The sequence below is a fragment of the Diadema antillarum genome, unplaced genomic scaffold (assembly GCF_040938485.1).
Source record: "Diadema antillarum isolate AM-2024a unplaced genomic scaffold, OU_Dant_1.0 scf00000104, whole genome shotgun sequence".
Lineage (NCBI taxonomy): Eukaryota > Metazoa > Echinodermata > Echinoidea > Diadematoida > Diadematidae > Diadema > Diadema antillarum.
The window spans coordinates 155,593-278,913 of NW_027270993.1; the positions used below are offsets into that span (position 1 = coordinate 155,593).

At 37.6% G+C, this 123,321-nt stretch overlaps 6 protein-coding genes and 1 long non-coding RNA gene across 7 annotated transcripts; 3 read left to right on the forward strand and 4 right to left on the reverse strand.

The window, feature by feature from the left end:
• Nucleotides 1-10,172: 10,172 nt before the first annotated feature.
• Nucleotides 10,173-13,358, forward strand: LOC139719119 (uncharacterized). The gene is made up of 2 exons (XM_071630551.1): nt 10,173-10,318; nt 11,719-13,358. The coding sequence occupies exon 2, from the start codon at nt 11,742-11,744 to the stop codon at nt 13,356-13,358; it is 1,617 nt and encodes a 538-aa protein (XP_071486652.1). The 5' UTR covers nt 10,173-10,318; nt 11,719-11,741.
• A 30,580-nt stretch (nt 13,359-43,938) lies between these two features.
• LOC139719120 (protein UXT-like) lies at nt 43,939-48,463 on the reverse strand. Its single transcript, XM_071630552.1, has 6 exons — nt 48,390-48,463; nt 46,906-46,987; nt 46,328-46,401; nt 45,759-45,866; nt 44,488-44,551; nt 43,939-44,007 (listed from the first exon to the last, which is right to left on the reverse strand). Exons 1-6 carry the CDS (start codon nt 48,461-48,463, stop codon nt 43,939-43,941), a joined length of 471 nt encoding a protein of 156 aa, XP_071486653.1.
• Nucleotides 48,464-48,824: 361 nt separating this feature from the next.
• On the forward strand, nt 48,825-55,991 carry LOC139719088 (ER membrane protein complex subunit 3-like). Its single transcript, XM_071630525.1, has 7 exons — nt 48,825-48,973; nt 52,174-52,231; nt 52,775-52,868; nt 53,817-53,921; nt 54,641-54,802; nt 55,169-55,248; nt 55,612-55,991. The coding sequence occupies exons 1-7, from the start codon at nt 48,825-48,827 to the stop codon at nt 55,729-55,731; spliced, it is 768 nt and encodes a 255-aa protein (XP_071486626.1). The 3' UTR covers nt 55,732-55,991.
• Nucleotides 55,992-59,857: 3,866 nt separating this feature from the next.
• On the reverse strand, nt 59,858-101,445 carry LOC139719121 (stabilin-2-like). The gene is made up of 39 exons (XM_071630553.1): nt 101,264-101,445; nt 100,412-100,615; nt 99,546-99,704; nt 98,487-98,633; nt 96,835-96,969; nt 96,149-96,217; nt 95,237-95,365; nt 92,076-92,219; nt 91,419-91,453; nt 90,634-90,745; nt 89,993-90,159; nt 88,613-88,715; nt 85,676-85,723; nt 84,743-84,877; nt 82,216-82,308; nt 81,733-81,864; nt 80,490-80,728; nt 80,011-80,032; nt 78,528-78,641; nt 77,427-77,477; nt 76,976-77,068; nt 76,296-76,454; nt 75,503-75,679; nt 73,851-74,582; nt 73,604-73,693; nt 72,738-72,881; nt 72,004-72,057; nt 71,425-71,554; nt 70,169-70,318; nt 69,130-69,333; nt 68,469-68,665; nt 67,693-67,825; nt 67,045-67,154; nt 66,178-66,297; nt 64,596-64,733; nt 63,797-63,925; nt 62,921-63,085; nt 62,288-62,392; nt 59,858-59,992 (listed from the first exon to the last, which is right to left on the reverse strand). The coding sequence occupies exons 1-39, from the start codon at nt 101,393-101,395 to the stop codon at nt 59,927-59,929; spliced, it is 5,466 nt and encodes a 1,821-aa protein (XP_071486654.1). The 5' UTR covers nt 101,396-101,445; the 3' UTR covers nt 59,858-59,926.
• Nucleotides 86,018-87,979, reverse strand: LOC139719090 (uncharacterized). The gene is made up of 3 exons (XR_011710060.1): nt 87,817-87,979; nt 86,989-87,081; nt 86,018-86,114 (listed from the first exon to the last, which is right to left on the reverse strand). It is a non-coding gene; the product is annotated as an uncharacterized lncRNA (long non-coding RNA).
• A 9,107-nt stretch (nt 101,446-110,552) lies between the features above and the next one.
• On the reverse strand, nt 110,553-113,611 carry LOC139719091 (ragulator complex protein LAMTOR5 homolog). The gene is made up of 4 exons (XM_071630526.1): nt 113,552-113,611; nt 112,051-112,112; nt 111,179-111,296; nt 110,553-110,709 (listed from the first exon to the last, which is right to left on the reverse strand). The coding sequence occupies exons 1-4, from the start codon at nt 113,584-113,586 to the stop codon at nt 110,646-110,648; spliced, it is 279 nt and encodes a 92-aa protein (XP_071486627.1). The 5' UTR covers nt 113,587-113,611; the 3' UTR covers nt 110,553-110,645.
• A 317-nt stretch (nt 113,612-113,928) lies between these two features.
• Nucleotides 113,929-116,136, forward strand: LOC139719122 (putative protein-lysine deacylase ABHD14B). The gene is made up of 3 exons (XM_071630554.1): nt 113,929-114,202; nt 115,326-115,555; nt 115,951-116,136. Exons 1-3 carry the CDS (start codon nt 113,929-113,931, stop codon nt 116,134-116,136), a joined length of 690 nt encoding a protein of 229 aa, XP_071486655.1.
• Nucleotides 116,137-123,321: the final 7,185 nt, after the last annotated feature.

Below are 123,321 nucleotides of genomic sequence, written 5' to 3' on the forward strand. Positions count from 1 at the left end.
GAAACCGGGAAAAAGTTATGAGCAAGACATCTGACAGAAGAACTAAATGATTTAAAACTTACAATTAAGCACACCATCAATATAGGCTGGTGTATGGCTATAATGGAAATGTTATTTGAAAGTGGAGACAGCTCAATTTTGAAGCACCTTCACATGCCTGCCAATGTGCACCTTCTATCATCTTATGCTTGGCAGAGACAACATACAGAACATTTGTCAAGTGGAGGCAGTGTGCCTAGGGTTTGTAGATGAGTAATGCTGCAAGTTACTGGAGGTGACCAGTGTCGAAAACTGTTACCTGTAATAATACAAATGTGTTTACTAGAGAAGTCAGTTTGTGTTAGTGGGACATAAAGCACAATGTGTATTATCTTTACATATTTATGATGCAACGTATAACAGTAAGACAATATGATGGATATTGATGGGACTAGGTAATTTTGCTCAAACTGTTACCGGTAATTGTTTAATAACAATGTGCATCATATGTTGTGTCCCTGTGGCTCGGGCTGTCTTTCAACTCCACACAGTTTGAAGGAGATATCATGGCCTGTTTTACCATATGGCATCAGATCACAATTTCTTCTAGCAGTACAAGAGTATTTGTTAGATTAAATGTCAAAGCAATGGACCCTCGGGATATAAGTTGAATTGTACATTTGTAGTATACTTCATGGATATTCTGACATTTTCCTTGTAGAATTTGAAGTCGATATTTGAACCTCGCCACAAAGTAATACAGTCAACTGTACATAGGTCACAGTTGCATACAAATGTTAAATTTCTGCCTGAGTGGAAGTATTTTCTCAAACCAAAATATGAAACCTCGAACCTACTTGTTTCATTATATGATGTAAGTGGAATATTGTGAAAGTCAGTATTTATTCACCAGTCCCACTAGGTTCACAATATGCAGAGTCAACTGTACAGATACACCGTGGTCCTGATGTACAGAACTCCATAACAGAGAGATGATTTTATTCCAGATATTGAATCTTTTTGTCCGATGTTCCTAACCCAGATGTAACAATCCTCTCTCTTTGAGTTGTAAAGTGAAAAAAAAAAGATATTGTTCAAATAGTTATCTTTTACTCTATCATGACGCAAAATTAAAACATCACTTATGTGATCATATACATTATGATGTGAAATTCGTGTGTCATTCATGTGTCGACAGTGTGTTCAGTCTTTGTAGTTCACAAATTAATAATTACATTACAATGTGCATAACAAATTGAGTTCAAAGTGTTGTGTGTGCATTTGTATTATGCAGTTATGTTATACATATGTACCTGTGATAAAATGTGTGTGTTCTTGACTTAAGAAGGTACAGAGAGCCAGAGACAGACAGACAGAGAAGGGGGGGGGGGGGGGGGGGGGGGGAGCGAGAGAGAGAGAGATAGGAACGGAGGGAGGGAGAGATGCGTGCTCATGATAATATTGAGACAAAACATTTCTAACTTGTTTGTCTATCAATGTATTATGGTGTATGTACAAGAACAATTCACCTGGATATTTTTCAGTATTTGATCATTTTAAAACATGGATGTTTGTGTGTTTGTGTCATAAATTATGCCTCGAAACTTGTGATCACATGGATATGTTTATTTTTTCAAGGTGTAAATTGTACAATGCATATGGGGTTTGGAAACGTCAGGTGATTAAGTTTTGTTTCTACTTCAAAATTGTCAGCTTTATTGGGAAATGAGTGTTACCCAGATATGTTTGATGCAGCAAATACCGAAAGATTAGTGAAAAACTCTGTAAAAAGTTTGAGTAAAGTGTGACGACCCGTTCCAAAGTACAGTATTAAAGTTATACTGTACATTGTAGCTATTCTATGTGCTGCCCTCTCTCGACGAGAACAGTTTGTGATGTCAGCAGTACACCAAGGCATGGTAGGAGGAGAGCGATGTAAAGAAAAGGGCATTTCACTTCTTCCTTTCTGTCAATTAGAGATAGATATTGCCTTGTCATGTTATTAACGTATGAGGAGATATTACTTCCCCATGCCTCCTTGAAGGGCAAGGGCAGAAGGCCCTTTTGGTGCCAAATATTATTTTTTGTCTTTCAGTGAAATTTCGTGCGAGGCTCAGCACATCCAATTGCAATAACCATGCGGAATATTTGTGATACCGCAAATTCCGGACATAAATATCCAATTACAATATGATGAGAAAGTTTTACGCTTCTGTATTTTCACTTCATAAGCGATAATGAAACTAAACTAAATGTAATACACATTTAGTCCCATTGTCATCGCGTGACATTAATGCGTACCAGTACTTGATGGTACATGACGTACAGTGTATAATGTACCCTTTTTAATGATCCACAACAACAGTTTCTCGAAAGTAGTCGTGACATGATAAAACATGTATTGTGATGAAAACAAAACAAATGTGGTAAAGGGAATTCCGAAATACATAAAGTTGGTGACCTCGTTAAAACCGACAATTCTAATTCGTTTCCCTCAGTTTGCGTGGTGCAGCGTCATCCGGGTTGTCATTTCCATTGAACCTTCTACACGTATACTCTGTTGGAACTCCGACTCTGACGAATAGAGTGAAATTCAGCAAACAGAGATGCATAAACCGTGATCAAAATCGGACAAAGATAAAGCTTCAAGGGATCGTACAGTTTTGGTTGAGACCTAATTTCAGTTTTCTAACATTTTTTGGTGAGATAATGAGAAACCTCTTATGAAATATGAAAGAGCATGTAATTTCATGAGGAATTCAACGTTTATTTGATGAAAATTTGTTTTGAAATGGCTGAGATATCGAAAACAGAGCGATTCTAATAAGTGTGGGACCCACACTTTATTACGATCACTTTGTTTTACTTTGTTTTTGGATGTTTCAGTCATTCCAAACCCGATTTTCATCAAATAAACTTTGAATTCCTCTTAAAATGGTATGCTCTGTACTATTTCATAAGTGTTTTCTTGGTATCTCGTAAAAAGTTAAAAGCCCAATTCTTATCTCCACCAATACTGTACTAAACCTTTCACGTATATTTACAAAGTAGTGAAAGTGGCAACAATCACGCCTGTAAAGAGAGAGAGAGAGAGGGAGGGAGAAATTTTCTGCTTGATTTTAGTCTATGCACAAACCAGGTTGAGACTTGCCAGGCCGTTAAATCATATCCTCATCTTGTCTGTGTACGTAAATCATATGTCACTATTTTGTTTAAAAATCTAATATATCAAAATTTCATGAGACAGACTTTCTTTTGTAATTATATCTCGGCCCGATTTGGATGAAATTTTCACTGTTCTGTTTGTATAACTCTTTCTCTTTTTAACATAAGCAACTTGAACACGCTCAAGGGTTTTCCTTTTATCATTGTCAAGTTCCAGTTCACAAATAGTTGAATTCTGTCTGCACGGGTTGTCTTGTATTACAAATTTTTTGTCTGCGTCTAGGAGTTCTTCCAAGACAATGCGGGGTTGTGGTTGGGGCGAAGATTCAGAATATCGGCTGGGTAAAGTGTAAACAGTTTCAGAGACAAAACAACAACAACAACAACAACAACAACAACAACAACAACAACAACAACAACAACAACAATTAGAATGAACCGAATAAGGCAAAAAGGGCAAAGACTGAAGACCAAAGTAATGCAAAATAAAACAGGGAAGACTGATCATTGTCGTCAATCTCATGCGTGGACACAACTTAAATGAGAGAGATCAACCTGGCAGAAGGAGGTAAAGCAGGGATGCCAAGTTCAAAGGAAATTTATGAGTGAGATTTTCATGACTTCTGCATCTCGGCGAGCGAATGTGCACGCAGCCCCCCCCCCCCCCCCCCCCCGTGGACTCCCACGGTAGGGAGCTTTTTCAATTTTAAGCTCTTAATGGTGCAATCAGGTGCATACTTAAGTGACTATTTTTTACTTATTTTGAAAGACAGAAGGAAAATATACCTTCAATTATAACTATCACTTTGAGTATCCTTGTAACTATCCTTTGAGCTATGCTCCTTATCATGGGCCAAAATTGCAGACTTTACCCGATGCGTGAGAAAAATGGGTGCCATGCGTGAGATCGTGAGACGACCCCTAAATGCTTGAGTCTCACTCAGAATGCGTGAGACTTGGTAGCTCTGGTAAAGTAGTAGGATAAAACTAGGTTTCTAACAAATCTCAATTGTGATGGACTCTAACATATAGCTAGACACCAAAATGTAAGCTCAAATAAGTGCAACAACAAAAATATCCACTGGAAGCATGATATTACGGACAATAAGGGAATCTGTCATTGATCATTGATATGACGACTAACCATGTACTGTATATTTTGAGGAAGATATCAAAGATACATGTAATAGTTACCTTGTCAAGACGTTACCCGATATTTATACCAAGCATGAAATCTACCAAGAACGGATTACTATAGTATGTATAGAGGGAAACCAAGACACAAGATGAGCTGAATTACAGGACACATAACAAGATGGATACCAAGCTATTTAGAAACCAAGGCGGATGCCAATTATTAGACTGCTGATTCAAAGGCCTGCACCGAAGAGATGTATAATCACCATGCTACATGTTGGCTCAAGAGTTTTACGATACACGGTGCCAGATAGAACCACGGTGCACGGTGTATGTTGCAAGACTTACACAATTTATCATTCAAAAATGTTGATCGTCCAATATTTCTCGACATTCTTCTGTTTGATAATACACTGCGTTATCGATTAAAAGAAAGAGGAAAGCTCCCGACAGATAGTGGAATCTTGCAAAGTACTGTGAACAGCAGCAGTATAAATATTCCGTTAAAACGAGAATGATACGTTGGTCACATGCAGTAATAAATTCAAATAGTGACAACGGAACTTCTCAAACAGTGTCGACATAAAGAGAAAACCCTTTAGTGGTCGGGAAAATCACTGGTTTGTCCTTTCACTTATATATGCAAAGTATTATTGCACTTTCCAATTGCAGTGTATTTCCCATGGTATTTTTCATTCCATCGGATTGCATGTCCGTTTAATTTGAGTTTTAATTTGCGTGAAGCAGTTTATATTACATCATAATGTGCCGGGAAAAAAAATGAGATGTTTACCACTGAGCTTGCAGTCTTCGGTATCTATTATGTTGAATATTAAAAACTAAATGAATTACCAGGATCAAATCATGAAAGATATATCTTGAACAAACATGTAGGCCCTATAAGCTGCATAACAGCTTTCTTTGCGACAAAAATACGTTTACATCTATTCAAAATTCTAGGTTTATTAAGTTTGCATAGTTAGCAGATATAACATAAAATATATAAACTTACTATGCAAATGGAACTTGCGGAAATAAGAATTATGTCGCGATTGACATTTAAAGCATTGTTGTTGTCTACTACCGTCGCCCACATTGATAAACGAGAAAGGCACTACAATGTAAAAACAGCGCAAGCAAAGACTCAAGCGATTAAGCACCGTACGGTTTTGTTGTGTGTTGTTGTTGTTGTTGTTGCTGCTGCTGCTGTTGTTGTTGTTGTTGTCGTCGTTGGTTGTTGTTTCTTTAAATCTAACAAGCAAAATTTATTTGGTTTCACCACTTGTATACGTCGTGCACGATTTACCCTGTCTTTCTGATGTAGACATAAAAATAGAAGGCCTCTGTCCCAGAAAATAATTGACCCCCGAGTGAAGTAACAGTCTCAGACAGGGAGACCCAATTTCACTGTTTCAACTTTTGCAGGTATAGATGAGTGGAGTTAGCAAGGGGGTTAGGAGGCCTACTTCCTATACGATGACTGGACTATTTTTGACACTGATTTGACAGTGTTATCAACATTATCCCTCACAAGTCACGAATATACAGCAGCAAGAATTTACATTAAATTACAAAGTCCATTGCCATCAGAATTATAGGGTTCTTTATTACGATTCTCGGAGAGTGTTTGATGAAACAACTGATGGGCGCTGTCAACGTGAAAGGGAAGATTGCAGTTTTGGTTGAAATGAGTTTTCAATTTCTAACTCTGAAAGGGATGGTACAGTATTGGTGGAGGTGAGAATTGGGCTTTTAACTTTTTTGAGAGATACCAAGAAAACACTTATGAAATAGTACAGAGCATAGGTTACCTGTCTATATGAGAGGAATTCAAAGTTTATTTGATGAAAATCGGGTTTGGTATGACTGAAACATCCAAAAACAAAGTAAAACAAAGCGATCGTTAAAAAGTGTGGGTCCTACATTTTATTAGAATCCCTCTGTTTTGGATATCTAAGCCATTTCAAAACCAATTTCATCAAATAAACGTTGAATTCCTCATGGAATTACATGCTCTTTCATATTTCATAAGAGGTTTCTCCTTATCTCACAAAAAAAAAAAAATGTTAGAAACCTGAAATTAGGTCTCAACCAAAACTGTACGATCCCTTCAAGAGGGATTCAAAGTTTATTTAATGAAAATTGGTTCTGAAGTGGCTGAGACATCCAAGAACAAAGAGGTCATGAAAGTTGGAATCCACCTTTTATCAGGACCACTGTTTTACTTTGATTTTCGTTATCTCAGCCATTAGTGGTTTCTAATCATCTTGCAAAAAGTTACAATCTGAATCCCCCATCTCAACCAAAACCATATATGTCTCGACTCTGTCGTGTAAGAAAAATGTTAAAATTGAAAGTGGACTGTCATTTACTGTAGGACCACCCTGCCCCTAGGAAAACATCGTCTTCTATACATCTTACTCATGCTCTATAGCTCGGCTCATGCCACGTAATGTTTACTGCGCACAGCATCACTTCCTGTTGTTGTAAAATTGTCTACCTTTATATCTTTGGCTCAGTCATATCATATCCTTTAAAAACTGAGATGACACATCTTTACTTATAAATGAAGATTGCTATTAAATTAAAGGGAAAGTGTGCCCCCTTACCCGGAAATGACTATTGTCCTGTGCTCATCGCCCGAATCGCCCGAATATCGTGAGCTCCTATAGTACAGCTGCACTGTCCCTGTCAAGGTCAGGGCAGCATGAAGGTTGTAGCTCCATGGTCAGGGCAACAACATCGGAGAAAGAGATTGAGAGGGGGGGGGGGGAGGTAAGAGAGGTATACTCAAAATCACTATACACTATTACACTATAGTCTTGTTTGAGATCAATGCATGATTTATCAGGAAATCGTATCAAGATGCCCAATTTCTTGAGGATTATTCTTGATATGTTTTGAGAGCCGAAGAATATGCTAAATTCAATATATAAGATTGTAGCGTATCATGCAAAAGCGAGAAATACAAATAATATAGGGCCTATATACGGCTGTAACATAGTCGTATGTGACCGACAGTCATGACTGTATTCAGAGGTCCTACACAGTTACTGTCACAAATTCAAAATTAACTGTCGTGATTATGTAGGCCTACTTGTTGCGATTGTTTTTATATGACATATATTCTCACTATATTATGGTACAAAAAAGGGCATCCTATTTCTACCATGCAGTAGGCACTGAAATCTATTCTAAAATATTGATTGATGCTCTAAAATATCAAACACAGATATAGTTCACTGTATTTTCCACGCGTTGATAAATATCAATGATGAATAGGCCTACTAGCAGCCATGATGCTACACTGTAAAAACATCGGTGTTAGAGTTAACACCACGGGTGTTAAATCTAACACCGATCAAACTTCAATAAAGGACCACACCCACAGGTGTTGAAAATGCACTGTGATGGTGTTGAAAAGTGTTCACCTGACACTTCGTGGTGTTAATTTGACAATGTACCTGGTGTTATTTTCAAATTCAAACTCAAATTCAAACTTTATTTTCACTTTCTTTCTTCAACAGAATGTATAAGAAACAATATCATGAACTTGACATGCGACTCGTTGTAAATATATATAACCAGACAGGATTAACAACATATTCTTGTCTACATGATCAGTAAAATAAAGATACATACACTCTATATATACACACTGAGGAGAAAAAAAGTGGAGGTACCCACTCAAAAGACTAAGCTTGTAACATGTGGATACCTCTGAGGGAAAGGGGGAAAATGGGGTGAAAACTTACAACTACAAAGAGTGCGGGAAACTGGGGAAGCGGGGAATAGAGAAAAAAAGAAAGCAAAAGTGTGAAAAAAAAGAAACAACAAACAGGGAAAAGTGGAAGAGAGAGAGAAGAGAGAGAGAAACCAAAAATTTGTTGATGCATACACCAAGGGCGAAATTTTGACACTGTACTGGTGTTAATTAAAAAATGACACCACATGGTGTTGATTTGATATTTGTTGGTGTTAATATCAATGGTTTAACACCCGTCCAGCTTCAATAAGGGACCACACCAGCTGGTGTTACTTTGGTGTAAATTTATTTTCACATTTTTTTCAAAAATCTAATATTTTAATGTAAAATTCTTGATCGTCTTGTTTAAATTGAAAATCAACAAGAAGTGCAATTACTAAGAAACTCTTCAAAAAACAGTTTAAAATTTGGAAATGACACCCGGAGGTGTTAATTTAACACCATAAATGAGCACCGAAAATTTAACACCAGCTCGGTGTTCACTATTTAACACCGGACTTTTTGCAGTGTAGTGTTATGTCTCTCAAGAAGCTTTCACTCGACTCGTGACAATTTCGATTTCCATTGAGTCCAGAAAATGAAAGAGTTGGTCTTTAGTGCTCTAAATTAAACCATTCGCTCAGAGGTCCTGGAGAGTTTTTTTTTCCCCAAAAAACTGGACGTGATGTATGTGGTTGATCGAAACAAAATCCCCCTATACATGGAACCATGGACCTACAACAAGTTGTAGGTCCATGATGGAACTAACGTAATGTTATAGCTCCATACTCTTGATGAGCAATATTGCTGGGGGGGGGGGGGGGGGGGGGGGGCTCATTGCATAAGAGGACCTAGCCCCCCCCCCCCCCCCTTCCCTCTCCGTCGCAAAGCGCAGCGCGAACTACAATAGTACTGTACATATGCGTCGACAAAAAAACAATCTTATTATAGCTCCATGGTTTCACATGGCTGATCGCATGTCGCGCGCCATTATACAGTAAAAGGGAAAAAATCAAAACAGCCGTCTGGAACCGCTCATTCTCTATTTTCAGCTCTGTGTATAATTTGTAACGGTATTACATGTGTAACAATAGGCCCACAGACTTCCACGTGCATGATATCTCTATAGGGCCTACACACAATACCTGCGTTGTGTGTGTGTGTGTCTGTGTATTGATAAACGGCTTTACGTGTACATGCATAGATTACTAGTAATTATATCTCGACGGGCAGGGTATATCATGCACAAGGTGGTATGATTATGATGAGAAAGCAGCGACAGATAACATCCCTTGATAAAGGGCTGCAATGCAAGATTTCAGCAAAGGAACCGAATGGGGAGAAAACTGGCGTGGTGTAGTCTCAAATCTACTACAGCATAAACTTTACAATACTCAGTACATGATACAGGATCGTGCCAAGGTCATGATGGTATACATGTAATGTATGCAACGGTACAGTAATCTGCAACGAGAGAAGAGAAGAGAGAGAGAGGGAGAGAGAGAGAGAGAGAGAGAGGGGGGGGGGGCAGATATTGGATGTGTGCTTGCACTGTGTCACGTGTATCTTCACAATGCGTGCCTGACTCGGATGGAGGTGTAGGATCACGTACGAAAACACGTGATGCGGCCGCACGAGCGATACTCCTCATCGCACAATCTCCAACGCGCAAGCGCATTCTGATTGCCACATCGCAAATCGTAAACAAGGGTGGGGAAATAGAGGGGAAAAAACGGACGCAGTATGTCCTATGCATGATCAACTCATGCTTTCAGCCCATAGATATTTTGGACAGCACATCTCTCATCCTTCTTCTTATCTTTAACCATATTCAACTGACACAACAACAGTTTAAACGTATTACTGCATTTCGCACTATGGACGCCATTTATAGGCGAGGATGCTCTAACTCAGCTCACATGACGTTACATGTGCGTACTGGGGTACGCTCGATTGGTTACGCCTTCAACACAAACCAATCAGAGAATGGAACATTGCACACACCTACGTGTCTGATGAATATTGATTACCCGTTCTAACGTGTCCGTCGCAATCCCCATATCTCGATAGCATACATTCAACGGCAATATGAGAATCCAGCACAAGCGCCGCACTGTGGTATCTGTGCTAGTGATGAGCCCTGTGTGAAATATTCAGAGACGTGTTGTATTCGCAGCTGTCGACCATTATTGTGGACTGTTAGCTACCGTGTGAACAGTAGAAATTTTCCTGGCTGCTTTATCTTCTGAGTGCATGCATAAGAACCCTTGATGACTTCCTAGATACTAACCGGTAAGTTTCATTTAATTTTCATTTCGGTGTCCGTTCACTACAAGTATTTCAAGTAGGTATAAGGTATATCTATGCAGGTTTAGATAGCAGGAAGAATAACACTCTCTCAGCGGATATAATGCCATTCGTCCAGAAACCATGCGACCTCTATCCGACAACGAGGTCGGTAGTCACGCGTCGCGTCGTGTGACCAGAAAGAGAACAAACCTTGTTGAGACTTTTTTCTCTTACGTTGCCGCAGAAGTGTATGTCGCTATAACGTATTTTGCCAACGTCTTGTTTTTCTGTGTATTCACTCAGTGCTTTCGTGTTACCGTACTGTTGTTGTTTTTTGGGGAGGGGCAGGGTGGCCATACTTTATTGATAACTATTAGAGGATATGTGTCGACATCATTACTTGCACAAATGTAGCTGTATTTGGTAAGGGTGCTTTTTTTTTACTCAGTCTGGGCCTAGAAATGCAATTCTCAATGCTAGATTTTACGTAGGCCAAATTGTTGAAAAGAAAGTGCCAATGGCTCTGTATTAAAAACTGTTGTCAACGGCAACGCCTAGCACGCTCGTGTTTGTGTTTGTGATAATTGCGAAAAAAAGAATAGAAAATGGGAAAATGGTGTATTTAAAAAAAAAAAGATTTGGCGTAAAATATTCGAATGCTAAATGCAACGCAAAAAAAAAAAAGGGCCAACAACACCAACAACGACCTATTCACGTTCCTGGGATGCTATTAAATTGCTATGTGTTGACGTTGTTCGTTTCAGATACAGAAATATATCAGTACTCAGTAAGAGCCTTAAATCATAATTTATTCAGACACATCGAATGCGTATACGTGGCGTGGAACGTTAAAATTAGGGCTTGATATAAAATAGAGTAATCTAAACTTTCACGTGTTCTGTTGATTCTAACCATTCTTGTATAAAAACAAAACTCGATTGTAATTTGTCTGTTCTTTGCAGCTTTATCAATTAGGGTCTATGACTATACTCCCTTTAACTGGGTGAGTTTGTGACTTTTTCTGGATGAAATAATGATATGCTTGTAAAGTGAAATTATAATGCGTTAATTTGTATTTGTCAGACAAATCCGGTCATTTTACTTTACGTGGGGACAATATATGCATACGTTGGGCGTACAAATGTATATCAGCATCGTTGTGTACTGGAAAATTAATCTTTCGATAATGGTTTTATAATTAGGATCAACAGCTAGTGCAGAGAACGTGATTTAGACTTTTTTGTTCTTCCAATAAAAAAAAATGACTTTATAATAGTTTGTGAAGCCATTTTCACCTCCATCACTACATTTCAAGTCAAACGTAGCTTGCACTTGTCGACGGTCACTATCCATTTGCAGTTTCTAACTTTGCTGTGCGTTTTTTTTCTCTTTTCCACTTCCAGGCTATCTGCACTAATATATCACCATGGCAACACAGTCAGAGCTTGCCCAGATCCAGCATATCTTGGGAAAGAGGCGAAACTCCGAGCAAAACCCTCTTGACCTGAGCTCCAGGAAGAAGTCGCGCGAGTACCTGGACAGTCACAAGGATGTCGAAAAGCGGCGTCGGGACCGCATCAATACATGTCTTGAGACGATTCGCTCACTGGTACCCCTGTGCCATCAACTACCCCGCCACAGACGGGTAGACAAGGCGGACCTTCTCGATCTTGCCATCATTTACTTGCGGATGATCAATCAGTTCCTAGAGAGAATAGGCGTGCCCGATATCTTCACTGCGGCCCACCAGCAGATTGGTCTCTTCACATCGCTAGAGAAGTGGTTACGAGAGCAAGGTGAACAGCACGATGATGTTGCCGGTTTCACCAAGGACATTCTCAGCTTCCTGGACGCCGAGATGCAGACAGCATCTCAAGTGGTGGCCAGCCAGCAGACATCAGGGAACAGCGGATCGATGTCGACGGCCAACTCGTCCATGGACTTGGTGAAACAGGAGAATGATTCGGGGTGTTCCTCGGAGAGTGGCACAACGTCGTCTGATGAAGAGTGTAGGACAAGCAATCACAGCGGCGTCGATGACCGTTGGGATGATTCTTTCTCGACTTCGAGTAACTCGTCGGATTCCAGCAAGAAATCGCTACATTCATACTCATTCGAAAATGAAGGCTCCAAAAACGGCATGACAGCGGCGCACACCCAACCCGCGACGCGATCTTATAATTTGTCTAGGGACACTCATTTTACGCGGGACACTAAACCTCCTTGTGTAGATAAAGCGGTGAACACCGATGGTAGCTTAACCAACTTCGCATGGCCCCCGGAAAGTACATTCACTCTACCCATTCTTTCAGGGAAGATCGTACTGCACACTCCTTCAGGGATCAGCGGTTCAAACAACCTAAACGCGCCCGTCACCCTTCACGCAGAGATACATTCTTGCCCACCTCCAATTTCTGGCAAAGGGGGCTTTGCAGACTCCAAACCTAGCTCCGAAGGCTCACCCGATTGCCCGATCAACAAAGAGTCACATGCGGTTTCAAGCCGTGAGTTATCTCCGGTTAACGCCAGACCTGATTCGTGCACCGATTTTCCTTCTGTCAATCATGTTCCGGAAGTCCCTCCTCGTCTTCAAAACTCATCCTATCGTCCTGGAACGAATCATCAACGGTCATTGGCATCCAGCACCCACACTAGCCAGGACACTTATCCCGAAAGGAGCTCCATTGCAGAGCCCCAATACAAGTATTCTCACTCGGCATCTATAGCAGGAAGCGATGGCAGGGTTGGCCCTAAGCATTCAGAGTCTGGAGAACACTGCGCAGAGGAGAGAGCTGGCAGGGTGGTGGACGTCTCCTCCGTTGGGCATCCCCCGCGACCTGCCAACGGTTGCTTTCAGAAGAATGGGCCGTTTAGCAAACGCTATCTTGCCAACCTCTGCCACCAAATAGACGCCGACAACAATAACGAAGCTAGTTTCACCAGCAGCCGACATCGAGGATGTTTTCCGAACACCGCCTCGTCAATGAAGATGAAAAGTTTAATGGTCCACCGGCACCAGAGCCAGCACGTACCGACTAGGTGAAATGTGATTAATGTTGTCAGTGCGCGCGAAACGTTAGTGTCTTTAAACGATTTACATTGGAAGTCACTGCATCGTTTGCGAGACTACACAACAGAGTACTAAGCAAGAAAGCTACATGTATGTCGTAAATCGATACGCGTCATTGTACAAATTATTTATGCTAAAAAAAGTCTTGTTTGTAAAGAACATAGTCTATGTATAGTTTGATTACGTTTTATTCTTTGATGAACACAAAAGTAAAACAATTAGTTATATCATTTATATATAACTCAGAATATGTGATATGGGATTGCGTACGTAAATACTACAGAAAAGAAATAAATCTTCAACTATATAACAAAGACCATACTGATCCAGAAGTCTTTCAACCCCATATTTCCATCGTACTGGTCTCAGTTCTTGAAGTACGTGAATGACAATGCGAAATTGATCTCTCTCATTACAAACGTGTATGGTTTCAAATAGTCAAGATTAGATGGATGAAGAAAAGCTCTTCTTTCTTACCTTTGTGGCAAGAGACGGTGATCATATCTTTTAGAATATACATGTATTTTCGAAGTATTTAGAAAAGTGTAGCATTTTCTATGAGAATATGGAAGCTGCCGGAGTCTTTGTTGTGGAAATTTGATGACACGAATTGAATAGATGTGGAAAAAACAGTACACGACTTACTACTGCGATTATATTCTCGGTTTCGAAAGCTCGTTAACGAAAACAAACCAATGTCTCAGGGAGCCCTGATTACGAGTTAGCTGCGTATGATACGTGAACATATTTTCATTATGGTACCAATTCAAGAGTGTTTCACATCATGAATGGGTCGTACATCCCTCTTTATGCAATGGTACAGCGGCTGACGACGAAACCGTGCGTGGTATAATACAGTCACGTATATAGTTTATTTACCAACTTGTTTGTGCTACCGTTACGCATGTGAAACCATGTGTCCCCTCGCAGTTTTGGGGTTTCGTAGATTTGGGATGGCTCTGAAAATGGAAAACAACACACAAAATAAAACTCAAACAAAAGCTATTAAGCACCGAGGCACATTTAGCTCGGAACAATCGTAGTCAGTCATGGTCACTGAACAACAACAAAAAGGTTGACTGTGATGTGTTTCTATTGAATACATATAGTGCCTGTGAATCTTGTCGCCCTTTCTTTTAGCTTGAATATCTGTTCAATATCTGTTCAATGTCTGTTCAGCCTGCTATCGTTACGCATCAGTAAACACGAGCCAGCCTTGGGTTCATGTAGTATGTACTACGTCCACATGTCACAAAATCGTATTTAACATATTGAAGGCATCAAAAGTAACTGGCACTGACACATTTGTGTTTGCACGAGGTATACGGCGTGGGCCTACCCTATGTGGAAGTCTTTAATATTCATTCCTATCCATGTTGTAAGAAGTTCGAGCGTTACAGCTCATTGTTGAAAGCACCCGTCTAGCATATGACATAATCTCTATGGAAAGATGTTTCAAATCTTAACGTTGTGTTCAGTTTTATATAATCTGTAGACCCAAAGATGATGATACTAACGATTTTGTTAATGTTGACATGTCTTAGATATCGTTATTTTGCGGACAGTACTATAGTACTCAGCTCAATGTTTCATGTCGTACCTATCGCATGTATAGAAGTGGCTTGGCGATAGGGATCAACTGTAATGAAAGAGCTCCTTCAACTTTCTGGTGACTATATATAGTTGAATTATTTCATTTAAGTTCGTAATGAAATGAGCCTTCCTCACGTTGCGCGGACACGGGTTAACACATACTTCACAAAGATGTGAATGTCAGATTAAAAATGAGGGGAAGCGGATAAAGTGAGTGCAAGAATTAGCCCGTGAAATTTTTGTATGTCTTGAGACATCTTGTCATTATTATAGCTATCCGTCGCTTTGACGCAAGCATTCTTCAGTAGTTGTCTAGGATCGTATACTTGACACAATATGGCTCAATTAATGTTAATATGGGTTTGAATGACAGGTGGTGGTCTGCTACTCCGAGTGCTCATCGCTGTCGTAATATGAAGACTTATGTCAAATCTGATTTTATTTCAAACCAGTTAAGGTGCTCAAGCTTGTGACTATGCTGGTGAAAGAGTAACGTTGTGATTCGAGCTCAGCTGACAATCGAAGAGCAAAAAAGTCAGAAATATGGGTTTCTCAGTTCCGTTCTTATTGCGATTATTCCCGCTTATTCTGATGCCGGGTTCTATGTCGTCATCGTAAGCAGGGATTTTTAGCCCAGAATTTCCTCGCCCATGTTATGATGAAAGAACACTATGCAGTGCGTGTTTATACGTGAACTGATGTCACTCTTGTTTGTGTGTGTTTCAAAATAAAAGAACTTGCCTATGTATAAATGATTTACACAACGAACGTACAATGTAGGCCTACCATCATGCGTGATAGAACGTAATAAGGTGGCTTATTACATGCTTTTATTCTCTGTGTCCAAGACGTCATTTAGCTCATTTTAGCCAAATTTTTACAATTATCATAACCACACAATCCGATGAATATCTATAGCCAGGATCCAACAGAACATTAAAAATCAACTTGCCGAATCATGAGATATATCTTTTCCAATAAGTTACATACAATATTCCTTTGATGTCTCGTATATCAGTCCGAAGTGATTTGGATATTATCGCTTGTATTGTAGTCACAAGACATCGTCACGCACCATTACGCACTCATGGAGTGTACAGCGGTAAGTAAGCGGTACAGACACGTAGGATCCGGCAGGTATAGATCACGATGTACATTAGGGGATGTGATGAAAAACGATGTTGTTCTTAGTTTTGATTTTTCCTCAAATCACCAATTTGTACCAAATGTTTTATTTTTACTTTGCCATCTGATATCTATGGAATATTTTGCTCTTGGGCTGTGGAACTAAAATTGAAACAGAAACAACAAGAATACTGTGTCAGCATTTGCTGGCGTACAGGGTTGTGTCATGTAAAGATTTTGCTTGTTCCAACTACATGTAACTACATAATGTTTCAAAGATAAATTTTCTCTCTGTCATCGGACAATTTGATTGTCAATAAAATTAGTGCACACTTCACTCAATGATATGCTATTTTGTGTTATGATTTGGATTTTAAACAATCATCTTGTTATCTGTCGAAAGAGATTCACATGATTACAATTTATATGTATTTTCAACAATTTCAGAATTTTGACCTATTTAGAGACTTCATAGTATACTATTTTGAAAATTACGTCATTTTTTAGTCACAAATACACTTGTGTAGTTCACGATTTGTAAAATTATATCACAAAGCATTATTGTGACATCACAAAACAATCATGACATTGCGCTCTGCTAGCTCCATATAAACAAAGAGATGGTAAGACCCCTATACGCTACATCGCATCCATCACACGACTTCTCGTCTCATTTCCCCCCCCCCCTTTCGTGGAATTTGAAATTCATGATATTAAAATATATATATATATATATACCTTGTCTAATTTCGAGTTTCTGGTTAAAAGTATGGGCCTTGGTGCCTCCTAAACTACTGTTTTGGAATCATCTCTGTCCATAGTTTTAACAAGAAGTTCTCAAGGCAAAGTATATTAATTTTGTACGTAAATAGCTTGATGTTAGTCGCGCTTTTTATGAGGGCCTACACAGTCACATATATTCATACCTCATCCCGGCACGATTTATTTACCCATAACAAAATACCTGTACATTGAACGCTGAAAGTCACCATGATAATTGTACAGTTTCAAGGAAATTCCCTATATTGCAGATCTCACGAATTCACGCGTACACAAGCATGTCATGGAAGAAGTCTAGCGTGTTCACGCAGTATTTTATTGATTGCAAGTTACACACACACACACACGCGCGCGCGCACACACACACCCTACAGGCACGCACACAGATAATCACACACACACACACACACACACACACACACACACACACACCACCACCACCACCACCACCACCACCGCCACCGGTAACATTCACAAGTTACAACAACAACAACAACCGACGACCACCACCAATAACGATACCAAAACTTGCATATCCTATCGTGCCATTCGCTCTAGATTTTTATCACGTGAGCTGGCGGAATATTGTTTCGGTTTGGCTGTTCTTTACGTTCGCACTTTGATAACGGACAATGAGAGGAAATGACCTTTCATTACTAGTACTTATAACGTGAGATGGGGGGGGGGGGGGGGTAGAGAGGGGGGGGGGACAAGTAAACGGATGTACATGTCACTCATTCGGAGCCGTGGATGGCGCATTTTGGTGTGGCGAACATTGACGTCAGTGTCACGTGTGAAAAGTCATCAGGCAGAGCTCGTGCCGCACTCCACAGATACCAGATGTCAAGTTCATCCACCTCCACCAGAGTTCTATTGGGTCGATTACAATCGCTCAGTCGTCTAATTCAGACCCTTCAGACACCCCACATGGACTAAATGCATGGGGTGACGAAAAATACACAAAATAAGTGATTTTATAAAGCAAAACGCCGGTCGATCTTCAAGTTCACGAAACAGTGCTTTTGGTCGCAATCCCATCCCAAATAAAAATGAAGTTTGAAGTTTTGCTTACTCCAAGAACAACACATCGTAAATGTTAGCTGGAGTCAAGTTGAACATCATGCTGCATTTCACGTTATTGACATTCTAAAGCCAAGACCCAAGAATTCGAACAGCTTCCAAACACCCAGAAAATGATAATAAAAAGAGACATTTTACGCACGAAGTCACAAAAATGATTATTGTTTTCCCTCCTTTCGTTCTTGTTGCTGTTGATATTTCCGCAGTGACAGCGTCAGTTTTATACGAAGTTAAAAAGCTCTTCACCATCAACTCAAAACAAGACGTAGCATTCCTCTTTTGAGTATGCCTAGGGACTTCTTCATGGAATCATAATGCTGACTTTGAACCCGGCATTAATCTTTCACGTGTCATATCATGTTCCCGCAAAGAGAGTAGAATCTCATTGTGTGATACGGTTTAACTGCGGTCGGTGACGCATTGATCAGTATAATGACCTCCCCTATCTCATCTTTATTAACGCGTTCAACCTATTGCTCACCTGTATTTTATGATGAAATACATAGCTAAATGTAAGTTCCGACATTTCTGGACATTTCATGCAAGTAGCACAATGCTTTCATGACATACTTCTATGACACAAGTTGAAAATAAATGAAGGCATCATTTTCTACACAATTCATCATTCTTGGGTGAAGTAAGCCTACCTAATATCGGACATAATTATTTCATCTGAACTCAACGAACACTTCGGAATTGCTCCATACAGATTCAAGTATTACGATTTTTCGAAGACCGTATTTATCACAGTTGATAATTTCCCGTAAAGGGGAATGAAACCCAGGAATATCATGTGGATCGAGTGGATGCAGTATTATTAGTATAACACATCGATGAAAGTTTTAGGAAAATCGGACTATCCGTTCAAAGGTTATGAATTTTTAATGTTTTGTTGCCATCATCGCTGGATGAGAAGACCACATTTTGTGACATCACGCATGAACAACGATATCAGCCTACAGAAAGTATGCTATTCAATATATTTCACCTTTCTTGCGTAATAAAAGAGCACTTGACTTACCTCTTTCAGAAAGCAAGGGAAATAATTATTTTATGCCCTTATTTCTATGTCAGAAACAAGTCGGTGAAGAAAGAGAAAGATAAATTTCGTTTGTTAGCCATCCTCTTTAATTATTCAGTGAAGGTAATATTTATAAGGTAGGCCTACGTAGTATCTGAGATCAAAGGACGCACTGCAGGATTGGAAATACCACGTCGATGGCCAATTAGTGAATTAGTATCAAACGACAGATTAGCCGACTTTGTATCAAATTATGCCAATGTTGGGTATGATGTTCATGTTTGTCGTGAACATGCCTTCGCGGAGGGAAATGCAAAGCGTTGTAAAGGAGCGGAAGTGTATAGACGAGTGTGACGAGTAAAGACGGGGAAGAAGCTTGAAAAATTGTGGGGTTTACGGTATTTTGATCTGAGTAGAATATCTCTGTTAGCAGCTCCATGATAGTACCAAGGGGGTATCCCTTGATAGTACACCCTCGTAAAAATACTACACTCGAGTGCGAGAACGTGACAAAGCGGGGGCTAAAAGCACGCCTAGTCGTACACGTGATTTGGCAGGAAAGAACAAAAGAGAGACCCCTCGTTGAGAATGTGTGTACATGTACTATGTGTACGTGCGTCGGGTGTGTGTGTGTGTGGGGGGGGGGGGAGGGGTGGAATGGGGTGAGAGTTTCTCCATGCACTGCACGTGCCACTCATGACAGTTATCACGTAAACCACGGACCCCATCCATGCGTAAACCCATGCATGTCCGGAGTGCCGATAAAGTTGTAGTTGCTACTCATTGGAATGTCAGTTCTTCCCAATGCGATCGAGTTTGGATGACATAAGCCTACAAACTGATTCAGTTGGTCCTCTTTTCGATTGTCAAATTTGAGGTGCTAGTTTCCATCAAAATGAAATATCATCCCACAAGCTCGGAAGCTTCAGTTGATGTCTTTGATTGTTGAAAATAAAACGTGAAACCATAACAGAACAGTGACATTGTCATTAGGCCTAATATCATATTAATACAAGAATGAGGAAAGTTATTGTTTATAAAGATTCAAAGTTTTTTTTAAACAAAAACAAGTCTGTGAAAATTAGCTTTATCATAAAAGTCTGCATATAAGATGTTGTGATGATAATGCAAAATCTTTATGAATTGATTGAATTTATACACAATGGATAACGTGCCTTTGTGATGGTAGGGCCTATAGATATACTCATCACTAAATTTGCATGCCTTCAAAACCGTCACCTTTTTGGGGTGGTAGTGGGGGTAAAGGCTCCCCTCTGTTCATCCTACGTTTCTGTTCATCTGTCATTTTTGCCTTATCTGGACTTTTCACCCACTATACGCAATTATTTACAATCCCTCCCTATGGATTTCTTTAACCCTAGAACACAAATCTTGGGAGACAAACTGCCCTCACAGAAATCATGCTCTCGACATTCATAATAATTTTGTCAGTACGCCCATGTCACTGTCTTTATGAAGGAAAGCTCCGCGAAAATCGTTGTGTAATCGTTTAGAAGCACCAGGGTCTGGCAGGTTCCAGAGAGAGTGTTTAGGGAAGGAGAAGGGTGCTTGTCCAATAACTAGTGAAAGATCTCTGAGGATTTATTCTCCTCAAAAAGGAAAAAAACAAATCAAAACAAAACACATACATAAACATTTTTTTTTTGGACAGACAGTGTATGCGTCAGAGCAAGGTTATTAATTTGGCGGACGTTCTCAAATCGTGTCAGTGTTTCACGGAATGAGACGTTTCGTAACTGTCAACCGATTTCTGTCACGCTACCATCAAGTGACCTGAAAATGACTACAGGGTTTGTCTGAACCAATTGTCATTTCTTTTTTCTCGTGGCTCACGCATCTTGTCGGAGAGGAATTTAAAGAGGAATTCCATTCCCTGTTGCTCTGATAAGATGGAGCAGGGAGGTGAGCCCTGGATGGAGTACAAAAGCGAAAATTTGATAAAAGTCGGATGAAAATTAAGGAAGTAATCTTCGCTGATTTACGCAGAACAGTTCTCGTAAAGTTGATATAAATATGCATATGAGTGAGCTGATGATATCATCTCCTCATAAATTTCCATTGGTCGTGTGAAAAAAAAAAGTGATGAAATTCAATGTTTATGTCATTCAAGTGTGATCCATGATATTATTCCTTGATTGTTGAATAGCTTCAGAATATAACGATCACTTCATAGACATTGTATACGTATACAGGATTTGAGACCGGGGCATAATTGCGTTTGAATTTTATATACGAACTATATGGCAAGTTATGAGGGGATGACATCATCCTACACTATTTGCATATTCATAATATATATAATATTATTGTCTGTTCAAGAAGTGTTCCCAAACAATAGCGAAATATAAGTAGCTTATTTTTCATCCGATCTTGATCAAATTTTCCTTGTTGTGCTAGAAAAAGTTTACTCCTTCTTTTCAGGCTAACTTTTAACTGCATTGGAATTTCCCTTTAAAGTCGCCAATGATAAACATCCTGGTTCCAAACCTTTTGGCGAGTTTCCAGGGTTGCTCGCCCATATTCAGCTACACTAGGCACGCCAGTATACAAGTTGCCCTACTTGAATGTCTTCTTCCCCCCCCCCCCTACTTGCCTTGCCTCCGTGATTGGTCTTCCTATTCACCTGTCTTGGCTTCTAAAACCAATATTTGTCTTCGTGACATACCTCTTGCAAGCATGTCTCGTATAAACATCATGTAACTATGGGGTTGCCATGAATAGCCTCTAAACTCGTAGAATGAGGGATGTTTGAATTCAATTTTGATAGACGTAGAGGAGTATTACGCCTCACTTATTAATCAGCCTTTTTTTTAACTTGAAAATCGTCGAGGAGCAATTATGCGTAATATCTATTAATTAAAAAAAAATAAAAAAGCGGAGAAAAACAATTAACATCATCCAACAACGTAGAAGGGAAAACAAGAGTATCTGGTACACGACTTTCTAATATTATCGAGTTTGCATTTATCTTTATTAGGCCTATAGGTGAAGCAGTCGCGTGGGGTAAACAGCTCATGCATTAGAACTTTTCATCTCTTGATTAGAAATTAAGCGGAAAATGGAAGAGGGCTGCCACCGCAATAAAATCTGCATCAGTGAAGGATTACACCACTAAGACCTATCATCTGTGATAGCTCCTTGATTATACGATGGACCCTAGGGTCCATGATTATACGGAGGTGGAAGAGCGAATGAAGGGGTGTTTACCACGAATTATTTCCCCGCCCCTTTCCCGCTCGCTCCTGCAATCCCCGCCACAACAACACCACATTGCCAAACCGTGCGTGCCAAGGCAGTAGATAATAAAATTCATGTAGTGCCGTGAAACCGCCTGGTGAGACACGTGCGTGACTGTCATGCATGGCACGTGATAAGGTCACGAGTACCCGCAGCATACCGCCAGTCTGTCCTTCCGCCGAAGCTTTTGTTTCGTGCTGCAAGGCGTTGGCGCGGACAAAATACGTGCAACATACTACATTGTATTGTTATTGCGGACTGCCATCAGAGATAATTTACACACGTTTCATTCCTGTTATCTGAGATTTCAATGTCATTGCACATTGTGCCACACGGCATTCTTCTTGCGTTACGGCCACGTTTTTGCGTATGCATGTAATGAAAGTTCTTCGTTGTTGAAAAATTTCCGCAATAAAATTTCCGGAATAAGGTCAGAACAGGGAGGTGGCAAAGGTCATAAAGACTGTTCTTCCGTATGTGAAACCTTTAGCTTACCTGGCACATCAAACTTCAAGACCAAACTCCTAGTCCGCACCTCTACACTATAGCCATGATGATCTTACCTACACCTGCTAATTTGGGAGGGGGGGGGGGGCGCACAGGAATAGACTGTACCAGTTGGAAGAAGGGGGTGGGGGGTCACAGGGTGATATAGCCATAACTACACAGCAGGCCTCAAAATCGTCTTTTACTCGCAAATCGTCGCTCTCCCATAATCTGTATTATAATGTTTCGTCTATACTATCAATCACTCTGGTTCTGCAGTATTACAACATGTAGGGCCTATAATCTGTTACAATCTCTTAGAGAGAGCTCGAGTACGTCCGGCTTAAAGGGATGATATAGTTTTGGGTTGAGATGGGGCTTCAGGTTTCTAACTTTTTTGTGAGATGATGAGAAACCTCTCAAGAAATATGAAAGAGCATAAATTCTAAGAGGATTCAGAGTTTATTTGATGAAAATTTGTTTTGAAATAGCTGAGATGAAGAGGTCCCAATTAATGTGGGACTCACCTTCTATATTTAGAACCACTTTGTTTTACTTTGTTTTTTAGATATCTCAACTGTTTTAAAATGATTTTGAATTCAGAATTGTATGCTCTTCAATATTATGTGGTTTGCTCTAAAAAAAAGTTGAAAGCTGAATCTCCCATCTTAACCAAAACTATATCATCCCTTTAAAGCGTTGTAATTGGGCAGTACTGGCAGGCCTACGTGACAGGCAACTCATAACAAGTGGGGAGTGAACATAATATTCTCTTTCTGCATGATTTCACGACCGATACAAAATCCCTCTCTTGCCGGGAAGGGGGGGGGGGGGGGGGGGAGGGGAAGATAATTAAAGTTACATCGTTATTGATACAGCATTACTGCTTCGTGAATCCACAGGGCCCTCTCGGCGGCAAGAGACATTCGGTTTTCATGTAATTATGATGTATCTTTTTGAGAGAAAAGATTGCATGTTATATATTCTGATGGTGACGAAATAATGTTTGACAAAAACGTACTTTCATTGATTCAGTGAAATCACAGTGAATCACCAATACAGTCCAAATCATATTGCAATGTGAATGAAAATAACATTTATATGGACACATTGAAAGAGATCCTGTGGATGTTAAACCGCATTTTGTGAAGGTATATTTTGTCACGTGTCAGACCTCTGCGACCTTCGTCCTGAGATAAGCTTCGACAAGACGCTCTCTCTTCCTCAACAAAGAAGTCTCGACTTAGCCTTCTCGTCGTAAAAAGAAAATAAGCGCCTATTGAATATGCGAGTATCATTAATCGCCTTCTGGATCTTGCCGCACGTGATTCGCCTCTCGAAGAGTGAGCAACGTCTGTGGTTCGATCAGGGGGGTGGAAGCGAGACCGTCTCTCTTCCACCTCCCTGGTTCGATGAACCTTTATACTTCAAGGCATCTGCAGGTGCCGACCATTGAATGCAGAGAGCCGACAAGAAAGCCCCCCCCCCCCCCCAAAAAAAAAAAAAAAAAAAAAAAAGGAAAAAAGGAGAGACCTTACATACTCAGGTAATTAATCTCGGCCTCTTGTTTTTCTTTGACAGATTTAACCTTTTGCGAGAGGATTCTCACAGAAATTTATATTCAGGCTAAATCAATTCGCGTATATACTTCGTCTCTTGATGAGAGTGCTTAAAATGCTTGAAATGCCAGGCGTGGTCATGTAAGGTTACAATTACATCAGTGAAGTAAAAAAGTCCACCTCCCTGGTTACATGCATGGTTGGGTGTCCGTCGCAAACGACGAATACGTCACGGAACCGCACAAACGGACCAAGCAAGAAGCTTCAAAGCTCCTTGATCGGACGTACAGAAGTGGGTCTGACTGCTTTCCCACTGTAACTTCCGGTCTTCTGGAGACATCTATCCTCGAAGTATTGGATACCCCGGAGAAAGCGGCTTCGGTACGTCTCCCATCCGTCAAGGGGTATTATCATAGTACGTGAAGCTCCTTGGTCGCAGGCAGCGCGAGTCGTGCTTTCAAGAAGTCCTTGGAATGCTTGAGAGGGATTTAAGAGTTGAGTGGGCCTCCGAAGCGACGTTTGTCATGCCGGGGTACAAGGAAGAGACTTCCTTAACCAAAATTTCGATATAAACCATAAAAGCGTATATGGCTATGGCAGAAGGGATGCGTTAACGATTGCACACACGTGCATACACGTGCTGAGCTGGACTCATTATATTCACATGATTAATTATTTTAGGTGTTAAGCGGTAGCCTACTGAAAACCTTTAGAATTTCTATTGAGAAGTCGGTCGGCAATTTATGTCCCAAACATTCTGTTTGAAAGAATTTAATAATCGAATATGACCGGATAAAAGACCCAACAACAACAGCAAAATCAGCAAATAGGTATAATGATGATCACTTCAACTATTTTAGATTTGCTGTTACAGTGTAGATAGAACGCATCACAGCCAATATAACTTGCATTCATACAGCTTTAAAAAAAAACACAACGAAACGACAAACATTTACATTATAGAGTACTTTTATAAACTTTCTTTGTGACAAATAAACATACAAACTAACAAAAACAATGAAAATCGCTGATCGTCTTTGTTTGCTCGAAAAGAACGAGTCAAGTTTAAAGGACAAGTCCACCTTCATATACAGGTGGATTGAGTGAATGCAGCAATATTAGTCGAACACATCAGTGAAAGTTTGGGGAAAATCGGACAATCCGTTCAAAAGTTATGAATTTTTATAGCATCTACATAGTCACTGCTGGATGAGAAGACTACTACAGTGTATGATGTCATATGCGTACAACCATATAAAGAAAATAAAAAGAGAATTTCACAAAACTTTACTTTTTGAATAAAGTGCACATTTCTTTGACTTGTTACTGACATACAGGGTAATATCATTCCCCCTGCCTTCTGAAAGGGAGAAGTCAAGTGTTCTTTTGTTATGCGAGAAAAGTGAAAATATTTTGAATTTTCTTTATTCTTTCTTTATATCGTTGTACTCATGTGACATCACAAGCTATAGTAGTCTTCTCATCCAGCCTTGAGTGAGCAGAAACTTCAAAAATTCATAACTTTTGAACGGATTGTCCGATTTTCGTCAAACTCTCAATGATGTGTTCTACTAATATTGCTGCATTCACTCAACCCACATGTCTATGAAGGTGAACCTGTCCTTTAAGGAGCATTTATATAATGCAAAATGGGATGAAATTATGAAAAAAAATAAAAGCGAAATTTGGCATATTCTGAGTGACTAACCATCTATGGAGAAGACAAGTAATTTTCCAAAATGTGCAGATTAGGTAAAAGTGAAATGACATAATGATAATACGAGCTATAGGTTATTCGCTCGTGTTTCTTGGAAGACCGCTCTTCTTCCTGTCATCCTTCCAACCATCCGTTTCGATCCACCAGCTTCATTTTTAAGTCTCTCCTCGGGTCGTGTCTGGTATTTAGACAAATTGATTTGTTATCACGTTCACATTAACCTTATCAAGGGCATCAGTATGAGGGAACTCGTTACAGGCAGCACCTTCGTTTGGACAGTACTGTGTTTTTATAGTAACATTTCGTTAGCGAAATTGGAATTATTAATACCTGACTATTAAGGTTTTCATATGCCCATCAATGCTAATAAAAAAAACAAACAACATTCCAACCGTGTGGATATATTAGTTAGTGGATATAAGACCCCAACCCTATGTATTCATAATTGACAATTTCTTTAATACTTGTAACAGCAGTCTTACTCCGTCACGTTATGACATCACTATTCAGAGTATTACGCTCCCTCGGAAAAGAATACCAGCAGCTTCCATGCAGGCTATGACCGCACTGCTGCGTCCATGCACGCGATTCTCATCAAAATACAGGATCTCACGCCATCAACGCTTATAAAAGAACTTCATGAACCCTGAATTTCTAATTCTCCCGTAATTCTTTTCGGCAGTCGACACAATCATATAAAAAAGAAAGTTACTTAAACATACTGGCCGACGTCACGTAATTCAGTGCCATCGTCTCACAATACAATCTATTGATTTGCAGACGAATCCGCGTCCTTTTTCCATATTATAAATAACTAAAAAATCAAATAGTACCCATCACATCAAATCATTGTAAACTTGCGGTACAACCAGCAACGATGATTTTTAAGAATGAGGGAGTTGGGTACATCTTCATAATACTCAGTTATTGACCTGAAAATAATTTTCTCAACATTTTGTGCACAAATTCATCGGAAAGTTGAGAGGCAAAGGCATACTCTACTAATGACAGATGACACTACTTCACGGAAACATTTCAAAATCTTCAAATCACAAATCCCACATAAGTCACATATTTTTGTGTGCTTCCAATAAAACTTTCCCTCCGTTTTTTTTTTCTTTAATCTCACCCATTTCATAAGACTATACCTGAACAAATGAGTTTCCTTTAGAATTAATGTGCTGCCGTGTAGATCGCAAGCAACGAGATGAAATCAAACGGTTTCTTCAGTATCTTCTCTCTTCAAAGAAACCATATTGTAACATCCCTTTGAAAACAGTGCAAAATACCCATGAAATTCAAGATAAAGGATATAGGAGAGAACACACAAATACACTGATACTCGCATTATATACATACATACAAACATACACACAAACATACACATTATGTACACACATACATACACACATGCATACTTACATACATACATGCATACATACAAACATACATAATACACACATACATAGAGCCTGCATACATTATATATTCATATGATCATTGTGGTATAATGGATCTAAACGATGTTATCACCAATTTACTACCATTTTATTGGTATCATCACAATTATTGTCATTGTTATATATCATAGATACCAGCAATATGCTACAACCTCTATTGCAATTCTCCATCTCTTCATCAGAGAGAGAGAGAGAGAGAGAGAAGGAGAGACGGTGAGAGAGGCAGGGGAAGAGGGGGAAACAAGACATACTTATAGAACATATAGAATGAAGCACATTTGCCACTGACGTAACCAGTTGAGAGTAATATACCTGACACTGTGTGTGAAGAATATTTAATATTAACCATCCGTGTCTATACCATCTCTCTCCCTCCTTACTCCCCTCCCCTCCCCTCTACCTCTGACGCAAACTTATCCCATGCATGTAATGATGTCCTCGAATTAGCCTCTTGTGACACCTCCCTTTCGTAAGAAACACGCCAAGCCCAACGTGATAACACACAGACATAGAGTGTGATCATGATTGTAAGTTATGCGGGAAAAAAAATGTTCCCAAAGAAAATGTGACCCGCGACAACGGTTTCAGGCAAAAGTCGCAAGAGCAAATTCCCTCCTAGGCGGGGTACAAAGATTTTGACCATTATTTTTGTCGATTTAGGTTTTTTGCAGAAATCGAATCTTTGATATGTTTTCTACATCTACACTAAATTTCATAGCATAAGACTAAGTTTTTCCTATCAAAAATGGAATTTTAAGCACCCTATGTTGGATCGCACTCGTCAGTTTCGAGCTTCTTTCGAACGCCGCGCCAATATCCCCAGTGTTGCTACGGCGCACGGTCTCGCATGCGATTGGCTGGTGCGTCGCATACATTTACATAATTCGGCTTTCGGAGACACCAGTTGCAGCGTGTGGGGAATGCTTTGTCCACGCGTGCACGATTACATGCTCCGTTGTTCTTGCACGCTCGCTCTGTAGTGCGTGCTCTTCGTGTGGCTTTCTGTCCAAACTATTCTACCGCAATGTTCGACAATGGAAGTGAAACAAAAATCGTGTAGCATGACATAATCGTGTGAAAAGAAAACTAAATATTCTCAAATGTGTCTACTTGTACATGTAGTAAAGATTATGACAGCAGACTGACTCAATGGAAGGCAGATAAGAGGAAAGGAGCAGTCACATGTGACCAGTTATATTCAAATACTACACGTCAAAATCGCACCAAACTAACGAGCCGTGTTTTTTTAATTTTTTTATTTAAGCATGACCCTTGCCAGCACTAGCAATTCTGCTTTCAAAGGGGTCGCCAATGATAAAGACTAATCAACCACTATGAAAACGCGATTTGTAAGTATGTGTGGATTCGCCACCGCTCCTGTTACATATGCACACAATCATGGCGTGTAGATGCCATTGCGTAATACGTGCACCATACACGTCATGTACATGTATACCATACGTGCAATTATCGTATTCGCCATCTTGAAAGACATACTGGTAAACAAACCCGAGCGAAACGCATTGTTTTTTCGGCTCCATACGCTAACCTCCAAAGAAGGTGCCCGGGAAATTTGACTCTCTCAGTGAGCCAATCAGAAGGCGATGTGGTTGCTAGAGGCGGGGCTTAACATCGATTGGCACCATCGTACGGATGGGTGATTCTCCCCTCGCATCGCCGCTCGGACATTGTCTTTGAGAAAGAGGTGAATCTTCAAAGCCTGTTTTCTCGCAATTTTGTCAGGCTAACAACTTAAAAAGTGCATTTTATTTCTCTTTCTATGCCCACTTATGGTGCCGAAGAATACAAGTGTTTTATATCAATGCAAAGCTTAGGAAATAGGCAATGTGATTCAGTGAAAAAATCAATTTTCAAAATTCCCGACTTTTGCCTGAAACCGTTGTCGCCGGTCACAAATGCTCTCGGCTCACGTTCACATATTCATAGTACAAGCTTCTGGTATAAACGAAAATATTCTCCACACAGTAAGCTGTCACTTCAGAGCGCACAGGATCAACAAGGTCGTGATACATTTTTGATCCATTATGCTAAATGTAATGTTGTCTGACATTCAATTCAATTTCATTCAATCCAATTCAATTCAAATTTTATTTCCAAATTTGTTGTCGATTCAAATTCAAGGAAAACAAAACGCAAAATGTATTACAACAATATCTAAGCATATAATATATGTTCAAAACAATTGTTATTGGAAAATAAAGAGGCCCACGTGAAAGACAAGCTTGGAGATATCATAATCCACCTCGAACTTAACTACCTTCTTTACTACTATCAATCTTTCTATCCTCTCATCAATCTTTCCTTACAAGAGAGCCGCCATGTATTTGTTAATGTGCGTCCGTATAAATAAGTGTGCATGTATGTGTGTATTACTCTGTCTGGTTTTGTTGTTGTTGTTGTTGTTGTTGTTGTTGTTGTTGTTGTTGTTGTTGCTACCGCTTAGGGAAATATGTTGTTGTTGTTGTTGTTGCTACCGCTTAGGGAAATATGTTGTTGTTTGTTTGTTTGTTTGTTTGTTTGTTTGTTTGTTTTTTGTTTGTTTGTTTGTTTGTTTGGTTGGTTGGTTGGTTGGTTGGTTGGTTGGTTGGTTGGTTTTTTTGCAATTATATTTTTTTCTCTATGAGGGGACTGCATTCTATAAGCTCTGCATTTTAGAAGAACCCTCCATTTCCAGCAATACTGTTTATGCATTTACCACAGTGACGTAACAGTTATTTGTATCTCTGTTGACAATTTACCTGTATCTCTCTTACAATGTTATTCTGTTCATCGCATTGTGGTACTGATTTCATGACGTCTGTGTATATGAGCGTTTCTTTGTATTTCTAATTATCTGTTTGTTAATGGAAGTGAAATAAATCAACTTGAACAACTTGAACTTGATTCAACCTGAATAATTTAAACTTAAATTAGCAAGAAAAAAAGTAAAGGAACGGAAGTACACACTCAGACACAGAAACCCTGGGAGGAAACAAAGACGTAGATGTGATTAAAACAAACAAAAACAAAAACAAGACACAATGGGAAGGGGCAGGTTATAGAAGGAGAAGAAAAGAAGGGAAGGAAAGTAGAAAAGAAGGAAGGACTATTTGAGATGAAGCAGGAGTCCGCAGCACACGCAGAGCTATTGCCAGACACTATCTATTGGCATGGGCAAAGTAATTGACATCAAAGAAATTATGCAAATTATGTACATTGGAAGGTGACATGGATTATCACGTGGCCGTGGACACATGACAGGATATCATCGATTGGAAACGATTTTCTCAAAGACTAAATTTGTGTATGAAGGCGTTGTAAGTTTGGAAAAAAATTTCCTCGCATCGGTGATGCACTAATATTGCAGTTGCTACCAAACCTAAATTTCTTGATCTTTGCTCATTTCGTTTGGCATTTGTATGTGGACCAGCAAAATATAACGTTTCCATATTTTCAAATCCCCGTATATAGTCTATATACATTGCGATCTTAATTGAATTCAGCATTATTTCCTGCCCCTTCTTTTCTTATCTTTTTTTTTTTCTTTCAACCTGATGTCATGGAAATTGAAGCTAGAACCAATATCCAAATAGGTTCAGTGGAAATAAGGAAATTATTTCGAGCATAAATTTTCATTGGCAGTGCATTATTCGTCATTTTTGATTTTGTGATATTCAGTTTTTTTGTCGTTGTTGGTTTTTTTTTTCAATTTCTCAAGTAGCTTTATAGGTGAAAAAAGTTCTGCACTCGTTTCCAATTCCATTTACCGCACGCCATTGTGTTCCTTGAACATACTCCTCATTCGGAATGGAAATAGCAACAATTCTTCATCCTCTTCTTATTAAAAAAAAAAATCCAAATACGCCAGAGAGAAATCATGTTCACTATATACAGTAGTCCAATAATTTTTCATCTTCCTATCATCGTTGTTACCTTCATCGCTATAACAGCAGTTTTTAACAATGATTGATTAAAAACTCCTGTATAACTCACACGAACATTGATCATCGTTTCCGATATAATTGTCCTATTTTCTATATTAGAAGTGACATTAATCTAACCTGAAAATGTAATTTAGTGATATTGTTGCGCATTGAAATCAATAATTAGTTAATAGATATTATGAATATGATTTTGGACACTTCTTATTTGACAAAACACAGTATGATTGTGAATTACTTTTTTCATCATTTGAGAACTCTGGAAAATATATACAAATTTCTCGATTATGCAATCATTGATAGGTTGATGGCACCGTTCCAATAAATTTCGCAAGTCAGACGGAAAAAAGTAAGAAAAAAATCAAATCTGTGTGATAAACACAAATACAGACTCATACACACGCACACACACACACACACGCATTATGCGTTGGCGGTGATTTTGACTAGTGAAATTAATGAGTACACCATTCACGTGTACTTGCTTGCCAGACCTGGTAGCATTTACGTAAATACCTGAATTAGAATCACGTTTAGGCACGCGGAACGTTTAAATGCGTGTGCTCGGATGCATATTATTGTATGATGTATGCCTTCTTCTTGCAACAATAGACGGCAAACTAAAAGATAAATAAATAGATAAATAAATCATACACACGTTTAATCATGACAAGTTGCTACTCTATTCCTAAATGACAAAATCGATGCAGAAATATATGCACGTTTAGAAAACAATTTCCGAAATACCCTTGACAGTATAGGCCCTATATAGTCCGACAAAAAGGAGAGGAGAGATATACTAAATCCTTTACTTTAACCAACGCCATAGCAATGTCCGACAGTGTAGTTTATAGTAGACTGATGTACAGCTCAACATGACAAATAGAATGATGGCCTAGTTTTCTTAGCACCCATGTAATCAAATCTGATCCAATGGTGGTGGTATAATCACAGAATTTCTGTACCTGTGTGTTTGCTTCCTTCATTCCTATTCTTTCCATTTCTATTTTAAGTGATTTTACTTATGTCATCAAGTATCGTCAGCACCATTTTGAGCAGAGGTTTCTTGCCTGCCTGGATGCAGAGGCGGAGTCAAGCTTTTTGTGTTTGAACGAAGATAAGATTCTATGTCGGGGGTTAACACTTGAGGGGAAATCCATACGCTTAAAAAATGATTATTTGTCCGATATTGTGTGCTTGTCTTTTACTGTGCTCTGTGAATGACTTTTCACCATTTTCTAGCAATGCAATGCGGGTTTGAATCGAAGACATTGTTACTAAAACATAATCTAAAACATGCAGATGTATTGTGTGTACTCAAGTCCTAACAGCCATTGTGTGGTTTTATGCAACGTCTTTTTATCGTGGTTTTTACTATCATTATGATTATGTGTGTCATTGTTGAGAAAAAAATTCTCTTTAATTTCAGCTCTTTGCTCATGTTGTATGTTCTAATGTTATAATGACATCAATGTAGCACTATCCCAATGTTACCTGATGGGTCAGCGTACACTGTAAAAACATCGGTGTTAGATTTAACACCACGGGTGTTAAATCTAACACCGATCAAACTTCAATAAAGGACAACATCCACAGGTGTTAAAAATGCACTGTGATGGTGTTGAAAAGTGTTCACCTGACACTTCGTGGTGTTAATTTGACACTGTACCTGGTGTTATTTTGACACTGTACTGGTGTTAATTAAAAAATGACACCACATGGTGTTGATTTGATATTTGCTGGTGTTAATATCAATGGTTTAACACCCGTCCAGCTTCAATAAGGGACCACACCAGCTGGTGTTACTTTGGTGTAAATTTATTTTCACATTTTTTTCAAAAATCTAGTATTTTAATGTAAAATTCTGGATCGTCTTGTTTAAATTAAAAATCAACAAAAAGTGCAGTTACTAAGAAACTCTTCAAAAAACAGTTTAAAATTTGGAAATGACATCCGTAGGTGTTAATTTAACACCATAAATGAGCACCGAAAATTTAACACCAGCTCGGTGTTCACTATTTAACACCGGACTTTTTGCAGTGTAGTAACTTATCAATGTTATTGAGAAGTCTACACTATATAGCTATAGTTAGCCTACATTATATCCTCGTTATTGTTCTATAACTAACATTAAAGGATGATTAAGAGGATAAATGATGTTGTTTCATTTGTGTTTGTTAGCAGTGCATGGCATAGCAGCGACAGCACGTTTAAGTTTACTTTAATCAGATAAAGAAAGTTATGGAAGTTTCGCGTGTTTCGAGAGAGGATAAGAATGAGCATAGACAATAGGTTATTATACCACTATTATGCAATTCAGTCAAAGTGGGGATTTAATTATACCTCATGACGCTCTCAATGACTTTTGCAACAAATTAATGTAAAACTAATGTTTTTTGCTTGGTATATACCTAGCGACCACATAAACGTTCTCCGCTTCATTGCTATCGTTTAGTAGCAATGAAATACAGCAACAATGAAATAAGGAAGTGAGTTATATCTCCAGGATCTATATGCGGGAATCTACGTTCTTCTTTTTGAATTCATTTTTTTTTTTGTAGAATTTAGTGAAGTTTTGTTTGTAAATCAGTGAAATACTCTCCAGGCCATAACAGTTCCATCTCGACTGGATTGCAGACGAGGTTGCTTACCGATTTGACACAATCTAGTGAAAATATATGAAACTTCCATGCTGGACAATGCTGGAAAAAGTTCTATAACTTTCTTGACTTCATGTCTGAGCTTGATGAAACGACTTCCATTCTCTTTATCTAATCTTACTCTGTGAAGAAAAAAACTGAAGTAGTTGGAGAGTTGTAACTCGTCTTAGCTTTAGTGTTAATACGGAATTATCATCACAATTTTTACACTCAATGAAAATATTTACGTCCTTGTCATTATATACCACCTCCCTGCATTATTATGCAATACTATTTTGACAGTAAAGACTCATGATCAATATCAGTGATAATTGTATTATAAATATCACTTGTCTCGATCTGCTTCATAATTGGTATCATTATTATTACAATTATTATCATTATAATCATTACTGTTATCCTTATCAACAGACGTACGTAATAATATAGGGGAATGACAAATAGTGGAAGAAAAATAGTTGCCGTGGTACCAGAAGTGGCATCAGTTACGTAGCTGAGGTAATTCGTTCGTAGGTTTGATCACACAGGATACTCAAACAGGATAGATGAAGCCAGCAATTATGTGTGACTCAAAATATTTACAAGTGTACAATAACACAGTGTGCCTGATATGATGAGGTTGCGAAACGCAGAGCCTGAAACCAAGGAGACCGCCGAAACTGCGAAATACAAACACGTATATGTTGTGGAGAAGTATATATCAAAATACCAAACGACCAAAGCGCGGAAGTGCAAAATCGTGCAGTCATTGTGATCCAAACTTCTGAAAAACCCCAAACAAACAAACAATCAAAACAAAACAATGGCGGCATATGAGCCGAATAGAATGAGAGGGACCAACTCCCTCTGAAAAAACAACAATAACAACAACATTAACAACAACCCCCGAAAACATTTTACTTCCGATGGGTTCATGGACGCGGTCGTTATGATTGCACGATTACTTTGTATTGGCAAAACGTGCGTAACTTGTGGCTATAAACTTTCCGGTTTTCGGTATATTGAGGAAATCAGTGAAGAAGCACGAGCCACGCCCATAAAGGCGCACGAGATCATGATCGTTATACCTTCTTCTCTCCAGCTGCAATTCTCTTTCCCTCCTTCTTTCTCTCCATGTTTGTTAATTCATATACATGAATATATATATATATATATATATATATATATATATATATACATGTCTCGACACTAACTTTTTTGTTTGGTGGCCCGATGGGGCCACCAAAATCCTAAATTTCAAATTTTTGGTGGCCCGAGAGAAAAATTTGGTGTCCCGAAAAAAAAAACCCAATAAAAACATTAAAAGTCCTGGTTTTTTTTAATGAGTCAAATATTTAAGTTTTATGAGAGTAAGAATTAGAAGTTGTACATATCTACTCATAAATAAACTTCAACAAACTTGCAACACTCACTCTCAGGCACTCATTCAGTCCTTTTCATCCATCCTTTAAACAAATTTAACTGCTAATTTCCGGCGCAAAAAGTTACGAATTTATTGACATACTTTTAAAAGATTTTGGTGGCCCGAGGCGGGCCACCAAATTTGCCGTTTTTTGAAATTTGGTGGCCCGACTTTCATTTTTGGTGGCCCCGGGCCACCGGGCCACCGTTAGTGTCGAGCCCTGATATATACATATGACCTATATATGCATATACATGTATATATGTATATATATATATATATATATATATATATATATATATACATATGACCTATATAAGCATTTATTATTATTATCATTATATTATTGTTATTATCTATAGCGAAAAATTTAAGCGCATATATATATTGTATATGTATACATAATTTATTCACTTATTTCTATCTATTCATAATCATGTTATGTGGGTCTATACGTTCTTTCTCTCATCCCCTTACTCTCTGTCTCCTTTTTAGTTACCTATTTGTTCAGGGCCCGCGTTGGAAGTATTAAGCTTTATAGATATTATCATCAGAAGAAATGCCTGCAAGACGAGATTTTTGTTGTTTTTGTTTCTTAAATTTCACTTATTATTTATTAATTCATTTCTCTCTTTTTCTTTTTCTTTTTTGTTGGGGGGGGGGGGGGGCTACAATGGATTAGCTACATAGACGGCCAGCCAACTTGACTGGAATGGATAAAACTTTGTATTCGTGGTGTCAGTCACATACAGAATGAAACTACAACGTGTATTAATGCCATACGTGTTGTCCTATACATAATTACATTATTGGACATATCAAAGAAGAGATAAGCCATACTCAGACAGTGTAAAGACAGCTATCATCACATTCCTGCTATCGGGTCATTGACATCGATTTAAACAAGAACTATTATCAGACAATATATCATTATCACAAAATACACAGTGCATATCTACCACGAGAAGATTCTGCTGAAATGAGCTGGGACAATACCCTCATATGATCAATGGGACCTGTTGCAATAGCGATCTTATTGTGACTAAAGTCTGCAAACCGCTCGCCGACGAACTTTGAACGAAATCCTCACGTGTCCCGACAGGAGGTCTGCTTCCTGTACTGTCGCTCTCTATTCCTCTTGTCTTGTCGACCGTGCTGCAATGTTGGATATCTGTATACACAACTAATGATCACATGACTGACAACTCCGATATCATGTGACAAGTCTCACGTGATCTGTCCTAATTGTCTCTGCCTTGCTATTGTTTCAAACTTTCAAAGAGCTCACCTTTCACACTCAGTGATAAGTCAGTTTAAAGTTAGCCTATGAGCACAGTGGTACAAATGACCTTTCTTCTTTTTTTCTTAGTTAGTAAGCACTTCATTCGTTTAAAAGCGACATGATGCATAAGCTATTGCCTCATAGCAATTTATGGAATTCATGTGAAAACGAAGAACGAACATGTGACCAGAATGATTCGTCGATCAACACTCGGGGGAAGCATTCATTTCATTGTTTAGCATTGAATACATTTACAAACTTTTTTCTATCAATATTGGCAAATACAAGGCTTGCCGTCACGTGGATGTACCGGCAAGCACCATGAGGATTATGAATAACCATGATATCATTGGCGCTTATCTCCGTTAATTCTTTCGAAAAAAAAGGGACAAATGACCTTTTGCTGCTCATGTGCAAACTGGAACCCTGAACTGGCTAATAGTAGACTATGATTCCGTCATTTTGAGATTTATTGCGTTATTGTGCTATGAACAACATCCATTATGGTGAATGGAGCTGAACACAAATCACACGGGTTTCACGATACATCATGGCAACCCCCACACCTCCCCGAGTAATGCATTTAGTTAGATCAGTGGCCTCAACGGTTATTAGATCGAGGACAAGATACCTCCTTGGTTAGATCAGGAACAGGAAAGGATCAGGGTCAAAACTGCATAATTCGCGTCATTTTAGTGGTACAAATCTGTGTTGTCCTCGCCTATATAGTACAATGTGTACCTTTTTGGTACCAAGGATGTATACTATTATAGATATAACACTGTACCATAACTGAATGTGTAGAGCAATTCAATGTGAAACACGACTTTTTTTTTACAACAATAATGTGGAACTGGAGGAATGTTTCATCGCTGGCGCAGTACGCTGGGAGTTAAATGCATTTGAATAACATCGACTATCCCAGATGGATATGGAAAGGAGAACCTGCCTTACTATTCAAAACCGAAAATGTTTGTGATCATACCTTACGAGATTGATTTCTCTCACATTCTCACGAATTTTTCGGGTGGCTTTGTCCTCTGTATCATTCTGTATAAAGCATAGCACAATGGGCACAACTCGAGGATGATATTATACACAGCATATACGTTCTTTTTGTATACTAGTATGTTTGGACCAATGTTCGAATGCTGGTTATATTTCGTTGTCACTCACTCTACCAAGTTTTGCTCAGATGGTGTGTGTGTCGGTCATGGCATGGATAAACATCATAGAAAACCCCATTAAAAATGAAAAAAAAAAACCCAAACAGGCAAAAGTGAAATAGTAAGTCAACAACCGGAAAACGTGCATACAAATATGCTGGTTGCTGTAGCAAAATATTATAGATATATAACTATACAATAAATCAACAGACCAGAGCAAAAACTCAACAAAACAAAACAAAGCATTATATTCGGATAATGATGCAAACCTCGATCAGCTTCTTCACAGCGCTTTAGTTGCTTATCTGGACAAGTGACTTCCCCTTTAAAATATTTCAAGCGGCACATGAAATTCGGAGTGTTGTCTGCCGACTCAATGTCTCAGTCACAAGTATTTCTTTTGTAGCCGGACGTGGACGTGAATGTCGGAAGAGAGAATATCAAAACTAACACGCGATTTCACCATTGTATTCTGGTCAGGGTTGGACGAAAAATAAACCTAGAACTAAGACATTGTTCCGCTGTTTCGTTAACTTCGACCACGAAAGCTAGTCAACACAATGTTGTAAATGAATCAACAATGCAATGTTACGGTTTCTGACGCTTGGATACTAATCCCTAACAGGATGGGATCAGCTCCCTGCCTCGATAGAATTCAAAGTTTGCGGTATCATTATTAAAACAAAATATTTAGCTAATCCAGAACACTCAAGACTTTCCCGTCGTTCATACGAGGAAAGTGGAAGGAAGGGTAGATCAGCGAGATAACGTTTCAACTTTAACTGTGACGTCGTAAGTCACGTGAGTGTATAGCTTGTATACCGGTTGGACAGTTCTTTCTTCTCGTATGATTCTTTCGAAAGACACCAATGTTCAGTTTGATACCCTCAGGGTAATGGGTTCATAAGTTTTGCTCTGGTGAACATCCTGAGCATGAATTTGTGCCCAGCAATTTTGCTATAGATTCGAGTGTTTAATCAATTTGTTCAAGTTCTGAGCTTTAATAACTAATGTTTTTTAGCTTGTTCATAGCAAACAATCATGCACGTCACTACAATAGATTTATGACGTAGACTTACGTTTTTTTCCCTCCTCTGAATGCGCAATTGAAACCTTACCGAGTGCAATTTCACATCATGTTCAAAAACAACTACAAGAAGTAAATAACAATTTCCTGCAAACTTATGATGAAACCGTAGAATTCCGTAACTGCCTAAATCTAGATGTTTTGTCCAAAATTTTCTTTATGTAGAATGGGGATGTAAGCTCCACTTGCACGTCATCACCACTCCCAACTTTGTTCCCTTTATGAATTTTAAAGTATTCTTCGATTAGAAATGTCTGCATTTCAGTGATGTCGTTCCAATGTCAGCCATGACAACCACACCACTTATCTCTCGAAAGGGGAAGCAAACTTTGATAAACATGTTTCAGTTTATTGTGCGAAAAGTAGGTCGTATCAAAAGCTCACACCATCTCTTATCTTATTTACCTCTTTATCTCGTCTTGACTGAACCGCCACAAACTGCTCTGCTTTACAAAATAATTGTTGTGTTTCATTACCGGTCGCGTATACGCAAAGACAGTGCAGGGGTCACTGAGTGTAATACAGTGTTTACATTACTGTCATATCGTAGCATATGATATCAACACACTTTGCTCTCCACGTGTTAACATCAGTGATAAAGAAACATAACAGTCTACAATATATCTGACAAAATCACCCCATCAAAACTGTAAATTGCCCTCGGGCCTGCCTGCTTATTCTACAGGACATCCAGAGCTACCAAGTCTCACGCATTGTGAGTGAGACTCAAGCATTTAGGGTCTGTCTCACGATCTCACGCATGGCATCCATTTTTCTCACGCATCGGGAGCACAGCTTAAAGGATTACAGTGAGAGTTGCAATTGAAGGCATATTTCCCTTTTGTCTTTCAAAATAAGTAAAAAATAGTCATTTAAGTGTGGACCAGCTTGCACCATTAAGAGCTAAAAATTGAAAAAGCTCCCTACCGTGGGAGAGCGGACACCCCCTCCCACATCCTTCCCTCTCTCAGTCGCTTCGCTCCCTCGCTCATGCTCATGAGCGCACGCCGAGATGCCGAATCATGAAAATCTCACTCACAAAAATTTTTTGAACTTGACATCTATGGGACATCTTAATTCCAAACACTTATGCGTCTTTACTGAGCTTGGCCGAGCTTGGCCCGATTGTTAAATGCATGTCGTTATGCGGCAAAGACACATGACCACCGTTCCACTACAAACTCATACACAGTACATTAATTTTCATTATGCTGTTATAAATAAAATTTTTATGAATGACCCTCATCTTTCTGGCACTTTACAACTATTGAATTCCAGCTTCATATCCAGGGCGCATTGAATCCTTGCCAGTAAGATATAAAGACAATTGGTAATCGAATCCGTTATCAGAATTCCCAGGCTAGAAATCAAAGGCAATGAACAGTATACAAAACTTCCGTCTGTATGCGCGCATACATGACATTTTCCATTTTGTACGCATTCACGACTGGACGGTGCATATTCTTTCTACTGCTGCCTGTGAATAGCGATTAAATCCCTTTATTTGTTTTTTTTTTCTGTGAGATACTCTGCGATGTCATGGTTACAAATATAGATTTGCAAATACTGAATCGTATTTACGTTTTCTGATCAATGACCTCACATCATACACTGAGAAGACACGCACAAATGTACTGTATCAGTTTTCTCAAGGATGTTCTCCCAGCATCGAGCAAGCCTGATCCTACCGCCACAAGAGGGAGCCACTCCCTTGATGCACCCAGGATGCACCCGTCTCGTGAGTGTGTCTTCTTGGGCACAGCGAAACTTGATTCCACGTATGAAGTTGACTCTAATAAATAGGAATGCTAGAAATTTCATCAAACTCGGACATGATTTCAGAAAGTCATGAAACCTTGACATTTTAGTTTCACAGGACATTTATTGCAAAATTGGTCACAACCACATTTATATGCAGATCAGACGTGACGAGGTCATATTTTTCCCTGATTTCATGTACAGAAGGAAATAAGTAAAGATTTGTTTGCAGGCCAATGGGAGACGTGATAAGCAATGACATTATCTCATCTAATTTGCATAACAAGAGTTTTGACTGCAAACAACAAGTTAAGCGCCACTTTTAACATTTCAAAGTTTGTCCATCATCAGATAAAGCAAAATGAAATCTTCACAATGATACCTCACTCGTTACTAACAGCTAGGGAATATTCTTGAAATCTTGACTATTTTTTTTTTCAAAATTCTTCATGTCTTTGTCTTTTGGCAATTTTAATCGCAAATATCTCAAATCTAAATAAATTGAGTTAACTCGTTTGCATTTAAACTCTTTATATCTAATATTGCTGTTTTGTGAAATCCCCATTAATCTACTAATTTCATGTCAAGTATCAATGAAACTTCTATTGTTCTCTTTGTGTGATTTCACACAATCTATGAGAGCAGAATTGAATCTGGAGTTGAGAGTCCCACGTATTCTTGGTCATGTCTCTATAGGAAATGTGTGTTATAGCAAAATCAGTTCAGCCTCAACAGGTTAATCTGTAGCTCAGTAGAGATTTTGCATACACCCATACACATTGTAAACTGTTACTTCATCATTTGCATGAGACAAAATTCACAGAGAGACAAGGTATGGTGTGACACTCTGGTGGTAAATACATTTGTACACTGTATTCCATGAGTTCAGATCAAATTATTTCTAAATTGAAACACACACACACACACACACACACACACACACACACACACACACACACACACACACACACACACACACACACACACACACACCATATAACAAATAAAAGAATGGAAATTTCCGTTAGTTTGCAATTTGTTTTGCCTTTATTGTTTATAGTATTTGGTAATTGGTAAGATATAAAGTCCTATTGTGAGCTGAGATGCTACAATCTTAAAAGAAAACAAACTGACACACAAATAAAAATTTTGAGAAATTGTACCGGCATAATCATAAATAAAACTGTCACAAATTGTGCAAGGACATTGCACCAGGAAAGATATCTGGGATTCTGATTTACCAATTTATTTCTCTGAATACATCTTCAATTTCCCATGACTTCAACAAAGATTCATTTCATTGTTAATGATTGAGAGGAAATCAATGATATTGTGAAGTTACTGCAGAATTCTTCAAATTAAATGAGGCACAAACACAGATACAAAATGTACAAGAAACAAAGTGCATCACAAAGCTTTGTACCTTCCTTGCATGGTTTGACAAAACCACTTTGATATTTGTGGTACGCTGGATTCAGAATAATAAATTAGGTCTGTAATAACTTACGATGAGTATTCAAATTGTTAACATGATTCAATTCAATTCAATTCAACTCAAATGATTTGAATAATATGATGACACATTTGGACAATACTCCTGCCCCCCCCCCCATTTCTGCAATAGTTACCTTCATATCTATTTTTAAGGTGAATATTGTCTGAAACAAGCTCATTAAATGTCTAGCTGACCTTTACAATCACACAGATTGAGGGATTGTACAATTACAGGTTCAGTGTACAGGTAATACATAATCTATGATTCAGAGCAATATATTTCTGAGGAAATGGCAGCAGTGATTACTGTTTTATGAGTGCAAACAGGTCATGAGGGTTTGGTCAAACAGTGACAATATCAAATGCTAGCTTTATTAAAAGCCTACCATGATATGTAGTATCAGGAAAACAAACAAGGAAGTGACACTGTTGTGGAGGAAATGAACATCCAGACGGAAATCAAAGTCCATTAATATTTTTTTATAAACTTCAAAACCTGATGGAAAACAGAAGCATAATGCTAAAATGTACTTAAATTCAGTCATGTACGTACATAGAGAAAAAAATGCATGGAGTGGATGTCAATGAATCCTCTGATGATGAAATGAGTTCATTTAGGTGGTCAAGCTGGCATGCTATGTGATGATGGTGGATGTCCACAAGACTATGTCGGGAAAGAAAACAAGTGGAACACTGGAGCAGAATGTCAGATGACACCAATCAGTGTTTAAAAAGTCTCAACACAGAGTCACAGCATACAAGGACAAACGACAGTGGACATATGTCTGTGGCTGTCTGAAATGTAGGTGATTAAAGGATTTGTGCTTCAGGACTTAGGTGCAAAACCAGCCATAAATGCTTCAAAGGGTGGTTAAAACACTGTTTTGAGAAAATTATGAAATGAGCAAGCATCCATAAATTCTCAGCATAAAGTGACATGGCTCTAATACATCAATTATTTTCATAAATGATCACAACAAATCTCCTATTTCACTATGAAACCTTCTGGGGCTCAAGAGCTATTACAAAAGAACCAAACTTTAAATAAGCGAGGATTTTTAAGATTCCATCAGATGTTCTTCATAATGATATACTGTATGTAAAGGTAGAAAATGTTTATTCTTTGCGTCAAATAGAGAAGAATGAATTTCAACAGTCTAACTTTGCAATACTCAACACTTATGATAGTTTTTCCCTTTCTCTCTCCTTCTCTCTCCCTCTCTCCCTCTCTCTCTCCCTCTCTTTCTCCCTCTTTTGAAGTGACCCAATGTAAGATGCGACTGACATTTTCTTTAGCATGTGAAATCTTTCAAAACAAAACTTTATCAAAAGTTCACTTGCTTCCATGATGTAAATATTGTGTTGTGCTATAGGAAACACCTCCTCCCTGGATTTGTGCCACAACTTCACAACTCAGTATAGCTCTTCTGGCCATACAGTCACTGACGAGGTGGGTGAGGTACAGAGCAGCCCACAGTTTGTTCAGCGAACAATGTACTGAGGGTCGATGAACTCTATCTGGTCACCACAGCTACCATCTGCCTGGGCCATCCTGCATGGGGAAGTGTTCATACAGCAGCTTGACTTCAGCCAAACTTTTCGGCCTCCACAATGTCATGCAGCTGGTCATTGCTGTCCATTACTGCAGACCTCGCGTTGAATGTCCACTGTCCTGACCCATGGATCAAGGCCAAAGGGTTTGGGTCTGTGCCTCTGGTAAGTCTTTGTCAAGATTTTGGAGCTCTCTCAGACCCTAAAAGAAGGCAAAACATGATAGGCATATATTGCATGAATGAGGGACTCGGCGAACCATGAAAACAATAACAAACATAACATGTAGACTATTTTAAAGGACGTACAAAAGTTTAGTAGTATTCTTCACAGTCAAGCATTCCCCCCCACTCACTCTGACAAGTAGTTAATCATTTCCCCCCTCCCCCTTCATGCTACAAAAGATTTGCCTATGAGCTGTAAATGGTCTCATTTGGCCCAATCTCACTACATAAGTAAAGAGAACAAACAGATAGTCTCCATTTTCTTCCCAACCTCCTCAATTCCCACTCCTCTTAAGAAAGAATTAAAGACATGCGAGTAACAACTTCACTCTTGTTATTTTGTTACTCCATACTACATGTGTCTAAACACTAATTCTATGCTTCAAGTACTGTCAGATTGTTTCTACTACTGCCATAGCACTACTCTACAAATGCACCATAACTCTGCATTCACATACCTCATACACTAGTTTGATGTGGGCTTTGATTTTGGCAGAATCCTGTGTCAATTTATCACTGTACCTGGAGAGAGAGAGAGAGAGAGGGGGGGGGGGGGGGGGAGAGAAGATAGAGAAAAAAAGTAACACACATGGAGTGTGACAGAGGATTACACATATATTCATTTTAATGTAGTCTTGGCTTTCATCAACAAGAATCCCTCCCTTGCAAATAATTAAAGAATATCTGAACTAAAAAAAAGAAAAAAAAAGAAAAAGTGATGTGAGCGTATGGGGGGGGGGGGGGGTGATGTTAATAAACAGCTTGCTGGTAACCTCAGAATTATGTACAGGCTCCGTGGTAATAAAACTGTGGAAAAGAAAATATACATATGCAATATTAATACACTTATCTATATAGATAACAAACAAATAAACAAACAAAACAGTAATAGAAGGTTTGCAAATGAGACAAATTTCTATTAATTTCATTTCATCACAACAGTATTACCTTACATAATGCCAGAGCTGACATTCAGAGAAGAAAATGTCTTGAGAATGAAAAGCTGAAATGTGGTCAGGCATACGCCACCACATCTCACTGCAAACCCACCCACGTTTAGCTGTTAAAATCTGCGACAGGGTGTTAAAGGACAAGTTCACCTAATATACATGTGGATTGAGTGAATGCAGCAATATCAGTAGAATGCATCAGTGAAAGTCAGAGGACAATTGGAAAATCCATTCAAAAGCTATGAAATCGTAAAGTTTAGGTTCAGTCACTGCTGAATGAGAAGACTACAACAGTTTATGATTTATATCATGTTTACAGTAAGTCAAATGCATAGAACGATGTCAAGAAAATATGAAGATAATTCTACAAAATTCCATTTTTGGAAAAAAAAGTGCACATTCCCTCAACTTGTTAGTGACATATGTTAAGGCTAATATCGCTCCCCCTGCCTTAAGAAAGAGTCAAGTCAGGTGTTCTTTTGTTATTCAAGGAAAGTTAAAATATGTTGAATTTTCTTTATATTTTGTTTAAATGTAGTTCGATGTTTGTCATATCACAAGCTGTAGTATTCTTCTCATCCAGCTATTGGTAGCACTGAAATTTCAAAAATTCATAACTTTTGAATAGATTTTCCAACTTTCCTCAAACTTTCACTGATGCATTCTACTAATATTGCGGCATTCTCTCAATCCTTATGTATATGAAGGTGAACTTGTCTGTTACTTATATCAAGTGTCACAAAGCCAGTTTATGTTGGCCATTACAAAAAGAAACTCACTGTGTCAGATGCTTGGTTTTCTTCTCAATGAAGGCCAATGCTTCGGGGAGAGTGAACTCTACAAAAAATCCAAAGCCAACTTGCACAAAGATCTTGGAAGAGTCAGGCCTGCATAAAAATGAACAGTGTAAAGATCATTGTATGATCAATTCTTCATATCACAACATTACCCAAGCCTATTGCATGCTGTGTGGACATGGTGTCATGTTATGTTTTAGAAATACTGAATTTTTTCTACAATTTCCATCTGTTCCATCTCTCTGGAGTATAAGGTGAATATAGATACTGCGATTTCTTAAATACCTCCCCAAATTTCTGCAGTACATTAAAAGCATTATAGTTATTTAGAAAAAAAAACACAAACAAGAGGAATATAAATACAAACAATGAGCATTTGGTGCAATATTCCTATCAGGCTTCGAGGCTATACCAAATGCTAACTTACCAATACATGCACAAATAATACACTGGTGCTTAACAAAAATATCTAAAAGACAATAATCAGGATTTTTTTTTTTTAATGGAATGATGAGAGAAAGTTACAAGCACTAATGACAGAAAACACTCACACTCTTGCCTGGGCATAGAAGTTGCAGCCCAGATCCACCTGTGTTTTCAGCTCCCCCTCATCATAGCCTGCCTCCTGGTGTATCATTGCAACAAAATGAAAGAAAATAATTCAACAGGCATTTAAAACCAAACATTGGTATCATCATCATCATCATCACTACCACCACCATATTTTTTTTTAATATTCAAAATGCTACAAGGAGTGTAGTTTCATAAATGTATGGAGGCAAATCAGCCTTCTTTAGCTGAGGGACATTCATTGTGTACTTTTGAGCATTTCAATGTCTGGGCATAACGCACTGAACAGCTCCCAGTCCTCTGTGTACCGTGTAAGCTATTTCTCGCTCCATGTGTGAAACAATAGTGAGCATGAAAAGTTGACCAGCAAATTACCCAAAATGTCTTTGTTTTGCTTTTCAACTTAACTCAGGATCAGAACTTTAAAAAGGAATGACCAAGTTGCATAATCTGTTGAAATTCTATCAATAAACTTCTAGTGTCAATCTCCTTACACTTTTTTACCATATTCTTGATCCTTCTCTTCTTCCTCATTCTAAGGCCCTCTTGAGTTTCTTACCTGAATCTTTTCAATTGTTGTCTTCAGCTGGAGATACTCTGCAATCTGTGAGAATATCATGTCTCGGGTTTCCAAGACTTTTCTGCAAAGTCAAAAATTAATGAGGCATTAAACAAGCATTCCAAAATTGTGTGCCAAAACATAATGCCCCAGGTACTACACCCTGACACATCCTAGCTCTTAAATGAGACTCCCTCACCTCCTGTGCTGTGGAAGAAGTCTATGCATGGCTCATTTGGTTGTGTGAGACATAATTTGTGGTACTACTGCACTGATACAATCATTATCTGGAAGTAATCTGCCAATATGACTGTAAGCTATTTAAAGAGCTGGGAAAAATTACCTTATGCCCCCCCCCCCCCCACCACTAAGTTTTCCATACCACTCTACACTATACGTTATACCCTTTGCTAGCTTACCCAAGGATGCCACACTCACAGTCCCAGCACACACACTGGCAAGTGGTGGGGTATGAGTGGGGGACAGACCCTGCAGTCACATTAGACCCCACATTGCGACACGGCCCATGCAGGAGAGACAGTCACAAGAAATCTTTTTTTATGATTGCCCGTCCACACTGCTATCTTGTCTGTCTCCAAGATGCGGGGAAAATTGGGGCTTGGGGCAAGCTCTGCCACTTGGAACCAGACATTGCACATGTGCACATTTGATGAATACAGGTTACAGCTGAACGCTATCAATAAGGTCACTCTCCCCTCCAAGCAAATCTCATCCCCGGATCTGACGTGCTTCATGGGATTAGGGGGACAAGTCCCAGTGAGCATTCACATTATTGAACAGAAAGTTTGAAAGTCCCACAGTGTGGGACTTTCCCCCCATCACAGGGACTAATGTGAACATGAGGCCAAGGAAGCGCTTAGACCTACCTATATTTTGATACTCTTCACATCTGCTGAAATCATTCAGCCAAACATCAGCATGTCACAATCACAAAATAATGATATTACAACCTCGAACACTGCACTTTCTCATCTTGAAATCTACTTTAACTCAAGTCATTCTACTTCTTGGTAAGGCCATCAGCAATGATCAGGGTCTACCACCAGATATCTTCGATTCTTACTTATTCCTAGACATTTACAATATAAATTCATATAAATTATTAATAATCTTCCACTGTTTCAGAGACATCACTACTCACTATTCTAGAGTCTACTACTTAAAGTACTAAAATTAATTACTATCATATTTAAATATCATTGACAGTTTATTAACATGCATATGCTAATACCACAGCACGGGCATGGCCATGGGGCCCATGGGGCAAATGCTATGGTTCCTAATTTATCTTAAGTTCCACTGCACCAGTGCAGTAGAAAATTTGTAGTTCAGTCAAATCAGGACACACGTAATTCCATGACTCATGAGTCTACCAATTTGATCCAGCTCATTTCTCCTTTTGTTGAGAAAAGAAAATCTGGCATGTGAATGCATCAAAGCAGCACTGCCAGCAGGTTACTTACTCCAAGTCTTTCCTCAACACTTCGTTAATGAACCGCTCATATTCAACCACTTTCTGCGGTATCTCGTCAGACATTTTGTGCCGTTTACAGGAAATTATCAGTGTATAATGTTGGTTTGTTGAATTTGGAGTACCACCACGTAGGTCATGTGTCTGTGTCGCGTTGTGCATGTGCATCAAGTGTAGGCTGCTATGACCGGTCTCCCACTACCGTGAATGAGTCGAGTTCGTTTTGGGACCCTTTCAGAGTGCAGTGATATAAAATATTGAAATAAAAAGACACAATAAAATCTTTTGAATAAATAATTATAGGCTTAACAAAAATACGAAAGTATTTTTAAAGTAATTTTTCATGGATATTACTAAGCAAAATTTCTTATGCTTTAATTTAAGTCGTCTCGGATGGAATTTACTCACAGAAAAAAAAAATCTCATCATGGCCGAGTTATTACTAGATCCAAATATCAGAATTTGGGTAGTTTTACCGATAGTATTCATAACTTTCTTCGTAGGAATTATCAGACATTATGTTAGTTTACTCCTTGCAAGCCAGAAAAAGGTTGATTTGCAGAAAGTTGGCGACAGGTAAGCTTCGTCTGAGGGATTACCGTATGAGTATGTACTATTACTAATTGTGTGGCCCCACCTATTACAAATTATGTTGTGTTCCAGTACTTTGAAATGTTGACAGTGTGAGAGCTGCTGAGAGGTGAGCAGGCAGAGACAGAGTGATAATGTGATATGACTGATGCTATGATACTGATCTGATATATAGTCTGCATAGTGGTGTCTCGAATGCATGTCGAATAGTTGGCAATCGAGCACTTAGATCTAATTTCATATTATCTACTAGACTCTAAATCTAGCTAAATAACCATGATAACTTTAGACGATTGTAGATGACAGAAAGATCGTCTGTCCGGAGGAGTCTTTTATTTATTTATTTTTGACGTTATCGCTCTCCTCCGTAGACAGACGGAAGCTGGTACTATACATCGCTGTGTGGAAGCTCTAACCACTGCACTGTCTCTAGACTAGAGTAAAATATCCCGTTTGCGGCAGTTTAAGCATTGTTAAGGGTTTTTCCAACTTGTAAACAAATCAGGCAAATTATTTTCAACCATTTCATATATCATAGACAAGATTATTCATTAACGCAATTGTTTTCATGAAAGAAACTTACCACTGACCAACGCAGTTTTCACGATTTACCAGGGCAAAACCCGACACAATTTTCGCCGATAAGGGCGATATGCGACGTAGTATTTCTGCTTGCGGCACGATGTACAATCCCTATGCAATACGCGCGTGCTCCGCGATCTTTAGCTGAACGCCTTCACATGTCTCGCGAACATTGCGTAAGCGCCAATTCCCATTGCGAATGCACGTGAAAATAGCGTGCGCACATGCATTGGCCGCGAACAAAATCGCAATTCTGGCGGTGTTGTTGATGTCTTTCACGTGTTTTTCTCATTTTTTTTCGATGGTAATATCCACTTTCCGAAAAAAATGGCGGCCCACATCGGCTCGCGAAAATTCTATTTTACGTGATGATATGTTTTCAAAATCCATGAACATCGAGAAAACGACAAAAAATCCAGTTTCTTGGACCATTGTTTCTTAACTGTTATGTTAAGAAGTACCGAAAATTTCAGTTTGGATGCGATATGTTGTCATTTTGGTGAGAAAATTTCACTTTCGTCAGAGATCGCGCCCATTTTATCGGTTGGTTTTTGTTGATTGCTAGTGTGTTAGTATATGTGTAGTGTGCATGTAACGGTGCAATGTTGTGTTTAGCTGTATATTACCGTGTATGTTGTACCTGCCGCGAACGGCTGCACGGCCGCTTACTGACGCAGTTACTCTAGTCTATGGAGAATTGGGTGAGATACCTCACCCTTCTTGATTGCGTCTAATTCACAGCCCTTGTGTTAGATTGGCAAATTTAAACTTGTAATTATATAGCAAAATCAACATTTCAAGAATGCATTACACTCACCAGATTAATGAATAATCCAACATTTGGTAGAATTTTCATGAAAAAAGATGCAACTACCATACCAGCTCGTCACCGCGGTACGGTCGTAACAGCTCTTCAACATATGAATGCGTTAGCCAATCACACGAGGTAGATTTCTATGTGTTTTTTATTAAAACACATTCCTCGCACATGACGTGATTGGCTAATGGATTCGAAATGGTGACTTACTGCTAGCGAATGGCGATGTTGCGATATGGATACAAATTTCTGCAATCTAACCTAGTTACTGTGAGTATTTTGATTGCACAGTGTGAGAAAGTTACACCAAATATTGCTGCATAATGTATCATGTCTTGTCAAATTTGTTTGAGTGTAAAAAAGCTGTATGAAATTGGGTTTATCGTAACGTTTGGTCTGTGCGCGACCGCTGGCAGAACAATAGAGACTCCAACCCCAAGCACCTTCTGATCTGGAGATTCTCCCGCCTGAAACCCCTAGCAAACGGGAGACTATAACTTGATGTGCGCGAAGTTCCTTGCGGCCGGGGTCCAGGGCCCGCTTAAGCGCCGTGGAAGCTCAAGGGTTTTAGATGCTCTCTCGTGCTATCTTAAATATATTTTTCAAAAATACATTGACACTATAGAAATCATTTCAAGCGGGAGACACAGGGCCAGGGCGGGAGCGGGAGAACGGGAGAATTTGCAAAAATGGGCTTTCGGCGGGAGATCTCCCGTCTAAAGTGGGAGAGTTGGAGTCTCTGGAACAACCCTACAGGAGCCAGCATCATAGCCTTCGGTCTGTATAGGAGGGGATCCGTGAAGTCAGATGCAGTCTCCGCGGAACATATCCCCGACGACCAGATACAGACCAATCTTTTGGTCAAGATTTTACCCTAATCAAGCTTCCAACATTCAACAAGCAGTGCATGCGAATCCGATCGATTTCGAGTGAATTTTTAATTTTAGTAGGCTACCTATCACTTATCAGTGTTCTCACTATCAGGCACTGCAGGTCATACAGGTTCGATAGCATGTGTTCCGATACTGTGTGCATGTGTGGCAGATGGATGCAGGAGGCATAAAGATAATTTATGTGATTGCTGTGGCTAGCTTGGATGTTAAAAAAATCAGAGGCTGTTGCATCGCAGACTTGTTCACACTTTGCACTCATAAGTGTATGATTGTTGGCCTAGAACCCTATGAGGAGATATTGAATTAATAGCAGTCAACAGGCTGAATTGCTGTTTTATACTTTACAATGATTCAAAATCACACTGAATTACACACTGAGAAATCTGCTCAAGGTATAAATATCTACAAAATGATAAATATAGACTTATTGTAATATTTTGACTAAGTTTGAAATAACAATATAAATTTAACTTCACTGAGGGACTGGTCATGATACTGAGCACAGGCAAACTTGTCGGGTCAATATTTCCCCTTGGATGGTGTGTCTGGAGAGTCATGTTGCAAAATTTTGTGTTCCTAGATATTTTCCTGCATAGATACATTGTATACTGTAGGCCTTATGCTTAACAGTATAACTAAAAATGATAAAAAATTTTTTTCCCCAAAATATTCCACTGCTAGTAGAAGTTAATAGTACTACTAGTACTAGTAGCACTTAGGCTAACTGTGCTGGTGATAATCACACTGCATGAAGACTGGTAGCTCCTCAAGCCATGTAAATACATGTTCCTTTGGTTTTACTTTGTGGCATATTAATGTATACTTGTGTGTTTATATCATCTGTAATACTTCGGTTAACATTGAAATTTCTTCTTTCTTGTTAACCCCATTAGCCAAGCATTGATGAGGAGTAGACTGCTGAGGGAGAATGGAAAGTACTTGCCAAGAAAGGTTGGTAATAACTATCAGCTAGACATGACTAGCACATTCAGAGTTAGTAGTGAAAAGTGGCCACACTTCTTTGCCTGCTGTAGTTTCATGTCAGATTCCTCCCCTTTTATAGGTGCACCTTGCCCAGAGAGGCAACCTTTTATCTTATTCTGTATTGTTTTCAAAGCCTCACATTCTCATACACTTCAAAATCTTTATGTGGTGGTTTTTTTATCCATTTCTGCTTCATTTCTGAGTCTGTTTCTGTAAATGTTTCATGTAAATGCATTATATATTTCATTTATGCTAGTGCAGTTGCCTAAAAATGTTTGTTTATGGCCCTCAAACTGCCTGGTTCTTGTCTCATTCATGTAAACAATTACATTTCAGTTTCAAGTATTTTGCCATTCTTAGTTTTATAATTGCAAATTATTATTATTGCTACAACATCTTATTATTGGTGGGTTTTTTTTTAAATTATCATTATTTTTTTCATTTTTATCATTATTATTATTATCATCATCATCATCATTGTCATTATCATTTAAATTTTTTGTTATTCAGTCGTTCCTGATGAGGAAGCACTTTTTCAACGATGAAGAGATCGGATTCTTTAAGACACAGAAAAGAGAAGGTCCTCCACCCAATCCTATGGCAGGTATGTGCTGCTATCGTAAAGTCCTATTCAGTACTGATCCTTGTTTTATCATGCTTTGTTATTACTGCATTGTCTTATTTAGTACAGAAACACACTATGGATTACATGGCTAGGTGACAGTGTCGATTCAGGTGAACAGAGCATCAACTATTATGAATTTGCTCACATTCAAGAAGTGCTTAGACAAGAAGGCTAAGACCAAGATATAATACAAAGTTGGTTAATCGCAGGCCACCTGACTATGTATTGCCCATGATTTTTATCCTGTTTATTTATGCCAATGTAGGTCATTTTTCAAATTAGAACTACAAAGTTAAGTTAGTGTGAAACTATGTTTAGACTTTAAGTAGTAAAGCGGTAAAAACAGATCTTTTGATTTAGAGTTTGGATCTGCATTGATCCTAAATATTTCCCTGATTCTGCTTTTTGCTACATTTTTCCTTTTAATGTCTTTTTGACAGCAGTGCAAACATTATTTTAGCAGAGAATGTCTGAAAGCATTGTAGTGGTCAGACTAAGATTCCATAAAAGCCATGTACATGTATGTCATTGTAGTGGATTATTACTCGCTATAGTAAATCTAAGTTGTATCTTCTGTCGCATGAAGCTACATGGATCACTCTCATCCTTTGTTTAGGTATAATGAAACATGGTTTTGTCGTGCCTTTAGGGTATTTTTTCCTTGTTAGATATTGAATAGACATCATATGGTGATGATTTTTATCTGTACTTGTTCATCCAGTGGCATGTTAGCAGAAAATATAACATATTGAATATTCCCAGAGTTATCAGTTTATGCCATGGCAGTATTTTCGTTCCAAAGGGCTCCATGTGCAGTACATATGAGTGCCAGTACCTTTGGTGGTATTTTCCTTGAAATCGTTGTGTGAAGATTTATTATTTTCTAGCTCTCTGACATAATTTGCGTTGGCATGTTCATACATTCAGACCCATCAATGATGACGGACATGCTGAAGGGTAATCTGACCAACATCCTTCCCATGATTGTTATCGGTGGCTGGATCAACTGGACATTCTCGGGCTTTGTCATAAGTGAGTCACTCTGTAATGTCTCTTGGATTGTTTGACTTTTAAATCTACTCCTGCATCTTTTGCCCATTTGCTGAGTGACATGTGTGCAGTTATAATATATGCCTCATTAGTTGCCTCTGACCTGAGGTGTATATTTTGTGAGCAGCAGTCTTTATTTAGTCACAAGGATACTAAGCTTAGACCACTTTGTGCAGAAACTGAAGGAAGAATAAGCAGTTTTGAATACTGTGAAATCAGAATAAAATAACTTTTCTTTTAATCAGAGTACATAGAAAGTATGAGTATTGTCCTCAGTTGTATGAATAAAATCTAATTAAATTTGTTGAAATAAAGAGAAAACATGTTCATTATGAGATAAAAATGATAGATGTGAAGTAGCAAATTTTTGTTACTTATAACAATTTATTACTGTAGTACACTAGAGATGTAATTCTGTTTAAACGAGTGAGTGAGATGGATTTAACCTAACACATTTTTGTTTTTCCAGATCAAAAAACTGCAAGCAGTTCCAGGGGGGATAGATGAGTTCTTATTGACACACTTGCCCATTGTAGGACAAATTGTGCAAGTTGGTCATAATGCCTGTGCTTGATTTTGATCTGACATAAAGTAGGAGTTGTGTATTTCTAAATTGCCTCTGTGCTTTGATACCTGCCCAAAGATGTAACTTAGACACACCTCACTACATTTCATCATGGTGTTTGTTTCCATGGTGGCAGCCAAGGTACCGTTTCCCCTCACACTACGCTTCAAGCCCATGCTTCAGCGAGGGGTAGAGCTCGCATCACTAGATGCCTCATGGGTGTCGTCAGCCAGCTGGTATTTCTTGAACGTCTTTGGGCTCAGGAGTGTCTACTCTCTCATCCTGGGAGAAAATAACGGTGAGATTTCTTTCAAGCATACACCCTAGGTTGGGCAGAACTTTGTCTCACTAATTACTGTATTCTGTATCGCAGTGTTCAAGTTAGTTTTCTTTACAGTTTTAGGTAGAAGTGTACATTTTCACTTAAATTGCAAATTTGTTGGACTCTCAGCTACATACATACAAGTAGATATTGCATTCGCACATATGTCGTGAGAACTTCGCACAAAGTGCACAAAAATGGTTTCTGGCTTCATTGTTGGAACGCATTCAAAGAGAAACTTTTCTGAATGTTGAATTTTGCCATTTGTAATCCTTTGCAAATTGTTCACGTGCTCCTTGAAATCAGCCCTTTATTAACCTCCCAATGTATTGATATCTTCAGCTGCTGACCAGGCACGGTTGATGCAACAACAGATGAATCAAGGCATGGCCATGTCTCCTGACCCAGCCAAGGCCTTCAAGGTATGTTACCGATCTCTCCCCAATCTTACCCATTCACATTCATGGACGCCATGTCTTTAAGAGTACATGGCAAAGTTTGTTTGTTTTCCATTTACACAGATTTTATCCTCAATCTTTCATACATTGTCTCTCTCTTTCCATGTGTATATGCGTGTTTACATGCATACTGTATACCTTTTTATAAGCCTCTTCTTTTCTGCAGACATGTGCATTTAACTAGTTCTACGCTATTACAGTTCTCTCTTGCGGTTTTACATTGTTTTCTGAAAAGAACAAAACAAAGCCAGAGTCATTCCTGTAATGGTTTATAATCTATGCATTTAATACTGTCCTGTCCACCACATGTTTCCTGGCTACCCACAGGCCGAGTGGGAGGCACTAGAGATAGCTGACCACCGCTGGGCCCTCAGCAACGTGGAGGAAGAGCTCATCGGCAGGACCCCTACACCCGATGATATCTACGTGAAGGACAAGTATATATGAGTACAAAGCAACCTGTTTCAATGGACAGTGTATATATATTTTAGTTTTTGTCTAAGCCATGGCAAGGCAAGGCTAGGGAAACACTTCATTATTTTGGGAACGCTCATCTGCATTGATATTGATGCTTGAAACAATGCACAAAATGGCACCAAATAAAAAAAGAGAGAAAAAAATGAAGATATTACTCCAGGTGACACAGTGATTTGAATCTGTAACTTCGCTGGAGCTCACCTTGTAAAAAGCACTGTGGATAAATTTCTAAACTTCAAGTGTCAAATATTCATATTGAATAGGTTTTGTCTGTGTTTTTACATTATATAAAGGCACAAATATAACTCTAAATGCAGACATTCAAAATAAGGTGCAGTACAAGTAATCTGAATGAAGCACATGTTAGTAACATAAGTGGTAATGAGACAGGCAACATTTTGTTTGTACCTGAAGGAGCACCAATTTTATCATTTTCCTTACACTTCTTCATCAAACCTGCCCCTGAAACGGAGAAGTAAATTGCTATGTACTCTTATCATTAGCCATTGCATGCCTTGGCAGATAATAGCGGATTGTTTTGAAAAATAACTCTTCATTGCCATGGAAATTACTCATTATATCTCAACTTTTCCATATCCTGGCTATGTAACACACTGAAGTACAAGATACTGTGTGGTGAGTAGCGTAACAGATATTTCCTGTGCTGTATTGCAGATTAATGTTTGATCTACATGTTGTTATAAGGACGTGGACCTCATGATACACACTACTGGCACTACCAGATTTAACACATCAGGGCCCCGATTTGAAATTTCCTTACCACACAGGCTGCCATAGACTTACAGTTGAAATCAACTATATAATCAATTTTAACTCTTCATAAAACAGGGCCTAGGCATGGGCAAGTCATTGCATGAAGTGATATTCTGCCAGAATACCATTTCTTGGTCAATTGCCGAGTGTGGATTGTACAAACTTAGACACTATACCATGATTGTTGTCAGTGATTTTTTTTTTTTTTTCAGGCAACTTGGCAAGAGTGGGAATTCAAAGCTGTGAAATTTTTCAAATAATTTTCATCAAAATTAAAGGTATATGACACACACACAATAGTGTAGACTCGTCAGACTTGTTTTGACGTCGGTTGATTACGATTTAGGATGAAGGATCTAATGTTTTGGAAATGGATTGCGAATAATTTTATGGTAAGTGACATATATTTTTGTCTGTCATAATTTCCTAATAAGGGAAGTGGATGTGTTTCCTTATTTTTGTTTGGTATTTGTTTTCAGTCAGTATCATTATCAATGTTTGTAGACTATAAAATATCAGTCTGTGATTGATTCTTTGGATTACACTTTGTTTTGTTAATGGAAGATTGTTTTAGCTACATCATAATTTGGTGTTGCTTTAAAATAAAAATTGAAAATATGTGTTTGGTGAAATAAGTGCTGACTGTCCAATAATGTGACATACTGACTTTGTGCAGTATCTTCTTGTTTCTTGTCTTGATTTAGATGTCCATGTATTTTTATTTCAAAGAAATGAATGTTGTTATTTACACTGAATCAGAACAACCAACAACACATTTACAATTGTTTTTTATTTAGAAAAAAAAAGTTTATTGCCTTCCATCAAACGTGAAAAAATATAGATATGAGTACTGGAAAATAAAAAATTATTTCAGAAGGGACATTTGTTTGCTTTGTTACAGCAGCATATAGATTGGTGGTACATTACCTTTACATAATGACCTCCATGACCTTCATATCACACATATTATGTCATGGGTACTTGAAAGAACAACAGAACAAAGAGAACCAAAAAGCCAACAACAACAACTAAACAGAAACCCTATTAAGTACAAAGACATGTATACCAGTACAGTGGACTCCTGTTATAACGAAGTCCTCGGGACCGGCAGTTTTCTTTTACTATATCGAAATTTTGTTATAACCAAACAAATAAACAATGAAAATACCTAGAGTGGATAATGCTGCGGCCTGAATTTTACTTCGTTGTAACCGGAATTTTGTTGTAACCGTGTTCGTTATAATGGGAGTGCACTGCAAGTACTTTTAAGTTTTATTTACCAAGGCAAGTTTGAGCCAACATTGCAACAAAAATATTGCACAAAAATGAAAAGGCATGTGTAGAAAATAATAACCAATGGAATTCTCACAGAACATGAACACATTGTAGCTTAGCTTGTCTCACTGATCTTGAAGAATTTTCAAAATAGAGTTAATACCATACTAACATCAAAGACATACAACGTTGTATGCACAAAAATCTTAAGATACCTCCTTATGACATACAACGTTGTATGCACAAAAATCTTAGGATAGCTCCTTATGACATAAGAGAGATATGTGATATATCAAACTCCTTGGAACCTATTAGATAATGGTGTTATGGCACATAAAATACAAAGAAAAAATTACTTTGATGTATTAGTGATTTGTTGTACATGTACATGTAACAGTTGTTTTGTATAATGACATCCACTTCCGACTATGTACTATATTTTACAGATTTTTCTTCCTCACACTTTTCAAAGTTCAACAGAGGCGTACGGTCATGTATGCATACAAATAGAGTGAACTCTTGATATAAAGAACACTCGTGTAACAAAATTTCAATATAACATTTGGATTTTCATGGTCCCAAGGAGTGTGTGGAGAGTTCAATGTACTCTTGCCTCACCTCACTATCCTACCTCACCATCCTACCATACTTACCTAACCTAGCCATCTGCTAAACAAGTGAGACATTTTACTGGGCTCATGAAGCAATCTACATGTATTTACATTTCCATCAGCCATAAGGACAAGTTCACCTTCATAAACATAAGGATTGAGAAAATGTAGCAATATTAGTAGAACACATCATTGAAAGTCTGAGGAAAATCGGACAATCCGTTCAAAAGTTATGAATTTTTGAAGTGTTTGTGCAGTAACCGCTGGATGAGAAGACTACTGCAGTGCACGATGTCACATGCGTACAACAATATAAGGAAAATAAAAAGAGAATTTCACAAAATTTCATCTTTTGAAAAAAGTACACATTCCCTTGACTCGTTACCGACATATGTCATGGGTAATATTATTCCCCCTACCTTTAGAAAGAGGCAAGTCAAATGCTCTTTTATTATGCGAAAAAAATGAAAATATGTTGAATTTTCTTTGCATTTTCTTTATACTGTTGTACTCATATGACATCACAAGCTGTAGTAGTCTCCTCGTCCAGCAGTTCCAACACAAAAATTTTAAAAATTCATAACTTTTGCATCGATTGTCCAATTTTCCTCAAACTTTCACTGATGTGTTCTACTAATATTGCTGCATTTTCTCAATCCTTATGTTTATGAAGGTGAACTTGTCCTTTAATTGGTATTTCAGTTATGATGCAAGCACACATGCACATAAACACATATAGGCCAGGACCTGCTGTTGCAGCTGAGATGTGACGTATTTCATCTTTTCATAATAATTGTGTACAACCTGTGAGGGAAAATATGATGAATATTTTCACTTTATTTTCTTCACTTTTTCAAATCAGCAGCGCACATCTCACAAACAATTGTTTGAGCAACCTGACAGGTATCTCTCTGAAAGAGCTCTATTACCTATTATGTATACTCTGTTATAAATTGTTCAGTTATTGCTCAGTAAGACACATATATACAGCACACATGCAAGACAATTTGTTGAACAAGATACATTTAAGACAATACATGCATATTTTTTACTCAGAGGTACATCAGCTTCATGCTGAAACTATCAGAACAACAGTGTGCTTCTATTAAAACCAAAGCCGATTTACAGAGAGGTACCAGTAACCATTTAGAAACGATAAGTATTGACCCTTGTATAATACTGTGATTTAGTTAATATCTTTTATTCAATCACTGGTACTATATTATATTCAACCCCATAGGAAAGGCTTATCCACATTTCTTAGCCCCATATCCATGTTTTGCACAATTCTCGGGTACAAGAAAAAAAAATGGACTACATTGTACTTATATTCACTACTTGATAACAATAAAGAAATAAAGCCACTTATGCACATGCTAAGAAGGTAACACTAATGAAAATGAACAGAGCTTTTACACACTAATTATCACAGATTGCATCATCATACATCATACACTGGTCCGTTCTGAAGACTGTTCAATGTTGGGTCACACAAGCGCGGGTTCTCACATTATTGTTTCTCCATTTCTCACGGTCTCTTCTCTCGCTTCTCCTAACATCAGCTGATCAAACTAAGGAGTAGCAAAACAGAACGGAAACACATTCTTGTTTTTATCTCATTCAGTCCTAAACATGTTTGCATGCTATATTGTTTAAAGATTTACGAGGGCCCTGTTTCATAAAGCTGTTCTCAAAGTTACGAACAACTTTCGAGCGACTGGTGATCAGTTCTGTTGTGCTATACTTATCAGAATTTCCATAATTCAGCACAAGAACTGATTACCAGTCGCTCGTAAGATGTTCGTAACTTTACGAACAGCTTTATGAAACACCCCCCTGGTGTGTAGAATACCAGCAAGTCTATAGCAAGTCAGAAAATGTCAGATAAAAACTTTTCAAGCACCAAGGCATGATGTGTAATTTGATGAAGTGAGGTGTTGCATAACAATCGTGAGCTGGCATTACTATTCCACAGTTTGTTTTGATGACATCATTATTAAGTTTTGCATACCATGTGTAATCTAATACATCAAGAGCTGGGATGCAAACAGCACTGCAGTAGTTTGAGGGCTGAAGAGGCATATTTTTGGTGGGAAAACACTATTTTTACCTTTCCTGCAGCATATTTATTTGGGTAAACAGTATTTTCCATGAAACCTGCAGTATTTTTGGCAAAGAAAAAAATCCCATAACATACATGATACAGTGGACTCCTGTTAAAACGAAGTCCATGGGACCGGCAGTTTTCTTTTGTTATATTGAATTTTGTTATAACCGAACAAACGGACAACCAAACAGAGAGAAGATAATGTTGCAGTCTGAATTTTCACTTCGTTGTAACCTGAATTTTGTTATGACTTTGTTCGCTTTAACGGGAGTACACTGTACTGCAAAACAAGAGACCCGCGGGTCTAGCGCTCACCTGAGTATCGCAAGTTCACCTTTCACGCAGTCACTAATCTAAATTATTCACAGCTCTACCAAAATTTGACGAGGCATTCTCAAGTGGAAGATGAAAATGTACAATAAGGGCCCAATTTTTTCAAGATTCCTTAATTTGGGGGAATTGGAGCCCCCTGGGGCCCTCTGGGTGGGGCATGGTGCCCAGTTTGATAAATTGAGATTCTGACCACCTAGGGATGCTACCTGCCAAGTTTGACAAAAATCCATCATGAGGTTTTCAGGAAGAAGATGAAAATGTACAATTCAGGCCCCCATTTGGACCCTTCCAACCACCCCCCCCCCCTACCCCCAAGAGGGGCACCCCTGGATCTCCTATGAACAAACTTGAAACTACAGTCATTAATGTACTCACTCATAGTATTATCTCAGCTCTATAACTTCTGATTCTAGAGAAGATTTTTAAAGATTCCTTCATTTGGGGGGTTTGGGCCCCCTGGGGGCCCCCTGGGCGGGGCATGGTGCCCATTTTAACAAATTGAGATCCTAACCCCCTAGGGATGCTACCTGCCAAGTTTGGTGAAAATGGGTCATGGGGTTCTCAAGAAGAAGATAAAAATGTCCCAAGGGGGGGCACCCTTGATTCTGCCATGAACAAACTTGAAACTACAGTCATCAATGTGCTAACTCATAGTATTAACCTAGCTCTATCACTTCTGGTTCTAGAGAAGAAGATTTTTGCGGATTCCTTAATTTTGGGGGGTTTGGGCCCCATGGGGGCCCCCTGGGTGGGTCATGGTGCCCATTTTAACAAATGGAGTTCCCAACCCCCTAGGGATGCTACCTGCCAAGTTTGGTGAAAATGGGTCATGGAGTTCTCAAGAAGAAGATGAAAATGTACAATTTAGGCCCCATTAGAACCCTTCCCCACCCCCCTCCCCTGGGTCCCAAGGGGGGCACCCCTGATTCTGCCATGAACAAACTTGAAACTACAGTCATCAATGTACTAACTCATAGTATTAACTTAGCTCTATCACTTCTGGTTCTAGAGAAGAAGATTTTTACAGATTCCTTAATTTTGGGGGGTTTGGGCCCCCCTGGGGGCCCCCTGGGTGGGGCATGGTGCCCATTTTAACAAATTGAGTTCCTAACCCCCTAGGGATGCTACCTGCCAAGTTTGATGAAAATCGGTCATGGGGTTTTCAAGAAGAAGATGAAAATGTAAAAAGTTTACGCACGACGCACGACGGACGACGGACGACGGACGACGGACGACGCACGACGCACGACGCACGACGGACGAAGGGCGATCGCATTAGCTCACTTGAGCCTTTGGCTCAGGTGAGCTAAAAAGTAACTGTTGGAATCTCTGCAAGAGGCATTTAGTATATTAGTGTAGCAGAATTCCACATTGTATTGAAAATAGTGCTTCTGCCATAAAACGGTCACTATCACTCATGTCTCACCTCTGTGTAGCGAACTTCTTCTTGATGTTCAGTCGATGATGGAGAACAAGGTGGCTGTAAAGTTTCCATTGGAGCCAGTGTTATTGCTGCTGGATGGCTGCCATTCTACAGAGTTTCACAATCATGAATGACCATTGTAACTCATGACTCATCAACATATGACTCATATGACTATTTTAACCTATGACTCAGCTATCACTCTATCTTTCACTCACTTTAATTGTGAGAGAATTATCACTATGAAACAAGTAAAAAAAAAATATTGATTTATTCTTTTTCATAGCAAAGCTACCAAAATATTTGAAAACTGTATCTGAAATAATCAGAAATTTTACCATTATGAGATTTAGTAGGTGAAATGACAAGTAATGACAGAAAAAGAGCCTCAGTCACAAAAAGAATCTAGCTCTCTGGAAATGAGTAATAAGATTCTAATTAAGCTGTATTTTCATTCACTAGTTCTCTTTTTTATTTCCCTCGGAGGATGTTTAGGTCTGCCTTGATAGCGTAGTCAACATAACTACCTTGAACTCAAAGGCAGAGGTAGCACGAAATGAGTTGGATCGTATCAAGCCAAAAACTTGTCAGTGCCGAAAACATTGCTTGGAGGGAAATACTTGTCATGGAGCTTACTTGAGGAGGTTGAGGCATTGCTGTACCGGTTGTGATGGCAGTCAACTCTCGTATTCTCTTCCCCCGAAGCCAGTACAGCACCACGATGGCCACAAAGGCAAGGAGAGCAACAGGAATGGCAATTCCCGCAAATATGTGACTCGCGGAAATATTTGAAGTGATTGGCTGCCATTGTCAAGAGAAACAAGAGTAAACTTTGTCATGAAACAACAGCTATTCATGTCAGACTAATTCTCAGAGGCATGAACTTGCGTTCATTTGAATATTTTCATGTTTAGATAGATAGCAAGTACTTTAAGCAAGTACTTTACTTGGGAATTTTATTTCAAGGCAGATACTATTTCCCAATGTCCCCTACCATCATATATTACAGCATACAAGACATTGTGGAAACCAGTAAATATACATTAAGACTGATATATTTTTGCTATGAAAAAAAAGAAAGAAAGTAAGATATCCAACTGCAACATGTCTATGTCTACAACTGGTTTCAAACTTTTATTTTCAGTTTTCTCTGTTTTTCCCCAAAACAAATTATGCCACCAGTGCAGTGACTGCTAAGTAAAAGAATCTCTCCTCACCTAGATTGCCTATGAACTGCATCAATCATGGCAGACATGTTTGGAGCCAATACAGTGCACTCCCGTTATAACGAAGTCCTCAGGACCAGCAGATTTCTTTTGTTATATCGAAATTTCGTTATAACCGAACAAATGAACAATACAAAAACATAGTGCCAATAATTTTGCGACCTGGATTTTTATTTCGTTGCAACCGGAATTTCGTTATAACCGTGTTTGTTATAACGGGAGTGCACTGTATCCGTATAACTAGTCACATATGAAGACATTACTGTGACACTCTTTTGAGCGTTACCGTTGAAACTGTCTCGCTGGAGCACATCTTGGCCGAGATGGGCAGCGGCTGCTCAATGATGTGAATGAGTCCGTTAGTGGCTGGGATGTCAAAGGTCAAAATCCTTACCCCCTCTACTGTCAATGTGATCTGTAGTATGTGCAAAGTAACAGCATGCCATTATCAACTATGATATCAGTCTTTGCCAGCACAGAATTGTCAGTAATGATACTAAATTAGGTTATTCAGCGTGCTTAGCATACATCACTTTCTTTCTCTTTGATTCATTCTGTAACGTTAAAGAGAGATGAAAATTCTAAACAGCACTTTATATTTGCCTTACTTCTTTCTCACACAGGCTGAGGAAAACTATTATGCAGTTATAAATGAAGTGTAAAAGTTTATAAGTTTACTGTAAAAAAAAAAGAGAAAAAATAGAGTGAAATAGACAGTTGGTTCCATGCATTCTTTTCAAACACTGTCAATAATATCACATGTAGTTGACTTTAATAATGACATGCATTAATAAACAAGTGCTGAATGGTATAGTGTATTATATGGTCTCCTTTGCCATAGCCAACATAGAAGATACTCGAGTTTCTGATGTGAAAATCCATAATTTCTTCTCTAAAATCTAGAAATTATTTGCGTCATCTGTGAACAAAATTTTGCCATTGACGTGCAACAAGTTGAGCAGTTTTCTCTCCCTTCAGGATTGCATACAGAGATCTATCAGAGATGCTTCAACCGTTCACAGATAATTATCACATTCCACTGGAGAGGGACAAATTGAAATGAATGAATCAATCAACAAGATTACCTGATGATCGTGGCTCTCAATCTGCTGCACTCGTAGCCCTATCCCATGCATCGTCTCCAGCCTGGGCGTGGTCAGGAGGTCCTCCCGGCTCCACCGGTCATGCACAATGTGGAACTGCACCTGGGATGGGTAGAAGGTCTGGGCCGAGAAAAATGACAAGTTTTCATCTTAGGATGCCAATGTAGGGACGATCATCACACAGACTACAAGAGGCTTTATCAAGACCACAACACTGTTTGTAATACTATTTCATCTCTCCATCAGTTATCTCAGAATATCTGCCATTCCACTTTGAAAAAATCAATTTCTCAAGTGTGTATGTTGGTCAAACTCTAGATACCCATGCAGTGATTTTTCTTAGTGTACATGACTACCACTATAGTGATTCTAGTCATTTTCTCATGTCTTCAATTTTTGTCTTACCATCATGTATAGATGCTTTTAATCAGTTTAGTAAGTCATACAGTTAGTGCTAGTGTTGGTTTATGGTGATTTTCTATTGAGAGCATATCATACCCTTCAAACAAAAGACTTATCTTCTCTGAAACTGTGATTACACCTTGTATATGAACAGATTAGTTGAAAAAAGCCTAGGGTATGCTTTTTGTTGTGCCTTGGCTATGCAAAGTCATTATTTCACTGAAGAAAAAATATGTTCTGGGCAGAAAAAAAGGGTCCACTGTTATCTTCAACCTTTCCCTAGTGTCATTTTGAGAAGAACATTTAACCCTAACTAGGCCGGGCTATTTAGGTAGATGATAGAGCCGGGGGGGGCCTCCCAGGCCCCCCCTCCGGTTCTCAACCGTCGACCGCGCGATCGCGACAAAAATTGGCACACGCATTGCCTATGATGTAATCTAAAGCACCATGAAGTTAATTTTTTCAAAAATTATCATTTACACTAAATTATGCTAATTTATGCATAATGATGCATGAAATCAGACAATTTGGTATAAATCACTCAATAAAGCTCAAAACAGGCACATTTTTGGTGTAAATATTCTTTATAGTGTCCTTAGCAAATGTAAGAGAAAAAATTGCACAATCAGAAAAAATTTCCTAAGTATTTTATTGTTTTGTGAATTTCTTATGTATTTCTCTGTTTTTTCGACTTTATGTTTTTCATTGTTTTTTCGATGAAATTTGTCCGTGACATTGTTCCGAGCAAGAAAATGCATTATTAATTGATTTTAATCAATAAACCCCCCAAATAATCATGCTTTTATGAAATTTGCCTGTAAACACAGTTTGCATTGAAATTGTACACAAATTCACATTTTTGAGCAATTTTTGGTCTGACATGCATGTGCATATTTATGCGCAACTTTGGAACCGCACACCCGGGCATCGCAAATTTGGTGTCAAAAGATGCGGGAGACTCAAAAGAAAAAAGTCATGAAAAGTCGCGGCGATAGCTTCTCGCGATAGCGATACATCGCGCGAAACGTGGAGGGGGGGGGCCTCGGAGGCCCCCCCCTCCCCCGGCCTAGTTAGGGTTAAGACAGAAAAGAACAAAAAAGATCAATAGTTGTTGATTGTTTGTAGTGATATTCGAGAGAGAAGACAATAAGAGCTAGGTTACCAGTTGGGTGCCATTTTCAGAAATGTGAGGAATGAAAACTGTCACAGGATCATCACCATTCCTAAGGTCCTGGACCAAGTCCCTGCGATTGGTACAGAGATCTGAAAACTGTGCAAGGACCTGAAGAAAGAGACAGAAATTTAGCAATGGAGGGTTTTCCACAGAGTATCTGTGGAGTAAAGACTTTTCTCATGAGCACAAGATATGTACTGTATATGCCGAATATTTCGTGAAGTTTTTATTTTCGCAAATTTTGTGAGTCAGGTACTATTCGCGAAATTAAAGACACACGAAAATGTTGACTCTGATCCCAATGTGAATGTGACATACGCCTGTACACTTCTCCATTCAGTGCAGGACTTCATGATCGCGAATTTAACCACTCGCAAAACATATGGCGTATACAGTATCTCATCCGTGAGAACAGTGCAAATTAAAGCCATGCAGAAGTACCAGTTAAACAGTGCTGTGTGTTGTGACAATTTCTTGCAGCATGCTACACACTTTAATCCAGGGCATACATCTACCAGTAATTATTACTGTACGGGTAATCTTGCAAACTATTTGATCTGTGATATTTCTGTTGCACATACAGTCAATTTAATATCCGTAAAGCCACAAAAGTATTATGTTTTTTGACATAATGAAACCACTGGATTTATATCACACCGCAAAAGATCATGATGGAATACTTCTACAAGTGTCCTTAGATCATGGTAGATGTAACGCAGTTAGATGAAACAACAACAAACACAAAGGAAGGTCAGGTCAATTATATTGTGGCTGAAGACTGTGGTAGCATGCCTGATGGGGCAGTATGAAATTATGATATATGGTCTTTGAAAAACACACGCAGCCAAACCTCACCTGACTAAACTGGAAGAAGTCTGGGGTGCTACTGATTGTGTCAAATAGGTTGCCATTACATATCACTCCATCTCCAACATATCCATCTAGACACTGGCATCGCCTGAAACCTAAAAAAAGTCAAATGAGTTAAGACATTTATTTGTCAGACTTCAGTATATTTCATGAAACATTCTGACTTGTCATTACTATAACAACACAACTGTTCCTAAATCATTGTTGTAAATGAAATGAAAATGTTTCTCATTTTATATGCCCCCCCTTTTTTTTGGGGGGGGGGGGGGGGTGAAATGTGCACTACCACACAGAGTAGTTTGATCTCATGAATGTGCAGTGGGGCAACACATGTATAATTCATGACAAAACTTTTGAGTTAATCCCTGAGGCAGACTTCCCAACCCAGGGAAGAATCTGAATTTTGACCATTCCCAGCTCTTGTTTCAATAGGAGTTTCTATTTTTTTGATAATTTTATTATACACTCCTATGGGATTGCTCTTCTTTTCCAACTTTTGAGCCAAATCATCCCTACTTTTCAGTCAGAAAGTTTGGGAGGTCTGCCTGAGGTGTTTATCAGATGGCGATGATACCATCATGAAGAAGAGGACAGATGAGACCATCGTGGAGGGTATGGGAAGGACTCACGCACCCCCATTGGCTCCCTCCAGACAGATGGCATTGGGTGAGCAGCCTCCATTATTGGAGAGACAACTTGTGGTAGGAAGATGACACTCAAACCCATTCCCTGAGTAGGGTGGCTTACACCAGCAGCTCCTAGAGTTCTAGCTCCGTAAACCAAAGAACAGAGCATAGACAGGAAGAATGAAGAAAAACAGAAGCAAGTTAAACTATCACACATTCAGTTCAACGATAAGATGGTATGATCTGATTTTGCAACATCAAAAGGTTTATTGTGTACTAGTATTTCAAAGCATTATTTTAAGCTTTCAACTCAGTTTTGAATGCTGTGACATTCATATTACATAAAGCAGGCAGTGAATCCCTAATATCAGTCAAAAAAGGGTTGAAAAATCGTTTTAAAAATGATTGTTTGCTATCCTATGATTGCTGACTCAAATATGACTCTACAAACACAACATCTCAGCAACTACTCTGTTTTCTACGGAGAGGCAACACAACAAGGTCCTCTGCAAAGCAAGTTGAACTTGAGCTTGTCAGTGTTGAAAGACAATGCCAGAAACTTTGCTAATTTTCTCTGATTTGATGCATGAAAGTAAATCACTATACTGAAATAAACTTCTTAATCTCACACAATTTTAATGAGATGCTACACTTCAAAATTAACATAAAAGTTGTGTTTCTAAAACCATGGGCATGAAAGTCCAAGTAATAATGAAGTGAAATATGGCTTGTCCTGCAAGAATGAAATTTAGAGATTTTATTGTTTAACTCGGTTTGACTCACAGCACCATGAAATCGACAGGATGCATTGGGATGGCAGCCTCCATTGTTCTCCATGCACAGGTTGACAGGAAGACACACAGTGCCATCACCATAGTAACCATCATGGCACTTACAGGTGGCATCCAATGATGAGGCATCATGGGAGCAGGTAGCATGGACACTGCAGCCACCATTGTCATGGAAACATTGATTGGTGCCTAAGAAAGATGAATCATGACAGAATAAAGGATTTGTTAGATTATAGAGGGCATAAAGATCGTACCGAAAGATAATGGAGCTGCATGGTGTGTGGAGATGGCCTGGGGGATCACATTCAATCACCTCAGACAGCATATAGTGCTAATAATGTGACTAGAAACATAATAGTGCCAAACTGAATTCATCTTTGTGTATCTGTGAAACTACAAAGCCTGATCAGAGGGCCCAGGTTCTGTCTCAAGTTTTGCAAAAATGAAACCTGTTTCCCATCTGTCATCAGTCACAAATGTATGCATGAAACGAAATTTGTTTCAGCAGACTTACTGTCATGTTTTAGTGGGATTTCTGTAATCCATTATTCCCCACAGAGCACGAAGATTATGCTGTTTGAACTCTATTGAAGGATATGGGTCATAAGAGATTAAGTAGTACAAGGTCAATATTCTGACTTTGCAAGACCTACCAATACAAGAGTAGCCATCTCCGTGGTACTGAGGCAGACACTGACAGATGTTGTCTGGTCGACACACAGCATTCTGGTGACAGGTAGGGGTGCATGAGGGTGGGGTGTCAAGGGGTGTGTCACAGAGAGGACCAGTCCTGTTGGCAGGGCAGAAACACTCCCCAGTCTGCCTCAGACAGATGGAGGATTCAGCACAGCGGCACTCTGTCAAAGGTCATTTATAAAGAACAGAGAATATATGAGAGCTGTGAATATATATCATTCTGACTAATGATTAATTAACTCTTTATATGCCATGGTGGAAACCCCCTGTGTGCCACGTTATTCTGAGACACGAAAGTAGTCATGCTTCGAGAAACAATTCTGTTTTTCCAATCTATGTAACTTCTACAAATTTCTGTTAAGCTGGACATAACAGTGAGCAAAGTTGAAGAGGAATGCCAAGCTTTGCTTTGATATAGATTGTATGACAAATCTATTTCTATCTATTTTTTTAATGGCCAGTTGCTACATTACTGTAAAGGCATGACTTTTGCACATGAAACCGTGAGAGAAACTTAGAATTTACATGCAAATTTAGTTGGGAACACCGCTTGATAGTCAATCACCACATAGAATGCAAGCTGTATGTAAAAGGAACAAAAGCGCGAGAAAAGCTTTCATTGTACCGCGGGATTAGGCGATTTATCGATCAGTTTAAGCGGATTAGTGCATTTGAGCGGGATATGCAAAGTTGGCACGCCGTCGACTGAGTGGGACGTGTGAACATGGCACATATAGAGTTAAAATCATATCAAATCCAGTTTGGTACTCAATCCAATTTTAGTATTCTTGCATTCTGACTGTAAATCACCATTACCATATGTGACATATGATCTGTGCATTCACCAAGATTCAGCCTATATATTTTCTCATTTAGTTACTCTTGGCTTGTTTTCCTATAATGACAAATCTCTTTGCCTTATTTATCACTTTTGGGATATAATTATTTTCTTTAGAGATGTTCTATCATCTGAAAATACCTGACAATATTTCTCACCTTTACAAAGTGGACCATATCTTCCTGGTGAACACTTCTCACATGCTGTTCCTGTGTAGCCTTCCTTGCAACGACATTTTCCATTTCCCTCCATGCCATCGAGGCAGTTGCCATGGTTACTGCATGGATGAGTAGGCCCTCCTGGACATTCTGAAAACAGAAAGGACAAAGAAATTCAAATAAATGTTATCTTTTACTTCCTGTTGGACAAAGACTAAAGAGAGATTTGTTCCAAGTGATATATCGTCACTGGGGCGACAAGACATCATATCTACAAAATGTCAAATGTTCAGGAGAGCCAAAAAACATGGCGGCCAAAGCACTATAGCAAATGGGATGGCCAATTTCCTTTGACATGCCGAGGTGGCTTCATTTTTGGAGTAAGACAGTTGGGATTTGGACAGGACATCACTTAACCCATTATTTGACTATTAATCCAAAAAAGTCATTTTCATCAAAATGTGCAGATACAAGGTCTTGTCACCCCAGCAATGATATGCTCCTGGTCAGTATGGATGAAGGCATGGTGGTTTCGTTACAGAATGATGCAATCACTGTAATCAAAGCATATGTCATGATGTAAATACTGTTGTTGCAAATGATTTGGTTTCAAGCATTTACTTTTGCTGAAGAACATATCTTCCTCTTTCTCTTCTGCTTCTAATCAAACTATTGTTACTTGTAGTGCTAATATATTAACAATTATCACTGTAACGGCCATCATTATTTTCAAAATATATCACAATTAATATCTATGACTGCCATCATCATCCCCATCAATATCATTGACATCTTCTTCTTCATTATTATTTACTTCTTCTTCTTTATCATCACAATCATCTTCATCATCTTCTTTGCCATTACAATGACTATCTCCTTCATCATCACCTCCTTTTTATCATCACCAACATCACCATCATCACCATCATCATCAGCATCATCATCACCATCACCATCATCATCACTTCATCATCATCATCATCATCATCACTATCATCATCATCATTATCATCTTCAGTACCATCATCAGCATAATCATCATCATCTCCATCACCATCATCATCACCATCATTACCAACATCACCATCATCAGCAGCATCATCGTCATCATCGTCATCATCACCATCATCTTGATAATTACCACCACACTCAACTGCATTGTCTTCTTATTCATCATTGTAAGCATCATTTTCTTCTTATTATCACCACTATCATTATCATCATTGTCCAGACCATCCACCTTTAGTAAACATTACCGAGACAGTTGGGGCCATAGTATCCTGGACAGCAAAGGGGCCTCGTGGAGGTAAAGTTGCATCTGGCGTGGCAACCCACCTTGCTGTTATACCAGCCTCCAATATACCTACAGCCCCTCTCCACCTTGCCCTGTTCACAGGACAAAGTCAGAATTACAGTGATGCAGTGTTATCCACAAATCATAACTGAGATCATAAGTATTCATAGAGTATATGAGGATGAAAAGTTACAATATTAATTATTAATATTAACAACGGTAAGAACATAAGCCCAATAATTCTCCTTTTGTTTTGTTTTTCTGATGACTAAATACTGCGAACTCTTACCAGTGCTTGCTATATCCACACTACATTCAATAATGATCTATACCTTCTTATTCCTATCCATGTACACCAAATGAAAAGGCTCGACTCCAAAGCTCCTATAAAAGCTCCTTCCAATTTATGAGATCATACAAGTCAAAACCTATCATTTCCATGAATCTTGCCACTACTGATGGTGCTTGAAGAAGCAACCAGAAGAAATAAAAAGTATTTCAGTTCATCCAATACTTTCAGAAATCCCAGAAGACAACTTACCACCTGCGGAGTATTGGGCGGACACATGGGACTACCACATCTCTTACAGCGGCCCTAGAGGGAGACATTTATTAGAGACAATTACTTTATTTTCATAAAATTCATATTGTTTGGCTTAGGGATATCTCTATTTGGGAAGAAAAATGCAGTAATTGGATGCACTATCTACGCTATGGCCGTTAAGTTCCTGCAAGCAAATTTCACGGATCCAACCTAAGTGATGTGCTAGAAATATATAAGTGTTGGTCATACTTTTACTTTGACTAAAAGAGAAAGCACTATAAAATTGAAAATGTTAATATGGATGAATATATTCATGGTAGTCTTGATGATCTACTGTATACGCCATATATTTCGCGAGTCTAAATTTTTGCGAATCGGGACTTCGCAACAATTTCGCGAGTGGTTAAATTCGCGATCGTGGAGTCCTGTACTGAACTGTCAAATGTATGTGCGTACGTCACAATCATATCAGCATTAGAGTCAATATTTTCGTGTGTTTTTAATTTCGCAAATAGCAGCTGACTCGCAAAATTCGCGAAAATAAAAACCTTGCGAAATATTTGGCGTATACAGTAACTTCTTCAGGATAAAGCTCAATCTTACACTGGAGAAACTTCATCTTAAATGGGAGACACACAGCTAGAGGGGGAGAAATTCAAACTCGAGCAAGAGAGTGGAATATTTTGCAAAAATGGCTTTAAAACAGAGGAGTTGGAGTCTCTGCTACGCACCATTTCGATGGTAGATGTTTCCCTGTCACATCTTCCCTCCAAGCGAGGCAGAGAGAGGACTCGAGTGACGGGATACAGCATGCCACCCATAAACTCCATCCCGACGCCAATCACTCGACTCTTCTCATTCAAGAGGAGCTCCCCCTACAGGCAAAAAGATGAAGAATCCCCCAAAATCAAGAGGAAGAAAACATAAGGGTAAATATGGGTTTTGCAAAGTAAACTATACCTCAGTTGCAAGAGATCTAATGAACAGAACAATCATGAATGGATGATTGATGGACCGCACATTGTATTTAGGAAGGACATCAAGCTAAACATCAACAATAAAAACATGTTTTATGTCATTTTGTTTGGTATGCATGAAAGTGGCCACTGGAAATATTGAATAAAACATATTTCTTAATATTACAAGTATTAAATGGCTAACACTGATGCAGTTACTGTAAAAAACATATATTACATCTACTGCAGATGTAAGGCTGCCAATCTATGCACATCTAAAAACACACTGGTACACGGTAAAACCATTTTGCAGGCAAAAATTATATTTTGGCCTAAAGACAGGGCAACTGCTTGTACCACAGCATGCACTCTAAATCATATTTCTGAAAAAAAATATTGTCATTTCAAAAACATATTTCATTGCTTTTGCTTCAGAAAAAGCGTACAAATATCATAAAACATGGCCAGGAGTTGACAACCTTTCCAATGTGTCACAATCACGTTTTGAACATTTCCTCTCTAGCTGATGTCTTGCTAAAGAGATCAAAACTATTCAAATACCTAATTCTGAGGAATGTTAAGTACTAGTAATTAATGCTGCTTTAATAGGGATTAGCATTCAGCATACATTATGCCCTCACCTCACTGGTAGCCTCGAGCCTAAGATCCAAGCCAGAGAGGGTCGGGAGATCAAAATGGCTATTGACACGCCACAAGGTACCAACGTAGATCTGTGGGAAGACATATAGAAACAGGTTGTCATCTAAATATATTGAAAAATAAAAGAAGTTTTCTTGTTTTTCCCAGCTAACCCCCAACAGCTCTTCCTGACAACATGGTATGTAGACATCAAAATTTTAAAAATTGACACTGATGTTGCCATCTCACCTCATCCAACAAGACATGGTGGGCAATGAACTCCTGAAGCAGCAGCTGGTTGCCAGGGGCAACCAATTTCTCCATCACACCAGGAGGAAGTAGGTCAAAGGCCTCATCTGTGGGTGCAAACACTGTTTTGTCCATGTGGCCAGGCCTGCCCTTGGGGCTATGGCCATGCATGCTCTGTCTGGGGGGCCCATGAGGGGAAATCCGTTGACGTTGCCTTTTCTGGTTCCGATCATCATCATCTTGATCTCTTACACCATGGCGGTCATCATTTCCTCGCAGGATTGATCCATATCCATTTCTGCCTTGATCAGTACTATCCCTACGTGTTGGCTGATCAGGACTAAACCTCAATCCTGGAGGAGCCATCCTCTTGTCTAGTATCGGAGGATTTGGTCCTCTGGAGAGTCTGTCTATGTCTACACCCCTGCCACGCGGTGGGACATCTTCCCTCACCTCTTCCGAGGAGTCGCCCATCCCAAATTCACCCGAGACCCCCTGAATGTCCTCATCCCACACTGGACGTTCCAAAGGAAATCTGGGTCCCCTGATGGGACCAGAGGGGCCCATGGGTCTCCTGCCTGGGTTGAAGAAAAGATCACGCAGCATGGGGGTCTGTCGCATCAGCTGTAGGAAGATGGTCAGGTTGTGACTCGCTGCTAAAGAGTCCAGGATATCACTGGTGTTCTGCCTGCGGTGGGGTGGCCTTCTTCCATGGGAGCCACACCCAATTTCCTGGTATAAATCAGAAATATATATACATGGGCCATGATACAAAAAAAGGGCCCTTTGGGCATAATATATGAATTTTTACTACCATTCTGTAGAACGAACTCTGACATACTTAGATATTCAAACCATTTTCTGAAATTCCACTCCTAAATGGCTCAATACTGCTTTTAAAAAAGGGAATTTTGCCCAAATACTGCCACTTTTTGATGCAACCTATGAATTCGCGCACAGCTAGCCAGTTGATTTTTCTTTTTTTTGCACGTATTGCTTTGTCAAACTTCCACTCTGTTTTATGGTTTGTTTTGTACATGACAGCACTAAGGGCCCTTTTCTGGCATCATGGCCCATATATAAAAGGTATATGATGGCAAGTACTTGTAGTATTTAGTAACAATAAATGTCCCTTTGAACAGTGCAAGTCTGCAGCCTGTCAATATACTCAGTCACATTTTTCTCTAAATAAATATACGTTCGACTTTGAATGACAATTTTATCAGTAATCCAGAGGCATCTGAGAGATGTTTGTATAAGGAGTATGAATAACAGGGCACCATTTCATAAAAGTTATCATTCTAACAACCATAGTAACAGTCAGTAGCCAGAGCTTCTCAGCCAATCAAAACCAAGGAGTTTACTGAAATTGTCAGAGGCTGAGAACTTGTTAGGGCTGACAACTTTCATGAAACCATGCCCAGGAAACAGTACATCGGTCAAACAGAAGTCCAAATTATACATGATTTGAGAATATGGGAGCACACTTAAAATTACCTATATTCATATGGTTATCATCCTTTCCTTCAATTCAAATTACTGCCATACATCAAAATCAGCTTAAAAAATAAGAAAGTTGTTGCATTAACATCTATGATTAAAGTTTGTATTTCCTATAAAATTTGAACTGCAGTGCTTGATTACCGACGTACCCATTCCATAGGCCAGTCATACACCGTAGGAGGCACTAGCATGGTATCAACCAGATGGATCACTCCGTTGGATGCAGGAATCTCTGCCTGTGTGATTTGGCTCACACCTCCCAAGATAACATCACCCTCCTGTGGACATACGCCGAGAGAAAAAGCACAAGAGCAGAAGGGGGAAGACAGAAAGAAAATGAGTGAGAGATAGAGAGAAGAATAAAGGAAAGAGAAAGGGAGAGATCAAGGAAGAGATATGATAAATTCAGAATGGGAGAAAGAGAAGGTGAGATATATGGGTGGATGGAGGGCTTAGGTGTAACAAGGATGGATAGAGGAAAATGAAATTGTTTATTTTACTGTTACATCATATATGATATGAATGTTACATCATTGTTATCCAATTAATAATCTACTTGGTTTGAAAGTTTATACTGTAATGATTTTAATTGTTACGGCTAAGCTTTGTTCTCACTATCAGAGTCAATGTCATGCAACTGAGCTGAGTATAGGGGCGTCAAGTAATCTCATCTAAGTTTTCCCTATTCTATGACTAAAATATTATCACTTCACAACAGAAACACATTTTCAAAGCTTGCATCCAATATCTCTTTTCCCAGCAATTAACAATTGCTAGGAAAATCTGCCAAACAATGGTAGTTTGGAGATCAAGATAGTGCTTGATGCTGTGCGCTGGCACAGCGTAAGTCAACACATTCATATAGAAATCAAACAGTGCCACTGCCATTGGATTTTTAACATTTATATGTTAAAGCAAGAACTGGAGAGAGTCTAAACTCACAGTGGTGGTAGATATACGTAAATCCTGGCCATTCATGGTCCCGATAGTGGTGCGGTTACGGAGGTCATCCCGTGAGAGACGGCTGCCACCGACGACGTGGTACATGATGTACTGAGTCAGGAAGTAGCAGGAGCGTTCAAGACCGTCCAGCGATAGATGCTACATGGAATGAAAACAAATATCAAATATGAAAACTTTTCACAGGAGGCAGTATACCATGTCATCAGCATTTTCATATCCTTTAAAAAAAGATACTGTCCTATGATTCAAGCTCATCACATCAGCCATCCACATACAGTCACAGATAAATACCCTGACTTTACAAAATGTTATGATGATACTGCACGAGAGATTTTTCACTATGTATCTGTGATGAGTACTGTAGTGTTTGGACATTTGATGACATTTAGTTTAAAGTAGTTTAAAGGATTAAATCTTTTAAATGCATATGTTTCACTTAAACCTTAGTTTATTATGCATCGGGATCAGCGTGAGTTTTGTCCTTATTCCACAAACTTTTCATTCTTCACACAAAACACTATTTTGCTTTGTGGAAACATTTGCAGGATTTACACAGCTGTGATGCATTTTGTTAACATGAATTTACATAATTACTTGCAAGGAATTAATCAATAGTGGAAGCAAGTGCTAGAAATTAATGATGCAAAAGCTGACATTACCTGCTGCCTCAGAAAGGTGTCCACTGCATAATTAGTAGGCACAAAGACAGTATAACGACCCCTCCTCCTCAGGAACATGTCAGCAGACCGAAGCTAGAGAAAGATTCATAAATTTGAAAGGCATGATTATAGAACTTTTGTTGCAGCAATACACTGATACTCAGCATGGACGCTCGTAGCAATTTAAGCTGGAATGTGAACATTAACAAATCATGTTGATGGGGGGGGGGGGGGGGGTCCATTTAATATATTTCAAAAATATTGTAAAACACATCAACTTCTATTAATAAGAAATCAACTGAACTATTGTGTTTTAACATCATGGTATCACACAGCTTGAAAAAAAAAGACTTGCAAAGACTAAAAATGCAACTAAAAAAAATAATCATGCCTGTCAATCTGAAAATCTAGGAAAGAGGAGCTTTCTGAGAATTCAATTAAATATACTCACACTTGATAAGAGGTTAAGGAATGTTCTGGCCTCTGGGATACCCCTTAGCTCCTAAACAGGGTAACAAACAGGCATACAGATGAACATTTAGACAGAGAGATAGATTGATAGATAGATAGAAAGTTAAACAGATAATAACAATAATAATAATAATAATAATAATAATAATAATAATAATAACAATAATAATAATAATAATAATAATAATAATAATAATAATAATAATAATAATAATAATAATAATAATAATAACAATAATAATAATAATAATAATGATAATGATAATAATAATGATAATGATAATTACAACGTAGCACCCTGCAATGACTATTTTACTTACATGTACATACATAAGTTGTCAATATAACTGACATAACTACATAAATTAATTCCAATCTAACAAACATATGCCATTTTATACAAATGAGATTTGACTTTTTGTTTGAAATTGTCAATCGGCATCTGACTTTTCAGTGGGTCTGGCAGAGAATTCAAAGGTGTTGGTGCAGCATAAGAAAAAGCCCTCTCCCCATCAGACTTTGTACAGATGGATGGTACTCCAAATACAAAGTTTTGGGCATAGGATTGGTAGATAAATTGGTAGTGTGATGACTGATTAGATAGACAGATATAGCTGAGTTGACAGACAGAAATATACTAGATAGATTGAAATAAGATTATGAATTTAGATGGATAGATTGATATCAACAGGTATATATGATTCACAGAAATGGGATTGATAACCTATTAAACAAGAAAGTCTTTTCCACAAAACATTTCCTCTAATATCAGAATGCTCTTGTATTATACATTCTGTCACTAATGAAGAAGTAGAGTTGCATATCACAGTTGATACAATACTCAAGTAAGAGAGTGAAACAAAATCTATCTGAGCAAGATCTGAAGAATATCTGTCTGTGACAGCTAAAATAACAAATCAAAATGAGCGAGAGAAGTATGCAAGAATGACTTTGTATAGCTGACAATATTTCACTTCTACTATAGTTGAATAGTAGAGACTACTACTCAACATCAAGGGGCTTGTGATTTATTTGTCATTGCACAACTGAGACTTCTTTGTTGTGTTCAATATAACAGTACCTCATAGATATGGCTATAGCTGGGGTGGCAACCTCCGTTGTCAATCAAACAAGGATTTATATCCATGCACCAGATCCCGTCACCATAGTAACCCTCTACGCACTGACAGCTCCGCTTTGATGACAAAGAAAGATGAGATTTATGGTTTCCACTGATATAATTGGCACTTTCAAAAGAATTTGTTTGCATGTGTGTCTTCTGCATTCATTAATTTGTGTGTTACCTCTTCAATCATTTCATTATTTCAGTTAAATCTATCAATATTTACCTTTAATTACTATGGTTTCATTCCTATCAATTTTACTTCTAAAAATGGTGCACTGATGATTTTTAAATTTTCTTAGATTGGTGACCAGTTTGTACTATATTTATAGATGAGCCTTTAACCGGTAGAGAATTAGGTGATTTTGCTACAAAACACAATTTCCATAGACACTTGCCTATCCTAAACAGGTTAATATTGTGGGAAGTACACATAGGTTCTAATATTAAGCATAATGAAAGTGTTTTATAAAGATATAACATTTGTGCAGAAGAATAAATATACAATACACACAGGATGGATTAACTGAACATCTGATAGCTCATGACCAGGCATTATATTTTAGCAATCTTCCCTGCAATAACAGCACAACTGTACAACAAACTTCTGTCTGTCAAACTATGCAGTGTTATACTAAGGACATAATTTGGGGTGCATCACATCAAAAGAAAAATAAAGTGCTTTGCTCCTTTCTATTCCCATTCTCTTATTTAAAAAATTGTCATCACAATCTCATGGAAATAGATTAAGTAAATACAGAAAGTTTGAATTCAAAGCCATTTGTCTTGCAATCTTAAAACACTGGCAAAAATAGGAATAAATGATTGCGAACCACCTGTGTTCGTGATTCCTGGATGCAGATAGCATGAACACTGCAGCCTCCATGGTTTGCAGACATGCAGCACATTGGCCCTGTTATCCAAAAGAAAATCATTTGTACAAATATATAATAATAATAATAATAATAATAATAATAATAATAATAATAATAATAATAATAATAGTAATAATGAGAATAACAACAACAATAATAATAATAATAATACATGACATACACATAAATGTTCATTATCTGTTTTATGGCAAACAAATAAATAAGTACAAATAAAACTGCTCCTTGCACAGACAACATCAGTTTACAAATCACATGTTAACCACTCACAATGAAGGAATTGTTTCAAGATAAAGAGTGCGGAACCTGAGGATAGTGTGAACAGAAAATGAATGTGTGTCCTCAAACATGGAGGGATAAAAATCAGGTTTTCTCTAATTCACTAACCCATTTCAGAAGTATGAATTTATAACAGGTTAGACACCATCTTCATGTGAAAAATTTGTACTGAAAGAAACAATTACACATCATATTTCATCATGGATTGATTTCAAATTAATGAATTCTTTCTTCATTTAAAATTTGTGGAAATAACTTGTAATACTCACCATCACATTGTATGGTTCCGTCCTGAAACAATGCAGGAAAAAAAATATATATATTTTTTATAATACATGCTTTAGTAAAAGTGCAACGTGAAAAGTTTATATTCAACATGACTTTAAAGATACACTTAATATTAACAAATCAAAGGGGACAGGGACAATCTTAACCAATATAGGCAGAAATGTGGAAAGCATCACAACACGAAGAAGTGATATTACCTTTGCATAAAAGTATTGTTTCTCCTCTTTATTACCCGTTGAGGACGAGTCCCGAGTATACTCGGGCAGGTGTCCATGGGAAATGCATGTTGTAGCAAAATCAGTCCGTCCTCAACGGGTTAATCAAGCATATAGGCCTATCACAAAAACTTTACCTTTTAGCTTGCATTTTATGTAAGTCTGTAGCCTAATCTTCCGTCAACATTGCATAAGACGATTTGGTGCTCAATCAAAAAGAAGACCATATTCACTCATACCTTCACATTCTCATGTAACTTATATGATATAAATCTTGGAGTTTGGTGTCCTGCAAAAGACTAGTTTGAATGAAGGAACGGTCAGGGACAGAGGATTGTGGATGGACCATGCATACCGTTGGTGTGGATTCATTTGAAGGACGCCCTCTTTCGACAGGCTGCAGCAGACGCAAGATGCCATGTGCCACACCATTAGGTAAGATGAGAATATCAGGTGCTGCTATGGGAACCATGTTCACATATGTCTGTTCCAAGAAAAAAATGCCATCCAAGAGAATTAGTTTCCTATATGCTTTGTAAAGAAATAAATCATTGAGATTTTTGTATTTTCTTTTTGATATTGGAGTTTTAATTTGCTTAAGTTTTGTTTTTATGATACTTTTCCATGTATAACTGAATTACTGTTACCACTAAACTTTGTTATGCTACACCTTTGGTAAATTCATATCACATGTCTGTATGATAATGGTTCAGAGAAAAATATTGCACACTTTGTCTTTTCATGTTACAGGAATTCATTATTAATATTATTATTATTATTATTATTATTATTATTATTATTATCATTATTATTATTATTATTATTATCATTATTATTATTACTATTATAATTATTATTATCATTATTATTATCGTTATCATTATTATTATTATCATTATTATCATTATTATTATTATTATTGTTGTTGTTGTTATTATCATTATTATCATCATCATTATTCAAATAGAGTTTTGATTCATTTTTAAAAGCCCACAATTTTTTTCTTCCTATACAACTTATTTCTATCTCTATCTATCTCTAAAGGTTTGTGTGCTTGATGTGCATGAAACCTTTCTAGCAGATAAAACTTCCAGCAAATAAATTCCATGAAAAAAATTTTGCACAGCCTTTTCAAGTCCACTGTAACATGTCATGCAAAAGACAGACAACCTCAAGCACAAGAAGACTATCAGAATGGCAGAAGTTTCACTGAATTGAGCAAACAATTTTTTTTCCACCTGCTGTTAGAATCAAGGGAATAATCAGGAGTTTGAGAGGGTAACTATTAGCCTGAGCACTCTTACAAAAAGCTCTCTGCTTCTAATATATATCTTGTAACTATCTATTATTGGCATTAGCACAAAGTAAATGTTGATTGAAAGAAGAAGGACAACAGAGGATTATGACTTCAATACGAAGGGCTTAAACCCAGATATAAGAAGAAAAGACAGCACATAATATGCATTCAGTCCTGGTTTGGTACATTACCTGGCCATCATGCTGGTGTATTTGTAATGAGCCATTATTCACTGTCGTCAAATGAAGATTCGTCCCAGTCAAATTCTGGAGATAAAGTATCTGACCAATAACAAGATGATTCAACACTTCCTCTCCATCCATCTGTTAAACAAACAAACAAACAAACAAACAAACAAACAAACAAACAAACAAACAAACAAAGAGGACACTGAGATCAAAGGATTGTATAAAGCTACAGAATCTCTTCAGAATAGATGATCCTCACAAGAACATCAGCAACAAATTTGCTCATATTTCAATATTACACAGGACTATATCAGATTCAACTGAATAAATTGGACTAACCAAAATATTCATCAACAAAAAGTTGACTGCTGAGATGAAGCACAAAAATATTACTTCATCAGAACACAATGCAATTGAACACATAGAGGCACACATAGAGCAACCTCGGGCTAATCCATGATAATAGCCATGGAGTCATCAGCTTACCAGAACTGATGAGTTGAGTTCGGACAGAGCCTGGTTACTAGGAAGGAAGACTGTAAATGGAAGATCAGAGTCTGATGGTGGAAGTTGTGGTGGCTGGGGAGAGAAACAAAATGGGTTTCAAAGGGTTTTCATATGAATTATTAAGTACAGTAACTCCTTCACCTTGTGAGAAAATTCTAATTCTGATGTTTTCCCATCTGCATTAACAAACAGCAACTTTTAAAGATATTTAGTGCTTTAAAAAAATGACTGTTCAAAGTAACTAAAGAATTGATGTTCCAGTTACTAGAGGTGCAGTCATTACAACAATTCATGTATGTGGTGATTCTGGCACAAAGTAATTGGAAAATTACTGTGTAAATGCCGAGATGAAATTAAAAAAAAAAAAAAAAGTAAATTGAGGCACTCTAAGGTAACATACTTGGAATGATGCCGGAACATATATTTTGTACTTTTACATATACATTCATAATATGTTTTGTTTTGTTTTTGTAGTTTGCTTTTTTGCTATCCTTTGTTTTGTATCATTTTGATGCTCTTATTTCTGTGAAGTTTGCATAGCATGTCTGATGAAATATTGATTTATACCTTTAATTTTGTAAACCAAGACCAAGCCATGAGGTAGTGTTGTACATCTCGTGAAGTTGAGGCCAGTACATCAGTCTTCCTTCTAATGGCTTGAATTCTCTCAACCCAATATGGCACATCAAAGTCCTATGGGCAGAATTAGATACAAAAGGACATTTCTGTTCATGTACACACTTCTCTTTAGTACTAAAACTTCAATTTCTGTTAATATTTGTAACTACTCTAGTAATTACCACAGTAATACTTTTTGATTTACAATAACATCCACTAACAACCTTTTTAAACTTAACAAGAATCATATGCTTTGATCAGAGTTTAACTGAGAGGAGAAGGCACATTTCATCAACAAAGAAAATGTAATTGTAATGAAATTTTAATCATATATTTGAAGAAAGAGTGTATATCTTTCTGACGATGTTTTCAAAAGATTGCCATAAACTCCTCAAAGGGTGCTAACAAAGAACCTTTCATAATGGTAGCTGATAAAAGACATTTTAGGAAACGAGTAGAAAAAGGAGGAAGATGAACTCACACTTAGCACACACAGGAATCCATTCACTGTTTGACTGCACTGAGAAGGGTGAGTGTTGACTACAAATGTGTCATTCAAAGGCTGGGGAATACAACAGCACAAGTATATAGTCAAAGTTTTTATCATCATTGCACTTAATTTTGGTAGAAAAGATACAAATAAGAATATCTTGCAGTCAACTCATATCTTACAGAAAATATTACAATCACTTCAATACTGGCACATTTGCTAAACATTCCAAAGTATTATCGTTTTTATTTTTCTTTAGTTTGGTCCTAAGTTGTATCCATCTTCCTTATCTTGTTCTCCACACTCGGTTTCTACCAGAACCTATGCTTAATAAATAAGCTTGCTTTTAAGTAGGTTCCATCATATTTCTCTAGCATTTTTACTTAGATTCAAATTTTCATAACTTGACTGCCATGCTTCACATAGTTAGTAACATTTTATTGTGCATCAAAGCTGGATACCATGCATTATTCAATTTTGTATTATATCTGACGTGTCTTTGCATTTAGATATAAGAAACTATTAGAGAAGAGAAATGAAATGGAAAAATAATTCATAGGCACCAGCAATTACAACTACCGTACACAAAAGATAGATTACAGTACTAATCATGATAACTTTGAATTAACACAGAAAATATCACAGTATGAATCATCAAAGTTGCTATGTTGCATTTTTTGACATATATTCATGATATGATTTTCCATTACATCAAGAAGAGGAAAACAATACAATAAAGTCAATAATCATTTCAAATGTGACATAGTCACATCAGTACAAGATAATAATGTCATGATAAATGGTGACTTTCTGAGCTGTCAGCTATATTTTACTGATACATATGCAAGGTCAACTTATTCTAAAGAAGCAAAATTCATCGGTATAGAAAGAAATTGAACAGATCAATCACTCTGAGAGCAAACCATATACATATATAGAAATATAAAACATATAACACACACAATTATTATCTAGATTACACATGCTTACTTGTGATATGGTAATGGTCTCCCCTGGTTGTAGACTCAAGAAGTTTGGACTTGACTCAGATTCAAACTGCACTGAATGGTTTGTGCTGAGAATGTGGGACCTTTTAGCAAAAGATTAATATGAACCAAGACATATTTGTTACGTATTGCATAATATGCTTGCAAAAAATAATAAGATATGATATGAACCAACACAAATCATTTTCAAAACATGAATGATTTCTTAATCTTCATTGAATACCTAATGTGTGTATAAAGTTCATTTTATTTCTGTCAACAGAATGGCAACCTGCATGTATGGCTGCATTTTCCCAAACAAATGAGTGGTAACTGTATGTTTGTTGCTCTATTAAATTGTGCAAGCAAAGAAGAAACAATATTTGCTTGTTTGTTTGTTTGATTACCTTACAAAGTAGGCTGCAGCAGGCTCCCACTGAAGAGCGCCCTCAGTGATGTTCTCAAGGTCAAGAATTGCCTCTGCAGGTGGAATGATGATCCCCACACTGTGATTGGTTGTTGCCAGGTAGCCAAGAAGGTGAGACCTCTGTAAGGTGAAGACATTCACACGACATTATAGAAGAGCTATGCTAATCAGGAAAATGATTTAGCATGACTAGCTGACTATGTCTTAAAATATCTCTAAAGTGGTAAAAGTAGCAGTAGTTGAAGAAGTAGTGATGATGCAAATTTTGTAGCAATCATGATTATATTAGAGATAATGATAAAAATGACAAAAAATCTATGACAATTAAGTGACCCCATGTATAACTTTGGGAAATACACAGCACACAAACAGAATTTAAAAATCTAAATATATTTATCACTAGCATGTCTCTTAGAATATAACTCAAAACTCACAAGCAAATTTCAGACAAGATAAATCACATTCTGACATCTATATGTGCTAAGATTCATAGGATCTAAGAATTGCTATCTATGTTATCTAAATTTTAGTCCATGTTTTCTGCAGCAAATTGGTGATATTTCTTCTTAGTTTGTTAAACCGTACACAATTCTTTTTGAAGATTAACATAATGAGGCACTAGAGAATATTCTAGCCAGCTTCTCTGCCAGTGCACTTTGACATATCAAGATGAGTTTATTTATTCAACTGCAGTCAAATGGAGGAGATAAAATTTCCACTTGACAGGTGACAACTACAGTTTTTCCAATGCCATTGAATACTTTGATACTTTTGGCAGCATATCTAGTATATCAGCTTGATATCATCAGCTATACTACTGAATTGCCAAGTTGGCTGTATTAATCCTAAACTCGTAATTCATGTGTCAGTGCAGTCTATCTTAAAAGGCATACTAAAACAGAACAAAGGCACACAAACCTGAATTAATCTCCAGAATGGCTCAGCTCCATCCAACTCTTCCAGTTCCTAGAAACCAGAATTTGACATTTTAGGGTGAAAGATCCATACATACCAATCTCGTTACAATTTACGAAACAGAAAACTAAAAAAATGTTTTTACTTGTTAAACACATACATCAGCGCGACAAAGAAATAGATCTATGCAACATGGAATGATTTCTATATACATTTCTACACAGAATTATTTTACAAAAATATATCACAAACTTTTTAAAAGTTATTCAAACATACATTTCTCATTTTTCAGCAGAGAAAATTGTTCAGTATATCAGAAGATGACAACTTTGATCATCATGCTTACCACAGCTAGGTTAGCAAAGCACCTCCGTCCTAGTCTGTGGAGTTCTGGTGGGCACAAACATTCAAAGGTCCCAGGTCCATTTGGTACACACAGTGCCTGAGGTACAAAAGAATTGTGGTGGTAGCATCATTAGGCACTTTACTTGACAAGGTAATCATAATGATTCTGAATTCTTTGAAAGGGTTCTACATCACCCCTAATTAGCATCATTGAGCTCAACAACTGAGATCAAACAAAAGGATGATCTTTAATAAAAGTGCCTCTTCAATTTTGGCAAATGCGCATTTGAAGGAAAGAACATGCTTGATCACAAAACCCAAAGTTTACTAAACTTTGCCAATACAGGAAAGTTGTCATGACTAGCTGATATATTTCATGAGAATCAGAGATACATAATTGACTGACATAGCTCTTTTGATATGACTTAATTGTCTAGAAGAAAGTCAAATCAGAGGCATCAAAAGTAACATTACACGGGTCAAGTTCTGGATAATTTGTGGGTATAACCTCTTAACCCGTTCCATACTGAATTCTGAAATGCCCATAGACTTAATATGCAGGCCAACAGGCTCCCGTACGAAACGGGTTAAATTTCCAAAGAATCATCTCAGCAGAAAACAGTTCAGCTTTTACATTCTCTCACACACTTCAAAGTGTATCTAAGCCGATGAGAGTATTAAGTATATTGTCATCATAGCTCTCATCCAGCAACAACCTATAGTATATGATTGATTAGGTTTTTTTTTTTTAAGTTTATACAAATTGAAGCACCTCATAATAGCAGTTTCTATGTCAGTTATGGTTAGTTCATTGCTGTCATGGTAATGAGGTATATCGTAACTTAAACTGATTGCATATAATTTTACAATAGGTGAACCCTGGTCAAAATCTGTTCACTTTCTTTTCTGACTTATGGCATCTCCCAATACGCCTGACAATATACGTTTGTGTAAACAAGTTTTTGACCTACCGAAGCATCACATGGGTTGTTTGGTATGCAGGCATTGATGGGTTCACAGGAGAAACCATTCCCGTCAAAACCAGGCAGGCAGTAACATGAAACCTGAGAAACAAAGACACCGATATTAGTCAGTTATTCACCACAAACACTACAAGTTCTTGGTACATATTCATAACACTTTCTTAAAAACAGTCTTTTCTCCACACTAATGACTGCCTTTCTGAACATTTGGATCAATTGTTATCAATATTGTGCACTGCTCCAATATCCTTGACCTTCTGTTCAGATCGAGCTTTACATATCAGCTATCAAATAATTTAGCTTTGATGACTAATTTAGCTTTGATGACAATAAGTCATCACACATTGTTGATGTATAAAACAGATTGTCGTTGCATGTCGATTTTTCATCATTTAAAATTTCTTCATAATAAATGATTTACAGTATTTTGTTACTTTGTTGGCAATCACTCTGAACTCCGTTGAGAAATATTTGTCCCAAATTGTGAGATAACTTCTTTTGTTTGTTTGTTTCTTTCTTTGCCATCTGTCTTATCAGCAGTTATATGGTTTACTCTTGTATACTCTGGTACTGATCGCAGAAAATGTTACATCATGCTATGTCTGTTCAGATGATTTCTTGAAGATGTTGAACTACTTCCACAAGAACTGATCAACACAAAACAGACTCCAACTGTTACAGAACAATCTGATAACGACAGACATCAAAGACTGTTTCATTCATACTGAGCATTATTATTGCTGAACTCTGCTGTCATTTTTTTAAAAGTTGCATATCACGACAACAAATTTCTGGAGCCCAACAATGGTCACACACCTGATCTAGTAAGAGTGAATGGAAGCAGGTGGCGTTAGGATGACATCCTCCATTATCCTGGAGACAGCTGCTCTGGGAGTGACACCTGCTGTCTTCCAGAGCACCAGTCTGGTTGCCATGGAGACAGACACACCTACTCTGGCCAGGCCTCTCATAGACACATGTTTCCTATTCAGAGAATAAAATACATAAGCAGCAACACAGCACAGTAAGTCATTTCTTTTTTAGATTTTTTTTCTCATTTCTAGCTTAAAAAGCAACGCAGAAAAAGAAACAACTACAACACAGCACAGTACATCATTCATTTTTTGAACTGTTTTTCATTTCAAGCTTGAAAAACAACAAAGAAAGAGAAACAACTACAAACAAACAAAGCCAAACGAACTCAAACAATAAAAACAAAAGGAGAACAATTGATAATTCATTATCAATGGTCAATGGTTTTGGGTGGTGTAGCAATTTAATAAGTAGTTTTCATACTTGATTTCAATAATGGATGCTCTCATTAAGAGCTTCAACTTCATTTCCTTCATTGCTGCAGGATTGAAGAATCTATAGCATAGCACTTAGCCTTCCAGGTGAAGTCGCAACTCACAATGACTGATAACATGCAAACTATACGTCACTTATACTTGTATGTATATGCAGCATTTCCATTTTACAACATCCTGTCACAAGAAGAAGATCAATCACCGTATCAAGATAAAACTATGTCATTGTAAAACAGGTTGAAGTGATGTGTGATGTGTTTCTACCATCACTCTTTATCTATCTGTACATCAAAAGCTTATTGTACCAAGAGAGGGTGGCAGCCTCTGGTTCCATACTCCTCTCTGTTGCAAGGGTTGATAGGAAGGCATTCCAACCCAGAAGCCTCATAGCCTGCATCACATACACATCTAGGTTGGCAAATAAATCACACAATTAGGCAGAGATAGTGAGGTAGTATGCCATTGGACAAATGTTGTCATTGCTTGGTGTAGTCCGAGTCCATACATATTGATGTTTCTTTAATATTCATAAAAAGAGATAAGCAGTGCAAATTGAAGACAGATGAAATCAAGTCATAAAAATCATACAAAAATGATACAGGGGCATAGATGTTGCATATGGCGCAATCAGTAGAGGTGCTTGATACACAAAAACTTTTGCCATTTTGGTTCAATGACTGTAGTTTAAAGGTGTTGCTAGGCCCTTATATAAATATGTTGATGAACATTATAAAATGGGTTCAAGAATGTAGCCAATTGGAAGCGCTGAAATGAGTCACGTGTGCGTGCATTAATTTTTACTATCATGCACGGCCTTGCAAAAAAGCGTAAAGTCACTGACGTCACAATGTTTACACTGTTTACACTAGCAGTGCGCACTATACGCGCTGTCAATCCTGTAAACAACTTCTCGTTCGGGCTGCCAGCCGGCCTTTCTTGTGCACAACAATCATGTGGCGTACGTATACGCTTATACGTACAGTACTAACATGTGCGGGATTTCCGAGTGCGACGTGCGTAAATGTTTGGGACGAACATCCTCGGACGTCTTGACCCACAAAGGTACGTGAAAAACGCTGACAAATGCTGTTAGTTTTCGAATTTTCGACCCATTTTATAAAACAAATGATGCACAGGATTATTTCGTGGCGTTAGTGGAGGCGTAGCTCACTCTCGGGTATTTACAATGTAGTGCAACATGCACATACGCCTACACTAACGCACTCTATCCTGTGCATCATTTGTATACTAACTGACACCTTCAAGAAGGAACAGACAGCCCATCTCACTCTAACAAGTGTTTCAAAAGAGACTTTGTAAAATATCGTGAATACCCACAAAATATAGCAGTGCAACACCCGTAGATCTAGTTCATGATTCTATACAGCAGTAAAGTCACTTTCCCTATTTACTTTTAGAAACTAAAAGGTCAAAGGAGTATATCTAAACAGATTCAGTCATATTACTTCACCAAAAGAAAAAAAAAGAAGTTAGTTGTTTTTTGTTTGTTTTTGTTTGTTTTTGTTTTTATGAGGGGGATATGTATGATGCTATTTAAAGCCTCAATAAAACTCATTACGTATAAACACTAGTATAATTGTATGTATATAGTTTTCCCAAACAGGTTGATGAATGGGATATGGTGGGATAAAAAGATATGATGATACCAAATATTTCCTTCTAACCTCGGGACTCCAGATGCTGACAAGACACAGGAAGAGTGGGCATGGCACTGGTTCTCCTGAGGGGAGCAGGGTGGGGCAGTGGGCTGGTCACAGTGACGCCCCTGGTATCCTGGGGAACAGGTGTCTGGCACACAGGCTCCCAGGTTGGTGATGTCGCCACGGCTACACTGGCCATGCAGACAGGAGCAAGCTTCAAGTTTGATGAGATGAAGCAACAGTATCAAAGTTTTGTGAACTGACTTTTAGAAAATATGTCATACCATTAGCTAACTTGGCAGACTAGTAGCTCATTATAATCCCAGCTGTTGAAAAAAGACCTGTCATATTTCAAAACATTACAAGTTATGACATGTCAGTTCTTGGCATTATAGCACCAAAATCCAAAGATAAGCATCTCCAGCAAAATTGCAATCCATAATATTACCTACCAGTTTTCTATTTAAATAATTTGATGCATGCCTCAGTCAATGAGTTTCACAAGTCAATTAATCTTAAGAATATGTGAACAAAGTATAATATTACTATAAGATGAAATTTGAGACAAACTACTGGTAGCTGTACAGAGAAAGTAATATTATTATTTACTTGATTATGATGTAGATCATTTAAAAACAGAAATATATCTTTAAGAAGGTACATACTCTGGTTGCAGTGCGGTCCATACATGGTTGGGTTGCTACACATGCTACATTCTTGACCAGTGAATCGGTCAAGGCAAGTGCATTGACCAGTGCCTTGCTTACCATCATCGCACTATAAAGGAAATCAGAGACACAACAAATAATTACATCACCCAATACATGCAAACAGAAAATGAAAGGAAACAATTTAATCACATGATTGTAACCAACCTGGATGACAAGCTATTTTATGAAAAGTCCAAAGATCGAGAAAATAATGGCAGCTGAAAGTATTGAATGGGTATAATTCATTGTATGCTTTCATATGAAATATTTTGTAATTGACAGCAGCTCTTCTGATTGCATGAATTAATAAATCATATGAATCATTTCCATATTCACATTTGTGGTAATGGAGACTTCTATCATTTCAATGAACATTACTGTCAACTCAATCTAATTAACATTTATCTGTTATAATCACAACTAAAGAAACAAAAAAAAAATCAGTTTTGCATTTTTTTAAGAGGCTAAAGGTTTGAAATGGATAAAAACATCCTTAACAACATATCATCAAGTTTCTAAATCTCTGTACATCCAAAATTATTGATAGTGGTAACATAGAATGCCACTATCTCCATGTACACTAGAGTGTTAGAAGTCAAAGGCTACACTCGTAGCATGGTGCAGTAATATTGTACATGTATATATTTCATTTCTGCCTTGCATATTAAGCATAATACAAAGCACCATTCTCATGGCATCATGGCAGCTGGCAGGCAATAGGAGAAACAGGAGTCACCTACCTGACCATTGCCAGAGCAGGGTACACCAGCTTCCCCTGGACAAGGGATGCAGAGGGGAGAGAAGAACCCCTCACAACACTCTTCATCTTGGGCCTGGGTTGGTTTTCATAGGAAAGCATGGTTGGAAAGTAAGAGAAAGCAAACGCAGGTTAGTCCTTTCATATACTTCATAATGATGTAACGGACTGGCTCATTATGGTGATAATAACAATGTGGAATAATCTCCTATGGATAATGATTGTCTCCTGCAGACATACAATAACTAAATGAAAATATAAGTTCCGATTAGTGCATTAGCACATTTGAATGAAAAAGGGTGATATCATAAAAGAACATCATCTGAAATGTTTTCTAAAGTGAGTCTTCTTTTCGAAGGACATCAAACTTGCAGAAGCAGATGTCCACACTTCCTTGTGAAGAAACTGTGTGCAACTTTCTGGCCAAAATCTGCTTGGAACTGAAACCTTGCTTCACAAAAGTATGCTGGCTGAAAATTGTGTGGGCAATTAGTTACTTTGATTTTTTTTTTCTAAATGTTCTTTTGTTGCTTCACTAAATGACAAATGCTCCAGAAAAAAAAAGACCAACTGCAACTTCTTGTACAAATGTGGTATCTGTGTATGTTTTACTTGAGCTCTGAGTGAGGGTTTCGCATACCGAATCTGTGCTGACCCTCACACATGTTTCAATATAGGCTGAATCATTTGCATAGAGTGCTGCATCAATGATGTGGATGACTGCATTGGAAGACTGGACATCAAGGGTTCTCATGGTGGCAATATTTCCAAGTCTGATCTGACCCTTTAAGCAGAAGAATAACAAAGAAGAGATAAATATATAAATCAGTTACAAGCAAACATATATCTAAACAATTAGATTTAATAAAAATGTATATCACTGACAGAATATGACTGATTTATACAATCTATACCAACAATGTATAATTGAATGCTGAATCTAGCTTTCAATCAAAATACAAATACAATTTAGCCTGCAAGCATAACATATACTTTGTAACATAGACATACATACATATGCACATACATTTATACAAAGACATATATTGTAAGTATACATATCAATATATCCACTAAATACATTCATACACATATAGAAAAATGTAATCAACGAATAAATCAATAAATACATAAGTATATTCATAAATAAATAAATTTTGCAAGAATGCATAACAGAACAATTCTAAATTTACTTTGCACCTATCCAAAGCATTTATATATGACTACCAAATGGTTTATTGAAACAAATGATGAATCATATTTAAAAGTCGGTTGGATCACTTACCCCCTGTAAGACTTCAACTTTTATTGTTGTACCATCACTCATGACTACTGATCCCGCTTTCATCATATCATGTGTAAAAAGCTGTGAATATTCAAAGAAAAGTGGATCAGAAACAAAGTCTCCTTTCACTCTCAGTGAGTCATCATTCAAAACAAAAAATTGGCAAAACATTGCAAGAATGTGATCTGCCATGCTGTACTAAACCGGAACATGAATAACTTATCTTCTTCTTCTTCTTCCTGTTGGAGTACAGTCCATTATCTGGTGAATTATCATACTCATACAGACTGACTGGTCTGTAAGTGTTTATGATTGTATACCTCTAAATAGGCCAACATATCATGGACTGAATTAATTTGGAGAATACATTAAGCCAAATTTTGTCCTGGTGTACATTATGACCTGTAGGTATGCAAAAAGGCCTTTCCAATATTTCAGCTAAAAATATCAATTCACAAAAGGCATGAAAACTGTCATTATCATCAGCATACAGTGCAATTTCTACATCTGTGATTCTTTCAGATACAAGTCTTGAGAGGGTAAATGATAAAATGTATTTGTATTGACAAAGACAAGAAGTGAGAGACTTGCTCGTATATTACTCACTGAAGTAACTGCTACTAACCATTTTCTTTAGTACTGTAATGTCACTTACTATTATCATGAACTTACTATCATCTACTTCAAATAAAGCTGATATCATTAAATGCTGATGTTGGAATACTTGGTTTGGTTGCCATGACGCAAATCAGTCAACTGAACAAACTCCAGTGGCATAATTTCCAGAACATCTAAAATAATATATGGCTTATCTCTAATCAAACTGGACTAAACTTGTTAAATATTGTATAACAAGCAATATCAATCTTTAGATATAAACAGTATACAATTCTGCCAGATGTCAACAGTGATTGTCTTTGTTACTTCATCATCACTGGTGCATTCAGAAAATGTCTTGATCTAGCACTAAAATACACATACGAAAAAGTATTCACTTGAATCATATCAATCACAAGATGCCCATCCCAGTGTCTAGGTATCTTGAAAGTTACGAAAAATAGTCCATCTAATAGTGTATTTCAATTATCATTATAAACATCTCTTTATATTCGAAGAGTAATAATCTTAAACATTAAATGTCTGAATAGTTTAAAGAAGACTATTATGTGCAGAGGATTATCATCCCACCTTTTGATAGATAAGATGACGACTTATGAGATTCCTCACCACCTGTAAGTTATCAGGAGTAATACAAAAGAGAGTAATGATCAATATCCAGTAATCATTTCACATTCTTTTAAAATCATCAGCCAAAACGGGAAAAAAAACATATTGTACTTTGAAACAACAAACTTGAGTACGACTAATCTTGCTATGACCATGTTTACAATGGATGTTTTATATGTTGTGTAGCTATAACTGTGACCATAATCTTAGCTGTGAGAAAGATACCTTGCAAAATATGTTCCAAAGACTGGTATCACAGGAAATCAGCTTCAGTTTTAACAGCATTTCATTTCAGAGTTATTTTCAATTGTATGTAATGTAGAGTAGATATATGATGCTGAAATATGAGAACAATTCAGAAGGGTTTCCCATTTACAAATGTTTGACTTAGCAGTGAAATACTACACATGTCTACAAAAGGGAATTTGTCAACATTCATCTATCTCAGCTTTCATTTCATCCTTTCTGGTAATGCAATATTGTTAAGTATGATTTTTCTTTGCTGAATATACAGGTATCAAGAGTGTACATGTTCACATTACAGCAACATTCTCTCTTTTTTCTTTTTTCTTTTTGTAATCATCATGATTACAGCAAATACGACTGTATCCCGACTGTGTATATGACAATTTCCAAGAAAAATGGGTCTCTATGAATTGTCCCTTTCTTAAGGTGATACATCAGCATCAGGTAAGGATGCCAAGTTAACAAGTTGAAAGTTGAAATAGGAACTCAAGCTGTGTGACAATCCAAACTAGAGAAGCACTCTGAGAACAAAGACCTCCACCAAGCAGCTAATTTCCATCTATGATATAGTTCTTCAATAGAGATACGTGATTTCCATCCATCCGATGCATGCTGAAAAATCGCCCAAATTCCCAGTATAGAAGCCTTTTGTTACGTCATCAACCCTCAGGTGCACAGTGCACCTTGCCCTAGCAGAAACTAGAGCATGCACTTTAGTGCACATAATATGAAAACCTCAAAAAAGCGCAGCTTGAACTCCCAAGTTCATTGACCCTACCTGTCAAAATATCAAAAATCCATCATAAAATCCATACAAATTCCTGGATCACTACCAAAATTTAATCATCTATTACTTATGTCATTCTCAACCTTTCCTGTAAGTTACATCCAAATCCATTTCATATTTTTTGAGTTATTTTGCACACTTACAAACAAACCAACAAACCAACGTCAATGAAAACATAACCTCCTCCCTTGGCAGAGGTAACAATTGATGACTTTGACTGAAAACTTTCAGTGAGAAGTATGATGGCTTTACAAACCTCTTCTGATGCATCAGTGTGTTCTCTGTTGAGTGCTGAGAAGAAGGCCCTTAGTCCACCATCAGTTACGGCAAACACCGTAATGGGGGCGCTCTCCAATGCGTTCCTATTCCTTGGATCAATGGCTGACTGGATAGGTAGAGCATAAAAGATGACCATTATGGCTTTTGTTCTTATTTTTGATTTACTACATTCAAGACTGACTTTAATTGAAATTCATATAAAGTTTGAAAATGAATCCATATGTGGGCACAGAATATATATTTGACATACAGAATGTCTGTCCCTGGGGAGTAAGTATTACTAACAACATTCCCTTCATACACGGAGCTTTTGCTACATTTGCTCAAACAATATATAACCCCTCATATATGGGAATATATCAGTTCCATTAAAGAGCAAGGCTGGAATATTTTGTATGATTGACACAGACAAACAGACCTACAGACAGCAAAAACATGATAAAGAAAAGTTCTGCATCTTCAGAATTGTTAGAGACAAATAAATCCTTTTAGCACTTCTTCTAAAGGTAGTAAAATAATATGCTGCTTATTTGAACATAGTCTTGATATCTCAAGATGTTCATCTGGAAATCATAGGAATTCGGCATTTCCACTGACAACAGATTGTCATCTGAGTTTAATGGTATCTTTATTGCTTCTATGGTATTATATTCATACTTACAGTGGTCCATCTCTCACATGCTTTATAAATTAGGTAGTATATCTTGGCCTGATGACTTCAGTGCTATATAGGTATCAAAAGAAAGATGGGGAGGATAAATTGACAGTCATTGTTGGTTACCATGGATACAAGGCCACTTCCTTAGATTGAATGATGCCAGGCACATGAGGGTTAGTAACCTCGACGGTCAGACATTTCATCACTTTCTAGTGTGACATCAAAACTTACAAAGGCTTCGAGTAACCATTTCATCTGATGGAGGTTGCTATTGGCAGACAGGGTATCCCAAATTGACTCCTGAGCATTGGGAGAAAAAACACAATCAGCAATGGATGAAAATATATATCAGGTGACAACAAAGGCAGCAGAAAGAATAACTGGTGAGAATCGACAAATACTCTTACTGCCAAAGCATTCAAATTATTTTCCTGATATTTTAATATTTCACTCAATACCTGGACAGAACTGATAACTGTTTTCTCAAAGTTGATCTACAAATTATATATGTGTGTATGTATGTATGTATGTATGTATGTATGTATGTATACACATATAATATATTTCTTTTCCTTTTATTTTTTTCTGAGGTTTGAGGGTATCTTAAGTTTGAAGTGGATGGTAAGAAATAATTGTTGTCCTATGTTGCATGTCACCAAGATGCACTCACAGATGAGATCAGCCACTGATTGAAGTCTTTAGCATTATATGCGTAAATCTGGCACAGCTGGCAATAACAACAGGATCTACAAATTATTCAACATTCCAAGTTTACAATCAAAAATATTACTGCAAAATAAAACTTTTGTAAAATATCAGTACACAAATCCATGAATCCCCACACTTTGGGCTGCTTCCTGCAAATTGCCTTCCAGTTATTCCATTTAATGAATACATTGTGTTACAATTACACTTACTTGTTGCCTCCTAGAGTCTGGGTTGAGAATTCTGTCAATGATGTGAATGACTCCATTTGAGGCAGGGAGATCTGCCTGTAGTAACCTGGCCTCTTCCACACTGTCCTCGGTCTGCAATGTTATCCTAGAAGAATGCTGGGGGGGGGGGGGGGTAAAGAAGAATGTCCTCATTGACACATACTATCTTTTTTGGCATATACAGTGTTGCCATCAGTCCTGATAGCAAACAAAAGATTAAGTTTTTCAATATTCAATTTCTGCTAACTTTGCTTTACTCATAATAATTCATGGCTAAAGATTTAACTTGTAATTCTTTTCACAAATTGTGATAATAAAAATATGAAAACTGAATGCATGTCATTGTAACACTGAATATCTCTATTTATAGAAAATCATTACATATACAGTTGAACCTCTCTTATCCGGCCTCCCTTTATCCGGATCTCTCTATTATACGGACGCAATCTCGCCGTGACTTTTTAAAAAAAATTATTACGGGAGGAAAGGGGGATTCCCAAATCCTTGAGAACTCCTACACAAACACACATGAATTACATATTACTTCCAACATGATTAACATACATTACATCAAATTTCCTTCCAAATTGCTTACCTTCAGACATTTTAACATCCCCAAACATCCCCAAATCATTGCAAGAACATGGACAGATTATGCGCTCGAGTCCTCTCATATCGTATTGCCACATATAGGTCCATACACAGCCATCGATATGACAAGATAGACATGCATTGTTTCGAGTCATTGACTGAGCAACGAATGATATTGAACACTCAAAAATTGTTCAAACACAGTACACACACAAAGAGACAGAGGGAGACCATCTAACAATGGCGACCTACAGTTGACTTTGCTGAGCCGTGATGATCGAATTTTGAAGCGTAGTTTCGTTGACTCGTACTCTTTATTTTCGAGATCTACTTGATACATTTCTTAATAATTATTTAGGTAAATCATCCCAAGAATTTATAAAAGAAAATGATTTCATTCTTGCAAACACGAACCTCTATTTTGGGGTCACAGTTACTGAGTGTAACAATGAAAAGGTTGCAGTATACACATTACCACATGTGGTACTACGATGGGCTACATCAGTACATGTGTATGTACATGTATATGTACATGTACATGTATAAAGCATTGAGTCTCCCGTGTCCGGCCAAATCCCTTATCCGGATGAGCCGCGGTCCCGACTTGTGCGGATACGAGAGGTTCAACTGTACTGATATTTGAGAGCTTGGAGAGTTAGCTCCAAAAACAGATTGCATTTGGTACAAAGGTTGTGCATACATAAAACTGATTCCAATTGAGATGGGTATGATTCATAGGTTGAGACTTAATACTGAAAATGACTAACATTTGATCTTCAATAATAATATCATACCGGTATCTAAAGGATTGATTTTTGTGCCCATCAGTACAGATATGCCACAACAAACTATTATTATGTAATTCTCTTCACTCTCATGAATTGCATATCTATTGTCCTTTGTACAGTATTCTGCTTTTGTTTTACTAGGTATTGTTCATCTAGCTATTTCACTTGGGTCAAGTTTTAGGAGGATTAACCAACTGTCCATTAAACAGCTTGGCAATTCACAGCTAAGGACACAAAGGGGTTAATTATACTCACCCTACCAACAACGACCCTCTGACCTGTCAAGGTGTAGAGGTAGGTTGTGGAGTTCAGAAGGTGTGCATCCATGTAACCTGGAACAACATGGACCCTGGCTGTCTCATTGTATCTCTTCAGCATTCCATTCTCCACATGGAGCTTTGTCTGCCAAGATTGAGCCCATAAAGATGGAATAAAACTCATGCATTAACTCTTAGAAGTGGGGTGACATTTCAGTTGAAAGAATAGACTTGTGTTATGGGAATTTCCTTTTTAGTTTCAATTTAAGTTTTTTGGTTTTATTCCTCCACTTGTACAAATTGAATTGTGATAACAAAATTAATGATTTTTACATCAAAATATAAACAAAATTACTTAAAAGAGAAAGATATGATTATGTGTATAATATGCATACATGCATACATTTCATTACATAAAAGTCTTAGGTATGGAAGTGGAGGAGACTGTTATCATCTCTATTCAAAATACCTTGCAAGCAATTCAAAGAATTCAGGACTTACCATTACTATAAGACAATCGATGACTATTATAAGACAAAATGCCATTGTTTTTGTTACTGCTATTATGGGCATTTTACACAAATGAATATATTTCATCAACATCAACACACACAAAAAAAGCTGGAATTGGACAGAATGCTAAGATTTAAAATCTCAAAATGGATACTTCTTTCTGGTGTCACAAGAATATTAGATCCCCAGTGTCATCCCCTGTATGACATTGTGTCATATGACACACAAACCGATGTTGGAGCTATCTGCAAATGTAAGACAAAACTCTTCCCTGCACAACATATTAATGTCTATTAAGCATGGTACATCAAATATTGCTTTCAACTGATTTGATAACCTGGAACCTGAATGTATTCTACATGCAGAGAAGCACAAGTTATTGCTCTTTCATTGTTGCTTGATAATCAAAATTCCACAAATGTTTGTCACTTGATTTGATTCTAAACCCAAATTAACTCTAAGTGACAGTGTGGTGTCTGACCCGAGTTTTGTTATCTGCTGCTACCAGATATAATATCAATAGTTAGGGGCAGTAATATTATACCAGTGATGAGTTGAGACTATTGATGGGTACAAAGACTGTGTAGTAGACACTTGTATCCATGAGCTGACGATGCAGCATGAGATCCTGAGTAAAGAGGCCCAGTGCAAACCAGAGTCTGCCAGACAGGTAGGTGTCATCCACACTCAGCTCCTCAAGTCTCTGTACATCCATTTTCAAATCCACAGAAAATGTTTGTCTCTATAAGAGCTAATCATTTTGAATTGAAGCAATGAAGTGCCAGAGATAATTTGAGGACTTTACAAAGCTTGTGTACTTGGAAAACACAGATCAAAGTTATGAGTGAATGAACTTTGGTTGATAGGAAAAAATAACATAAGGTGTCCTATTGGAAACACAATTATCACGACTTGGTCATGAGCCAATGATGTAATAAATGAATCACTTTTCATGTTATTGATGTGCTGATGATGTTTGCTAGCAATTTTCTAAACTCAGAGGATGCTAAACAGGGCTGGTATTGATGACTATATCGATTCCTAAAAGCAAACACAAGATTAGAGTATCCAACATTCAGAAAAGAAGTCGGTTGCCTCAAGTTTAAGTATCTTTTTCTATAACAGCACAGTTAAATACAGCATGACGCAACAGCAAATATATATATACCGTATGTATGTATATATATATATATATATATATACATATAAAAAAGATGACGAAGTAGAGTGGTAATGCATTTTGACAGTCCAACAGTGCTATTTATTCAGACCAAATTTTTGACGAATACATTCGTCTTCCTCAGGGTCGACAATGACAAATTACACTGTATGTACTGTATGTATATACATAATACGGTACATATATATTTGTTGTTGCTAACACTGACACAGTTTGCTTCATCTCCCTACCTGAATGATGTTCCCATAGCAAGTCTGCCCATCACCCTCATGCCCTGGAGAACATCGGCAGGCGGGATGACCAGGAGTATCCGTGATGCACTCAGCACCGGTGTGACATTGCAGTGATGGAGGGTGGGGTTGGCACATGTCTATCAGTGAACATCCCATGCCGGGTTGGAAGTCTTCATAGCCATCTTTGCACACACAGTGGTGCTAAGAATTGATCATTCAAATTATCCATTATCATATTGTTTTTATACAGGGAAGGGAAGAACTTTCTTACGAGCCAATTATTTCTGTGAGATAATAAAGATACTCATAACTCTGTGTTGAGGGCCACTATGGTTATTTCATCATCATACTAAAGACTAAACTATTGATTGATTGATAAAATGCTGGGATCATTATTTATGTCTGCTTCATATGACAGCTTTGGCTAACAATGTTTGGCAATCTGATATGTGTGAATTTGGGTCTTGCTTATCTTATCTTTCCTCTTGATTACAGACTTTCAGTAAAGGTTGTGACTAAATTGCAGACTACCCTGAATCTGCTGAATGACATTCTATCATCTAGCTTGACAGATGATAATATTAAGAGTAAATATACCTTTCCTCAGCATTACTGGTACGTTTCTCACCAATTAAGTAATCGGTAGAATGATATAATCATAACATGATGCAATATCTTTATTTACCCAAACAGAGGTCAATCGTCATGCAAATTTCTTTTTTACATATGTGTACAATGTTGGTTATAAGAAGTATGTTGCTTCCTTAAAGTTTGGCCAAGTATTTGATAAGAGAAAATTATACAATGCAATCCATGGTTAAAAAGATAAAACACCAGATAGAATCAAACCTGATTTGGGCCATCAAAGACGCAGAGGGATGAATTGGTTGGACATCCACCATAGTTACTCAGGCAAGGATTAATCGGAGAGCAGACTACACCGTCACCATGGTAACCATCTTGGCACTCACAAACAGACATTCCAGGAGCAAACTCAGAACAGAAAGCATTAGGGTGACATGCCCCACAGCTAACCATTCCTAGAGTACGGGATCAAAACAGTCAGAGTGGAATATGGAAGCTGAATATCCAAGGAAATTTTGTTCAGCTCTTTTAAATCCTAATTGGTCCATGAATTAGTTGACACAGTGGAGGTAGTCTCTCTGTATAATTGAATTACTGTAAAAGTGGAAATTATCGCAGTGTTGAAATTTTCATGCATTTCGCGCAACTAGAAGCTAGCGCGAAAATAAAAGCACGCGAATATTTCTGCATGCCATATGTTCCAGTAGTTGATGTTCTGATTCCGCTGAATTAAAAACATGCGAAACTCTTCTTACCCGGCCAAATTAGTCGCGTGAAAATATCCACTTTTACAGTAGTGTTCTGTACCTTATCCAAAAGTGGCATTTTATATATATCTCTTCCCTAATCAATTTTTTTTTGCAAGACTTATGTTTATTACATATAGCAGGGACATTTTGATGTTCCTTTACTTGCAGACATGAGATGGTATAATTTCATTTGACAGGACTACCAGAATATGATTCAAAATTTATGAATAGAGTGCTAAGTAGGCTCCTAATGAATCTAAAAGGGTGTCCAAAAATAATGTTATGAAAAACCACCTATACACAGATTATAACCAGACTATAGTTGGATAAGGAACACAATGAGATAACATAATAGACCCTTGCCTCAACAAATGAATTACTTTTCAACCAGTCTCCCAATCATTCTATTTTTGCTGAAACATAAAAGTACATTTCCAGGAATGCCTCAATAATAAGGAACCATTTCAGATGACAAATCACCACTGTGTTCAACTTTGTAAGTCTCTACTGACAATATCTATGCCATTTAGGTCAAATAATTCCATGCACTTTTTTGTACATATGTGTGCGAAGTATATTTTTTGTTTTCATGAGGCATAAAGGATCTATCCCCCATCTTTTCTCTCTCTTCCTCCTCTATAATTGTGAAAGCCTGGATTGAAATGGTTGCTCTTTCACAAATGACCTGTATATTGTGAATGAAGGATTCATACCACCATCACACGCCTGTCCCGTGCACATCTCACAAGCCAGCCCAGTCCGGCCCTCATCACAGATGCAGCTCCCAGTCCCCAGCCTACCGTCATCACAGCGGCCTAGAGAGGAGCAGGCTTGGGCCCCACCACCCCCTGGACACTCTGGAGGGGAATCACAGCACCAGGTGTATTTATAAATCATGGCAGTGGAGATGAGCAGATCATTAAGTAGGCCTAAGCATATAGTCTCATCTGGGGCATTATGATTTAAGATATTACATGTATATATAAATCTCTCATATGTCTTCCTTTATCTTTCTTTGGGATGTATGTATTCATAGAAGCAAACTGACCATAAAATGACCAGTGGAACAGGTCTTTGACGTAGCCAGTAGCAGTACATAGGTTCATGTTCACAGTCACTTTCCTGTTTGTGTATCATTTGAACAATGATTATCATTAGCAGGCTTTGTTTCCACATGTATGGAAAAGGTCTCACCAAACACAATTTTTGTCATATTTTAGAATACTGCATAATATACCATAATATACCATGCAGTAGTTTCTATGTCAGAAGGCATAATTACATTTACCTGCTGCATAAACACTAAGAATCTACTAATAATTGAAGTTTCACTTATAACTACTAAGGGTACATTCATAATTATCATAGAATTTGTGCATGCTGGTATAACACAATATATTATTATTATTATCATTATTATCATCATTCACTCAGCATTTGCAAAACAATACAAGTGATTACAGAGAAACAAATAAAACAAGCAAAACACAAGAAAACAAAGTGTCGGGCTTTCCCTGTTGAGCTTCCCTAAGGTGCCGGGTTGGAAAAAAGCAATCAAAATATGTTTCATCATTGATATATCTTCTTCTTTTTTTAAGAGCATCATTTCTGAATAATACAAGTAAAATAATATTCAATTTCCATAATCTCATATAATAAAATGTTCTCTACAGGGAATTCAACACTGCTTATGTGGTTATATATGGATTGTGGAATGTATAATGTACATGTATATCATATGAAATAAATTTTGAATGTGAGTATCAGGTTTGTAAACTGCTTAATGATTTAGTTCATATGCTAGATCCTCTTCAACAATCTACCCATGCAGCGATCAAATATATAAAGTAGACCTAAAGCTTGAGGGAAACTTGGTCACATACCCACACAGTACGGGCCCCAGTATCCAGGACAACAGTCGGTCACCTGCTGAACCGTCCGAGAACACACAACACTGCATCCTTTGAAATGGAAGACAGATCCAGTCTCGTGCAGCCGACAATCGTGTGATAAGTTTCCATATTTATTCCTGGGTCTAGGAACACCATCGTTCTCTCGACCCGCCTCTGGATCTGCTCTGGAATCCAAGGCACTTAGACCGACTATGTTGAAGTCGCGTGGGCAGATTGTATTACTCGCCGCATACTGGCGGAGAATACTGAACATAACAACGCATGGTATACACGAGGAATTCACTTCTATTGTCTGCTGTACGTCACGCATACAGTACCTTGAACTTTCGGCCAATGGGGGCAGTTCCCCTCCTGCGTACCTCCGTGACACCCTCCTGTCTGTTTGAGGGTCTTTCAGTTCCCCCTCTCCGCCAGACAGGTGGAGATTCTCGCCGCTCCACTCCCGATGAAAGTCTGAAGAAACCGCTCGCGGCACACTAACCAGCGACGTATTCCAGTGGTTGCTGTTTGCAGAAACAACTGACGTACTATGAAAGAGAGTAAGCACCAACAGAAGCACTGCTTCCCGATATGGTGATGTCCTTAAAACATACAGAGCACAATTTATGACACCTAATGGAACGTGAAAACACGACTCCATGCTGCCAATTCCACTAAATGTAGACGTTCAGAGAATTACATGTATTATATGTTGTACAATGTATAAATTAGTACGTACTCGTTGACTGGAGCTCGACATGCCAGCGAAGGCGAGAGCGAGTATCGTTTCCATCGCCTAGCTGTTCATCGTCGAAAAGGAAAGTTGGTGTCTGTGGCGCTGTGCACATGAATTGAGATACAGAAGATCGGCTGGATCGGTAGATAACACACTGGTGCAGACTGTTTGCATTCTTTACCACCGAGTTGTGCTAGTGCAACGGACACACAAAGCCGGGCTTTCATATAGAATATCGTCTGCTCATAATAATATTGTTTTGACTGCTCTCTCGATCATTTCCGGGTGTGTACATTATATCTGCTACTCTGATGGGATTAAAAGCCCAATGTACATGACTTCAACAAAACCGACGGATGTGCTGTCTAAGCAGACAATCAACTAATGAAGTGAAAGCGGCTAAGATCAGATTATGATTTTAGAAAAAGAAAAATGATTGAGATTCGTTTGCAGGGCGCCAAGTACTCCGAAAATAACGCAGATCTCTTAAAGCAAGAGGGATGGACCTACCTAAATTACAAATTCGTAAATATGGGTACACATTTGTGTGTTTATTGTTTGTTTGTTGTTTGATTGTTTGTGCTCCCCTGTATGTAACGAGATGTGCATGAAATATTATGCGCCGTCGATGTGTAGGCCTATATATAATGTGATTTTACTAAATGACATGATGGCGTGTGCAATTAAAAAAAACAACAAAAACCTAAATTGAATGAAACAAAAAGCATGACTTGTAGAGTATAATGCATGTTGCTCTAGATAGCACGAGCTTATGACACACGTTTCAAGGAAGAGAAGGATTGGTACACCTAGACTGCTCTAAGCGGGAAGTTTCACTTCCGCTTTGCAAGCTCTGTACCAGCTACGCAATGGTATATCACGTGACAGCAAAGGACGTTGAAGGTGTGCTAGTATTGTTCTACCCCCCCCCCCACACACACACACGCACACACAACACACACACACTCACAATGATCTTTAGAAAATCGACGTGGAATGATTGAAATATGAGTAAAGGGTTTGCGATTTGGTATTCTGGACACATGAGAACATGGACATTTCTTCTCGTCAGCAATTCAAGGGTTAGCCCTTCGACATGCCATGGCAATAAGAGGTTAAAGGGATGGTTAAGTACTGTATTGGTGGAGATGAGGATTGGGTTTTTAATTATTTGCGAGATACCAAGAAACCATTTATGAAATAATACAGAGCATACAATTCTAAGAGGAATTCAAGGTTTATTAGATGAAAATCGGTTTTGGAATGGCTGAGACAACCAAAAACAAAGTAAAACATCCTAATAAAAGGTGAGTCCCACCTTTAATTAAAATTGCCATTTTCGATATCTCAGCCATTTCAAAACCGATTTTCATCTAATAAACCTTGAATTCCTCTTAGAATGGTATGCTCTGTGTTATTTCGTAAGAGGTTTCTCATTATCTAAAAAAAAAAAAAAAATGTTAGAAACCTGAAGTTAGATCTCAACCAAACCTATATACGATCCCTTTAAAGTGAAAATTCATAATATATTCATAGCATACAATAAGACGAACAAAACCGTGTCAGTCTGTCACAATCGTGCACGAAACATGAAAGCAATGAAGTCTTAAACTGCCACATGCATTTCCGGAGTAGTGATATTGACAGAATGTATATCATTATACGACGTAACGAGGGTTACAGATTGGTCACTCATAGCTCTCCCTGCATCTTATTTGCTTGAAAAAACAATACAAAACAAAAAACCAACGTATTTCTGATCGGTGATCAAGCCACTGATTGTGTGTGCAGCCCTGTCCAAGCCAAGGTCACCGTTGATATTATAGATTATTACAATGTACAACACAGCAACAATAACGATGCAAACACAACAGCACGACTTTCTTCTATGCATATCATGTCTAAAAGGTTAACTAAGGGAACATTTGTGTGTAAGTCAACGGGAGACTTGCGAAGCCATCTGCACAAATCTATTTGCACAAGAGGTTGAATATTGATAATTGATTATACATTGTATTTCGTACAGACAAATGAAAACAGATATAACTTTTCAAATTTCAGGTCCGACTTTGATGGAACAAACCAGTTTGTTATTTAGTTGAAACCAGTTTTAGGTTGGTGTAAAAATTGTCTTTCAAGTATCGTTGTGCTGTTTAGAATTGATGACTGTCCGACGCAATGACACTTTGTATTGTATAGTAACTGAATTATAATTATGGTTTGATAGTAATTATATCGTAAAACACGATACCATTATGACATCACATGACATTATACGATACATATCATATCGTACATTTCCACTTTGATTAATAGTATCACATACACTTACATAAAACTATAAGTTATTTATACTTAAAACAATCTTTTTTTTAACAGCAAGTCTAAACGTGCAATACAAAGGAATACATATGTAATTAATAGCATATGCATTCACACTACACAATGGTTTTTGTGACTGGAATAGTGCTGGCTCTGGCTTTGATAATCGTATAGCGCCCTCAATTGATATTACGGTGTGACTGTTTACCTCAAACCCGAACTCTCATCTCCTACACGTTTTGCAATCTGTGTACTGTCTCTGGCCACGTATATCCTCGTTATGATGTTAAATCATGTTTTCTATACAAACAAACACTATCATCAATAGAGTCTCAGTGCAAACATAACCACATTCACACACACTCCTTCGCAATACAATTTTGGTAGCACTTCAAAGGTTTGTTGAATTAAATTAAATTGAATTGAATTGAACTGAATTGAATTGAATTGAATTGAATTCTGTTCAGTTCAATTCAATTCAATTCAATTCAATTATAACAAGCCTTAGGATACACAAGTTGTCCTTTTTACTGAAAAAAAACCTGGCATATTCTTACTCACCTATTACATAATTATTGAGACATTCACAGCGAAAAACTAAACACAAACCGGTGGCGGATCCACACAAATCATTGTTATCCAATTAATAAAAGACTGTGATTTGTTGTTTGTAAAATAGAAAAAATTGAAATGAAAATGAAATACCTGTTATTTTTGAGTGACAATAGAAATATCAATTTTAAATGACGCGCTTTATACAGCGTACTTACCATTCAAGAGCATGATTTTAAGCGTAGAACAACATCGCAATGTTCATTCCCGATGATCGTAGTGAGGCGTACCGAGCACTACATGTATCATGTCTTGTTGGTCATAAAAACAGCGTTCTCACGGCATTCTAATACCGCTTTGGGTTCAGATCGGTTCATGTTGTACCCGATAATACCTGATCTGAAAAAAAAAGAAAAAAAAAAGAAAAATGCCATATCGTCGCGAGGGTGGCAAAGTGAGCTCGAAGAAAATGTATGAAAACCCGCGCTCTATCAATGGCGATTTATCGAATAGGCCTGAAAAATAAAATAAAATAAAGACATAAATTTCAAAATTAAAAGGATGGGGGTCCCTTGCGCTCCTGCCTGGATCCACCACTGCAGAACGAAGCAGTTCATTTGACATATTTAAAGTTCAAAGGTATGAGCAATACTTGTCGGTGTAATTCAGGCCTTCGTGAAATTCTGTTGTAAAAAATACTGTCCACGATGTGTGTTGTCTTTACTTTAGTGCAATTTATTTGTTTGTGTTAACTATTTTTTATAATTATTTCCTTTTACATTATTGCTTTCTGAACGCCTTCAACTGTAAATGATCCAAATTTAAAGATGCATTTACATCGTACAATTCAACAACACAGCAAGGCAACGAGTAAATATAAGAAAGGATTGAGCATGCACATTCCTTCATGGGCCAGATTTTGTCCAGATAGTGAAATACATTGTATGACCACTGTAAATGCCTCACTCTGATTCTATACTAAAAGTTTGTTACAGAATGAAATTCTAACTATGAATATATGAATTTGTATTTCAGATGTTGTCCGACACAATGACTGCTTTATATGTACATGTACACACACACACACACACACATATATATATATTATATATATTAATATATATGCACGCACACACACACATATGCACACAAACATATATATATATATATATATATATATATATACCCACATATATATATATATATATATATATATATATATATATATATATACATTTGTACATACATACCCATACATACACACACACACACACACACGGCCAAGTTGTGTCTGTGTGAGTGTATATGCATATGAAGAAAATATAAACAGAATTGAACATATTTTCATATTTCTAGCAAAATGAAAGAGTACTTGACAGACTTCTTTCAGAAGGCAGAGGGAACATTATTACCCTTAACAAGTGTCAGTAACAAGTCAAGGGAATGTGTCCATTGTACTATTCATAAAAAATGAAATCTTGTGGAACTCTCTTTACACACTGTGTATTTTCTTTATACATTGGCATCACCCATCCATGATGTCACAAACTGTTGGAGTCTTCTCATACTGAAATGGCTGCACCAAAACTTTTAAATGGGTTGTCAGATTATCTTAAAAATTCACAGATGTGTTCTACTGATATTGCTACATTCACTCATTTTACACATTTAAAATTTGGGTGAACTTGTCCTAAAAGTTTATCTACGCTTGTTCATTTGTTGTTTCTCATCTCACAGTGATAAATTCAACTAATTGATTGATTAATTTATCATATTGTATAACAGAACAAACTAGACAGGGGTTGCCTCATTGAACTTTTCTGTCTTTTTTTTTTTAATAAAACAAAGTACCAACAGACATTTTCAATTTAATACACAGATTCAACAAAATTATACTGTCAACACCAAAATCATTCATGATTCTTGCCAAAAGGCAATATATCCAAAAACAATCTCAAACAAGAAGAATAATACCAGTATACAAAACATGTACATCATGCGTGGAGGATATTTCCACAGTGCACTCCCTTTATAACAAACAGGATAACAAAATTCTTGTTACAATGAAATCAAAATTCAGGTGTCAAAATTATCATTCCTATATCTTTATATATTATGCAATTCAGTTAATGAAACTTTGTCATAACAAAAGAAAACTGCCGCTTCCAAGGACTTTGTTATAATGGACCTACAATGTACCCTGAGAGCTCTTCAAATGGTAGCATCCAGGTAGCATAGACTACTAGTAATGGAGAAATATGTGTAATTTGAAAAAAAAAAAAATCTTCATTGTACAGTGCACTCCCGTTATAACGAACAGTTATAACAAAATTCTGGTTACAACAAAATAAAAATTCAGGATGCAACATTATCTGCTCTATGTTTTTTATTGTTCATTGTTCAATTAGAACGAAGTTTCGATATAAGAAAAGAAAACTGCCAGTCCCGAAGACTTCGTTATGATACGAGTCCACTGTATCCAGGATGGATTTAGCGCCTTTTGGTTGAAAGATCTTCATATACATTGTCTAATGACATCTCTCTCCCTCTCACTCTTTCTCTCTACTTCTCTCATCTCTTTTTCTATCTGTCTATCTCTCTCTAATAATCTTGTGTTAATCATTACTTCTTACTTTTTTTTCTACAAATAATTTTCTCAACAGAACAGAAATACATTGTATAAGACATTCTCTTAAATGATTAGGGTACAGTAATAATGCACTGATTGATAAGATCTATTCATATTTTCATACTTGAGATGCTATGCATACATATTAAAATCAATGAACTCATTGGCTTTTCTCATATTTCTCCTGACTGAATTTTTTTTTTCATTTTGTCATCACTATTTTCTTTGCTGTAGACATCATTTGTGATATCAGAGTCTTATTGTCAACATCATTATAAGATTTTATAATGAGTCTTCAATAATCACCAATATCCAAACAGTGTACGGCTTTGTAACATGTTGACTAAAAGCCTATTACATTCACAATATACATCTGTGTGATGCACTTTGTTACTTCAAGAGGTATACGAGACTTTGGATACACAACATACATTTAAAACAACACAGTACATGTATCTTGGAATTTAGAGAGTTCATTTCATCTGATCTTAAACCCTCCCCTACCTCCCTCTCCCACCCCCACCCCCCCCCAAAAAAAAAAACACCCAAAAACAAAAACAAAAAAGAAAGATGGATGGGAAAAAAAAAACAATCCACAAACATCGGGTAGAGTTCCTCAAGAAATGAGCATGCATTTCCACTCTGAAAAGTGAGTTCCTGTAGAATGCAAGCTGAGGATTCTTCTCTTGCTCCTGAGGCATTGTGAATATGTCTCTTGTATTTTTTTCCTTGTCAGTTCCAGTTTGAAGAAATTCACATCTATCCATCAGTATCCAGGCATTTTGTGGATCGCTATTGTAACATCCTGATGTGATTTGACGAGAACATTCCTACGAGAGAAACAAAATATAGAGCATTATTGTGATTGCAATTTAGTTCTAGGATTACCAGAATTCAAGATTATAATTAGCACATACAACCGTATTTATTTGTGAGTACTGGATGGAATAAATTATTACACAAATCAGACAAATGGTCTAGTTTGTCTTTTTTGAGATAAGAGGTTGGAATGGCAGCTCCCCTGAGATAGAGTGAGCATTTAGCAGTGTTCCAGATTTAGGGGGTCTCCAAGGAGGAAAAGAACCTACAGAAAACCCTCAAAAAAAAGGGGGGGTCAGAAATGAGATAGGGGTGCTTTTAGAGGGAGGTAACAAGCATTATTATGTGTACCCTAATAACATGGGGGGGGGGGGTATATTTCCACGAGGTCATCTGAGGGAAGGTTCCGTGTCTGTGTAGTGTATAACAGGTGTATTAGAATGTGGGAGTCAAACATAATGTAAAGTCCTCCACACTCACCCTCCATCAGACTCTAGACATATCACAGGAGCGTTTGGGCTCTCGGGAACAAGAAGAGAAGCCTGGTGAGCCAGAGATGCTACAAGACCTGCAGAATCTGCTGAGGCTGTCCCTTTTGCTGTGGAGGGAAGGAACAAACTATATTTAGATATTTGAGAACACAATTCATACATATCTTATAATTTTCATAGAAGAAAACACACCATTTTCATTGAAGAAAATGTAAACACTCATGCTAAACAGCTAAAGTGAACACAAGTAGGAGCACTACTTGTTGTTAGTTGCCTTTTATCAGATGAATTGAACAACACTTTTCACATTAAGAAGAATCCCTTGCACAGCAACCAACAAGTCTGTAGGAGTACAAACCTACATCTATGAGGTAACCACACACTGCTCTGTCTAGATGTACATGTACTTCAGAACAAGGTTATAACAATAACAATTTAAACAATCAAATGCATACACAGGGATTAAAATTAAAAACCAGTACTAGTATTCAACCACTCATCTAGCTTGTCTCTGATTGGAAGAGAGGAGATTTTTCAGCAAATATGAAAGCACATAGGGCAGGTGGCTATTAAGTCATATGTAAAAACACACACACACACCATATCATTGTCTGAGCAGAACAATGGGGTTAAAAAAAAAGGATGATTCTTACTCAATGTGATCTGGTTAATCAGCATTGTAGACAGCAATTTGATTTTTCATTGCCCTTTGGCCGCTGCTAAGTCTTTGTTATATAAGCTATTCATTCATATACATGTAAATCTGTATCAGCCCAAACAAATATTACCACCATTTCTCATCAATATTGCTGTTATGAGTAGGCCTACATGTGCATGTGCATTGTAGATACTATGACTTACCACTGTAGCATAAACCTTGCTTGTCAGCACACAAAACACCCATCACACCTTGGGATTCCATGCTGCACAGAAGATTGAAAAATACAGTTTTCACACACATATAGACCCTATGTAAGATTTGTCTACTTATCAAGCAATTTTTGAAATCATTATCCAAATATGCCCAAATATAAAAATACACAAGATGCAAAAGCTTGTCATTCTGTATCATTCTTCTTCAAATGACAGAAAATCAATTGCTGTGTTCTGATCTCATTTCGTAAGGAAGAAAAAGGTTAAACATTTCATTTTTTCCTTTAAGAATAAGTTACACTGGATATTACAGTGTATCCATCAAATTTCAAAACATATGTTTAGGCCTAAATGACCTAATAATGACACAAAGTCATCATTCTAATTATCAAATAAAAACAAACATTTTATTAACCTGCCAACAAACAGCTCATCACGAAAGGATACTACTGGCCTAGATATGTGTTGAAATAAAAAAAACCCACAAAATTAACAATAACATTTATAGACACTAAATGCATTTTCAGGGGATAAATACAATTATTGACTAAAGTACTAGTAAGTTGTTCGAGCGCTGAATTTAACTTCATAATATTGTGAATGAGCATAATAATGCTAATGCTCATTCACAATATTATGAAGTTAAATTCAGCGCTCGAAGTTGTTCGAGTGCTGAATTTAACTTTGTAATATTGTGAATGAGCATAATGCTAATGCTCATTCACAATATTACGAAGTTAAATTCAGCGCTCGAACAACTTACTAGTACATGTACTTTAGTCAATAAACGTAAGTCGTACAATATAGTGATTATACGGAGCATTTGGCTTGCCGTAGTCGTTCGTGCGGTAATTTTTCAAACGAAGGCGGCGATGAATTGGGGAGCGCTGCAAAGAAGTGGAGGAAACGACCAGAAAACAGGAGGAAACAGTGGAAGAGGTGAGTCAAAATGTTTACTGATTAATCCTGTATATATTTTTTTCCAAATTGGTTGGAAAACCAAGCTGGAAAAAATAATAATAACCATTTTTATGCGGGGGGAACTGGGTCGAAGTTGCGTTGAATCAAAACGATTCAAACCGTCGCAATAGCGTATGTATCAATGGTGTCTGTCTAAAGAAGCGAAAAACTGACCCAGCAAATGTCATTATTATAAATGATAAGTTTTTCGCGGAATTAGACAGACTTGTCGGTCAACTAGACGTTGCAAAGTTAGCATTTCCATTGGAAACACAGGCATCAAAATCTCTGTCTTTACTGCGTCATCCTGCCAGATTTAACAAAACGCTGCATACGTTATTTTCCATCAACAACCATCGCGATCGGAATTCTATGCAGGGAGCCAACACGCACACAACAAATACAGTATGTGGGATTGTGTTAAAAATGTGAGCGCATATCTCGAAGAGAACACGATACATTGTAATACATTCGCGGGCGTGAAACTGCTGACCCGGTCATAATCTACACTGGCTAATTTGGAACTTACGTGTCATCCAGTAGCTTGTCAAGATTCTGCTCCATTTTGACGAGTATAGTGTTCCTGTTGAGTGTGTTCAGCGTGGAATTGTCCAAAGAACCCTTCTTAGCTAGCTCACCGTAGCAGCACTTTTTGTGCATTGAACGTACGGTCATGTGATCATGTCCCAGTAAATCACATGATCTGCAGAGCTTGTTGCTAGTCTGTGCTTGGGATCAACTGGGAGGGCTGGCAGGTGCGTCGGCGGAGCTCGTGGAGCAGCCTTTTCTTTGACCAAAGTGACCTTGTTTTAGGCAGGTACGTTGCGTCCACAGCACTTTCCTGAGCTTTGATTAACGTCCTTATAAGACAGAGACTGTCAATTTTACCTAAGCAAGCGAGCCAAAATGACCGAAAAGGTTGAAAGTGAAAGCTGGGAGAAGCTTGTGACCGATGTACGGACCAAGGCAGGTGTCAGCTACGTAGAACAGGAAGGAAAGGTTGATATTAACGGCCGCAGCATATTCTATCGAAAAGTTTCTAAAGGAACCACGGAGAGCTGCCGGGGTCACGTTATCTTCCTTCACGCTGGCTGCTACTCATCGCAGACGTGGCTTGAGCATGGTTCGATGCACTACTTTGCCAGCTATGGCTATTCTTCCACTGCTATTGACATGCCAGGTGTTTATCTGATCTTTATCAAATACCCTCCTCTACTAAAGAGTTTTTCATCGAATAAAGTATGTATATCTGCTAATTGAAGACATTGTAAAATGCCCATATGTTACTGTTAAATCTTATGCGTGACATTTGAGAAAAATACTAGGATGATTTAGCTTAAACCATTTTAAACACGATCAACTTCATTCTCCATTTTAAGAGATAATGAATCATCTGTTTGCCCCCTCCTTCACTTGTGATATGTGTGTTAGATCAATGTTTTGTTTATTCAATTAAGAAGCCTCGATCGTCTACGGGTTTCAGTTAATTTTAGGCATTATTGAAAATAGTAAAGAATGCATCCATATTTTGTATGGATTTGTCTTAATGTGAATACAATGTACTGTGGTTTATTGCTCATTTACTTTTAAAGGACAAGTTCACCTTCATAAACATAAGGATTGAGAAAATGTAGCAATATTATTAGAACACGTCATTGAAAGTTTGAGGAAAATCGGACAATCCGTTCAAAAGTTATGATTTTTTGAAGTTTTTGTTCAGTAATCGCTGGATGAGAAGACTACTGCAGTGTACGATGTCACATGCATACAACAATACATTGTATAAGGAAAATATAAAGAGAATTTCACAAAATTTCATCTTTTGAAAAAAGTGCACATTCCTTTGACCCGTTACCGACATATGTCATGGGTAATATTATTCCCCCTACCTTTAGAAAGAGGCAAGTCAAATGCTCTTTTATTATGCGAAAAAGATGAAAATATGTTGAATTTTCTTTATATTTTCTTTATACTGCTGTACTCATATGACATCACAAGCTGTAGTAAGTCTCCTCGTCCAGCAGTTCCAACACAAAAATTGTAAAAATTCATAACTTTTGCATCGATTGTCCAATTTTCCTCAAACTTTCACTGATGTGTTCCACTAATATTGCTGTATTTTCTCAATCCTTATGGATATGAAGGTGAACTTGTCCTTTAAGCTATGTGTACCAGGAATGCATAATGTAATCAATGGGCAAATTAATGCAGCAGTAAGATCAGTTGTATCATAAAAGTTTGAAGTCTTAACTGTGCACTTCTATGTTTTTGAAACAACTGTTTTCATTTCCTTATAATTTCAGGATATGGACAAACTGGACTAGTCAAGATGGATGTGGGTGACCCTGTGACCTTCATGAAGTGTTTGTACCAAGCACTCAAAATTGAGAGGCCGGTCATTATCAGTCCCTCGAGGAGTGGTGACTTATCCATCCCTCTTATTATGGAACATCCTGAGCTAGTGCGAGGATACGTACCAGTGTCTCCTCACTCAACTGACAAATACACCCCACAGGACTATCAGAAAAATCAGGTACATCTCTTCTCCTACCAAAACTTAGTTCCAATGTTCATTTTCTCTTTGTACTGAATTGTTTTTGTGTTAAGAAACAGTGCTGCTTTCAGACTTAGCTGTGCTAGATAATCCTGTAACTAGAGAATCAAGTAAATTGCAGTTGCCTTAATCTATCCATGTCTTTCAAATTTAATTGATTTTTTTTAAGTGACTGTATTGTAATGAACTTGCTGAAATTCTAGAATGCATTTTTATAAAAAAAAAAAGTTTTCAGTGAATTGCTCAGAATTGGTCAACAAAATTGATTTCAGAATGTATATTTTTCCCCAAAGTTGAAAATCAGTCTCACACATTCTTGAGTCTTTTGAAGTTTGCATTTTATTCTTATAAACAATACTCTTTATGTTTGGCAGACACAAACCCTCATCACGTATGGTGAGAATGACACAGAGGCGGGTCGCAAGGCAACTGCCAATCTCAGGAACCTGCCCAATCACAGAGCCCAGGAGTTCCTAGGGGCAGGTCATCATCCTTACATGGATAGCCCAGTCGAGTGGCATCAACTGGTGTACAACTTTGTGGAAAGCCTCGCTGAGTAAAAGATTCATCACTCATCCATGATTTGTAAATCTCAGGTACAAGATACCTCATTCAAAATTATTAAAATGGCAGAAGTTTATGAGAGAATAACTTGGATAAGACTTTACAGTACTGGAATTGGAATCTTATGTTCATTTTAGACTCAAACTTATGCCAGAGTGATTTTAAAGCAAGCAGTGGATAATGATAAGCTGATGTATCACAAAGTCAGGATTATGTTTTCCATTATGATTACTACTTATCTGGTCTTGTAGGTATGATTGTTTCTGAGTCATCACCTCACAATTTCCCATTGACCGTGTACAAATACTGAAAAAAATTCTTTTGCTATTAATGTTATACATGTACTTTGATGAATAATTCAAAATAATTAGCAGTCAGATATATTCAGATTTGAGACTGGGGCATAATTAGGTTTGAGTAAAAAAAAAGAAAGATTAAAAACTGGAAAATTCAAGAGTTTGTGTACATACTTTGACAAATTGTTTGTGCAATAACATTAAATCACTTATTTGCATATATTCATTATGTACTTTTTACGAAGTATTTTGTAAAAATTAGCAGAACTTCCTCACTTTTATCTGATTTTGATCAAATTTTCACTTTTGTGCATGTAAAATTTCACTCTTCTTTTCAGGCTAAATTCAGACTGGTCTGGAATTTCCCCTTAAATTACAAATACTCGAACACAAGCAGCAAGATGTAATGTCTGGCTTTTTGAAGCTCGCACCAGCATTTGGTGCCATCCAGTCAACCTTTCTGTCCATATACGGTGTATTTCTTCACATATTTTCCATATTATATATATACACGTGTATTACATATATTACATATATATTCCATATTTTCTTCACATTCGTTTTTGAGCCCACCACACACCCAAATTTCTCTCTTTTATACCACGTTCATTGATAACGTGTTTTAATTCATATCAAGGCACATGAGTTCTGTTTGTTCCTCCAGGCAGATCATTGTTTCTGTGAAAAAAAAAAAATGTTCTTCAAATGACCAAGAGATTAAAGTTGTGAATCTTCTTAAGGTGTTCTCCTTTGATGTTTACTGGAACAAAAACTGCTAATTAGTGGATTGAAAAATATAATTTGGTATAACTTGGTATGAGAAATATGAAGCCCTGTACTTCGCAAAAATGACGAATACGGGAACTGTAAATGCAGTCAATATCTTTTCAACATGTCTATGTTTGCAAAAACATCGTAGATTATGCCATGGATGCACAGTTCATAATCATGTACATGTACACTGTACAAGTACGTAGACATGCATGTCCTTTGTAACTGTTCATTGAGTGAACACATCCATCTACGTTTCCAGTGTGATTGTGTGTAACCTTTATACATAGTATGTCTTTCGGTGTGTCGGTTAAAGGGTAAAATGTATTCTTAGACATTAAGTTCTTGTTGATGTGGACCATTATGTCTTGTTTTGTTTTAAGTTAGAAGCAACTGATGTGTTACAGAAATCGAAGATGCTACATTGCCTAAATCAAAGTCATCTCCCAACGTTCATTTTGAGTGGCTTCAAATAAGTTATGCTTATTCTATTATGTAATAGGTTGATGGTGATTTTTCACTTGGGATTTCCATGCAACTCGGCAGATATAGCTACGATCACGCACAAAAAAAAAAGATTTTCTTCATGTAAATGTATTCCCATAGCAATTATAGTTGTAATATGATTGTCGTTTTCGTGATTGCTTATTTTGTTGTCATGTTTTATGGAATCATTATACCCCCGCCAAACGAAGTTTGAAGGGGGTATATAGGAATCAGCGGACGGTCGGTCGGGCGGTCGGGCGGTCGGGCGGTCGGTCGGGCGGTCGGTCCGTTGCAAATCTTGCGTCACGAACTACTTCCTCAGTTTTCAACCGATTCCCATAAAACTTGGCACAGATGTGTGCCTTGGGTTGTAGATGTGCAAGATGTATTTTTTTGACAGTACCCAAAAGTACGTTGCCATGGTAACGGCATATTATGGGCAAAAATGGGTACAAATCTTGCGTCGCGAACTACTTCCTCAGTTTTCAACCGATTCCCATAAAACTTGGCACAGATGTGTGCCTTGGGTTGTAGATGTGCTAGACATATTTTTTGACAGTACCCAAAAGTACGTTGCCATGGTAATGGCATATTATGGGCAAAAATGGGTACAAATCTTGCGTCGCGAACTACTTCCTCAGTTTTCAACCGATTCCCATAAAACTTGGCACAGATGTGTGCCTTGGGTTGTAGATGTGCAAGACATATTTTTTGACAGTACCCAAAAGTACGTTGCCATGGTAATGGCATATTATGGGCAAAAATGGGTACAAATCTTGCGTCGCGAACTACTTCCTCAGTTTTCAACCGATTCCCATAAAACTTGGCACAGATGTGTGCCTTGGGTTGTAGATGTGCAAGACATATTTTTTGACAGTACCCAAAAGTACGTTGCCATGGTAATGGCATATTATGGGCAAAAATGGGTACAAATCTTGCGTCGCAAACTACTTCCTCAGTTTTCAACCGATTCCCATAAAACTTGGCACAGATGTGTGCCTTGGGTTGTAGATGTGCAAGACATATTTTTTGACAGTACCCAAAAGTACGTTGCCATGGTAATGGCATATATATGGGCAAAAATGGGTACAAATCTTGCTTCGCGAACTCCTCCCACAGTTTTTGATCAATTTTTATGAAATTAGGTACAGATGTTCATCTGAATATGTTAATGTGCAAGACACATATTTCTGCAGTGGCAAAAAGTGGCATGTTATTGGCATGTTATTGGTAAAATATAGGGCAAAATGCTTCATGGCAAAACTGCTTCATCAGTGTTCTTCCAATTCTCATGGAATTCATATTGAATGTTTGTCTTAGGATATAGGTCAGCATGACACATTTCTTGACAGTGACAAAAAGTATGTTGCCATGGTAACAGCTCACATATTATGAGCCAAAATGATGGAAAATTTTGTGTTGCAAACTACTTCCTCAGTTTTTGCCCAATTTCCATGAAACTTGGTACAGATGTGTGCCTTTGGTTGTAGATGTGCAAGACGCATTTTTCGACAGTACCCGAAAGTACGTTGCCAGGGTAACGGCATATTAATGGCAGAAGATCAAGGAAAGATCTTGCGGATTTAACTACTTCCTCAGTTTTTTGACCAATTTAAAAGCTTATCAAATGTTGTTTTGACCAAAGCTTATGAAATGTTGTTTGGCGGGGGTATAACCAGTCGCTGTAGCGACATTTCTAGTTTTGACTTGTAGTGATGGAAATACATGTATGTGTTCATAGCCATCTTGGCAGTCTATTTAGATTTTAATATACAACTGTACAACGTACATTGAAAATGCAGTTCACAGAGTTCAGTGTATTAGATTGCCTCTCAAGAGTCATATATTTTATGTATTTTTATAATGTATAAATGTGTTGTACCTGAAATAAATGAAATCATTGTCGCATTCCAACTCGCCTGCAGTACATACAATACGCTTTTCTGCAATGTGTAACTCAAAATAATATTACTAGTACAGCACGCGACAAAGACTCGGTCAAAATATATTTTAATACGAAATACATGTACATGAATCATTTCCTCTTACATGAAGATTAATAAACACACATAGCAATTGTCTACCAGGTATGGCTTCATCAAAGGTGTAATTTAACATGTGACACTATTCCCACGGGAGTCCTATTTTCCCGAGAGATTATGTTTTCCCGTAGCACACAGCGTTGAGGGTTTTGTCTAGAGGGAAAAAAACCTCCCACGGGATTGTCATTTTACATAAATTATACTGTGTACTGAGTACATGTATTACGATAGACAAGTCAATATTTGTTATATTACATGGCCTACATACATACACTGTACAAATTTAATTCTTTGACCTCTTACCCCCTCCCCCCCCCCAAAAAAAAAAAAAAACGTTCCGCAGCCCCTGTATTATCACATAAAAACTAATCTCTCTCCTCTCTCTGACAGTCTAATTCTAGAAATCAATGCTTTGTGTATAGGTTAAATGCTGTATATCCCTGAAGTTCTGTCATGGAAAGGCATGTGATAATCATAACTAGGTCTATTACACGTTGCAAACAAACAAACAAACAGATAAATGAAGATACAATTGTATTACTATAAATACTTGATGGAAAATCATCATTTGAGGGGGATTAGAATGTTTAAGATAATTGGTCAGTTGTATATCACACATTGAAAGAATATACATGTACAGTATTTAAAAGATTGATGTTAAGTTCGTAACGAACAAGTTCACTCAGTCCATCCAGTCAATTGATATCTGCTAAATTGGGAACCTTCACTGATTACTGGGACACTATATATAGGATGATAGAATCTTACAGGAAATGACATTGTTCCACTGGTAATAGGCGGTAACCAGATTGATCGAAGCCATAATGTACGATTCCTAGGCGTTATAGTCGAATATTTATCGTGGAAAGACCACGTCAGTTACGTCTGTACTAAAGTTTCTCGTAGTGTTGGTATCTTATCCAAGTTACGTCTCTATTTACCAAAAGAAACTTTAATTACTCTGTATAATGCCATAGTTATGCCTCATTTAATGTACTGTAATGTAGCTTGGGGAAATACTTATAAGACTCATATAGATAAATTGATTGTTCTTCAGAAAAAAGCTGTAAGGTATATTACAAATTCAAACTATAGAAGTCCAAGTTTGCCATTGTTTATTCAACTTCATATTTTGCCATTTGAAAAATTAGTTATCTTGAGTTGCTTGATTTTTATGTTTAAGACACAAGGTGATCCGAAATCTTTCATGAAGGATGCGTTTGTGTTAAATTCTATCGTTCATGCTTATAATACGCGTAAAAGTAATCTCATTCATCAACCCTTTGTAAGAACTCAAACTGCCCAAAATTCATTTGTATATGTTTGTATTAGAGAATGGAATAATTTGCCATTGAGAATTAGGTCAGCCTCAACACTATCCAACTTTAAACGTACATGTCGCATCTATCTTGAGGGAAATTTGTAAAACAAGAATTGATCAGGGAAGCTGAATTCAAAAGTGTAGTAAAATAGAAAGTATCTTTCTGCAATTTCATTATGTGAACTATTGTACATGTATGTGCATGAGCGTTTTTGTGACACGTGTGCGTGTGATTGAATGTGTGTGTGCGTGTGTGTGTGTGTGTGTGCTTGCGTTGCATCTGTCCTATGTAAATATGTTACTATTATACTTCTTGTTAATATGTTTAAAACTTTAGTATGTTTTGTTTTATATGTTTATCCGGGACCCCTTTTTGACAAGCTCTGCTTCTTTTGGGGTCCCAAACCATTCATTATTCTTAATGCTGTATCCTTTTGTAAAATGTCAAATGTTTAATGAATTGGTTAAATAAACTTGAACTTGAACTTGAATATGCGTTCAGGTGATCAAGAAATTTAAGTTATCATGTCGTGTGTGGTATAATACCCAAGCTACCGATAGGAGCGTTGCACATCATGTATACGAGATGTCTAATTCAAATGGGTGATGTTCGTTATTCCGAAGGTTCGAAAATCCAAAAATGGCATACAAGGCTCGTTATTCCGAAACACATAAATTCCGTATAAGTGGATGTTCGTTAGTCCGAACATTATTGTGGTGTTATTCCGATGATTCGCTAGTCCAAATCATCTAAATTAGGTTTGTTATTCCGAAGTTTCGTTTATAGGAAAAAGAATCATTATTTCAAAAGTTCGTTAATCCGGAAATGAAAAAGGGTGTTTTGATGCTAACAAACCTTTTTTTTTTTATTTCAAATCAATTCAGAGTTTATTTCATTTTTCGACAAAAATACATATTAATTTCTTTGGTAACAGAGAATAAGGTAAGCAAAATTATGTGAAATGAAAAGAGTCTTGTGTAAAGACGTGTGTTTGTGTGTGTTAGTAAGGGGTGACAACCTATATACTGTAACTACAAGCCCATAAGGATTCGTACACTTTCATATCAGTGGTATTAAATCTGTGCTTCTTTGGAGTCAAGACAATGGAGGCGAAATGCAATCAAATTATTAATCAAACTCCGATGCAAGGTGTATGACAGGAAAGAGTCAGGCGGCACTTGTATAGTCCTGCCAGTAGTCCGATCGGCGAAAATGCTGTGAATCCTTGAAAGTGGGTCATAGTGGTATACATGACGACATCGTCATCCCGGAGCAATGGACCTCACGCATGAGCGCCGTTTGAATGTATACTATTCTGACACCCTAAATGGCATCAAGTTTCAAAATAGAATAGATCATGGACCCTACTCTTTGGGTCCATGATTAGATCAAGGTAAATCTTCACCGATTCCGCAATTTTATGGTGTTTAGTAATACAATCACTTGTTTACCTGGCTCAATTTCAATCACAGGAGTAAACTTACAACAGACAAATTCAGTTAAATTTCTTGGTCTTTTAATTGATTGTAAATTATCTTGGCAGGATCAAACAAATCATTTATGTAAGTTATTATCAAGAAATTTGGGTGTTATACAGAAGCTTAAGCATGTTTTCCCCACATATATATTACGTACCTTATATTCGACTTTGTTATTGCCGTATCTTCATTATAGCATACTGGCCTGGGGGAATTGTTCCAAAATACGCCTGGAGTCTATCTTTAGAATACAAAAGCGAGCTGTAAGGATTATCAAATGTACCAATTATTTAGCACCGACAAGCCCTCTGTTCAAAAGTAATAACCTCTTAAAGATTTTTGATATATATTCTTACTCCCTTGGGATATTTATGTACCAGTTAACTAAAGACGAATTACCTTATGCTTTCACTCCCATGTTTGTAAAAAATAAAGTTATACATTCCTACCCTACAAGACAGGAAAATTCATTTCACTTTTCTCCCGTGAGAACTGCATTTGCTCTTAAAACAATAGTACATACAGGTCCAACATTCTGGAATAGCCTTGACTCCGACATTATTGAATCGTTGTCATTGAACTGTTTTAAACGTAAATTAAAAAAATCCCTTGTGCAGGCTTATATCTAATAATACAACATGCAATTTTATTTGAACTCCCTCTTCTTTATCAGATTCGTTGTTTATCATATGTATTCCATGGTTGCCTTTTTTTTTTTTTACTGAGTCATGTATGTCAAGGCTATTCCTGAATTAATGAATCATTATGTATCATGTGCGTTTTTGC

Coding starts and splice junctions, on each gene's coding strand:
- LOC139719120 (XM_071630552.1), bottom strand. CDS start 48,463: ATGTCTGACGAGATACCGCAGAAAGTGGTTGAATATGAGCGGTTCATT. Junction 46,402..46,905: donor CAACAATTGAAAAGATTCAG/GTAAGAAACTCA, acceptor ATGATACACCAG/GAGGCAGGCTATGATGAGGG. Junction 45,867..46,327: donor TTCTATGCCCAGGCAAGAGT/GTGAGTGTTTTC, acceptor ATTTTTATGCAG/GCCTGACTCTTCCAAGATCT.
- LOC139719119 (XM_071630551.1), top strand. CDS start 11,742: ATGGCAACACAGTCAGAGCTTGCCCAGATCCAGCATATCTTGGGAAAG.
- LOC139719088 (XM_071630525.1), top strand. CDS start 48,825: ATGGCCGAGTTATTACTAGATCCAAATATCAGAATTTGGGTAGTTTTA. Junction 52,869..53,816: donor TCCACCCAATCCTATGGCAG/GTATGTGCTGCT, acceptor TCATACATTCAG/ACCCATCAATGATGACGGAC. Junction 53,922..54,640: donor ATTCTCGGGCTTTGTCATAA/GTGAGTCACTCT, acceptor CCATGGTGGCAG/CCAAGGTACCGTTTCCCCTC.
- LOC139719122 (XM_071630554.1), top strand. CDS start 113,929: ATGACCGAAAAGGTTGAAAGTGAAAGCTGGGAGAAGCTTGTGACCGAT. Junction 114,203..115,325: donor CACTGCTATTGACATGCCAG/GTGTTTATCTGA, acceptor TTATAATTTCAG/GATATGGACAAACTGGACTA. Junction 115,556..115,950: donor AGGACTATCAGAAAAATCAG/GTACATCTCTTC, acceptor TATGTTTGGCAG/ACACAAACCCTCATCACGTA.
- LOC139719121 (XM_071630553.1), bottom strand. CDS start 101,395: ATGTCTGTTTGTGAGTGCCAAGATGGTTACCATGGTGACGGTGTAGTC. Junction 80,729..81,732: donor TACACCAGCATGATGGCCAG/GTAATGTACCAA, acceptor TTCTTGGAACAG/ACATATGTGAACATGGTTCC. Junction 59,993..62,287: donor AAGAAGTTCGCTACACAGAG/GTGAGACATGAG, acceptor GCTACTCCTTAG/TTTGATCAGCTGATGTTAGG.
- LOC139719091 (XM_071630526.1), bottom strand. CDS start 113,586: ATGGAGCAGAATCTTGACAAGCTACTGGATGACAC. Junction 111,297..112,050: donor GCAAGGTTTATGCTACAGTG/GTAAGTCATAGT, acceptor TTCCCTCCACAG/CAAAAGGGACAGCCTCAGCA. Junction 110,710..111,178: donor TGTCTAGAGTCTGATGGAGG/GTGAGTGTGGAG, acceptor TTTCTCTCGTAG/GAATGTTCTCGTCAAATCAC.